At 41.0% G+C, this 141,496-nt stretch overlaps 1 long non-coding RNA gene across 1 annotated transcript; it reads left to right on the top strand.

The window, feature by feature from the left end:
- The first annotated feature begins 15,239 nt into the window (after positions 1-15,239).
- On the top strand, positions 15,240-103,156 carry LOC108500287. The gene is made up of 2 exons (XR_001875812.1): positions 15,240-15,303; positions 102,967-103,156. It is a non-coding gene; the product is annotated as an uncharacterized LOC108500287 (long non-coding RNA).
- Positions 103,157-141,496: the final 38,340 nt, after the last annotated feature.

Consider the following 141,496-nt stretch of genomic DNA (forward strand, 5'->3'; position numbering starts at 1 on the left):
GTCTGAAAGGAATCCTTGGTCCAAATCGCATTATGAAAAAATGATACAGGAGTTAGTGGCTTGGTTTTCTTTCTCTAAGAAAGAAGAAATAAAAAAGCAGCTTTAGGGCAAGCTGTCTCTCATGGTGAGCTCCCCAGCCCATCTTTAGCCTTGTAGCTTCCCTTCTTATTCAAAAGCTCGGCTGTGTTTGAGCACACATAAGAGTCCTCAGATTTCTGCAGTCATACAAGATCATGTGTGCCNCTTGGCTGGAGTCTTGCAACCATTACCATAAATATTAGGTGACTGTAAGCTAGTTGTTGACAGTATCTTGATGCTCGTGCAATTCTCAGGTAAAAGGCAGCAAGGGATGACTTCAGAAAAAGTCTGGAAGTGAGGACGAGAGGTGAAACAGGATGGAATTCAGGCAGTCATCCAGGGCACTCAGTTATACTGATTTGAATATCTATTTTGAAGGAATGGGAAACACCAACCAAGTCATGTTTGAACTGACTTACAAATCCAAAATGTGAAGTGCTGTGGATGTGAAATACTGTTTTGTTAATACTAGTAAAGGCAAAAATACCAATCTAAGAAGAGTAGGCTGGACAACATCTGTACTTCAGGCAAGACGGGAGAAGTGAGAAACCTTGAAAGGGAGTGGTTTTGGTGTATCTGACTTTGGTCAGTAGAGTTGGAAATTGTGACCAAATTTTCCTGCCAGGCTTTGTGAGATTGTTGGGGAAAGGCTGCTGCAGCCAGTCCTGATGACATAGGTAGTGCAGAGTAAGTAAAACTGAAGTTGTTATGTGAGTTGTTACTCAGCTGATAAGAGATCTGGAGTAACTTACCTGAAATCTTGTCATGGAAGTATGGTAAATCCTTAACAGCTGGTAGATATTTTTGTATTTGATGATTGATTAAACATAGTCCTAAGCATAGAATCACAGAATGTTAGAACAGTCCAACTGTTGATTTTTTGGTGTTGTTTGTTTGTTGTGTGGGGTTTTTGTTTTGGGTTTTGTTTGGGGTTTTTTTCCTTTTGATTGAATGATACTGCACTGTTTGATTTAGTGTTCGTGTTCCAGGAATGCATGAACTAGAACTTTAGTAAGCTTAGCTGGTGTGGGACATATGTGTCCATGAGTTTATGCCATGAAGTTACAGGCCATCCTCTTTCTGTTTGGACAACACCTTTATTTCTGGGGGCAGCTGCATCTCCAGCTCCAACAACACATGACCATTACATATTTTCTTAAATGAAGGAAGTTTACTTGTGCAGAGATGTTCTAGTCTTCTCCCAGCTATGCTGTTTCCTACTAATTGAATTTTTCATTCTCCATATCCCTCTGTTTCTCCTTATGTCAGACAGTTACTAGTGATCTACTCATTTATGTATCTCCATAAATCTGTGTTCCTCAACAGACTCCTGAAATATTTCTGCTGTTACCTCATATATTGACTTCAGGTACATGTGCCTACACAAGTGAGTGACACTTCAGATTAAAGCACAAACCTTCGGGGACTACTGAGGACTTAATTTATCAGTTGATTACTGTATAACTGCCATCGTGCACTTTCTTTCTTCTTATGGGAAACATCTGTAACTTACTGTTGATGAGATGAAAGTAGTTAACTGCTTGTAAATCAGGTAAGCCAGAAGATTACAAATGAAGCCTGTCATGTTTGGGTGATGGCACATTCTTGCCACTTGACAGGATTCCAGCACTTTCAATGAAAATACAGTTGAAGTTCTTCCCTTGGAGGTATTTGAGCATCGCCTGCTGGCCACAGCACACACACAAGTACAGGGTGCAGGAGCAGAGTCAAGGGGATGACAGGAAAGCTTTACCAGAGCAATCTACAGGACGGGCTTATCCTTGGCATTAGATCTTTAAATGTATGCTCACTTAAAAGTTTCTGGAAGTGGGCAGCCAAAAATCATGGCAAAGAACAATAACAGTAATTATACAAGTAATTTATCAGTGAACGTGCTGACATTGTGTCCTCTCCATCTGGTATGGGCACGCTGCTAGCAAGGGTCCTTTACAATTCACTGTATTTCAACCTTGCTTTTATTGCTTTTTTCAACCTTACTCAGGAACCTGTTCTGATACCTTCAGACAGTGGTTTTAAGTTCACTAGAAAATGGTGCTTCAGAGGGGGGCCCACAGGGTGTCCTGAGAGGCTGGACAGCCTGGGCAGTGAGAAGGGCCAAGTGCCATGTCCCAGCTTCATACGTTCAACAGTGTCAACTCCTCGTTTTTGAACAGTTCAGCATGACCGTTGTTTTGCTGCTGCAAAACTTAGTGTGACTTGTGTGGGGTGGTTTTGTTTTGTTTGGTTTGGCTTTGGTTTTTTTGGAGGAGGGGAGAGGGGCTGGAGGGGGTTTTGTTTAGGGTTGGGGTTTTTTTCAGTGATTATATCAAGTCAAAAAGGGCATTTATTTTTAAATTTTGTCTCTATTTTGAGAAATTATTTAGGTAGAGAAGACATTCTTCCTGATATTTTTCCCAACTTTCCATGACTGTCTTTTGATTTGTTCACTATTATGCATTTGGTTGAGGTACGTGAAATCATTAAACTGACTCAGCTGTAACTACGCAAAGGAAAAAAATGTGCCTGTGAGAAGTGTCATCCCAGCAGGGCAGGCACACGCACATACACAGTGTGGCCTCTGCTCGCCCTTGGTGTTGCAGATGAGTGAGCTTCTCATTCTCTGAAGGTCGGTAAAGGCAGGTGGGCCATGTTCTGCTCCCGCCTCTTGTACACACTAGGAATCAGTTGCTCTGGGATATTACTGAGAAGGCCAGTGGACTTCCAGGGAGGCTCATTCTCTCTCTTCGTAGCCCAAGGATACAAGAAGTAGTAAGGTTGTGACATTTCTTCTCCAACCTTGCTTAAAAGCTGCAAAATGGAGCAGTCAGAAAGTCAGATGTTCCCTACCCTTTTTTGCAGGTTCTCACAAGGAGTGCTCTCCACTTTTCCACTGGAAACAGCTCCTCTGCCCACTGCAGCAAGGCTAGCAAGACAGCTGAGAAGAAATTAATGTTTTGTTCTGTAACCCTTCTCCCGGTGCCTGCTGGCTGTAGTGACAGCAACAGAGCTAAATCACACAGTTAAGTGTGTTCTGCTGCTGCAGACCAGTGCAGCCCTGAGGCAGGTGGAGGGCAAGGAATAGGGGAAGCAGCAGGTGCCCTTAAATTTGCTATTTATCCCAGAAAGCTGGGTGACTGTAGTAACACTGGACAAAAATTACAGAGAGGAAAAAGAGTCTTCCTTCCCTTCAAGAAGGACAATATCCATGCCCAGGAGGGCAGAGCCTAAATGAATTGACTAACGTACCAGGACAATGATGGTTTATTAAACCCAAGTCTTTTCTGTCAGTCTGTTACCAGGTTCAAGTGGGGGTTTTTGCTGGAAGAGACATGTTAGGTCCAGAACTGAATTTCTGAATAGACCAAGACAAGCAGATAAATTTAGGCAGATTAAAATGTGACTCTAAATCCCCAGAGATTTTCTTGAGCAGTGGATCATTTTAGGGTTACCATGTCTATCTTCTGTCTTTTGAAACAGCTTTACCAACAGGTTTGTGAAGCTGTTACTGTACAGAATGGGACAGAACTTGCAATCTCAGTGTTTAGTTGGAGAGGATACTGTCTCCTGCTTCACTCATCCCTGACACTTCTGAGGAATGCTGGTAAAATAATCTGAGCAAGCCATCTGCCATATAATATGATGCAGGAAGACACAATTGCTGTAAGTGTACAATGTCCAAATAAACAGATACCCAGCAGAAGCCCCTACAGTCTGATGGGCTGTCTCTGTGCAGGACTGGGAAGGGAAAATTGTAGCCACGGAGTCCTCAGTGAAAACACTGCCAGAGAAAAAGGAGTTAAATAGGAAACAGAAATTGCATGAAAAGTGTTAGAGTTCTAGGGCTGCAAATAGATGACAGCAGAGACAAATACTCTCTCTTACACTTTTTCTCAACTTTGAATTTCACAGCCTGAGCAAATACAGATAAAGCTGCAACACTGCTAGTTCATGTACAGTATATAGCATAAATCCATCTAAGTCAGGGCTAGTCACACCAAAAGAAGGTCATGGAAGAACAAATAAATATGCTCTTGCAAGGTTTACAGGAGTCAAGTGCTCTATTTACTGCAGTTAAGCTTCAAAAGAAAATCGGAGCTGTCAGGAATAAAAGGAAAAAGGAACCGGGGTAATCGGAAAATTTAAGGTGGTATAAAGTGTAAATTGTATTAAAATGATGTTGCTGCTGCAAAGAATTTGCTGAATATTTTTGCATGGGTCTTGGTAAATTTATTTGGAATATCAAGGAACTGGGCATTTTCAGAAAGTCATGATGCAGAAGTTGATATTGAAGAAGTTTGTTCTTGTTAAAAGGACAGAGTACATGAAGAAAAGTGCTGTCATAACCCATCCTGAGCGAGACCGTTGTCCACCATGCTGGTACACAGCTCTCATGCCTCCTTGAGTTACAGATCCTTGAGAACTGTAAAAATCTTGAGATCATGCCCTCAGCCCCACCAAGTTCTGCTCTTCTGCAAGGCTGTGATCTGATCATATTTCAGACTTTCTTTTGGCCTCCTCTCTTCCATCACCCAGAGAGGCTGGATTTTCCAGACATAGCACTAGCCAGAGGGCCCAGTTTGGTAGGGACATGTTCCAGCCCTTTGCATTTATTTGTGTGGGTGCAAACAGGTTTTTTTCTTTTATTTTTTTAACACAGCTTCAATACAGTAGCCACGTGTTGATGAGTGAAGGCACGGGAAGAAGCAGGTATGTCTCCTGCCTCCACGCCTTGCTGGCAGTGGCAATATCCACAGCAGGTGCAAAAGACATTTGACAGGGCTAACAAATCAGAGAGCAATAATTATTACCCACCCCTTTCATTATAACTTTGGGCCATTTGTTCCACTGCCTGTCCTTGCAGTTGAGTGTTTTTTGTTGCAGTTTTCCCCCTCTCTCTGTTGTTCATTGTCACAGAAACTCCTGTAGAAATTTTGGTTAGAATCTGCAGGTCACTGTTAGTAGTTTAACACCTGGAGGTCTTTGGAAAGCAGTGCTGAAGTCTGTAGTAAAGGATCACAGATTGGTATCAGTGAATCGGTAACATTACAAATTAAATTTCTAAAATTTGGCATTTTCGAGGGGCTAGGTTTATTCCTGTAGATGAACACTGACAAGATTTTTACACTTGGAAGAGATTGAATTCATCCTATGGTCACCAAGCATAGCAGTTCTCATTTTCAACTATTCGGTTAAAAAGTGAGTAACTAAAGGCCACTCCTAAATAGCCCAACGCCACGATGGTTAATCAGGCCAGCCGTCATTATCTGGCAGATACAGAGGCGGCTGTCATAGTAGCTGTCACTCACAGCAGCATTAAGTATAAACCACAGCATTAAAATAACAAAGAGAAGAGGAAAGCTGGGCTGCAGAAGGATTATCCTGGGTCCTGTCCATACTGAAAACACCACATGACCTTCTTCACAAAATGGTAGTCAATCACTTGGTTGCGTGGCAGTGAGTGATCCCCTGGTGAAACTCTGGAAGGCAGCCTTTTCTCAAAGTTACTCTTGATAGAGATTTTTCTTGTCTGCTTAGAGCACAGATTTGGAAGTATTTCTGAAGATGATGATTTTTTTTTTTTGATGACTGTGTGCTTCCACCATGGATGACAGTGGCTTTCTTTGTGGTGTATGGTCTACATCTACTGGCCAAAATTATTTGTCATTTTTACTTTCGGTTTAACTTAGGTTTAATTGTCTTGATTTAAGCCTCTTGCACTAACACTAAGCTGCTTTTGTTTTTACTTTGGATCCAATAATTTTAATGTTTCCTCCATATGGCAGTGGGTTTTCGAAGGAAAAAACAAGGTCTGAGATGGAGTTACTTGAATGGATTGAAATTTGGAAAGTGAAACTAAGAACATAAATAGGAAATACCAAGATATTGTGACATATATGTAGGAATTCTTTGTATCTACAGTGGATTTTCTACACCTTCAGCAGCTGGAAAAGCAGCACAGCTACTCCTTTGGGATGAATGCCAGAGAATAACAGTTATAAAATACATTTCAGTGATTCTAAACAGTTAATTACACCTCCTTGTCAAAAGCATTTTTGCCAACCATAACTGGCCTGTGGGCTTATTCTTGGAGTGTGGTGTACTTTGGTAGCCAAGTTTCCTTTGTAGTCACTTGGATTATTACACAGGGAGAAAATACAGGTCTGTCAACCCAGTTTTTTAGTCTAATAGGTATATTTATTCTCCTTTTGAGAATATTTAACCATTTGTTAAATTGGTAAACCCAATATTGCTTCACTGGAGTCTGAAATCTGGGTCCTCTTCCAATTGTGGCTGTGTCCTGTGAGGCCAGACTAGGGGGCTTCACTCCTAAAGGTGGTATGTCAGAGACTGTATCTGAAATGTTCATGTGACCACCCTGAACTCATTTCATTTCAAACACGCTTGGTTAGCCAAGGTCTCCTACTTAAACCAGCTGATTTCAACTAAACACCTTGTGGAGTAATCATATGATCCTTTCTCTCAAGTCACCCACCAGGCAGTTTGGGAGGTCCTGCAGGCCATCTCTGCTAGCAGTTACAATCTATGCTTAAGGACGGGTCTAACATAATTATGTCCCACTATTCATCTGATGAAGATTCTGTGTTTTTTGCTGGGATGCACTGGTACCTGAGTTACTTGAAGAATACAGAATCATTTCACTTGATGTTTCACACACTGAAAAACATTAATGAAATCTTATCACGCTTGCCACATCTTTTTGTTCTCTTTATAAAAATGAGAAAATGACCTCATTGAAGTGACGTAAGACACTATCCTTTGGATGTGTAATGGTCTTTGAAAAACTATTTTGTTTTGAGATACGCTGCTTTTTGACATGACAAAAAGCAGTAGCATCAAAATGATGCTTCAGATTCTATAAACAGAATAATATATTCAGAGTATGCACTGTATTCAGAACACGTGTTCTTACCTTCTTGATCTCGGCAAACTTACTGGTTGAGAAAATCTTACAGCAATCAGTGAAAGCTGGTATTTTTGCGTTTTCTTTTTCCTACTTTTTACCTTTTACCATTAAAGAATAATGTACTACATGCAGTCTTTTATATACGGATTTCAGAAATGTTTAAAAATTATGTAAAGTCAGTCAAAGTGGTAGGTAGGCTGGTTATATTTAACTTCTCTATGACTTATTTAAATGTTTCTTTCATTTACTATTATAGTAGAGCATAACTTCTGAAGCTAGCAAATCCAAATAGCATAAATTCTGAAGCTAGTACCACTGGGCTAAGTTATAAAAGACTATTTAACTAAGGAGAAGTAAAGGCTAAATTGTACAAACCTTTCGATTAGGATTAGATAGAAATTGGACATTCCTTAAATGTTGCCTCCCAGAGAGCTGTGCTGGTAAAAAAAGCTCACAAGCTTTTTTGTACATATTTTCCCCTCCAGTTTCCCAGAACCGGGTCCCCAGTTCTCTGACCACAACTGCTCTTTTGGAGATGGACTGAAAGGCTGGCAAACGTCCTTCTTTTATTTCATGTTGATTCATGTGACACTTTTTAGAATATGAAGGTTACCTGGTCCCTGCTACACTACCCTGTGCATGAGCATCATGGCCTACAAGTGCAACAGTCTTCCTGCTTGCAAGTCACACTTGCTCCCAGAGCGATGCCTCTGTGGATGCCTTGTGCCGACTCCATTTGCTGTGCCCTTCTGAATGAGGTTTCATAAGCTTCTTACAAGCCACAGCATCATATGCCATGGGACTGTGCAGATATAGGAAGTGGACCTGAAAACTAACAGATACGATCAGCTGATGGATAGTTTGTGGAAGAGAAATCTCCAGCACCGGCATGCTTGCAAGAGTTTAATTTGCATGATATGAGTGTCTGAATCCCTATTCAGAAATATCCAGACTCCTCTGTAAAGTACAATAGGGACCTGGACTAGCAACAACAGGATTAAAAAAAAAATACCAAACAAAGCCACAGCTAAAACTGGGATTATAAACAATTTGCAGTATAACTGAAATTTAGTATAAACACATTCCACCTTGGGAAAAAAAATGGCTCTGTTTTACTTGTTGTAAATATCACGACTTCTATACACAATTTTTTTTTTTCATGTTGGCACTTCACTACTAAAATTTTACTTTGCCCACTAGTTCGCCTGAAAACAAGTGTCAGCCAGAGTTCAGCTCCCCATTACACAGAGCGAGCTTTAAAGACAGTGATCCGTGGCAGGCACACAAACAAACACAAGGGTCTCTGCCTTTTAGATAAACCCATTTTCCTCCCCCTTCAGCCAGTAAACAGCTTCTGGCTGCAGATTTGGTCCTATATAGAAGAGATTTTTAAGATGCCAGCTGACCTGTCCAACAGCCTGGTAATCCTCAAATCATCTGCTCGCCATGCTCACATGGAGATGTCACCAAAAAGACATGTTGACAACCTTGTGTTGCATTAAAGATAAGTCTGTAAAACTGCCACTGTGTTACTCAGTTCAACCTCACCACATGGTTGAATAAAACTTCTTCCCCTTCTGACAAATTCAGAAAGACTGTTGACAAAAGAAGATTGTATGAAAAAAAACTTTTGGTTTCCAGTTCGATTTAGATTACATTGACAATGATCTGTACAACAGCTAGTGAACCCTTTTTAAAAAATAAAAAAAAAAAAAATAACAAATTATTTCAGAATTCTGAATGTTCTTTCCATGCACATTCTCATGGAATGCACTTTAAACCATCCAAATACCATATTTTATATTAGTATGAAGCTAAACTATTTTAATCAGTAACAGATTTATGTCAGTTATTCAGTTTTTACTTTTGTCACGGAAAGTGACAATTCTCAGGTCTTAATAAGAACTCGTATGGCAAAAAGTCAGTAATTTAGTGATGAAATACAAACTGTGATATTATAAGCATCTATGAATCCTTCAATCAAATTTTGCATTGAGTAATAAATACTAATCTCAGCTAAACTGTTTTGTTACACATACAGCATGCTCTGATCCCAAACAACTCCTTAATCCACTATTTTAATAATAGTCTATGGATTAAGGGATCTATACTGTATACTGATGCAATGTATTGAGTTCAGGTTCTATAGATGAATATTTCTGTGATCCATTTTAATGGCACACAAGCCATGGTGGCATTATGGTGTCAACAAGCCTGCGGATTATCTCCTGACTTTCAAAGCATCTTGCAGGAAAGCAAGTTTAATGGATCTCCAAAAAGGTGAAAACATTATCAAATCTATGGGAGGAGAGGACTTTAAAATGAAAGTTGAGATTCTATGATTACCAACGAGCATTTATATATTACCAGCTATAAGATATACAGAATGTTTTGAGTTTTGAAATCTGTCAAAATAACAATGTTAAGAAGGACAGTCTGCTTTCTTGGCCCCCTCCTCCTCTACACATGCATCACAATTTTCTCCTAGCATTCTCATTTTCTTCTCACAGCTTGCCAGTATTTCATGTAGGAAATCCATCACGATGGACTTTACTCTTTTTTAAAATAAATTTGCTTCAAATAGCTCCATGTCTGTTATAGTCCTGCTTCTGAACTGTAGTATCACCTGCCTCACGTTAAGTAAAACCGCTTGTGCTGGTGGCAGAGGTTCTCCAGCACCACGTACGGTAGGGAAGCGTCCCCACCACCCAGCTTCACCTGGCAGCCTCACTAGGTGTTTAAGGTTATTTTTCTCAAGCCCTGCCTGTAGTCAGGGAAAGGACACACTCCTGCAGGAGTAGGAATTGTTGCTCTGAGGTGCCCTCTTCTCCTTGAGCAAGAAGGGTGTTGAGGATGAGCCCAGGCAGGCTGGAGTCAGTGCCCACAGTCAGCACCACATCCTCTGGGAGAGGCATCGGCACTGCTCACAGTCCTCGCTCTGGGCTAAAGTGCTGGGACTCCTTCTCCACAGTGGGCATTGTGTTAGCAAGGCCAAGGTAACACATGCAGGGGAGAGCATCTTGAACCATCCCCATGCATCAATCATCACTACGTGACCAGCTAATACAGGAAATACAGCCCTGCTCCAGTCCAGTGAAAGCATCTACTCAATGTACTGCACCAAATGAAATGTGGGGACTTGTGAAGAATGAGGAAGAAACCAAATACAGAAACCACACCACTTTTATAATAGATCACCGGCTCCCACTTGGAGGATTGTGAAGCACATCCCTCCAAAGTCTCTGAAAAACTGTTATCTCTTTTCCCCAGTTTCATCCCCCCACCCGCTTCTAATCTCCCCCATCTAATGTACAGAGCACATGGGGTGTGTGCTGCTTCCTAGCATGAAAATATTTTGACTTTTCTGAATTCCAGTGATTTCATAGAGCCACTTTTCAATAATCTCCTCCCAAAGTTGCTTAGTACATAACAGCAGCCAAACTGTATGGCAAAACAATTCACTGTAATGTTCTTCTGATGTCGGGAATTCTTCATATCACTTATTGAGCATTTTCTTTAGATTACACCTAGACCTGTTCTCATAGTTTCTACTCACTGCAGCTTCACCTCAGCTACTGGCCCTTTGTTTTTTCCAGATGCTTCTCCCTTTTTTTTACTTTCTTTTTCCATCTATTTATGATACTTACCAGCATCCCCAGCTTACTGGGGAAGAGTTTGATTTCAAAGGTGGTGAACAAAACTTGGACAAACAACCTCTAGATAACATCTCTGGTGAGGACGTTGGAACAGGCAAGGGATATTTATCTTTCTTGAGGAGCTTCCTGTGATCTGGGGAGGATCCAAGAGCATAGGGCTGTGGATTTCCTCTGGTTCAAAAGGATGATGGTAGCAGAGGCTCTCTGCCCTCCCCAAGAGGAGGAAACAGCTGCCTGAGTGGTTCTTTGAGATGGTTGAGAAAGGGAAGCTGGGATGCTTTGGGCCCTTCAAGACTGCAGAGAAAACTTTTCTTGACGAAATGATCCTGTCTCGATACACCAGGGCTATTCAATCTGTGTTCATTAAAATCCACTTTCCATCACACTAAATTGCATAGGCTCCAGATGATGTACTCTACATGGATTTATGGTGGACTAAAACACTACGCACTGCTGAAATACAACATGCACTGCACTTCTGTTAAACATAATAGTGCAATGAATAGAGATTGGACAATTTTTCACCCATGAAAGCTATACAGTGTTTGCTGGCTTATTTTTAGTCTTGTATAAATAAAGTTTTGCAGGAGGTCCCTAAGATTTTTTTATTGTTGGAAAGCAGGTCCTTCCTTTGGCTCTCCTTCTCCTATGGGAGTAGATGTGTAACTTGAGGGAGTGCTGTGAGCTGCCTGGTGGCACAGGAGGCACTGCAGGAGAAAGCTCCCACTGGGTGACAAGTGGTCTCGGAGCCAGGAGGCAGCAAACACTTGGGCAGGTAGGAGCTCAGGCCCAAGGTAGCATGTTCACCACAGGAGCACTTTAACACTGCTGGCCAGCAAAACTGAGTGCCTGTCAGAAGGAGGCACAAATCTCAGCAACAGTGGTGCCGGCAGTTATTTATTTCCCATTCTTGCACAATGAGCTGAGGAGGACACCCCTTGGTGTTCAAAACACCAAGAGGAAGGCACAACATGGCTTGGCTGTTATGATGCTCATTTCTTTCTTGAAAATCAAAGTAAATGAGTGTAAAGAGGACACTGGACACCGACATGCAATAGCTTCAGGCAGCAGCACAGGTCTTTTTTCTACTCAGATTCCAATAAAAAATTATTAATTTTTATCAGCATGGCTTATTAATAGTTCTACAGTACTCCTCTTCTATACTGCTTCTTTTTTCCTTTCTCATTCAAAAATACTTGCTTTAGTCACTAATCATACCATTAAGAGATCATTAAAGAATTAGAAAATGACTGTAGAAAAATGACCACCACATATTCTTCCAAAATATTTGATTTGCGCTTTCGTAGCAACCTTATGCTTTCAACATTTCAGAAGATACAAGACCAACATTACAAAAAAGGTGTTTGAAATATGACAGTTGAAAAAAACAGTGTACATGAAATGTATGTTGCAGCACTGTGGCCGGTGGGATGCTTTGTTGAAATAAGAGAAGGTAAGTAGGCACTTACCTTTTTTTTTAGACTATTTTGCCTAATCCATTGTAGTTGCTAAATTATTTTCAACAGCACAGTCTGTGAGTAATTCAACCTTTGTAATTTGTTTTCTATCTGAGAAGATGCAGGATTGCTATCTAGTTATCTCACATTCAGCTGAAACACTTGTGCAGATGAGTTTTTGCAAGGAAACACAAAATCCAATAGCACCCACAGAAGTATTGTAACACTGATGACCAGCCTCTGATGAGCCCAGTGACCCTTTCCTGCACATATTCTTCATGTATGTATGGCTCCAGGGGTCTTAGCCCCAACCATACTGTTGCTATAAGACTCACATCCTCACAAGCACCTGCTGCTTAACTCTTGAAGATGTCAGTGGGAGTTAGGCTCATAAATACTTTCTGAGCATCCTGGAAAATGTTACATTGGCTTGATCCAATTAAGTGAAAACACAGCATCTTTAAAAAGCCTTCCAATTTTAAAAGGGCAAGACAGATGAATGGTATTTTTCCCAGAATACAGAAAGGAAAAGAGAGTAATGAGATTTAATTAGTGTCCCTGTGCTCCTATGATCATTTACAAGTCAAAGGGGCATACATCTTTGGACAACGCTCTCAGGCACATGGTGTAACTCTTGGGGCTGTCCTGAGCAGGGCCAGGAGTTGGACTTTGATGATCCTTGTGAGTCCCTATCCAATATAAGGATATTCTATGATTCTGTGATTTGCATTTTGGGGGCTCTTCCCCTGTCTGGCTGCACCTCTGCTCACATACTTTCCAGGCTGGCATGGGGGGTCCTAGAGTGACATAAGCCGAGAGGGTCTGCCAGGTGCCACACATCTCTTTTTTTCCCCCACTGCAGGCCATCCTTATCAGCAAAGTGGGGAAGGAGAGCATTTTGTACACCTGGGAGTCTTGGAGCTGGAAAGGGAAAAGACAAGTGGGGTGCCAGAAAAGAAATCCCTTGTTCCTACAGAAGTAAGAGAGGGGCAGGAGATAAGACTCTCCTCCACCACCTCATGCCATATCATCTCTCATGAGGAAGCTCCCCAAGGAGATAAGACCGGTGGGAGCAGGGGGTGAAGGGAAGGAGGCATTAGTGATAGGAGGGAGAAGAAATAGTCTCTGCCACACAGAGTTCACTGGACCTGTGCTGAGAAGGGTTAACCCTGTCATGCTGCTGTTGATGACAAGAAATGTTTTTTTGTTATCATGGTATGTCAGATTCAAGTGGTATCACCCATGACTTGCACGCAAGATTGCAGAAGGAAGGGAAGCTGAGTGCAGGTCACATTCATGGTTCAGCACAGCTCTTCAAAACAGTGTGTTTCATTTTTGCTAGGAGGGGAAACTCACACTTTGCTGACACCACTTCCCACTAAAGTGATTCTAAGCTAAACCGGAAAATTTGTACACAGCCCTCTGACAAAGAAAAGCAAATCATGTCTCAGAGAAAGAATAAAGATATACAGCAAAACTCAATGACCCTAGGAAATAAAGAAGCTCTTTCATGAAGACCTAAACTTGACCCACATGGGTGGGTGAACCTGGGTTTTCTGAGGGGTGGGGGCTCTGGTTTGGGGTGTTATTTCATTATCTTTCTCCTGTTTTATAAAAGCAGTAGAATCTGAGTGCCTTGGGGATGTCTCTCACGTGGCCAGACTTGGTCCAAAGTGGGCAATGTGTTCAGCGGTTGTGGGAGGGTGGGGATGGCAGATGACAGGACAGAGAGGGTGGCATGATCCAAGCTCCTGTCTTTAGAAAACCTGGTTGAAATATCGACAGTATTGGAGGAGCTTGCTGGGACTATGCTTTGTGGCCTCCTGCACATTCAAGCACAGCAAGGAAAATCATATTCTCAGTCCAGTTTTGGACTGATGGAAAAGATAATCAGAATCCTTGTTTCATTTTCAGGACCCTCTTCTCAAGTTCATTTCCTTCCTGACCCCTCCGCTGCTACTTCATACATTACCCTTGGTCTCAGCTCTTTATCCTCTGCAAGAACCAACTACTCCCACTCATGGCAGTAATTCCCACACTGAGAGGTACGGAGCTGGAGCATCCCAGCCAGAACTGACCCCTGAAGCTGGGGGCATCTGTGCCAAAGGCCTCTGCTGCAGCCACAGGCTGACCCACCACTAAGGGTCAGCCAGCATTACCCCAAGCATGTGGCTCCAGCAGCCTCACCACAAACACAGTCATAGGTGTAAGTTTTGCTGTGCCAGAGTGCATATCCCGGCGGGCCAGCAGACACTGTCTGGGCACAGCTGACCACCTCACCACTTCTGTCCCTGACAGAAGCCAGAAGATAAAGGGCCATTGTGTACGTCTCAAATTCCAATAGCTGGATGGCTGTGGAGGCAACCAGGGATCGTTGGTAATAAGGATTATCGGTAGTAACGCTCCGTCAGAAAGAACATACCCTCACCAAGTCCAGGAGGCACCTCCAGAACTCCAAACATCCCATCACTGGAACCAGGACTGGTGATTTCCTTCTTTCCTTCCTTCCTTTTTTTCCTCTCTTTCTTTTTCCTTCTTTCTTCCTATCTTTCTTTCCTTTCTTTTTCTTTTCCTTCCTTCCTTCGTTCCTTCTTTATTTCTTTCCCTCTCTCCCTTTTCAATTCATCCCTTTCCTTCTCTCTTCCCTTTCACCCTAACCCTCTATCCAAAGCCCACCGCCGTCTGCTTAGATAGCAGCTCAGCGGCACATCAATCTCCATTCCAAGTGGGTAATTTACTAAAAAAATTGCGGTTTTTTTGCGGACCCTCTGACTTCTGTCGTTCCTTTCCAGCACGAGCATTTACGGATCCTGGTTATTCCCTTCCCCTTAAGGGCGGTTAGTCACAGGCAGCTGCGGCGGACGCAAGCCCTCCTGCCCTGCCCGGCCCGTGGGTTGGTTGCCCTGGAGCAGCGGGGAGAGGCGGGAGCGGTCCCGATGTCCCCCGGCCGGGGCGACAGTGATGCCGACATTCCCGGCGTTCCCGCCAGGAACGTCCCCGGCCAGCCGCTGCGCACGCCCCGCCCCCGCGGTGACGTCATGAGCGTGCACGTGGGGAAGGGGGCGTGGTCATGGGACCGCCCCCACCGTGGCCAATGGGAGCCTGGGGGCGTGGCCTCGGCGGTGGCGATGGCGGCGGTGTGGCGGGCGCTTTGCCGGGCCGGGCCGCGCGCGGGGAGGCGGAGACTGTGAGTGACGCGGGAGCGCGCGCGGCGGGCGGGGCCGGCGGACCCCCGGACCGCCCCCTCCCCCTTCCCGGCGGCAGGCGGCGCTTGGGGGTCTCCCCCCGACATCCCCCGAAAGCCGAGGGGCCCGGGGCGGGGGGGCAGCAGGGCCCGAGGACGCCTCCCCGAGGACTGGGGGGCGGCGGCGACTCCCCACAGCCGGAGCCCCGGGGGCTGCTGGCGGAGGACTTGGCGCTCGGGCACGGGGAACGTAGGAATGGAAATCTGCTTCCTGGTGTGAACAGTGTCCCTGCCCACGGCAGGGGGGTTGGGACGAGGTGGTCTTTAAGGTCCCTTCTAACCCAAACCATACTGTGGTTCATCCAGCTACACAAAATCCCCGTGCCTGGTTGTCTGCTTTGGTGCAGCTCCTACATGGGAACTGACCTGGGTCTTTCCCTTTCCTGCAACCAGCCTTGGATTATAGTGGGCTCCACATGGCTACCGTGCCCCATTTTCCGCAGGGGAAAGCGAGGGACCAGACGGGCTGGATCCACACAGTTGGCTTTCCCCTTTCCTTAAGAGCATCCTCTATCAATCCCCCGCTCTAGATGGAGCTGAGGATTGCTGAGGATTGGTTGTGGTTTGGGCAGAAGCGAGGCTGTCCCAAGCCCCCTCAGCATCCCTCATACTGGCCTTTGGGAGACCTTTGGGAGTCCGGAGCGGTGCTGAGACCCTGTGCTCCTGCCATGGCAGTGGTTGGATGAGGGAGGGGTTTGTAGGCAACACATCTGCTTGTCAAGGGACCAAAATCACCAGGTGCTTTCCTACGAGTGGGTGAACAGATGTCAGGGCTTGGACTTTCTGCAGGATGCTAGGAAAACTGTACTGTAAATACTGGATCCCCATGCCAGACAGTTTGCAAGATCAGGCTCTGAGTGCTGTATGCTGTGTAAGATGAAGGCTTCACCACACCTTCCTCCTGGAGATCTGTGTAGGTTTGATGTCCAGCTTTCTGCCTGCAGGTGTGGGCCTGCATGTTCCCTGTAGACAGAGAATGACTTCTGCCAGAGTGAGTGATTTAAGGGAAGTTTTCAACAGCACTTAGAGCACTTTTTTTTGTTAATACTGATGTCAGGAAGGCAATCAAGTGAAGCTTTAAATTCTTGCAGTCTCTGCTGAGACCACAATACTGTAAATATTTCATAGTTGAGTGACAAAAGCCTAAGCAGTCTATAATAACTGTAACATAGATGTTACCGGGAACATGCAATATTGATGCTGGTGTTCCTGGAGAACCTCAGGGACAGTTGGAATGCCTTGTGTTCTGCTAGAAGCAGCGTGAAGAGCCCAGAAAATCCACGTCAGCCATTCCTGCCCACTATGTCCTGCATAGTTCCCAGCATATCTCCTTTAGCACAAGATCCAGCCAGTTTCTGAAGACAATGCATGCATGTACATGCCTTTTTCTTTCTTACTTTCCCCCTTTTTTTCCCCCTACATTAGTGCAGAATCAGAAATACTATGCCTTGATATTTCTGACTATGAGGAATTTTGAATATTTATACTGTGAGGAGGAGTCTACACAGTGTGAGGGCGATTGGATGATCACGTTTATATGTTCATAGCACCTGTTTAGGGCTGGCAGAGGAGGCTGACTGCATGCCCATGGTGAGGCTGCTCTCTTCCAGCTGTGGTCAGAGGGAGCTTCCTTGTCTGGTGGTGCTAAGGAATCACAATCCCACTGCTAGACTCGCAGAAGAAGTTATGGCCTCCCTGTGTTGCCCCTTGTCATCAATGCTTCTGTGGAGCGCAAGATGCCACTGGGCAGGTGGAGACCACAGAATTTTGGGCATTCAAACAGCAGAGACCAGGGCAGGATGAGGCATGAGGAGTCCTTGCTTACCTTTAAGCTAGGCATCCATGTGGCTGTGTGCAGTGGGGAGAGAAAATACAGGAACAACTTCAAATGTCAGCAATAGCTGAACATGTTGGTTGGATTTAATTAGCAGCTTCCTGATCTTTAGCAGGAATTGGCAGGTGCCACTGTGTCCAGACGGTGGTGCCTGGGTCCTACAGTGCTCACTGCCATGTTGGGCTGGGACCCTAATTATAGCAGGTACCTCCAATGTAGTGCAGCTGCCCTTTCCAGCCACTGCCATTCTCTCTTCACTTGGATGTTGCTGCCCCTGTGAAATTGCTGGGCAGTGCTGCCCTGAAAATGTGGACCAAGTATTTATGTCATTATCAGGCAGGTGCAGCGTATGGTGCCCAGAGCTGTTTTTGATTATTTGCAATGTTCCAGAGCCTACTGAAAGGCTCTCCCTGCCTGTGAAAGATTTTTGTCGTGTTGGAAAAAGTTAAAAATCCTGCTGGTTTTTTAACTTTAACCATCAGCTGTTTTTTAATAACAAATGCAGCTGGTTTTTTCTGTTGTTGTCAAGAGCTTCCAATGTGTTTTTAAAGACAATGTAAACATTAACTATGAAAAATTCCTTGCTGACAGATCTTTGTGAAGGATTCTCTCTTTGCTTGGCAATTATGCTGCAAGAGAAGAGCATTGCACATGTAAGCATGATCACCTGTGTGCCCTCAGCAAGCCAAGGGCACTTCTGCTACACCCATGTACAAGAGGGGTTTTTACAGGTATTCATTTACATGGCATATTCCAGGCAGATCCATATCCACATGCCTGTACTAAATCTATCAAAAACGGTGTCCACATCTCAGTGGAACACTACAGAGTATGGAATATACAGTGTGGGCACATAGAGTGTGTTGATACCAGCATGCCTGCTAGGAACAAAGGAGCCTGAAAAGAGTAATAACCCCCTGTCAGATCTTGTTTAGGGACTGCGCCAGTGTCATTTAAAATTTCTATCATTGGGAGTTTCTTCTCTCATCCCTGATTGCCATCTTCCCTCTGAGGAATCCACCACTTCTCTTTCTTGTGTTTCATGCTCCAAGTTTTGTGTCTGCTTGGCAAATTAGTGAAGACATTTTTCATGGGTTGGACACTGGAGGGTGCTAATGCAATGGGAGCTGAAATTGTTCTAGCAAATTAAAGGGTACCCCTTTGTTACTTGTGAAATACTTTTATTTTTTGTTGAAACGTTTAAATGGAAAGACATGAATCGTGGTCCTTACCAGTAGCTGATCCTGCTCGGTGTGTGTAGAGCTATGACAAAGAATATCAATAAAGTGATGTGTATGTGAGGCATTTCTTCCCTGAACCTCTATCAAAAAAATCACTCATTTTATGTTCTACACATTTTTAAGTGTGTCTTTTGAGATTATGGCCTCGGGGTGAAAATTATGTGGAAGTGTGACTTTCTAGTGATAAAACCACTTTATCTGGGAGAATTGTTGAGATGTTTCTACACAATCTGCTTTTCTACAAGGTCACTTTGGTTCACCTAAACTAATACTGTCGGATTGCTAGTGAGGTGAGAACCTGATAGTAGCTCACACTGGGGAGGGAGGGGACACCCTGAACACTGCTAATCAAGTCCCTGGCGTTGTGATCCTCTCTCTGGAGATGTTCCTGATGGAGCCTCAGTTTACCTTTCAACCACCATTGCTAGGCCATGTGTGAGGGAGCGTGCAGGATGGAGCCTTTCATCAGCCACTGCTGCTAGGGCAGGCACAGCACATTACAAAACTGAGCCCTAGCTCTGGTGTTTCAAATTCGCTCAAACAGTTTTGGCAGGTTAAAATTACACTGGGAGGACTTACAGCAAAGGAGGTATTACCTGTTTGCTCTGCTCCACCTTTCTGCTGAACCAGGTCTCTGCTCTCCTCTGCCCTTGGCAGAAAGGCATGGGAGCAAAATAAGCTCCCCATTGTGCACTCTGGCAACTCCATACTCAGCTTTAAGGACTGTGAAACTACTACCTGAGCCAGTTTTCATCCTGGCAGCAGCAGAGGTATGATGATGGGTAATTAATGCTAATGAGAAGCAGGGTGCAAAGCTGAGCATGTCCAGCCAATCACCACTGGCACCCCAACTAGTCTGCTTAAAGCTTACGCTGTTCTGGACAGTCCTGCATGGTCCTACCTTTGCAAACTCATTGCCCAAATGAAAGTTGGTATTTGTAAAATACGGGAGCAAAACAGAATTGGCTACAAATACATTTTGCTTAGAAGCCTTTCTTGTTCAGTATGCGTGGGAAATGCATTACTCCTCTATCTCATTCCTTTTGCAAATGGATTGCACTGTCCTCTCCTGGGAAATGTTTTTATCTTGCTGTATGATATTGGCCAGGTTTTGTTCTCTCCCAGGTGTTGCAGTTTGCTTACATATGGCTGCTTCAATTTTTATTTCTTTTAAAAATATACCTTTTTTTTCTGAATTCTTCCTTAAACCGAAGATGTGTAGGAGCATTGGAGAAAGAACCTGTGGATGAGAAAACCAGAATCTCATGTTCTGATACCAGTGGAGACCTGCTGTTCATCTTGCAAACAGAAGCATGGACAGTTTCACAGCAAAGTTGCTTAGGTGTTTATCAGAAGCAGCAAAAACATGTCCAACTGAAAGTTTACACTTCTATTGCAAAGAGTTTTAGTACCTTACCAGAATAGGGTTATAAGGAAATGTGAGCCGAAAAGCTTTTAAAAATCATTGTAATAAGTGGTGGTATTGAAGACACTCGGCTTAAGGGGAGACAATGTATTTATTCTAAGCAAACAAAAAGAGATCTGCTTGACAGTGTGTTCATCTCGTTTACCAGCTTCTAAGAGAGGTCTGCTTCTTCCATCACACCTCCACACTTGCAAGCAGAGAGCCAGGCCACACATCCTGGTGTCATTTCAAGAATGGACATACTAGCTGTGGTGCCAAAAGGATTTGAATTTGTGCATTTTATGTAGGTGGTGCCCTAATTTATCCTGGGAGACCTTTCTCTGTGAGAGAGGCTTAACAGACCTTCCACCAAACCTGTGTGTGTGATTGCATTGAGTTAAACACTGCCAACTGCAGGATGGCATCTTGAGGTCCAATGCCACCCCTGCGTGGTGGCCCTGTATGAAAAAAGAGGGTGCATGTTCCCTTGGTGGGTCCTTGGTACCTTCCAGCATTGAGCCTTCACTCACTTGTGCAGTATTTCTTGGCTACTCATAAAGGCTGGGTGAGTGGGGTCCCTGGGGTTTTCATACCTTTTGGGGGGATTGGGCTGCTGTACTTGAAGTCTCTTTTCTTAAGAGCCATTCTAGCAGGCAGAAGCCCCTTGATGCTAAGAGCTTTGTAGGGTTTCTGCTGATGAAGCCCTGTGTATCTCCTTGTTTGGAAAGGGGAAATACTCAATTTTCACTTACTTTGTTAGCCAGGCTGTGCATGGAGGTGTTTCTTCAGCCACTGCCTTTTTCACATTTCCTTCTCCTGCCCCATGAGGCCAAGGAGTGCATCAGGTCTGGAGAACTTCGACTGCAAATGGGTGTGGAGGTCAGCTGTGTGGTTACTGAGCCCCTGGATGTTGAATAAATCCCCTTCATATTTTTCCCTTATTTTCTCATTGGACCTATATTTACTTCTCAAGTCTCCCTATGCCCTTTAAATTTCCCGTCATCATTGGTGTAAATAGGATTTGCCTGTCCCTGTGAAATGGGCATCACTGTTGACTGCCTGCCTTGCCTTCTCTAACTCTTCATGGGCCAGGGTTGTTCAGTTCCATGGGCTGAGGGGCCAAACCTGCTTTCTTCTCTGCCTTTTTAATTAAAAATGGTTGGCATCAGGGGCTTTGCAGCAATGAAAGGGAAACGATGAAACTTTGAAGAATTTGAGGCATAAAGTTGATCTCTAAATTTTAATGTACTCATTGCACTTAAACAGTTGATACATTTTATTATTGAGCATTCAGGTGACCTAATTTCCCTTAGTACTGTACTTTTAGCTTTATACATCTGCACCTAATTTGTAAAAAAGGACTTAATGAGAAACTTCAAACAGTTTAAATGTCAATTACAAAGAAAGCGAGGTTTTAAAGTTCCAGTAATCTGTCCATATTGGTCATCGAAACATGATCCCAGGTGGACGTTAATTCAAGACAGATGGCATTCCAAAGGCACAATTACAAAGAGCTTATATATTTTCAACACTAACAAGCTGTCACGCTATGTTGTAGCTACACTTCCAATACTGTATAAGCACAATTGCTGCTTTATCTGCAGTGGACTCAGTAATAAAGGGGTTTGATTCCCCACTCTTGATATTGTCAGTGGGATTTTGGAGGGGGGCTGAACTGGAGAGCAGGGTTAGTTAGTGTGAATACCTTGCATTTGCTCAGTCTGTTGGGTCGGAGGCTTATGTTAGTTTTTATGGTTTTTGTTAAGTTGGTGAAATGCTCTTCAAAGGAGGGGAAATATTGAATATGGACATAACACGACTAGCTCATCACAGTTATATTTCTATTTCCTAGATGTTTGCAGTTAAAAAGTCATCTGAAAGCCTTTGGAATAATGCACATGTTACTTGGAAGACTGAAGTCCAGGGGATTAATAGTGGCTTGAATTGCAGTGGTGTAAATGGGCAACAGCTTGGCTGCAGCCAGGCAGGAGTACTACACCCTGTGTAAAAGGCAGCTTGAATTATTTTCAGTTTCTGAAAGTATTCCTAGGTCCAAAGGCAGAGGTGGAGGAGCTGGATGAAGCATGTTCAAGGTAGGGCTTCCATTAGAGTGAAGAATCAACATGTGGTATAGTTGATCTAGTTGAAGTTATCCCTGACCATGGCAGGGGGGTTGGACTAGCTGGCTTTTAAAAGTCTCTTCCAAAGCAAACTATTCTATGTGGTAGATGGCAAGGATGTTGTAAAAGGATGATGTTTGAGTTGAGCTGAGAAGTGATCCGTGCAGCTGAACAATGAAAGCTAATTTAGCAAAATTTCCACTAATTTTTTGTTTGTTTCTTGAAACCAGGTCATGAAAAAGCAAGACTTGCATGTCTATGACTAGACAATGTTTTAATAAGCTTTAAAAATTCTGTGCTGTTAGCAGCAGGATTAATAATGCTCTCCAGGAATGTTTTTAAGCTCCTATGGGCATGTGTATCCTCTAAGAGATGCTGAGAATGAAGAGCTTATATTTCTGCTCATTTATTTACCTTTCATTGGAAAGTGGAGAAGAAAGCAGAAAGGCTAAGATGTTCATCCTCAGAAGACAGGAATTAAATGGTGAGCTTATACTCTTTAATTTTTGTTTTTCATTAATGAATGTGGTAAATGTGTTTTCAAAAGCATTTTACCTGGCTTGCATTTTTGGATGAAATGTAAGTGCTATTTGAAATATGCAGCTCGCCAACAAGTGAATTGGACTCCTGAGCCGCACTTGAAACAAAATGCCAATTTTACCTACAGTTTTACTAGGTTTCCTGGTTTATGCAGTGGCATTTGAATGGCCTCTAGTAATTGTTTTTAGCAGGAAAAAAAATCAAACAAAAATGAAAAACACAACCCAAAGCTCATTAGCACTGTATTTGGCATGCCATGAATCGTTAAATCTTTATATAAATGCAGAAGTAATTTGTGACAAACTAAATCCTTTCTTTTTTCAGAAAGACTTTCTTCTGACTTTTTGTTCATACTGCTGAGGTGCAGTGTGTTTTCCAGACATTAGATATTATTACCAGAATTGGGGCGTAACCAATTAATGTTTTAATTAAATATTATCTATAATCCTTGAGTGTCAGATGCGCTTAGTGGTGATAAGTGAATAAAATCAGGTGGAAAACAAAAGGCAATAGATAAAGAAATGCTTAGATAGGGTCTTTTTTACCCAAATTTTTTCGAACCTAAATTTGATGCTAGTGTGTGTTGCTCTCAAGTGGTTTCCCCATGGATTTTCCCAGTCCTTATCAGGGTAACATACTGCAGTCTTTTTATTTAGATCAGGCTTCGCTTTGAGAGTTAACTAATTGTTGAAGCCCAAGTGGGAAACTTTCTTGCACCTGGAAAATTAGGAAAGCAAAAGATGTCCGCGTCCTTTCCCTGGTGGTTCTTCACCTGCAAATTTGAACTGCAGTGGTAATAAAAGTTTTGTGGACCTCATTTTATGTGAGATCATTAAGCGACAGGAGAATTCAGGACTAGTTGCCCTTCATAATTCAGGACACTGAAAGGTGCCATTTATAAGCTCGAAGTGCCTGCAGGAAGGCAAAACAGGCTTGTAAAACCCATACTTGAAACCCTGAAAGGGAACCGGTTTGTACTGCTGGCTGCAGCTTTGGAGTGGCAAAATTGCAAAGGTGGTAGGGATTTGGTTTAAAAAAATGAAAAAACACCTGCCTCTAATAGTTAATGGAACAGCCTGGATTTTCACACTTCTTGTGTTGATATCTCTTTTGTCCAAAATGACCCCAAAACATCCTGAGCAATGATACCAGTAAAAGCCTTATCAGTCGTACTGCCCAGCTGTTGGGCTTATTATCTTTCTTGCTATAGCCCACTGTTTTGCTGAGCTGTTAATTTGGCGATAAAATAAGTTTTTCCTGACCTTTTAGTAATATTTTGCAACTGGTGACCTTTGCCCCTGACAGAGGCCAGGCATTTTGTAGGGAGAACTCTTGCCACCTTTGCTTGAGAATGAGTAGCAGCATGTGCAACACTTCAAATAAAAGGGGTGATATACCATCATACCCAGTCATAAAAGTGATTGTTACAACTCTAAATGAGCAGTGTAATCTGCAAAATTCACAATATACTGCAGCTTTATGGACTTAGAAAGCCTGAAAGGCAGCTCAAGGAAGCACTGAGCCCAGCGTTCATTTTCAGAACAGGTACCGCTTTCCTTACCTGCTCCTCTGTTACTCCTCAAATAAGAGCTGGAGCCATGATTTTAAAGTTTATGACCAAAGTCTAGCAATTTCTACCCAGAATGAGGTATCCGTATCTGTAATCTTAAATGGCTGGGGCTCAACTCTCCTAGTCCAGCCAACGTAAGCCAGCTGTTTGTGGTCACATTAACATCCCGTGACTGAAGTTACTTGGGTGTCCATTTGTGCCATCAAAGCCTAAATTCCAGTGAAGACAAGAGCTGACTGCTCATCAAGTCTGCCTGTAGCATCTTTGCTTTATTAATCTGTATTAGTTCCATACCTGTGTGCTTATGCACACCAATTTTAGCAGCATCTGGCTATACAGTGTGGTATCCAACCTGTCATCCCTCCTTATGTCAATCGCATAGGAGCTGGTGAAGCTCTGGCTATGCTTCAGAAGCGTATTGGTATTATTCCATGATATTTTCTGATGCTGTTTTTGTTACCCGGATTGATGTGCTCAGGATCCCAGATGCTGCACTGAGTTTAGTATGACCCTAGGACCTTTGCAGGATTGACTGCAGGACTCAAACCTTTATATCCACTGTTAAAAGGCAGTTATGTGGCCATTTATGTTAGAACCAGTTGCTTTGTTACCTGTGCACGTGCTGTTCCTTGACAAAATTTAGTATTTTTTTTAATTTATGGTCAAAATGTGATGCATATACTTACCGGAGTACCTTGCTCCGTGTAAATGGCCTGGCTGCCTTCAGTCACCACTCAGATTTCTGTGGGAGAACGGGAGTTGGGGTTTTCTGGCTTTCTGTAGGGATGTGTTCATGGTAGCATTCCTGTTATTTCTGTATTTTCTTTGTAAAGGACATAAAGTTTCTAGATGGCATGTTGTCAGTATATTTTTAAATGACATTTTGGGGGTATTTTTCATGTAAGTTCTCTAATTTGTAATACATTTCTAGGTTTTGTGGGTTCTTTTATTTAGGCTTTATATATGAATGCATGCTTTGTGGACTTATTGCCTTAAACATTCACTGGCTTTTGTTAAATCTCTAGCAGTACTAAAGTACTGAAGGTGCTTTGGGCTGGGTCAGTACCAAATAATGTATTTGGCATACTAGAAGTATAAAATTTGTTTTCTTACTGAGTGGGGTTTTTTGAGAAGTTGATAGATGTGAAAACCATTTAACAGCTGGGGTTTTTTCTTCCTTTCCTGTTAAACTAAGCTACTGAGGAAATCTTCTTACTGCTACATGCTGCAATATGTCAGAAACACCGTTATGTTATAGTTGCATCATTATCTAAAGGAAAAATTGAGTGTGGGTTTGAAGTCGACAAGTGATGAAAGTAGCCCTGAGGTTGTCAATTAGAAAGCCAGGGCCTGGAACTGATAAGTTAATGGCTAGTTCCCTTCACACCCCCCTCGCTTTGCTGCCTGCTCCCACCTCACCCTGCAGCAACTTTACTGCTTGAAACAGAAATAAAAGGCTCCTGTTGCTTTGTGTCCCAAAATTTATCTCACTGATATGATTCACTTAAATTCTTGGCTGGTTGCAATGTTCTTAGTATGAACAGATAGTTAAACGAGGAGAAATGAGATGTAACAGAAAATACAAACTCAAAATCCTCCCACCCCCCTGCTTTTTTTAATTATTTGTTTATTTTTGTTTAAATGTTGAACTGTTAACATGGTTGTTTCAGACCATCGTCTTGCAGTACACACAGCAAATTTAGCAGCAGTGCAAAATTTTAACTTCTACCATATGTTTGTTTGCAAGTTTTAAAACCTGAAATTTAATGGCAGCCAGTGGGAATCCATGTGTTCCTGTTAAAGGCAGAGGGCAACACATGTGGTTTTTCCTGAAGGGAGATACTGGTTACCAAAGTTTATGATATAATGTAATATAATACAAAGTGTTTCTATTTTGCTTGGGCAGGAGGGAATGAACGTGTTGGCATTTCTCCTAAGGAACACATGGGTTTAGATAAATAGATAAATTATGGAAAATAACAAACGGGATTTATTCAGATTTTAATCATTCTTGGTGTTCTAAGTTGTGAGAACAACAGTAACTTTATGAAAAGAGCTTTAAAGTAGTATTGGAAGTAGATGTAATTCAAAAAGGCATTGTGCAAAACAAAACATGTAATTCATCTTCAGTTTTTTAAACTTTAGGTACAGTGTGAGAATTAGGGCTTGTAAAAATTTGCAGTTGGGCACCGCCTCTTGCAGCCTGAGGTTTCTGCTCATGACACAGCAGCTTCAGTGACAACAGAAATCCAAGATTTTTTCCACATAGCCCTGTCTCAACCTAGAGCAGATGAATAATAATCATGAGTTTGTGAAGGCAGTTTAATTTGCAAACACAGTCACGTTTTTGACCTTTCTGGTAGTTTCACCATAACCAGCAAACATCCACTGAGTAATAAACAAACTGCTACTTACCCACCGCAGTCAAATGAAACAGGGTGCTCTGAGCAGGGACTGCTGCTCTTGAGTCCTTCTCTCCTCCAGACAGATTTCAAAACATGAAATAAATATTTTTCTAGCTTCATTCACAGAAAAAGAGGTGTGACATCATATTAAACAACTCAGCATGGGATGGCGCTCTCTCCTGATGTGCTAACTTGGCCCAAGACCCACGTGGTTGAGTTTTTCCAGGGCTTCACCAGAGAAGCAGTGTAGAAGAGGTAGTACATGATTTTCCAAAGACACGTGTTCTATTTGTGCCCTACTTTGACTTACTCCTTGAGATACGTGTTTCACAGTACCCATAAATAATGAAAATATGCAATGACATTTTTAATCAGAGGCTTTGTTTTCTTACACATTGTGACGCTGGTGTTTCTGGTGCTACAGGATAACCTGCTGCGGTTGGCCTGCTGCAAGAGAGGTTGTCTCAAAATGAATGGCATTTTATCTAGTTTAGCCTGGCTTGTTCAGATATCACACCTACCAGAAAGCATAATTCTATGGTTTCCTCCTAAACTGATCCTTTCCTTGAATTGCAGTTTTGTCTTTGCGGGAATCTTCTGTAGTTATTTTTTGAATGAGGTTCTGAAAGTTAATGGTGGTGTGTCAACAAAGTTCATCTTCCAGGGGAAAGTCATCTCTATCTGGATTTTATTTCTTTTGACCTCTTTCATATGCTGTTATATACCTGTCGGCCCAGCAGGCTGTTGTGCAAGGTACATTCACATGCTGTATGGAAGCCAGGCAGCCAAATTTTGGTGAAGCCAATCACTGCTCTGCAAAAGGCAGATGGATGCCAAAAATCTCCATCTCTTTCAGTGGGTTGCTCCAGGATGCTGATCTCTGCTCGTCCGGGTTTCTTCCCCCCCACTTTTGTTTTCGCTGTTGGTTAACTGCATTTTCTCAGTCATGGTACTCTTTCAATCTGAGAGACGCTCTCTTGCCATGTGTTTCTTTACTTTTGTCATGCCTTAAGTATATCCATGTCTTTCAGTGTGGATGACCATTTGACATGTGTGCTGTCTGTTCACCAGTTTACACCAGTTACTTCCTTACTCCCAAAACACATGAAGCATAGTGTGCTAAACAGTGCCCACTGTTTAGGGTAAAGGCTGTGGTGTTCTACAGAGAGGTTACAGGTTGAAATGGCCTTTCTCCTTCCTTTCCCTACCTAAGGAGGAAGAGTCTCATTTTAGGAGGAAAAGTTTCTTTCCTCCCTGCAAGGCTGGGTCCATATAAACTCTTCAGCTCTCTAGAAGTTTGGTTGCACTGGATCACTTCTGTCTGCAGGTACAGAGCTTTTGATGATATAGAGCGTTCTAAGGCTAAAAATCAAAGGGGCTCCTTTCCACCCACATACTTTACTTTTTCTGACAAAGAGAGCTGGAGCAGTGCTCCTTCCTTCCTGTATGAGCATTCTCAAGCCCAGAATTCTTGCCTTGCTTCAAATGAATGTTGGAAAGAAATGAAAATTGCTTACTAAAAAGTGGTGTGGCATTTCCTAGTTGTTTTTCATTCCCATAGGGAACCTTAAAATAGGGAAAAGCTTGTCTAGATTCAGTAATTTGGAATGGATAAACCCATGTCTTATACCCTAGGAATTTAAAAAAAAAAAAAAGGAAAGGAAAACACAGTGGCAGAGTGATTGCACAAAGTCATGTTCCAAGTGAGAAAGCTGACTTGGCATTTCCAGATTTTTAATTTCTAAAATAAAATTGTCTTTATGCAGTCATGATAGATTTTCTTTAAGTATATCTGAAATTATATAACAGAGCTCAGTTAAGTCAACTTTGTCTTTAATGTCACTGTCATCATCTATTTATTAGCAGAATGTCATCCCACAGGAACTCAGCCCACTGAACAAGATAAACTAGGAAAGGAATATGCTGTCAAAGGGCTGCATTTCTTTGGGCAGCTGTTGGATTTTCAAAATCAACTTCTTTGACCACTTTTGCCTGGAAAATGATTTATTAACATTAAAACACAACTGATGAACGTCAGAATATAAAAAATGAAAATAAAAGATGTGATGGTTTATTGTTTTTTTTGTATTGTTTATTATTGTGACTGTATAAAATGACATATTCGTTATGCAATGGTAGTGGCAAAATTAAATGGTTTCGAACCAAGTGTAAACTTGTTGGGGGAAACCAGCAACAGTTTGGACCTTTTTGGTACTGTAGGCTGCAAATATGTTGAGAGGCCTTGACTTCAGAGACTGGAATATTCACCCCCTGCCTGATGGATCTGTTGCAATGCACGGTGGGGTCTGCAGTGTGGAGTGTGGTGTCTGCAGGATGTCTTCACTCAACAACCATGAAGGGAATTAGTTTAGAAGAGAAAGACACTGAAGATTTTTAACACTTTAGACACTGCCAGTTTCTTTTTCAGACCACTTCCAGCCTGTTTTGCAACTGATAAAAATATATATGTTCTGGCATTTTTATATAAAATATTTGAGATGTAGGTGTTGCTGCTTTCTGCCACTAGTAATGGTAATGCTGGCACATTCCTCAATTAAAAAAAATAATTCTGGAACTAAATGATAAGCAAAGAGCTGAACCCTGAGTTGGTGAGATGGCAAAAACTTTGTGCTCAAGAAATAAATAAGAAAAACAGTTTTCAGAATGTATGCTGAGTGTATTTTTTCTTAAAAATTTGTCTATTAAAATTATGCCAAGGCCTAAGCTTATTGTAGTCTGTTTAAGTCATAACCACCACCCCCCCAAACCAAATAGAAACAGTGCTTCCAGGATGTGGATCAAACCATTCAGCTGATGAAAGTCAATGCCTAAACTCTGGAAACCCGAAGTGTTTGAAGTACTGTGTTGGCCTTTGAGATCAATAGCCTCCTCTGCAAGTACCAAGAGAATATTTTCTTCAATATATTCAATTAGCTGAGTTAAATGACTAATTTATTCAAACGTGACCAAATGGGAGTTGAAAGAAGCAGAAAAGCTTGTTCTTCTACACCAATCTGTGAATAAAAGCTAATTATGAGAGGATTAGATTTGCTAACACTATAATATTGAAGGATATTAAGACAAAATACTAGATTGGTGCTAATTCTAGCTAATACAGAGTTACTTTAATAGATCAAATTTAAATCTAATCACAATTTTTTTAGTCTAGCCTCTTTCAGATAGTGTTATGCAAGTGAAAAACTGTCTCATTACGTTTTAAATTGCATTTGTTTCCATCTAAAGAAACATAAATCATAAGTAAACACAAAGGGATCAACTAGTAAATAAAAATGTTGCCATACATGATTTTCTAACGAAAACAGTAAAATTAATCTGAAAAAATGTATAATGAGGTATAGAAAAGTTTAAATATATAGCAGCAGAACTACTCTGTCCTTCTGGCTAGCAATAAGAAGTGCCAAATTTAGTGTAAAAGCTATATTTAGTTACAAAGCAACATACTTCAGTGGTTACAAACTGAGAATTAACCTTTCTCCAAGAAAATAACTAAAACCTTTAAATGGGTAAACAAGATTCAAATTAATTATTTAACTCAAAGTTTCCCACTCTGTAGTTTAATTCATTATCTTTAAGATAAGTAGTTTGAAAGATTTAATTCTGCTGGAAGTAATCAATAACTGAGGTACGTACAAGTGAACATAAATATCAATGCAAGCTTAACATAAGCATTCAGAAATTCAGCCAAGAGCGCGATGTCAAGAAAATGTGAAGATACAATTTTCAATCCTGTCCATAAACATTTGGTATATGGGACACCCCACAATGAAATTTAATTACCTCTTCTGCTGATAGGATCATGAGAAAAACATTGCTTCAGGCACCAGCAGAATGAAGTACGGAGGACAGGGTGGAGAGTGTCTCGGTCACTATGTCTTTGCTACAAAGATTCTGAGTCCTGCTGCTGTTGGTCCTTGGTGTCTCAAACACTGAGACAGACACCATCGTGATTCTTCTCCATCTGCTGGTCATGTTGGAAGCTGTTCCTGTAAATGCCAATTCATAACCTTTCATCAAATTGCTTAGAAAAAACACAGCTTTCTGTGCTAACTATTTAAAATGACAGTTTGGCAGTTCCCCCACAAACAAGAGTCTGACAGTGGTGGTGAGTTTCCGTGAGGTGGTCCTTCTCCAACAGTTTACTTGACAGTGGGACTGGCTGACTCTTCTTCTTCTCCTCCTAGCCAGGATGAACAGCCAGGATAGTAGAGACAAGTGCTTGGTGCAGGGCTGCCAGACCAAGAAGCAAATCTTGGGGTGCTCCAACACTGTAGTATTTCTGCTGCTGTGTGCTTGGGTAGCTTCTTTAGGTTTTAAGCTCTCATGAACCTGGGTTCCTCGTCTTCAGCAGGTCCATAAGACAAATTTAACAGCTGTTAAATATAACAGCTGACCTGCTGAAGTAACCTGCTGTGTAACTTAGAAGTCACCTATTAGTAAGTAGAAAAGGAATTTATGATTGAAAGTTTTGCTGGGTATAATGTGCTGTTTTACCAGATCCCCATTCTCCTCACGGTTATTTCCCAAGGTAGCACTTGTGTTGTCTGTATGTTCTGAGTCTCCAGGAGCCTCCTGCTAAGCACTTGCTTCTCTCGTTGACAAGCCCAGGAGAGGATTTCTCTTAACTGACCATCCAACCCACTGCTCACTGCTGGAGGCACAGGGATGTAGCAAAGACGGGTGTGTCTTTGGATGAAGAACATAGATGATCATGTTTGCGTCCCCAAAACTACTAAGATGAACAGGCTGTGTGTTCATCCCAGCCTCAGTTCCTCTCTGCATGATCTGCAGTCTCCCTCATTGGACTCTGGGGTCCACAATCCTGCTTGGGCATTCACCGTGACAGCGATGAGGCTTTATGTGTTTATTGAACTGTAACAGCCAGTATAAAGGATGCTGAGATAAAGGCTACATGTTACCTGCTCTGTTTGTCTCTCCAGGCTCCAGATTTTTAAATATGCTATTTCTATTTCTTTGTAGTACCCTTCAAGTGAAAATCCAGGTTTTGCCATCAGATGCATCCACTGTGAAAGATTAGCACAGTGTTTAGGTTTTCACAGACCAATTTTCAGAGTAACTTGGACCTTTTTTTTTTATGTGATGTTTCTAAAACTGGCAGAAGAAGAACTTTTTTTTAAGCCTGCATATGCCGCAAAAAGTATTTTAAAATACAGATTTTTTTTTTAAATCTTTAAACATGTTAAGCATGTTTAATGCTTGTATAAGGTGCCAGATTTTAATTACAGTTGGCATTTATAAGTGTGGTGCTGGCAATGGCAACCATATTGCTGAAAAAAGGCATAAATTTTGACACTGGCAATATGGGAACCCAGCATATGAGACTGTAAACCTCATTGCTTTCTGTTTTAATATGATGGTTTAAGGGAAGGACTTTTAACAGTTAATATTTAACTAGAACATTTAGGGTTTGATATAAAGTTGTTCTAATTTCAAACTATTTACTAATTTAGGTCCTATCAAAGATCAGTTTAGGTAATAACTTTCTATTAAATAGCCTTTAAATAAGCATGCTTAAAGTAGGGAAAATAAGATGCTTCATTACAAGAAATGAGGTTGGCATCTACCAGGTTTTCCATTAAGTTCCAGGTCACAGACAAATAAAGAAAGTATGTTAGGAAAAAAAACCTTTTTAAAAATAATTAGGGAGATGTCTGTTTTGTTCACCAGATGGAAAATCAGTAGTTGTGGGTGGTCTGTGCTGGATGGGGCATCTCACAATTGGCAGAACTATGCCTTTAACTTTTAAAGTCCTGGGACAAAATGTGAAAGTAATTGACTGTTCCGAATGCTCTCTCTCTGGATACCTAGCATGCTTTTAAAACCAAGATTTGGTGAGTTTCTGACTTTTTTTTTGTAAGAACACTCGAGCAGTTGTGTCTGGTATTAGGCCAGTTGGGTATATTTTTGGTAGCTGTTTAGTGGGGCTGTTGTCTTTTGTGTTTACGCCTGCGTGTGCCTGGACCTGCATGCACACAACTGAAATGCCACAGCTTTATAATTCTCCATTTGCACATGAGTTTCATAATATTGTCAGTGTTTGCTGTGTTCAGGGTATATGTAACTGTAGGTTAACATAATTCATTTCTGTCCTTTAGTTCATTTTGGTTTAAGGAATTTAAATCTATCCATTTGCCAGTATACTAAAGAAAACAAAGTTGCAACCTTATATTCACAAAGAAGAAAATTCCTGTTTTAAAATAATGTAGGTGTTTGCAAAAGTATTAAAAATCCATAGTATTTTTAATCCATTTTTTTAATGTGAATAAATAAATCCAAATGTGCATGTGTGGATAGTATGTGTACAGATAGGCATATTAAATATGGTTATTTATGAATGTGTTGGAATCTTAGTGCAGTTTGTAAGTTAGCTTGCTGTTTCAGAACTCATACTTTATAATTTCCAGATTAATTTGAGAAAACAGTATTTCAAGTGTGGAAGATAGGTTAGAAAATCCTTGTATTCACATTAAGAATAACAGATTTTGTTATCTGAACTGCCATAAGAATGTATTGTGTTCAGTAGTCACCTCTCAAAGAATGAGACAGAGCCCATTTGCAGCATAGGAGGCAATTGCTTTATATTTACCTTACTTTACAGACAATTTTTTTGCAGTTATCTATATGAATGGTCACAAAGAATTGTACGTGTGTGTTATATCTATATTGTAGCTTGTGTTAAACTGATCCCCACTCTTACTATGTAGAAGCATTCTTAAAGATAAGTGAGGCACTCAACTTAGTGCCTTCTTTGTAAAATCCCTTTTGCTATGCATGACATGTACTCTGTATTTTTTCCCTTGCAGTAAATTATAAAGCTTTTTTCTTTCCATGAATCTCCTTCCAAGAAAACACATACAGCCTAATAACACTCGCCTTGAGAATGGTGCATTGCCTCCACTACAAAGCCGTGTTTTCATTGAAGAGATAATTATAATATGGTTTAATGTTCTTGTCAACCCTGAAACACTGTCCCTAAAGAGTGCTATTCTGGTGGATGTCTTTTTGAACAGAGCTGAATGTGGCTAAGAGAACATACACGTAGCCACACACTTTTCTGATAAACCAGGGCAGATTTTTAATACAATAAATGCTCTCTGAAAAGAATTAGACATTTTCTGAGGTGCTAATTCAGAGCTGCTTCATCCACCAGATTCCACTTTTAATAATACGGAAAATTTTCTTGAATTTATTTATTTTACTTTCTTCTCATCCCCCATATATATTTATATGAGAACATAAACTCACAATAATAATTAGAATGTTTTTAATGTGCTTTGAGGCGCAGACTTCAGAGGAGTAAAAAAGCCCAAACTGGAACACAAATGGTTCTTTCCAGGCAGCAAACACGCTTGGCTGTTGATATGCTGTAATTTTCTGCTTTACTTAGTAAAAACAGCAATTACTTATTTGTTCCGTATCCCCCCCAGCACAGATGCTCCTCAGTCTGTCCATTTTCTGAGCACCAAGCAGGCTGCGTACACGGGGATGCGTGTGCACGCATTCTAGTGCGAAGCAAGTCGAGTTTTCCCCTTGCATGCTGCACTGTTAACAGCATTTATTTGCCACTGATGCTCCTTTACCACCAGCCCAAGACAATGGTGTGCTGGAAGCAGCCGTGGCTGTGAAGGTCTCACTTTTAGCTGTCTCTCCTGCTGATGGCAAACATTTCCAGGTGCAGCTCAGCAAAGCATCAAGCTGACCTTACAAAGCAGAGCGAGGAACAGATAAAAGCCAGACGATCACACCAGTTAAGACTGAAGTCCAGTCAAACAAATCTTTAACGTTGTTTTTGCCGTATTGTCTTTTGTGGTGGTCTGGTGGTTGTCAACCAGTGTCTGATGCTGCTAAAAGCTATGCAGTCTGAAGCAAAAAGGCTTTCAGGGAAATTAAATCACAGGCTGGCTGAAGGCAATGCAAAATTCCCCTTGGCTTCATGCCATCTGGGATTTCCCCCTTAGTTGCAAAGCCCAGTTAAAGGCTGCTGCACCACAAAAACTGAATGTGACGAAAAAACCCGAAAACCTAAGAACAACACAACACTTTCACTCCTCCTGCAACTGTTAGTATATACAAGGAATTGCGTGGCTCAGCACAATGCAACCTGACGCTGAATCAGGTGCTTGGGATCTTGAATTTAATACCGAATTATTTTTAAGAGCTACTATTAAATGAGGAATATGAGTAAATATGTTAATTAATGAATGGCATTTTATTATGTATTTGATTAGCATAATTCTGGAGAGAAAGTATAAAAGAAATACAATCCCTGCAAAAGTGTATAATTTGAGTCTTCATTGCCCTCATCATTTGCAATCGATTAGCTTGCTCTGAAGTCAATGGGATTTTTTTTTTTCTTGAGGAGAAATTACAAATTAAGGCCTTAAATTAATATTGTAAATAATCTCTCTAGAGAAACTTTTCACTGCAAAAACTTCCTCAATAGGCAAGTGTTAAAACATTTCTGGTGCTGCACAGTTTAAAAGTATCCTTGAGATTTTTACCCATAGGTTTGTATATTCAAGATAGATAGGATAGCCAACATTCAAAGAATAAGCAAGAGTTTCTGGCAGAACTGACATTTTACCGTCATGTCAAGTATGCTTCCCCCACCATTTTTCTTTCATTTTTTTTAGCAGAAGAAAAAGGTAGCCTAAAAATACAAAATCTTAGTTAATGAACGTAGATCCTAAGTGGCATGAAAAGAAATTAAAAATGCCGTTTTCCCTTTGCCCCTTCTTTTCACAGCTTTGAATTTATTACTACACACACTATTTTAGACTTTATTATCTTTTCACAAGATATGTGTGTTCCTACCTAACTCAGCACCTAACATTTTGATGGATATTGCTTAACTTAAGTCTTAGGTTTGGTGTTGTTTGGGTTTTTTTGCTAAACTACCTCTTTTCTTTTTTGAACAAAAAAACCCACAGTGGGATTAAATGTTTGATAAAAACATATTAGACTTTGCCAATAAGTGAATATACATTAGTTTGGTAATTTTATTTCCTCTTTTTTTTTTCAGACTATATATTTAATTTATTTTAAAAAATCGTTCTTTTGTTCTAGCTATGATGATGTCACATATAAATCCATTGCCACATTAGATGCTGTGGTGATCACAGCTAAGGCTCAGTGATCTCTGTCCAACAGACAGAGAAAGACCCTCCTCTCCTCTCTGACAAAGACTGCGTGGAGGGATACTTCCAGGCAGCCCATTTTGTGCAGTCCTCCTCCCGCTGCCCAGAGGCACTCTTGCACACGCAAATGTTCCTGCTCTGCTCGTAACATATCCTTAATATTCCGCTCGCCTTTTCCTTGGGCTATTGCAGATAAGGAATTGTTAAGCTTTAAATATCCTCTCAATGTTTTATTTAAAGTAATCTTGATTTTTAACAGCTAATGTTTTTGTAGTCATTTAATTCCCAGTTCACATCCAAATGTTGAGATGGAGAGAGAAATGGCATGGAAGGCTGCAATGTTGAATGTTGTTGACCAAATCTTGTTTAAGTGGGTAAATACTCTCTTTCACCCCATTTCCTCTGGAAATTCCCATTGTTTTCATACTACTGTCATGAAATGTAAACTGATTCACTAGTATTTTGTTGCCTTTTAAAAGACTGGAGCAAAATTTTGCTGATGTTCTCTTTTGATATTATTAACATTTTTTTGTTTTATGATTCTGGCATTCTTTCAGCCTCTGTATCTCCCTGCACACAGCATTCTTAGAGGTCTTTTCTTATAGGACAAGACTGCAAAGACTTGCAACAGCTCAAAGCAGCTTCATTAAGGCTGGAAAGTAAAATATTCAGGAGCTGGGAAATGTCAGAATTAAGAAAGCTGATGCAGTTGAAGTTCAGCCCCCTTATACATTTGCTTCATACCACAGTCTTTTAAAATCAGGATCATACATAGGTTTTTCCACAGGACCCCTGCCTCAGTTAGCAAACAGGATGGACGATGCTGAGTTAATGAGCAGTTATTCAATATTTTGTTTTCTCCTAATTTTTCAATGTGTAGCCCTAGGCCTTATTTACTGCACACTATTGAAACCCTGCTGTGAAGACAGAATTGTTAATTTCCTCATGAGCTTTTCTATGGCACTTATTGCTATAAATATCTGAATGCTTAGCAAACATTAATTAATTTATCTTCAGAAAACCCTCATGATGAAAAGGGCTGGTATTACTACTGTTTTACAAATAGGGAGCTAAGGCATAGGGAGATGAGAGTCGTGAATGTCCCATAAATTTAGGTGCTTAGTTGTCAGCTTACAGTTAAGGAAGTAGGGATCTCTTCACTTGCACCCTTTTACTTTTGAATGTTCAAATAATTTTAATTCTGTGCCAATAGAAGCTTCTGAAGAGATCCACAGAGCATCGTGGCTGTTGACTTCACTTGAGAAGAGGTGGGAATGCTTAGAAGATACAGTGAGCAGGGAATCACCTAAACCTAGACAAGGGGAAATACTGCAGAATACCATTCCTTAAATCACAGCTTTTTCGTGGATTTAGTATCCTTACTGTGGGTTTCAAGAGAGTGCTGTCTTCCGTTCAAAATTCAGAGCTCCTAGCCCTTTATTAGAGTCACTTATCTAAATTCTTGCATCCAAAAGCAGTTTGGAATTTGATTTAATTAGGTAGGACCCTTCCAGAAGAAGACAGAAACAAAGATGTTGACAGGAGTGTCCTCTTACTTTAGAAAATGGACTGTGATAAGAAGCAATGGCATGAGTTCATTCTTATTTTTGAGATGATTCAAGCCTATATTTCCAAAACACTGCTTTAACTAGTAATGAGTTAAACTGTGACTTTCTATCTAGATGAATAGATATAGGCATTCACTTGGTAGGGGGCAGACCCAGTTTCCATCCTTGCTCCAATTAGTTATCAAAGTAGTTGGTATTAATGAAGTGTTGGTTAAAATAAGAAGGTAGTTTTTGGTTGAGTCTCGTAGATTGGCCCTAAAGGTCATGCTTTGTTTGTATCGTCTCCCTCAGAAGCAGTGAATATGTAACTATGCCAGCAAGCAGCACTTCTGCAGTGTGTCCACCAGTAAGGGCAAGACCTTAAAAAGCCTTAAAATGAACTCACAGACAAATAAAAAACCTCTCAGGTTCCTACAGACAATTATCTTCCTTATCCATTCATGATTAAGGTCTGTCCCATAAAACATCTCTGCGGGAATATATTATTGAAGACAGTTTCATAAACTGTGTGCCCTGAGGGCTGAATTTGGATTACACAGAAAAGTTAAATTGGCTGTTTCCTAACTTTCTATTAGTTTGCCTCGTAGTCTTTGCAGTAGTGTTTTAGTAAGGTTTTTACAGATTGCTAAGAGGACATTTTAACCTGAAATGATACTGGACTACATATAGTTTGTCAGGGTGGCTTGTGAACTGGAGAGCACTGAGTCACAGGGCCAAGGTGCAGGTAGTATTGCAATATTGCCCTTACTGGTATGCATATGGCACCAAGATATTAGCCACTGATACACTGGCAGTGTCCTCTGCACAGGCATTCTGTCTACTTGGTGTGGCCTGAGGTCACTGAGTCACTGCCCCTGCCACTTTTGTCTCCAGAGCATTGTTGGTCCATGGCGCTGTCCATGGGGTGGGAGGGTGCCATGCTGCTACCCGAGCACACAGCCAGGGCAGGCAGACAGGAGCCTTGTCCGCATGAGAGCAGGGGTCAGAGAACAGGACTGCAGGGCGTGGAAGGAAAATGGGGATTGCAGTGCCCTTAGGCCTACTTTCTGCTGCATTATTTCATCAAAATTTATGATCCCCCACTGTGAGCAAATCACAGGAGCCACACCCTGCCAGAGTCCCATTTATTGTCTAACAACTGAATTATAATTGGTGGTGCTATGACACTTTTTCTGGTTTGGGGGTTTTTTTGGTGGTTTTTGGGGTGGTTTTTGGGGTTTTTTTGTTTGTTTAGGGGTTTTTTGTGGGGGGGGGAAATCTCTGCAACTAAAGATGCCCAGGTGCATAGGGGCCATCACAGGTGATGTGATGCTTTCTACTGCCTCTCTCTTCATCAGTGCATTGTTTCAGTCCCATTCCCCATCTGAGGCTTCTCATTTACTTCATCTTTCTTGCTGAGCCAGTACTAGTGTTCCTCTTAGTGCTCAGCATTTGGGGGAAAGTTTTGGGGAATACATAAGCAAAATGCCTTCTTCCAAGATTTTCCCGGAACTACTGGCAGTCACCATCACAGGGCTAGAGGTTTGGGGTGCGTACTCAAGCTGTGCCATGGAGTTCCCTTGACGGGACAGGGTACTGCACAGTCTGGTCTGACCAAGGGCTGCAAGTGGAAGGAGCACAGCAAAATATTTAGGTTACTACCCTCTTAAATGAAACAAATCTTCCCAGCCTATGGTGAACTGGAATTTTCCAGAGGTTTCTAAATTGGCTAAGTTTGGGTGATATCTAATGAACATGACAAAGACATATATAAAATAAAAAAGACATCCAGTACTCCTTGCTAAGTTAGAAGTACTTTGAAAAAGAACATTCTTCAAGGTCTTGGTCATTCCAATATTCAAAAGAACCTCACTCTTTGAAATTTCCTGTTACTACTGTAAAGTTCTGAGAACTTCAGCCTGAAATGGACATGTAGCCCAGGCAGTTCCTGTCCCCGCTGTCAGCAGAAGAGCGTGCAACTGAAAATGAGGACTATCTGGCAACTAAGGCCATAACATGATCCTACTGTAGATAGCCCACTTCCACGATGTGGAAGGTGGAAGGTGGATGTGGAGAATGATGTTGCTGTATTACTTGAGAAACAAAACTTTCTACAGGGTTCATGGAGAAAAATGACTATTTTTCCAGTCTGCTTAAGTTGCAAATTCCAGAAATTTAGGAGAATAAATTCAAGCTGTAGGCAGGCATATATCCCTCTCCAGTGCTCAGGTGCAGAGCTAACTAAATGTGGATGTTTGAGGGTTTTGTTGACAAAAAGACCAACATTGCTAATGCAGGACCCCTGCTATTAGAACACCAGCACATTGGACTAACAAATTAGCACACAAGAAATCTGCAATTGTGGAAAAACTCGGGTGTCATGATTGTAACAATCATTTACATCTTTCTACAGCAAAAATGTTTAATCATGTTGAATTACAACCTCGTGTTCAGATGGTGGGCTTCCACATTATTGTCTTTGTGAAGATGAGTTGTCACTTCTCTGATCTAGGTTGCTCTCACTACAAAGAGGCGGTAAAACTTTTTGTTTGAATTGGAGAAATAGAAAAATTTCATTTGGTGCAACAGTTTCCCTAAAGTTGAGCCTTTACTAATTGGTACTGAAATGAAAATTAATCTGTGTGAGAGAAGGGAATTCACAGCTGAATTCTAATTATTGCAAAGAAAGTAAGCAAAACTGCGCTTGGGCTGCACGAAAGAGTAACTTAGGAGTGAAATCCTCAGCTTGAGCTTATTAACTGGAACTGATGTTCTGAAATAGCAGCTGGTAGCTGGGTCATAGTTGTGCATTTTGAAGCCAGCCGTGGTGGCTGAGAGTGGCGCTGCTTCCCCATCTCACTGCCAGTCCAGGAGCGGCGATTGCTCCCATAGGTCTGCTTTGGAGAAGTTTGATACGCGCTAATGGGGATAACGGGGTTGGGGGCACTCATGCAACCCCTTCCCACCAGTATGGTTGTGGAAGCAATTGCATCCAGCCCATGGGTGATCCCAAGAACCCCAGGCTGATGCCATCCCAGGTTAGGCTCAGAAGAGGGCATCTACCAGCAGCTTTCAATCACTGAAAGCAGTAGGTGTCCTTCTGGCAGAGGTTTTATGGCTCCTGCTTAGCACGATGCTCCCTGGAAAGCATTTCATGTCCCTCTTTTCCCTCTCCCCAACTGAACTGCGTAGGCTTTCTTCCCACATGGGTAGTCAGTGGAAACAGATACCTTACCAGTGTAATGAAAGTGTTTATTTTTTACATATTCTTCCTGAAGAGTAAATTCATCCTCTGACTGATGTGCTACATCTCTACTAAGCTCCTCTTTAGATAACATTAGAGCTGGTTGAAAAACCTAAAGCAGAATATCCAGAGTTTTGGAAAAGGACACTTTTTTCCTCTTGATATTTCTGTTGTTTGAAGTAATACTAATGATTTTTCTTTTGGTGTTTCTTTTTTCTTTCTTTCCTCGCTCTCGCTTCCTCTTACCCTTCACTTCTTTTCCTGTTTCTAGTTTGCCTTTTTGAAAATAGAGGACCAGTAAAATGAAAACAGTAGATCAGGCTGTGCCTATATTTCTTTGCCTTCAAATTTTTACTGGAATAGCAAAATACCTTTGACGGTGTTCTTGGTGGGGGGTTTTTTTGTGGGTTTTTTGGAGTGGTTTTTTGAGGGTTTTTTTGTTTGGTTGGGTTTTTTTTAATTAATTCTTTCTTAATACAAAACAAAAAAAAAATTCAACCAGCTCTAGTGAGTAGTGGCTTTAGAGTACTCTTGGAGGTTGTTCATAAGCAGCAGTAAGTGGCGATGAAATTCTGAAGCAGCAGTACGTAGGCTTGTACCGTTCTGATTTGTGTAGTGGTCATGTGCCGACACCTAAAATCTTTTCTGACACAGTCATGGGGAAACATGATGCTGAACTTGTACCCCCCGTGCATTGTGGAGTTACTATTATCACCAACTTCAGCTGTTACTGTAAGGAGCAAAACCAACCAGAACTAGAACTGTACAGAGTAAGAAAAGATCCTGCCTTTTGCAATGTCTTTTCTGAAAGACTTGTAAGATTTGATTTATATTAGCAAATCGTGATAAGTCCTGATTTTTACAAAAATGCTTTTTAAAGGACTTAAAAAAACTTGAAAATCTGCTGACAAAAATACAGGTGTCCATCTGTTTCTTCAGCATACACTCATTTCTGCTCTTCTTCTGCTCTGGAACTGTGGCACTGTCTTTGCCCTGCATATTTAGAGGGACTTAGGCAGAAGAAAACAAGAAAAGCTGAACTTCACAAAAGCTGTTCTTGGCAATTATCTTTGCCAATGCTAAAGTCTATTAACTGTTGATTTTTTTTTCAATAAAAAGTAGAAATTAAATCCTACTGTGCCCATTGGAGACTTTTTCCAAAGGAAGAGTTACTGATGAGCTATTCTTCCATGATTGTGCTGGTTTCTCCAAATAACAACATCACCGTGTGTTTTTCACAAAGTGAGTAATTTTCATAGCATGCTTTTGGGAGTTTCTGCTGCTGCCAAAGCTAATTTAATACTCATTAAAGTACTGAGCAAGTCTAATCCAAAGCCTTATGGGTCTTCAATGCGGCCTGTAAAATGTGCAGATTTGCACTTGCTGGGCAGCTCCAGGGAAGGCGTACTTTGGGAAGAGGGGGTTCATGTGCATCCTGCTATCATGGAGCTGCCACTGCATAAGGGGGAATTGGGAGAAGATTCCCATCACCGTGGGCAGAGGCATCTGTCGTCTGGTAGCAATCCTAACTGCCAGGGCCACAAATGGAACTAAGGGCCAGCTCTGATGCTGATTGTCCTGTCCCAGCAGGCTGCCCAAGCCATGTGACTGGTCCTGGAGTTCCATGAGGGATAGCTGGTGCGATGCCACGGCTGCCCTTCACCTTGTGCCTGCAGAGGGGCTGGGCTGCTCAGCTGTGCCACCCACCAGCCCTGCTTCTTAGTAGTGGGCCCAACGCCTGCTTGCCCGCTGACATTTCCATCTCACAAGGAGTCTCTGCAGCGGATGAAATTATGGCGCTGTCACTGCTTTACATGGGGCCAGGGATTTACCCAGCTTGTTGAAGCTGCTGAGCAACCCAGCTGCCCGCACTTACACCGGGGATCAGGCGATCCGCTGCGAGCACAAAGCCAGAGGTGGCACATGGATCGTGCGGGCAAAGCACATGCCTGGGTGATGCCAGCTGTGGCTTCTCCTGCTGGCGTGGAGCCACTCAGGATGAGTGCTGCCAGGAGTACAGAGGGGCCGCGACTGCCATCTCCTACCCCTGCCTGCTGGCAGCTGTGATGCCGATCCCTCTGTTGGCTCGTGTATGCGCCCCACACCTGGAATAGTGTGAATTAGGACATGGCAGGGCTATAAACACCTGCACAGCTGTGCGGTGACGGGAGGAAGCCAGTGGTTGCTCCAGCTCCTCAGCAGTGGTGGGCTCACTCCTGACAGGGCACTAACCTTGTCCCGCACCGCACCTGCAGCTTCAGGGTTGTCTTCTCACAACACATGGTTGTTTTCGAGGCTGAGAAACTGGGAGGTGGCCGCAGGATCTGTTCGCGGGCAGAACGGGTGGGTCCGGCCCAGCGCCCCGTCGGGGCCAGGGGGTTGCCGCTAGATGGCAATGCTGTCCCGGCGGAGCCGCCTCGCCCCGGCGAAGTTGCTACTTAAACCCAGAAGCTCCTTCCATCGCTTTAATGCTATTTTCTGGGGCACACTGCCGCGAGTACTTGCTTTTTATTTTATTTATATATTTATTTGTTACTACGGTATTGTGAAGCATAGATAAATTGGTCACAGCTAGTCACAGAAACAGCAACAATTCAGGGTCCTTTCTAACCAACTAGGAGCTTTTAGGTCCCTTTCAACCCAAGCCATTCTATGATTCCATGTAAACATTAATTCCAAGACTGTTCGCAGCCAGTTTGGTGGAGAAGCAGAGACAAAATGTCAAGGGATACTGTCTAAATGCCATAGGCCTAAGTGTCTCGTGCTGTAAACTGAGACACTGACATTTAATCCAAAAGAATTACACACATTTATTACATCAGAGATTAGGGCTGGAGAATTCTAAATGCCATCGTAGTCATGTAATATTCAGGAAATTCCAAATTTTCTGTTGGAAATGAAGGAACAAGTCTCTTTAAGCCATCACCTCTGTGAAATGATGGCTGGTTGTCTGAGGCAGCCCTGCTTCTGCTGCTTAGTGAGATGTTCAGAGCCTACATGCGAGAGCGATTAATCTCTGTGCTTCTTGGTTGAGATAACAGCATCACAAACCTGGCTGGTAAGGTTAACCTGTACACTACACAAGGACAACAGATGGAAATTCTGGTTTAGAGCCACTGCAAAAAATAAAAACATGTTCCAAAGGGAAAAGGAGCTTGTATTTCTGTGTTTGAACCTTTGATCTTCAGTCACATCTGAAGGGAAGAGTAGACCTTTTGCTGAAGACACATGGTTTTGCATCTGTGAAAACACAGCTGTATAGAGCAAAACAAAACTGGTGGAAAACACAATGGGTTTGCTGTGTCAGTTTAGCTCGTGGCATTAAAATGCTTTAGAAATAGTGGGGGTTTTTTGAAGAACCTTTCTGAAAGTCTCTGTCTTTACACAATTGTTTGTTGAGATTTTACTCTGTGGATTTTAAAGTTTGTCAGTGATCAAGAGACAGCTGCTACCTAAATATTTAAAGCGAAGTCATGGGAAAGTCTGGCAATCTCTCAACAATCCTGATGTAACAGTTTTCTAAAAAAATATAAATGAAAGCATCAGAATTTACAGGAAAATCCACGCTGGCAAAATCACCCTGATTCAGAAAAAAAAAATCCATGTATCATTAATACTGAAATTCTTAACAATGTACATGCAGTATACAGCTATTTTATGCTAACATACTGCTTTATCAGAGTTGCCCCAAAGCATGCCCTCAAAGTGAAGGGACCCAGTGTCCTCAGTCACATCATTTTGCATTTGAGCATGGTGGCAAAGCCTGCTCCCTTATGCCTGCCTGTTGTCTCCTGCCTCCCCACATTTGCAGTGACACATCGCTGTCCCAGCAGTGTCCCTCGCAGCCCTGCTGCCTCGCTGCATAGCCCAGCACTACCTGTCCCCCCCCAGCACCTCTCTGTGTCCACCCCCCCAGCACTGCCACACGCTCACTTGTGTCAAGAGCCTGGCAGTGTCACTTGTTTTCTGCCTTAAATCCCTACTCACTTCAGTTGGTTTATTATGGAAGACAAAGAGAGGAGCTAGAAATGAGAAAGGCTAAGTGTGAAAATGCAAAAATATTTTTTTAAATTGAAAGAAATATTCCCCTATATCTTAACCAGCAGATTTCTTTTGGGGCAGGGAAGGAATCTGGCTTTTTTTTTTAACTCTTGACATCAGCACAACAGCAGTTTACTCTTAAAATGTATCATTCCTGAAGCCTTACAATAAATTTTCAATTGTGTTTGGTTTCCTAAACATGCAGCTGGCACTTAATGGGATTTTCAAAAGAGCATAAGCAGGTTAGACGTCCTCCCATCCACTGAAATCAGTGGGATTTAGGTACCTATCTTGCTCAGTTGCTTTTGAAAATCCTGCCAGGTGCCTGTTTGCATCTTCAGTTGCCCTGGAAAATCTGGTCCCCATCTACCCCCGTGACCCCCCCCTGCTCCCATCAATATTTGTCTTCTGTCTCTGTCTCCCACACTCTGGCCTGTATTGATGCCAGAGTCTCCTCCTTTGTAGTTCCTAATATCAGAGACATCCCTCTCCTTTCTCTCTACCAAACTGGGTCTTCAGCTGGTTAAAGGTTCAGTTGAGCAGTTATGACCGTGCCCAGATTTTTCGAATTAGTTTTCCTCTCCTCCTAATGATTTTTAATTCTTTCTTGGTGATGTTTTGACTGTTAAAAGCATTTGGGGTTAAAAGACTTGGTGCAAACAGGCGTGAATGTGAGGGAGCTCCCTGTTATGCCTCTCTGTTAGGTTTTGTGTGTCTCTAAGCTGAATGCAAGATGGGGAATAATTTCCCCATTAGCCTGTGTCTCCCCTTCCCTTGGAAGGGTGAAGTGGTCAATGGGTTGTATATTTAAAGATGAGAAAATTGGCATTTTAATTTCTGTCTCAACCACAGTGACTCATTGAGTCTCCTTGTGCAAGCAGTTCCCCATCTGTAAAATGGATCCCCGGGTCCCCGTTTGCACAGATATGGAGCACGAATAATTAATTAATGTTTGTGCAGCCCTTTGAAAATCCTCAGACAGAAGGTGCTGGAAGGTGCTGTGGGTTGGCCTGGGGCTGAAGAGGCTCACCCCGGAGCCCTGCTGCCATCAGAGCCCCACGGGCCGAGCATGGGAGCTGGGGATGCAGGGATTGCTGCTGGCCAATTCCTTTGCTGGAGACATTTTCCATTTTTTTCAGGGGAAAACAAATTGGAAAGGGAGTTATCCGTGAGCACGCCTCCCTCACTGCGTGTTCCCTTCTCCTTTCCCAGGAATAACAACAGCTTCATTAGCAAGCTGACAAAAAAAAAAAAAAAAGAAGAACAGAGCAAAAAGAACGAAGAAGAACGAGAGTATTGAAATATTAATAATAATAACAGTCCGGGTAATGGAGAGACACAACAACTCTTGTCTTTGCCTCATACAGAAAGTGTCCTCTTTGAAGTGATTGCTTCCCTCCTCACCCCACTAGGAGGGAAGGGGGAACAATTGTGGAGAACTAAAGCCAGCCAGGAATGCTGAGCTGATGGCTTTCCTGCCTGCCCCCTGCCCGCACCCCTGCACACATTCCTCTCTGCCCCAGCCCGCACCCTGCCCGAATCCCAGCCTGCCCGATCCACATTTCTGCCCGCCCCTTCCCTACCCCCTCCAAGCGCTCTGCCTGCCACAGCCCACACCCCTGCCTGCCTCCCTCCACACTCCTGCCTGCCACTGCCCGCACTTCTGCCCGCATCCCTGCTTGCCTCCTTGCCTGAATCCCTGCCCGCACCCCTGCCCGGCCGCTGCCCGTCGAGACTGGCGGCCGGAGCCGCACTTCCCGGCGCGGCCGGAGGGTGTCACCGCAGCCCCTGCTTTCCCGGCCCGGCGGGACCGGGGTGCCGGACGCCCGGAGTTGGGGGGGTTACCCCAAAGCGAAGGGTGACGACCCCCGCCCCACGGAGTGTCCGAAAACAGCCATTTCCATGTAGACATATCAGGGGTTTAAAGGGTCGGATGGTTTGCTTTTGGTTTTTGTTCTTTGGGGTTGTTTGTTTTGTTTTGTTTTGTTTTTTGGGGGGAGGGGGTTATTGTTTGTTTGTTTGGGGGGTTTTTTTGTTTTATTTGCCGAGGGGGTTGTCGAGCTTTTCCTCGCATGGAGAGGATTCCCCTCCCTTTTGCTGAGCATGACGGGCTCCCTCCGACTTGCGCTGCCAAACCGGCTGCTCGTGAAGGGCGCGATTCCCGTCTTGCTGCTTTCTATAGCAGCTATAGATGCCACTGGTAACAGCGAAAAAGGGATTTTTTTCCCTTTCGATGTGCAGGTTTGCAGGTGTCTGCCTGCCATCGGCAGCGAGGACAAGAAATACTTACCTTTGGCTGAAGATCATCAATGCACATGAGCGAGAACTCCCTGTCTGACTTTGACCAGCCAGTGAGATAAATGAATATTTGTTCTTTGACAAAATATAAACTAGAACCATTTTTATCCCATGAAGTTTCTTGCATATCTCACGGGCACAGTTACCTCGCAATCCAGGATTATTTTCCTGGAGGGTATGATTTCTCTCTCTCCTTTTCCTTATGAAAAAAAAACAAACCAAACCAAACCAAACCACCACCCCACCCCACCCCCCAAAGATAAATACTTTAAAACATCTTCTAATGTTATGGGCTATCCACATTTTGCAATGTATTCCCAGTAATTTGCAACTTTTGAAAGCCGAGCATTGTTTCTCTCAACTTATTGAAATGCACAGATATGTTAAATAGAAGGGGGGGGAAATCCCAACCCCAGTGACTTCTGTTTGGCTGCATATGCAAAGAGGGGGCAGCTTGACTCTTCCCTCGGCGTTTGTTAGTCACATCCTCTTGGCCATTGTTTTGCTGTTTGCGCTGGGAATCCAATTTATTTAATGGTAAAGAGCCAAGGCTTGGTTGCGGTTTTTTTCTTATTCCACTCATTCTGAGCTGATCTGAGAAAGCCAAAAATAAATAAATAAATAAAAAAAATTAGCCGTGCCAAGGGGTAGCCCCCCAAAAAAGCTCCAGTCTCCTTGCGGGAGAGATGAGGATGTCCCAAGTGACTGGATACAAAATATACAGAGTTATTACACTTTCTTAGTAGTTTTTGGTTGTATATTTAATTTCTGAAGATCTTAAAACACATCCCGTGGATAGGTGGTGAAAACTTGGCTGTTTATTTCAGACCCTGGGCTGCATATACGGTACTTCTCCCCTTTTAGTAATCCTTAGGAGGTGGTCCCCTGGCTGCTGTAGGTTGCCTGTTTCTTGAAAATCCAAGTCCCCCAGAAAAACTGTTTATAGCAACAGGCCTGTTTCCAAAGTCAAGGGGGGGAAGGAGGGGGCATCGTTTTCAAATTACCTTTTCTTTCTTTCTTTTTTTTTTTTTTTTCCGGGAAACAGAAACAAATAGGTTCCTTTTGAGAAAGGTGTGAGCTGCCTAAATTGAGAAACTGTCCCGCCTTTGAAAGCTCCCAAGTCCCAAAATTATTTTATTAAAAAGGGCATCGAGGACCAAATTTCTGATGTTGTTATGGCAACAGAAATAGTTGGGCGGCAATGTGGGTATCCAGAACATCAAGATTGTAAGAAACTAGCAAAATAAGCGCACTGTTGTATTTGGAAAAACAAACTGAACGGTGGTGGCCAAATCTTACACTTCTTTCATTCAGTGTAATCCCCATTTTCATCTGTTCAGCCATGCCGACAGTGCCTTAACGAAGGTGCCAGCAAGTCATCACAGTATTTATTGCCCTTAAATGCGACCTAGGATTTCAGTTTGTTATTTTCCCCGTTGACATACTAGAAGGAGAATCTTTCCTTATGTTTTTTATTTACTCCTTCTTCAGTGCCTCCAACTTCTTTTTTTTGCTGCCTTTCTGTAGTGACACGTGCTCCAATCCCTTTTTGTCCCTGTGCTCCCTACCTCGCCTGCCACAGGACCGTCGGCAGTCCCCCTGTAAAAACAGCCAGACGTACTCCTCTTAAACCTCCGCGATATTAAAATTTCACCACCGCTTTCATTTCGTTCTAGCTGAGGGAGCCCTGAAACCGCAACCCCGTATTCCCTAGTTTAGAAACAGCCAAAGTATTTGGGAAGCTCGCGGGTCTCTACTGTAACACGCTTCAGGGACCTTTTGTATAGCAGCCGAATGAGATGAATTTGCCAAGTTTCAAATTTCAGGGGCAGGAAAGACATTTGTAAATCGGTGGTTTTGTTATTCTGGAAAAGTTCTTTGATTTGCAGGCTTTTTTTTTTTACTTTTACCTTACTTTTAATAAAAAAGAGATGGAGTGTGACATTAAGCAATTTTACAGCATTAGCTGCTTTGGGATGTAAACAAAGACAAACGAATCCCGCTTACTTTAAGTCTCAGAAGTTTGCTGTCAGTCGGTCCTAAACTGGGGACTCGATCCTACGGGACATTATTCAAGCAAAACACGGCTTGAAGTCTCGGAGATTTGTGTCTGAGTAAGTACCCTGGAATCAGCCCCTCTGCCTGCTGGAAAAGAGAAGTGCTGATTATCTGCTTTTAAAGTTCTTTTCTGCGGTTGCAGACTTCATCCTAAAGCTTTTGATTTGCTTCGAGATTGCCTTGCTAAGGCAGCGTTCTTGATGCACAAACTGAAGAGCAAAAGAGAAATCGTTGTTTTTTGAGTAAGGCTGGGGTTTTTTCTTTGTTAGAATTTTTTTTTCTACTTGAAAAAATCTTCCCCTCCAAATAAAACAAACCAAAAAAGACTTTTATCGAAGCATCTGATTTTAATTTGACATGAATTTTGTTTCGAGGTCCCTGAAAAAAATTAAAACATATTCCCTTCAATGAGTTGAGCTTCAATTTCAGCATTTTACAATGTAAGATTACTTGACATTATTTAATTGGACATGAGGGTGTAATACAGGAATTTCCGTTATGTGATGGATTAATTGTTTTCCTAATACTTTAAAGGCTGAGATCCAAACATTTTTCCATTCTATTGCAAAATTAACTGCAATAAATCTGTCAGACCCAATTATTCATTTAAAACATTCCACACTGATTAAATCTGCACATTTGCCTGCGTGCAAGCGCGAGCGAGGGAGAGGAGGTGTGCACGGAGGGGGGAGTCCAGGTTTATTCCCTCTCCTTCTCAAAACGGCAGTGGTGTTAGAAACGAGTCCTTTAAATTTAACCTGGAAAATGTGAATAGCTCAATAGTCTAACGAGAGGGTGAAGAATATGTGGACACATGTCCCTGAGCCTCCCTGCCATCCTTCCTCCTCGGTACCAGGTCCGAACACGCAGAATCGTCACGTTTGGATGTTTGATGCTGTTTGAAAAGATCGTATTTTACTTCTAGTGGGGGTGGAGTTCTTGATTTTTTTGTTTTGTTTTGTTTTTTCTTTAGTTTGTTGATGTTTTCAAAGTCTCTAAACAAAGTCAGATGTGTTAACAGTCTTATTAACAATGTTAAAATGGAATTAACAGCTTGTGGATACCTCTGGAGTACAATAGAATGTCAGCCTACCCTGCCCCCTTATAAATCGCGTCCCGCTGTCTTTCTTTTGTTTCGTGCCCAATCAGCAAACTAAAGTTTTGTTGAGACAGAAGGGCAGTTCAAGTGTTCCTGCTTCGGCGGAGGGAGGAGCGGCGGTGGGGTTTCTCCCTGGCCCCGGGGAGGCCCCCATGTGTGCGAGCGACTGAGGAGGGACACGGAGCAACCCCCAAACCTGCAGGCAGGGCTTTGCTGACCCGCCTGCCTCCCTGACCTCTGCCGTCCTGTTTTGTCAGTTTAAAAGGCTTTGCCGAGGTTGTAGTTTACTTTTATGGGCCTTTCAGCGCGGCTACAAAAGCTTTTGTTTATTTTAGATGTAGCGTGGTTCAGATTTCTATTAATCTTCATATAATTTCGGTGGCTTTGCCGCTTCTGTAAAGGTTCGTCGCCAAAATGGTGCCATGCCTGCTCTGAGGCAGCCAACATCGGCTGGGTAATCACAGCGAGTTCAAGGAATTTCAGAAATAATTTGTCTCTGAGAGTGGAAATTAGCACCAACACATGCTGTTGTTTAACTCGATTTCACCATAATTTGGGTTCAGCACTAAGGACCGACTTTTATTTTGCCTTTTACTCCCTCAAGTTTTACTTCTTGCATGCAAACTCTTCAGAAACGTCACCCAGCCAATTTCAGTGTTCAATGCAAAGCGAACATTTAATGAGATCTAATTTTTTTAACGTGGCTAGAATCATTTCGAGTTAATTTGTATAGAAAATTTATGTAAAGCAAGAGACATTCCCCATAAGGAAAATTCTTATGTGTTTTCCTTTATGGTAATTATATTTTTAATCCTTTCATCCAAGAATCTCCAAGTATTTACAATTTCTCCTGGAAGTGCAGAGCACTATCAGGCGGATGTGCACTTCAAGCCCTTTTACCACTCAAAAAACTGCAAGGCACAGACAGGTTACAGTTCACTCAAGGGCTGCAAAACATTCTCACGCCCAAAGTAGAAAATGGCATCCCTTTTTCCGGAGGATCCAGGCCCGTGTGCTCCCGGCCAGCTCTGCAGGCTGCCCCAGCATTGTCTGTCCCACCCAACTCTGGCTCCCTGGCCCCACAGCTGCCCTCTGGATAGGGATCGTGCCCGCTGGAGATGCAACTGCGCACTAGGGCACCCAGGCAGTCTCTGTGTCCAAAGCCTGCTATCTGGAGCAATGGTTTTGTCTCTGGCAGCCCACTGGGCTGTGTCCTCTCTGAAATAATTTGGCCAGGCTAGGCTACACTCTTCCCTTGCTTTCCCCAGGCTTCCCAATGCTGGCTCCTGCTGTGTCCCCATGTGCATCCCACAGCCCAAATGCTTTGCTTTTGCTTTCCGTGGGGTTAGCAGAGGGATGCCTGTTGTCCAGTGTCAGAGCTGCAGCTGGACTGCCTGGCCTTTCTTTCCTCTGTCCCCTCTGATGTGTGTTCACCCCCTCAAACCCCAGACTAAATCCCTGCTGCCTTCCCTTCCCTTCTCTTCCCTTCCCTTCAGTTTACACAGCTGTTCTGTAAAGGGAGAAGATGATACCAAATGCAATGCAAATGGATCAGTAGCCCATGGGCCATATGACTCCACTCTGATTGGCATCAAGCATAGCTTGCCCTCGCCACCACAACACAATCTGAAAATGTTTACCCTTTCTGTGGACCATGTCCCCAAGAAGGTGTGTAGTGATGAGGATTGAGTTCATTATTTTCTTACCTAACTGGTACAAAAACTCTCTCACAGGGAAACTTGTACCAGCTTTCCACATATAAAACCCAATATATGGTCTTAATAAAGAAAGAACCAGGATGATAAAGACTAAATTATAGACAAATAAAATGTATGTTATTTATAGTATAGCTTACTTTACCATATTGTAAAAATATTAAATATTTTCTTTCAGCTTATTTGAAATGCTCTGTGCCTATTTTTGCACTCTAAGGGTTTTACAACACTTCAAAATTCTACAGATAAAAAGATATATTTTCATCTTATTTTAAGGCTGATGAAACTGATAAAACAAAGAAAAATTTGTAAGCATGTGCTGGTTTATTTGTAGAGAAAAAATAGATGCCCATTTTTGGGATGTATATTCATTTTTATGCAGCATCTGCTGAGAGAACAAAAACATCTTTTGTCTGTCTACTAGAAAATTCATAAATAGTGTTTATTGAGAAAATATTTGTTGCTGACTGAAATTGTGCACTACAATGACTATGACGGTACTTTGCATTTGTTGTCATCTTCCAAAAACAGGGATTCTCAAAGGGTCTCAGATAAGCAGTCCTTCTGGGAAGGATGCATAGGAATGTCAAGGTGAGCTGTGCTGGTCACCCTCTGCACCCGCTAGCCATCAGCCATCCCCATCACCTGGGGCATAGCCCTCCCATTAATCACTGTGCTTCTGTTATTATGGCTGTAAATGTCATTTGTTTCAGTAGCAGATCAACAGCAATGGAGGAGTGCAGAGTAGCAGGGCAGTCCTTGCCAGCTCACCTTTACAGGGCCCCAGAGCCCAACCATCAGAGGTGCTGAGACCTTCCCGTGGAGCAGCTTCAATGGAGCAGCGGCTGCTCCCTGCTACTTCCCAGCATCAGGCCCTGGCATCGTTTTGTTGTACAGAAGCTTGCTCTTGTGTGTGATTTTTCCAGATTCCTTCATTTCTGTGGTTATGCAGAGATCATCTTTCTGTTAGACATCTCCTGAGAGAAGATTTAAGAATAATCACATTTCCTCCTTTTTATTTCTATTCTTTGTAATGTGTAGCAAATTCCTATCGAAGATTTTATGGAAAATCTGCAACAGTTTTGTATATGGAGCTGTATGGAAACTCCTCATATTTATCATAGTCTTAGTGAGTTCTCGGTGATGCCTGCAGGAGTTTGCAGGAGTTTTCTGAAAGGAGAGCCCCACAAACTACACAACAAATTTAAAAAAAAAAAAGGAAATAATAAACAAAATTAATGCCATTGATTTAAACCAGTTTTAAGTGACAGAATATATTACCTATTTGCTCACCCATTTGGGTCCAAATAACTCTCATTTGTTCGGCAGAAATTGAAGCATGAGAACAGGGCCAAATCAGCATTAGACTATTAATGAAAAAGGTACCCACATATTCAATATTGCAAATGCAAAGAGATCTATTGAAGGTAAAATCTGAAAAAAAATCTTTCCAGGATTAATCCTTCATACAAATGTCTCTATTTGAAAGAAGCTGTAATATTATACAGTGTAATGATATCTGTTATTTAAGTCTAAAAATACTAAATAGTACTTTTTGGACATATTTCCTGCTGATTCATCTGAGGAGTTTCTTCAAGCTCCTGGAGGTAGGCAGAATGAGAAGGAGGATTCAGTTTTAGTGAAAAGTGGCTATGCAAGAGAGGTGGTGGTCACTTGTTGGCTGGAGAAGAGGATGAGGCATAGTCAAACCCCTTGGAGAAGCCTCTTCCCCAAGACCTCAGAAAAGTCCCACAGATGTCTGTGGCAATCTGTCCTTTGCCCTTATCTGCAGGAAAAGTGAGCCTTGGCTTTGGAGCAGGAGAAGAGAGTGTGGCTTCAATGGGTGCCAATTTTGTGGCTTCTCTTCCTTTGGGTGAGCTACATATGAGCTGAGATAATGTGAGGGTCGGGGTACATGCCAAGGGCAGAAGTTGCCAAGGATGGAGAGTCCCATCTTTCCTGCAAAGCAAAAAGAGGCTCCTTGACACAGAAAGCACTGTCCTGAGGGCTGGGGCACAAAGGTGCTTGAGAACCAGACATTGTCCATTCAGTCAGCCTGATGCTCATTCAGGTGGAGAGAGGCACTTGGACCGGACTCCTGGGAACTACACCAGAGTATTCCTGGGGTTCACCTCTGTGCTTAACCCCCACCTGGCTAAGCTTTTCTGAGGCAAATAGTTGTGTTCATATTCTGTGTTCATCTGTCTTGAATGATTTATTTATTTCCCTTTCCCATGCCAGGCAAGTTTTATTGAAGAAATCCTGCAGGTTAACTAGTTGCAGGTGACTTTAGTTTGTGTGGCTTCTGCCCTTGCAGTGAGGTGGCCAGAGGGAGGTCTCTTGGGAACCGAGGAGGCTGCATTTCATCCACAGGCAGAGCTGGCATGGGGTGGGTGTAAATGAGCAGTGCCTTGGGGAAGGAGCTAAGAGAGTTTGTGGGTGCCAGAAAGGAATTTTGAATTCCCCAAATCAATGGAAGAGTCTTATCACACTGATTCTTTACTAGCATTATATTTTTATGAAAACATACTTTTAGTAGGAAATGCTGTCTCAACTCAAAATGTGTCATCTATATAGGTATACCTATATAGAGATTTTTCCATAGAGGTATAATACATTAAAATATATGTAAAAGGCATAAGACACATTTTGAAGATGTAATACCTTTAATTTTATATTCTTTCCTGTTGCAAGATGATTTTTAAATTGGGAAACTTGGGAAAACCTTGTAAATGAGGCTGCCGGTTTATTTATTTATTTGTTTCGTTTCAGCTGAGACAGATGGGATTCTCGGATCATGCACTGGTAAGCCTTCCTTTGGAATTCGCGCCACTGTGGCCACAGAGCCCAGATGGTGCTTAAATCTGTCATTTTTTAACAACCCGACTTTCTTAATTTTATATCCAAACACATTGAGCATTCAAAGTGATTAATTACTGTCCAGATATGTCTGTGCTGCAGCAATTTACTCGTGTGTGCCAAAGATCATTTTGTTTTGGAGTAGGTAGTTTGGTGAGGGCTGAGTGGGTGGCAAGAGACTCACCAGAAAATACTTTATGTTGGAGGTAGCAGCATGGGGCTCCTTGTATCGCCTTCCCACAGCAGTGGCTGAGCAAAAAGTTTCAATAAGTAAAACAGAATTTTGGTGCACATGGGCTTTTTACAGTTTCCACGGGGAGTTTTCACTATTGCATATAAGCTTCATTTTCACCAAATCTTCTATTTCACATCAAAAAAGAGTTTTTTGATGCATGACAAGTACCAACATTATCCTTTCAGGATTTTATATCCAGACACCAGGGGCATGGCCAAGATTATAATGGCCAGGTATTTGGTAAGAGAAAGCAGAAGGGTTTTTGTCAAGAAGCAGAGCTTACTCACAGAGGTTTCGAGAACTAAATTAATAGATTACTGTAATTCTTCGGAATCAGATGTTTCTCTGAGTCTTCTCCTCAATTTTGGGAGTTTTTTTAAGTGGCCATTTTTCTGGAGGAGTTTAAATATTATTTGCAAGTCCGACACTTACATTAATTTTCATGCTTGCAGCAGGCTGCCATCAGTTCCTCAGTTTTGGAAATGAGGGAAGGGCTGATGCTGCATAGTTCATGCAGCTCTAACTCTAGCTTCACAGTGGACATCAATATAGTCCATCAAAATCCTTGAACTGCTGCTGCTGTTCCTTTGACCAAGAACCATCAGACAACCACCTGAAGATTATTCTTGGATGTTACTGCATATTGTTTATTTGGTTACTTAGATTTGGTGCAGGTGGAAGTGTGGCTTTCAAAAACCCAGAGAAGTGGGAGCTTCCTCCAACCAAGAGTCAACCAGGGTTTCTAGGACTTCCATCCCCTCTGTGAAGGAATTGTATTGCTCGTGGTATGTTTAACACCAGCAATGCAAATGTCTAACTCTTTTCATTACTGGGGGACACCGGGCAGAGTCAGGCTGTGTCATGCCTTTTCATACAGTCTTTATACCTTGTACAGTCTTAACTGTTAGCAGCACTGTTTCATGTTTTACCCACTATGCACACCACTGCTGAGGACCAATTCATGCTCAAGAACAATTTGCACTAAGGAGTAGAAGTTTAGCAGTGATAAATCTGGGTTCTTCTTAAAAACCTAGAGAAGGGAGTATGAATGCTCCAATTTTTGAATGTACTGTTATTTAACACTGCTGTAGAAGGGTTTTGTTCCGTGAGTGCTACATCTTCATGTAGATATTTCCCTTGTTAAACTTCAGTAGAATTTAGTTACCATTAGTAATTACTGACTGGTGGTCACTATTGCAAAATTGATAATATTAAAAATCTAATGTACAGGATTTTTTAAAAAAAACCTTTTGAGCAGGGAGGCACCGAAGCCCAGTGCTGTATCCCAGCATTGCTTCTAGAGCTCTTTCACATCCAAATTTTCTTCCCATCTTCTAACACAGTCTAGGAGGTCTTAGAGTAATTATATGAAGTTGCAGCAATGCTTTGATGTTTGTTTGTGCTTTATGATTTAATAAGGCAGTAGAAGACTGAGAGAGCTCTGGTTTTTAGAAGGAGAGATTAATTTCTTTCTGGGGAGGGAGTTTGAGTTACTGTGTGTTTCTTCACTCTTTTAGTGGCGATATTGGTGTCTAGCATGACATTTTTCAGACAGGCTAAGAGTTAAGTTAGAAAGGAGTTTTTCTGTCCTTTCTGATTTTACTCTACTGTATACTAAGAGCTGCTTACAATGTCACCTTATATAGCATTGAATGTTCAGTTAATTTTAATGTAAGTTATGAATCTGAAGTTTATATAAAAAGGACTGATAAACCCTTAACCTGTGTACCAGTATAAAAAAACCTAACTGCTCTGCTTTGCTAGTGTTAGATTAGAAGAAGCCTGGTTAGTATTTATTTTCTTTTTTTTCCTTTGATAAATAATTCATCTTGGTAGAAACTCTATAAGCTGTTAATAAAATCAAACTAATCAAATCAAATAAAATCAAATAATAAAATCTTAAGCTTTCATTAAAATGGATCCTGGTGGTGTGGTGGGAATTCATTCCTTCACTAAGGAGGTTCAGTTGTCTCCTCACCTTGTTCCTGGGTATCATAATAGCTTTGGTAGCCCATTTAGTGCCTTTACTAAGCATCAGCAATTAGTTCTGCACTTTCTAGGTGCCCCTAAAATGTAATAATTGTACTTTCTTAGACAATGAAAATGATAGTTTGGTGGCTTTTTTCACCGCCTTTATTAAATACCAATAAAGGCAGATTTACATCTGTAGCTCTAACTCTATGTTGTCTTTCCTGTATAAAGAAAATGGCCTAAATTCTGGTCCTGTTTTCCATTCACTTTATTTCCAGGAAGACATAGAAAATGATGGTACTATAGAAAAAGTGCTACTTGGTTTGCACTTTTCAAAATACTTCAGGGCAGTTTCACCCTTGCGGAAATTACTGCTGTTGCCACATTAGTATTGCATGTTTGCCTTTGGAACAGAGATTACTTGGAATATCTTTGCACCATCTTCCTTAAATCTTGTTAGCCACAGAAATACCTGGCACTTCTCACCACCTTCTGACAGCTGACTGTGTCTTCTCCTTGGAGTGTGCTCCTTAGGAAATCCAGGGGTTTTATTTGACTACTCAAAATATAGAAATGAGTGAAAGTTAAACTAGGTTATCTGATCAAAATCCCAAAACACACTCAAAAGGATGAAACTCCCAAGATCTTGGTTCTTATTCACCTTTAAAAAACAGTGTACTTCATAGACGCATAGAATCACAGAATGGTTTGTGTTGGAAGGGACCTTAGTTCTACCCCCTGCCGTGGGCAGGAACACCTTCCACTAGAACAAGTTGCTCAAAACCCCATCTAACCTGGCCTTGAACACTTCCAGGGATGGGGCATCCACAGCCTCTTTGGGCAACCTGTCCCAGTACCTCACCACTCTCACAGTAAAGAATTGTCAGATTCATCTGATTTTAAATCTATATTCCTAGCAAAATATATGTTTTTAGGCTATCTGGCCATTTTCACCTCCTGTCCTCTATCAGGACAGGATAAAAAATTTAATGGAAAAAACTGCAAAACAATTCCTTTTTTCTGGAATATACTTTTGTCATGGAGTCAAAGCATGATGAGTTTGGTACCCACCCTTCCTAGGACTCCTCTCTCCTTTCTGCAGGAGCACTTCTTCCTAACACCCCAAATGCTGGACTCTCCAGGATGCTGCTCTAATCACACAAAAAAAAGCCGTCTTTCACAACTGAATCTTTTTAACCTTTTCCTAATGAGTTCCCAAGTGCTTTTTGGCCATAGATATTAAAGCTTGTGTGTTTGCGATTTCCCTGGCAAGCTGCCGTTCGTAAAAAGGATATAGTGTTTTCTTGGTCCTTTGCCCAAAGTAATTTTGCAAGGAACTGTAAGTGCATTTAGTACATGTCATTCATTGGAGAGAAGTCATTGTAATTGCATTTGATCACAATCAGTTTATGGCTCTTTTATCATGTTTTCATGCTGCATATCTACTCAAACATTATAGCAAAACTTAATGGCTACTGTTTTACTTCTGCATAAAACATTTTATGGCCTTTTTGTGCAGCAGACATTAGGTTTCAATCACCGTTGCCCCATAGAGAGAGAAAAAAGTTGGATGAAGAACTATCAAAAGTCCTTAACTACATAAAATTTTATTTCAGGTCAACTTCCCATAAAAGATATTAAATGTATTTTGTGGTTTATTCTGCACGTTAACAATTCTAGAGGAGCTGCAATATTTGGGGGAAAGTAGTATGAAAGGGGGAAGTTAATTCACAGAAGATGTTTTACATTTGGGGTAGTTTTCCTTTGTAAAAGGATGGATTTGAATGTGGAAGGGGTGGCTGGAGAGTGCTGCCGACATACTTGAAGCGGCTTTAAAAGCTCACTGTTGCCTCCACAAAATTCAGATTTCTGACCTTCTGCTCAGCCTTTTTAATCATTGCTTTAAATTTTTGATGTTCCATTCATAAAACCTAGCACAATTCATGTGCCTTAAATTATATATTTTGCTGCCTGAGCGCTGCCGAAGTTCCCAGCTGAAAAGTTTAATTAAAAGGGAAACTTTGACATGCTGCTGAGAAGATTAGTTCGCATTAGAGTGTTGAGATAAAAGAAAATTTACTTCTAATCTAATTAACACCAATTAAAAGATGTAAAAGAATTTGCATTGGCCAATTGTTAATTATGCATCAATTTGCCTTTCCTGTGACAAAAAAAGCAAAATGTGACCTGTTTTGTTTTAGGATACCTATAGTGTGATGATATTGCCACAGTCATTTTTCATGTGAATTGGTTAAGATGGTAACACTTGCTTTGCATCAACCCAGTGCTTTGGTTTGTGTTCAAGACTTTAGCACAAGGTTATTTCAGCCTAATTGGTCTGTAACTTGACGACTCTACGTAGGGATGACAGAAACACAAAGAAAACCTCCAGTTCTACAGAAACCATTGCTTGCATGTATATGCTTCTTCTCCTTAAATCTGTGTATGTAATAGCTTGGAGGCATTAGAGGGGCATGCTTGTCCACTTCAAAGTTTGTCTGTGTATTTACACATGCTCATATTTTTCTGATTCATGCTTTTTAGGTTATAGCTGGGGTTATCTGGTAATAAATATGGGTTTATTCCACATGCCTTGGCAGTGGTTTTATGCAGGATGTAGTATTTTGGGAGAATTGGTGGGGCTAGTGAGCTTCTCAGTTTGCTTCTAGGTGGAAGGCTGAAGATATTTCATCAGTGTATGGTAGACACTGCATGTTTAAAATGTTCTTTATTGTTTTTATGTGCGTTGGCTTTTTTTTCTAGTTTTGCTTTTCAGCTTTGGAATTTAAACATGAGATGTTTAGTTCAGTATGAAGACAGGACCCAGGGAAGACTAGGGTCTAGAGAGTAAGTACTATCAGAAGCAGCTGAGGGAGCTGCGGTTGTTTAGCCTGGAGAAAAGGAGGCTCAGGGGTGACTTTATCACTCTCTACAGCTACCCGAAAGGAGGTTGTAGCCAGGTGGGGGTTGGCCTCTTCTCCCAGGCAACTAGCAATAGGACGAGAGGAAATGGCCTCATGCTGCGTCAGGGGAGATTCAAGTTGAACATCAGGAGAAAGTTCTTCGCAGAAAGAGTTGTTAAACATTGGAATGGAGTGCCCAGGGAGGTGGTGGAGTCACCATGCCTGGAGGTGCTCAGGAAATGACTGAACTTGGCACCACTTGGTGGTGATGAGTCAAAGACTGTACTCAATGATCTCAGAGGTCTTTTCCAAACTAAATGATTCTGTGTCATTCGGTGATTTGTGACTGTGCTGTCTATGTTCTCTTAAGCACTTTTATTTTTATTGAGGTTATTATATTACTAGATGATTTCGTATATAAATACCATTTTTTTGGTAACACCACCAAACGAACAATTGGTTTATGATGTTGGTTGCTGCTTGTGCCTTCAAAAACATGAAGTGAAATTCAGTACAAGTTTCCTGAATTCATGTTTACTTCATCGTCTTTCCTAGTGCTTTCACTCACTGTCTGTACAGCTGATAGTGTAGATACAGTTTGCCTTCAATGTGGCAAATCTAATGGATTTATGAGGATATCAAAGCTCTAAGCAGAAAGAAGGTTGTGTATTTCCAGTAACCATCTACAGAGGAGGGGAGGTGCATGCTGAGGTCTGAAAGAGCAGTTATGTCAACCCCACTTTAGGAAAGAAATATGGAAATGGAGTTTTATGGCCACATTGTAAATTATGGGGACAAAAGAGAACAGAGAACATATGAAAGGGAATAAAAATATTTGTGTTATAGTATTGCTTGCAATCAAATAGTATAGAGTTGCAACAATGTCTTAATTAAGAATTGCCCTGAATTTGATCACCATATTCAAAAACATAAGTAACTCTTTACCACTGTAAACATGTATCAAGTAGCTCTTCTGTATGTCTTCGTGTTATACCTTGCTGAGCTCTTCTTTATGCTTTATATTGCCTTTTGTGAAAAGCATCACAAAGGTTCTTTCTAAAGAAAACAAACCAGGAGCTAGAACATTAAGAGTATATTATATATTTGACCAATCACTTTTATAAAGTCTGATGCAAGTCTTTAATCTGAGATCCTTGGAGAATGCTTTAGTTTTTAATATTTCTATGACCTTCTCCAGGGGACTGAAAAATTACTTTGAAGTATCAAAGTGGTGCATGGAGTTTTAGCTGTGTGATTCCCATTAAAGTCAGTAGGAGCCAGGTAGCTAAAACTCAACACAACTATGAAAACACACTCCTTGTGCAGTGTTAAGTAGTTAAGCAATTCTGTGACATGGCAGTGACATTTACTGCATTTGCTGGCTTTATAGGTCCACTCAAGGCTTGTATTTTTACTGGAGTTTTACTGTTCAGTGAAAATAGTAAAGAATTATTCAAAAGCAGGTGTAGGCTATTCTACTAAAAGGCACAGCTGTTGGGAAAAGCTGGAAAATTACCTATATTTTTAATGTGAAATGGCAACATCTGTTTGGCAAACTCTGAGCTCATCACTTGCAGACTGGCCATACTGTAAGCATTTGTTTGAGGTGCCTGAAACTATTTTGCGTTCTCTCAGCCCAGGACCAAAATCAGCCCTTGGTAACCCATGGTGCTGGCAGGTGATTGGGAATTCTCAGCTCAGCCATGCTCCTGTCAATAAGAAAGATGAACCAGTGCTTCCCAGAGGAACTGACAGGCAAAGCAACCACCCAGAAGAGAAGCCTGATCTAATTAATACAGTTTCTTTTTGAAATATCTCTACATTTGTCTACATGTGTCTATGAAGTTTGATTTACACCAATGTGAGGCAAGAAATCAGCTCTTCTGTTCACCTTGCCCAAAATCAGAAAGTAGGATTTAAAGCTTCCAAATTTTGCATTTCACAGCAATGTTCAGTAGCCATCTGGACAGCCTTCTACTGACATTCCTACCTGGGCCTGCCACGCCCTCACAAGCAAGGACCAGAGCTGTCTACCAGTGCTACTGTCTGGTATGTGCTCCTCCCTACAGTAGCGGCTCACAGATGTAGCTTCTGAGAGGGCTCCTCCAAGTTGCAAGAGATGAGTAGAATACCCGATGAGGTGTATTGTCATATAAGGTTCTTGAGGAAGTAAACTTAAAGCTATCCTATCTGTTTCATAGGCAGCACTGAAAAATCAAAATTAATTACTCCAGCGTATTGGGGCCTGAGTTCATCACCAATATGACACAGCCTACAATACTCAAAAGATAAATCTAGACATTAATATCTGACTACAGCTTCTTGATACGGCAAATGATATGCAGACATTTACCTTTTCACCAAAAAATTGTGAGATGCATATAATGCATCACATTACCTGAATAATACAGCAACTTTTATGCAGCTGGGAAAGTATATTTATAGTGTCCAAGTTAAAGCATATCACATTTTGTAGCAACAGGTGCTTCGTCATTAATGTGGTCATTTCAGTTTTTCTCAAGCTGACTGAAAATCTTCCAGAATTAAGTAACATAGAAAGATAGCGGGTAGTGTCCACGGACTAATATATCCTTAATTCCCAAATTTTTGTTATGTGAGTCTCAGCACAGTTTACCAGGATCTCCCCTAGTACTAAACAGGGATTTCAGTGGTAAAAGTAGTGTTAATTCATCTTTAATATGGGCATATAGCTCCTGGAAGCTACAGGCTTCAGCATATAAAATGACAAAGCAGAAACTGCAGAGATAAAAAATCCGTATCAAAGAGGAATTCTGCAGCCCTTCTGTTTTGAAACAGGGCGCTGCATTTGGAAGTCATAGTGTTGACTTCCTTGGGTCCATCATTTATATGACATAGATGTTCTGAGCTTCCTTGGGTTCTTTCTAAATACCATTTTCAAACCCTTTGAGAAGACCATAGTGATGGTCTGACCTATACTATAAGATACAGGCACAAGGCCAAGCACTTGCTCAGTTTTTCTCCTCTGCTACCCCATGCATGTTTATACTGATCTGTTGGGAAATGTATAGTGATATTTATTGCTACATGACAATAGTGAGTAACTCTTCTCATATGGTTACTGTAAAATTTTGTTTCTGAAATTTTTAAACAACACAGTGCATGAGTGTGCATCTGTATTTGCATATTTAGTTCAATTACTAAAAAAATCTTGCCTTTGACTTGCAAAACATAGCAAACATTTGAAAAACAGAAGAAATAATAGTATCATTACATTAGCTTTATTAGACTTTTCAGGCCTACAGATGTAAATAGAATATGATTTTATTTAATAGATTATTATTTTATTATTCATTTTTCTTTAATTGAGAAATTTTTTGTAGTATGCAGAGACTGAATTGAATTTTCATTATGTACCTAGTCAGGGACCAGTCCAAATAATTCTTTAAGCAGTTTAGAAAAAAAAAATGCTCATTGAAGACTTGTTAAGTCGTGTGAGAATATGCATTAAATGCTTATCTCTCCTGTGGGTATGTAGGTATCAGCTACTTGGTTTACTGTGTGAGGTTTAATGCTTTTCTTCTAATTTCTAATGAACTTTACCACCAGACTACTTGATCATGACTAAGCCTATGAACAATGCAAATGGAATTGCCCCCTGATGGTGAGGAATGGGGCCCAGATGGCCCTTAAAAGGTGATAATTAGGAAATATAGCATATCTGAGTAGCTAGAAAGAGAGAAATTTGTTGAAGACAGTCAATCTGTTTGAAGCAATGGTCTTTCCCTTAATTATATAGATTTTCATTTAAGGCTGCTTTCAAGTAAATTTTCCCAGAAAATTTTATTTGCAACTGGAAACTAGAAACCACTGATTCTGCTTCTCTCTGTTTCAAATTCTCTGTGGAAACTTTTCGTGTCATATTGTCTTCAAAATATAAGTGACAGGCTGGCTGTATATATTGTCACAGTATTTTGGGTTGTAGGTATCCTTCTGCTGCAAAATGGCAGCAAAATGAGAAGCACAAGAGATATAGATATTAGTACATTGTAAAACATATGTATTACCAGAATTCAACTGTAAATTCTGCTGGATGAGGATATGCTTGCTTCTAGAAAGATTTGCCACTGTTCTGAGCATTTCTTTGCCTTTTAGGGGTTTCATAAAAGCTCAGATTTTTATTTCTCTGTTTAATTTTATAACTTTATTAAAACACTGTAATTTGGAAATATATTGTTTCTTTATATTATAGATCAGATGGTAATGAAATAGTACACAGGTCATTGAAGGCTTTCCAGTGTAGCTCTCCCTTTACAGCTGCCTTATGAAATGAGGTTTTATGTTGATGGCATTTGCTGTGTTGTGAGAAAATTGCCAGTGGGGAAAGGACATCCTTCTAGGAGGATGTTACAGGGGAAAGAGACAAGTTACTGCTAAATCCACTACTATTAATTTTGTAAATTTAGTAAACTGTGTCCCTGAGAGTAATGTGACTCAAGCACATATCAGAGTTTCAGACAACAGGTAGATAGATGTAAAAGGAGAGCCATATCACAGATATTAGTTTTTTGAATATGAAATTTTGACTTGAATTCAAGTGTTGAACACAGGCCTGTGACAGGTATTTAGCAGTAAAATCTGTTGTGATGGCCTGCTTGCCTCAAGCTTACATCATGATTCACCACATCAGAAATAATTCTCCAAAACACAGGTTTGAAGCCTTGCAGACTGTGTTTTATTGCTGTAAGAGAGGATAGACTTGCTGACAAACTAGGGAAGGTCCTCCAGGAGGACTTTTTGTCCCATAAAATATTTAATTTTGTCTCATATTCTGTCTTTTGGGAGACAGTACAATGTTCTTACCCTGTCACATTGAAATGGAAATATAGGGCTCAGCAGCCACTGTATTGCCTGGGCCCAAAAGTGCTCTGATTGTCATTGTCTGTGTTAGCCTCCACCTTATGTTATGTATTGTCCTCGGTTCTAAATGCATTTTCCTCAACTTCTCCTTGGCTGAATTGGGATCATTAAAAGGTCAAGTTTCCAGATCTTTAAATATCGATGCGTTACTGGTTTCTCTTCTGCTTGACCATCCTCTTCTTGCTAGGAACCAAAATCTAGTGCTAAAGGAAAGCCAGCCTACTGAGAGGGAAGCTACAGGAAAATGTTTTTTCCATAATGTCTTTTGATTTTTTTTCTTCCAAGTCTAAGGTACTCTAGTGAATAGGATGATACTATTCAGTTGTTGCTTGTATGTCTAGAAGTCTTATTGCAGAAAGTAAAAATATTTTCAGGACTTTGAGTACACTTATCTTGTTTGATGATGCAGCTAATATTAATGCTAGTACTAATAGGATGTGTAATTAAAAAGTAGTCTTTTTTGTCAGTTTGCTATAGGTTGATCTGACACTGTTGTAATATATCTGTAAATTGCTCCTCAGGCAGATAGTGGTTTGTCCAATTTTTTTTTTTAGTTAAGAGGTTTTTTAGTTAAGAGTTAAGAGTTTTGAAGCATGAAAGCAAAGCTTATGAAATTCTCACATTTTTAGGAGAGTTTTAAAACTATTAGCTATTACATAGAAAAAAATCTAAATTGTTAAGAATAGCTCTGACTGACAGTATTTAAATTCAAATCAGTATAACTTTAGGAGACGTGTGACTACTGAAGTGCCAAAAAAATACCAGCTGTAAGTGTGTGCGTGTGGGCGGAAATAGTAAATAAACACAGCGGATTTTGTCCTCCCCACCTCACATATCAGAGCATACTGTAAATAAAAACGTAATTTCAGCAAGGCCTGTGGGATTCACCATGTGCCTGATTCAGGAGTGATCCAGGCACAGACCCCACCAGTCAGCATCCATGTCTACAGCCAGATCCAGCGTGCAAGTGAGAGCAGTCACGATTAGAATTGTCTGTGACCCTTGCATAATTTAGATGATTTTCTGAGTATTGGAATAGCACTGCATATTTGGATAAAAGTCGTTTAGCACACACACAAAAGAGGATGTTGTTCTTCTCGATTGTGAGTTTTCCACATACTCAGCTTTACTCCCATCTGAAGCAACTAGCACGTCCAAATGGATGGAGTTAAAGGTGTGTAAAGAGAAAGCAAAGGAGACAGACAGTTGATGTTTGCATGTAAGAAGCTGTTTGCCTGTTCATCACTTCCAGAAGTGACTTTCCATTTGTCAAGTCACATGGTTGCCTTCCAGGAGTCTCCCACCTTTCCTTCCTTCTGTGCTGCCTACTCCAGGAGGCTGTGCTCCCTTCCTTGCCATAAGAGAAGGCTTTGCTGCCACCCCATTTTATCTCCCAAGTCTCCCATGTGCTGCATTTCTTTTTGTTCTGTCTGCTTTTAGCCAAATAAGCAAATCTCACCTGCTAGGCATGATGGCACTGCTTCCCAGCATTTCTGTAGGGTCAACATTTTGGGTTCCCTTCTGCTTTGAATGGAATAGTTGGGGTTATTCTGCTGCTCGTTTGCAGCTGGTTAAAAAAAAATAGAAAGACTCTTACTGCCATTAATATTGTGTGTTATTCAAAAAGTTGTTTTAGTCTCTCTATCCATCCCAGCCTACCAAAAACCTTCCAGAACGTTCCAGATTCTGTCATTTTACAAGTAATTTATTGCAAGGTTAATTTTAAATGGCAGGAAGGAAAAGTTGGAGGTGGAGGGTTACTGCATGGCACTCTGATGCAATTCAGTGTGCTTGCTCTGTTTATTATAATTGATTGGGAATGGTTAAAGTACCTAACAGCTGCCTACTATATTGTGCTGATATTTATATGGTACTTTTATATTCTGTCTGAAACCATAAGCACAAAGGGTTTCTAAAGATTTAATATAAAACTTGCTTGTAAAATTCCAAGGTTTATAGCACAATTCATTTGATGCAGACCTGTTTGGTTTATGTGGGTGGATGCTACTTAACTCAGCGCTATCCTTTTCCATCTTTCTCTCACACAGAAAAACTCCACATTTTGAAAAGCTTAAAACCTTTTATCTTACTGAGACAAGCTTAACATCTCTTTGTAAGGAATTATTTCTAGAGTAGGTGACAGGTACACATGCAAGATTAATGTGGCATAGATATCCTGAAGTACTTTAAGTCACTTGGATAACCAGTGGCTGCTTTTCCTTAGCACTTGAAACCTTTTGTTTAGGATTAACTCTTTAGTAGCTTACTTTTCCCCCCTTTCAAACAGACAGCCTATGGCTTGATCTAGGCCATGAAACCGGTGCAGACTTGCTCAGGACCATCTTTTCCCTTTATCCAGTGACCACACTTGCCACGAGATGGGCCTCTTCTGATACTTTCTCCAAAGTTGAATTTATAGTTTCATGTGTTTTACACTTAACCTTGGGTTTGTGGCTCGTGGTTTCCTGCTCTAGTTGGGGTAAACCATAAGCCATTTTCCTCCTAAGCCTGTGACCATTGGAAGGCTTTGTACCACCTTCATTCAGCTGCGCTGGCCTGTCAGTAAAGGAGCATAATAAGTTGGGGGAAAATTTACAGCTCTCTCTAGTTACTGGCAAACATGATTGTCTCAAACACTTGCTCTGGAGCCTCTTCCACTACCACTGTGGTTGCTTCTACAATTTTAATGATTTCCTGGGAGTCACTGTATTTCAGTCCCATAAATAACATTATTCTAATGCTGCCTTCTGCTCTGCATATATTCTGATTAACTCAACTGGGAGCACGCAGAAGCTGAGCTGGTTGGGATAAACTGAAGGGACTGGGAGAAAAAAAGTATTAGTCCAACATCAGTGCTTTGCTAAGGGCAAAGAAGGTGCGATGTGAATTTTTTCCAAGTCATTTCTGACTGCAGATGGTGGTGAGAGTGTCCTGGACATCTCCATCTCCCAGGACACCGGTCTTTCCCCAGTCCATAGCGTCTTGGGACTTACCTTGCCTTCAGACTTAGTGTTTGACTGTGGAAGAACACCTTGCAACAGGTGGACCAGCCCTGTCCCATGACAAACTGATTATGGCTGGGAAGCAAGTTTTCTTGGAGCAGTGTTAGCTGTGTATTGCACTGAGCATTAGTCCTACCTGATGCTATAACCTCACCCAGTTGCCTTGCTTTGGTGTTGTGCCTGCTGGGGCACTTGAGTCTCTAATTCCCTCCCTGAATGAGGTTTCAATGAATTTACACCTGAAACATTAAAACCCACAAGGTTTTAACATGTATGGTAATAATGCTAAGAGTATTCTGGTTTTGAACAGTGTGGTTTCCACATTTCCAGGCTTTTCTGTGCTAGCAGATGGCCTTGAGATTTAGCATTTTTTAAAAGTTGTCATGTAGGTCTATGACTCTCAGAAAGTCAGGGTGAACAAAAGACAGCATACCATGTTTTATAATGCTGATAAATCCCAAGGCCACAGTTAGCATACTGAGTGTTAACAAAAATGAGAAGAGGCAAATGCCTCTATGAGTGTGGTTATTTGTGCTCATTTTTTTTCATGGGCTGGATTTAGCTTTATTGAATGCATCAGTGTGGCAGGAGCATCAGAGGCACTCCCTGCCCCTTCCCACCCTTCCCACCCCTGGTCCGGATGTTATTACACAATGTTAAGCATATTCTTTCATGGGCATTTGCAAAAGAATAGGAAGATTACCTTATTTTCATGTCTATAGCCTGCATCACAGATAACTTGTGACCTGTTAGAAGTACTTATACTTGAAAATACGGCTGTGGTTAATCTGCACCTGCAGAAAAACCTGTATTAAATAAGGAGTCAGAAGCAGGGTGGGATTAGAGAGAGAAAAAACTAGTTGGTCACATAGAAGGAGCTCTTGGGCCACTGGAAGAAGAGTAAACTCCCTATCACATGCATTCTCCTTATTTTGTTTCGATTTGTATTTGAACAGTTAAACCATGGATTGCATATATGAAAAGAGAAAACTAGGAATTCATGGTTTGGGAAAGGAGTAAAGCTGCTTGCTTTAACACTGTGCTTCGTAGTGGGATATAAGGATTGCCTTCACTTTGCAAAGCAGTTGTGAGTTCAGGTAGCTAATATACATCTGCTGAGCTCAGGTAAAAACACAGTGAAGAGGAGGCACTTCAGTTTTGTTCTGAGGTCATACCCTGACTCTACATGGAGTTAACCTTCTGACAAAAATGAAGTACCTAGTTTCCAGTGTCATTCTACCTGCCAATATCTGCCATGCACAAGTTATTTCAGTGGGGAAAAAAAAAAAAAAGAGCAAGCTGCTTTTTTATCAGGGAGAAGCCTGAGGTGATGGAATCCTCAGCCTTACAAAAATATAAATGACCAGGCTTTGATTCCTGCAGCAGGTTTAAGGCTGATTATTTTAAGAACCATTGAAACCTGAAGCCGCAGCCCTCTGATTACAGTCCTAGTCTATATTTGACATAGTGCAGTAATGATTTCTAACATCTATTTTAGTTTGGATTTAGAGAGAGAGAGGCAGCCTACACTGAAGTATATTACCATGCTCTGACTTGTGAGCATTGTGTAGGAGGTTTAAGTCAGATTATTTTAAGAACTCAACAAGCCTGAAACAGCATTTTTATGATTATAGCTTTTCCCCCCCTATCCTTTCCACCCAGAGCAGTAGTGAATTCTAACATCTCTTTTAGCTGGCTTTAGAGCGGAGCCAGCCTACACTGAATTGGCCTCTTTTGATGCTACAGTATTGACTGAGGGGAGGGACAGATGGAACAAAAATCCTAATTGCCCAAACTTACAATAGGTTCCCAGCAGCAGCCATCACAAAAGAAATGTTAATGCAGTAAAAGGTAAATGGAAGGAAGCTAAACCCAACTTGTGGACAATTCAAAACCTACATCAATTTATTTTAAACTGCTTCCTGCAGTTTGTGAACACCTTCCTTGTTATAGTAGAATTGTATTTGTTTTTACATTAGTCACTGCTCTGCAGAAGTCTTATCATGCTTCTGCGATTTGTAAAGTAACTGGAAAATGCCATCTTGAGATGAGGAACAAATGACTTCCTATGGTCCGGGCCAACTCTGTTGAAGTTATTTGTTGCAAATGGTCAACTTGCCCTGCATAGTTTTCACAGCTGCAGCTGAACACTATCTTTTCTAGTAGTGAGACTTGAGGGTATCTGCAAGCACAACAGATGGCAGCAGTATTTTGATGTTTCAGCCTCAAAATGAGGGGGCAAAATGTCATTACTCATCCATCCATCCATCCGTCCATCCGCCTGTCCATCTCACAACAATTCTGTTAATGTGTCATTCATCACATTTATATTTGCTGTGTTTTCTGTTCCATTTCTGTTTTCTGATTCCCTTACCTATATGTCTGCCTTTTAAAATGTAGCTCCTGTGGATGATGCTACAACTAATTAAGAGCATGCTGTAAACTGAAGAGTGCATTGCAAGAATACGTGATCCATGCCATGAAAAGCTCCCCCTCATTAAACAGATTTTAATAGTTAGTTTCTTTGACTGACCATCACTACCTTTTCTAATAATGGGTACAGCTCAGGATTGGTTTGCCAGTTCTCAGACTTCCGAAGTAGGCATTAATTCAAGATACAAGTTTAACATACTTTTAGCCAGTGTAAAGAATCTGTAATGACAGAGCAAGCCCTCTTGTGTTAGACCAAATATTTGCTATTTGGGAAAATAATCCATTCTCTAAAGAAACATCAGTCATAAGTAATTAATATCTAATTTTCTAACTTTTTGAGGGATGATTTTCATACATGATTTTCATGTTTGGAGTCCACTGTTCTCCAGCTGATGGATACCTGCAATTACACTCTCAGGAGAAGCAAATACAACTGTCCTTTAAAATTAAAGTAAGGTGGGAACTGCTCCATATTTAACCTAGAAGATTTTAATTTTTTTTCTACTGTGTTAATAAAAAAATCATTAACAGTAAGTTGACAAGGACCGTACCTGGAAACTAAATCCTGTCATGACTGGCTTAGTATCTTATTAATTTTGGCAGTCAGGTTCCTCCCTGGCATTCTCATGACCATACGTCACACCAACAAAATCTCTCACGTGGACGAGAGCTGCACAGGACAAAGTCTTCAGCCAGTGGGCTGAAGGAAGTATTTCTGTGATTGTGTGTTTAGTCAGAAGCTTTCTTAGTCTCTATACATACAATTTAAAGTACTCTGCCATCGAGATAGTTTTATAAAGAAAAACAAAGCTCTCAAATGCAACTGCATTTGTCCAGCCGTGGGGTCATATTCAGTGACCTGCTCCTCTGCACCCAGAAGGAGGCAGTCAGGGTCTTGGAGATGGCTATTAATCAGAAAATGCTTACATGAACATACTTGTAGGACGATCTGTGATGCTTTTGTTGCGCAAAAAACCTCCGAAGTTATCTATATGGTTTGACGTTATTCCGACATATTTTGGCAAAAAACATGGAAGTTCCAAGTGCACAAGTCAGACGCAGAGTTGGGCTTTGGGGCTTACCTGTACGTGCCTTGTCAATAGTAAAAATGCTAAGTAATAGAGCTTCTAGAAGTTCCTGCAGAAAACCATGCTGCAGCTCCCTGCAAGGCTCCTACCCTCCCTCCCAAGGTGCCAAGGTACAGCTGGTGTTTGCCACTCTTGCTTTTACCTTGCTACTCCAAAAGCCCCCCTCCACTCACATTACAAAATTGATGTTCATTTTGGCTCAGAAACCTTTGATGGGATCATGGTCAGTTGCTGCATCCAACATTTGTGACCATCGCTTTTGTTCTGGAAAACCTTTTAATTTCCCTCTCCATCCGCAGCATGGTCTCAAGTGGGTGGATGGAGGAGGGCAGCTGCCAGGTCCCTCCCTCCCGTCCCTCATCCAGCTCCAGCTGGGTTCAAGATTTAGCTTTTAATTATAAAGTGCTTTTTCCCACTTCTGCCTGATTATTAACCCCTTCTTTACCTGACATGCGCATCACTTGTGGGAATGCTGTAAAAACACCAGCCTAGGGTCCCTAGGGAGATGTATCTGGTGGTGCTCAGCAGAGGGGTTTTCGTTAGCAGAAACATCTCCCCTTCTCCTGTTTCCCTTTCTGCCTCCTTTTCCAGGTGACAAGGAGTGAAACTTGGGTTCTTATGAGCCCAATTACTTCCATCCTGTAGCCACCCTCTACTGTGGGGCACTTGGCTTCAATGCCTGGCAGCAGTGTCGCTTGCTGTTCCCATCCACAGTAACAATTCAAGGTCTGTATGTTTAGTTATAAAAGTCAAAGGTTAAGTGATTTGGGAATAAAATGTCACTTAATGCGACAGAACCGCGACAGAACTGAACCCGCTGATGCTTGCATTACTCCTGGGGTTTTCTTTTCGCTTGCAGGCTCAATGTTAAGTAATTTTATTAACTGAAGAGGGGGAAACAAATTATTTGTTAACATTTTTATCCTATTGTGAAATTTATTGCGTGTTGCTTCATAAGGTTTTGAAAGCAACACAGTTGTGAAGACAAGGAAGGTAAAAATGGAACGTGTTTGGTTTTTTTTCTTTTGGAGGTGTTATTTAAAACACTGTGCGATTAGTCAAAAAGATTAATTGTTGCTTGTGGCTAAACAGATGATAAATTTTAAAATTATATTATTACAGTGTGTCAGCATAAAAGCTCTGTGTCCCAAGTGTGTCGCCTTTTTATGTTTCTGTTGACAAGGTTCACATTTTATAGCACGCTACCAGAAAGTGTTGACACATATTCAGATCACTGATTAAATGTTTTTAAAACGTGCCACTCAGAAACTAACCCTGATGGTCTTGGAGACAGGCATTTTAGAAGTCTGAATGCATTTCCCTTCATCAGTTAGGTTGTAACACAGTGAGCAGTATTAATTAACAATTCTCTTTTTTTCCTTAAATTTTAGTACATTACTTAGGAACAGAGCTATTTATAATATATTTTCAGGCACATATTTTTAAGGTTGTCTTCAATATCGTGTCACAAGTGTACGTTAAATAGTTACTTAGATGCTGAAATGGGCAAAAAATCATTTTCTCACATAGGAGTTTGTGGAGGTGTTTTTTGCTTTTGCTTATTGTTAACATTTTGATTTGTCTGTCTCGAGACCATTGGATGATGTTAAAAAGCACAAGGTGGTGTGTTTGTAATTTCAAGCTGAGGTGCTCTCCTTTCTTTGGAGAGCACTCATTACGTGAGCATTTCACTCATTACGTGTTCCAAGTCCTGCAGTGTGATTTTCCAACTCAGACATTTTCTCCTGCATGGAATTGCCTGGAGATGGATAAGCGTCCTCCAGACCCACCATTCAGGTTTACTCAACCACTTTTTATTGTCTGGTGTCACAGGTTTCTGGGCAGTTCCCATTGCTTCTGCTTTCACAGAAGGGCTGCTTCTTCCCTTAGAAAACTCATAGGATAAAAAGCAAAACTGGTCCTGAAAGCACAGGTGGTTCCTCCCCAGACCTGCTCACTTTTGTAAATTCAGGCATCTTTGTAGTTTCTGCTCTCATCTATTTTCTTTTCTTGGAAACCAAACGGCCCATTTGCAGGGATAACCATAGGTGTAGTATTACTTGGTTGTAAAAATCCCTCCTGTGAGTTGTCATGTGTTTCAGCCTCCTGAGCCTGAGCTTAGCATGAGTATCCCAGCTCTTGCTCTGGGCAGCAGCTGCTGGGTAGCTCCTTCACAGACTGAAAATAATTAACTCTCATTAGAAAAATATTACTTTTCATTGGAGATATGCTGTGAAGCTTAACTTGATGTTTTCCATTGGGTTTGAGGTTTTTCTAGAGAGAAGATGTTACTGAAATATGAAACATGCCATCTATTAGTGTCCTTTCTCAGCATTTGTGACTCCAGCCTGAGTGAAGCTGTAGTATTTCTGGAGTGAAAAGTTTAGTCAAGTAAAACTATCAGGTTTACAAATTACCTTGCTATTTCATGGAATAGGAATGTTTAAAACACTGTAAATGTATCTCTAATTGTCTCATCTCTTGGTTCACTGGTAGATTTTACTGTCTATCAAACTCTACTCATATTATGAGTGCTGTCTCTATTCTGTTTTGTTGTCTTGCAATACAACTATTCAGAGAATTTTATTTTTTTTTCTGGAAAACACTACTAAAATTTTGGGCTAATGGGGAAGCTGACCGAGTGGAGAAGGAATTTTTAATTGCACTATTTAAAGCCTTTTGCATACTTCGTTTCATCCATCATTAAAAAAAAATGTGGGGCTTCAGCTTCAGTTTCTAGTGAAAACTCCCTGTAAATATTTTTAAATAAAAAATATTTGAAAGAAGACTTCCTCCCATCTTTATGAATTGAAATAACCTGTTGAGGGGGAAATAAGTCCTGTTTTATGTCTGTAAGTCCTGGAAAGCATCACATATATGCTCAAATAGAGCAGATGAAAGAGACCTACCAATCTCCCTTCTGCTCTCGTGGTGATGTTGACCCGTCTCTTGTTTTCCTTTCCTGTTAGGCTACAGAGGAGCATTTTTCTAGTGTCTGGATTGTGAAACAAACCTGTCCATGGGGCTGTGGTGCAGCCACGTGAACAGCAAGTCCCTCCAGTTACCGCCTCACCTGGGAGCCACCCTTCTTGTTTTGCTCCTGCCATCTGGGGCTGCCACGCTTATGCTTGTCCCCTCTGCCAGCAGGAAAGTTGGTAGAGCTTGTACAACCCAGGGTGGCAGGAGTGTACTAACTAAAGAGAGATAAATCGTGATTTTACTTAAGAAGGTAGTTCAGCCCATCCTTGAGACAGCAGTGATGAACTGTCCCATGGGGAGATGCCTCTTTCTCCACAGGTTTCCAAAAGGAAACAGGTAACTTATGTGGGCTTGAGACCTTATATGTAGTTGACTAAAGAATTTTAGAAGGCACACTAACAAAATTCCTGGTCTGTTAAATCAGTGACTTTTTTATTTCATTGAATTCAGTAGTGCCAATATAATTCACACAGAGTGCTCCAGAAAATTCCTCTCTGGCAGTCAGGTGAATGGCCGAGCACAGGGCACCTGAAACTGAACCTCCCATTTGGCAAAATGACATAGCTGACACAGAAATGCAGGATCAGTGACCTCAGCTTGGGGTTCCCCAAGATAAACAAGAAAGAATTACCCCAATATTGGCTTAATTTATATTTTTGAAAAATAAAATACCTTCCAAGCAGTAACAAATGGAGCCTTCACAGCACAAACAGACATGAAAATGCATCCATTGCTCTGCTCATGCTACAAAAAAGCCTGCACCCAAACTCCCAGTTGGGTATTATTTCCTGGATTTACTACAAAAAGAACAATGCATGTTTATTAAAAACAGAGTGGCTTTTAGCAGCAGCAGTAGCACCGCACACAATACACCAAAGCACAACAGGGGCCTTCTCCCGGCAATTGATGTGGAGAAGACCTTTGGCAGAGCAATATGGAAATTCACATTCAGTGGCTTGATTAATTTGGAGTTTGGAAGCCACCTTCCCGAGATGGATGACAGTAGCTTATTAAATAAATAAATAAGGAGCAAGCTGAAGTCGTGCTGGCGTTATAGCATCAGATTTATGTCATCTGCGCAGGCAGAAAAGGCCTTTGTGGCCGCTATTGTTCGGGCTGTCAGCAGAGGCCTTGGCAGCAGCCTTTTGTCGGGACTTGTGTCGGGGGTAATAACAGGGAGATGATGGCGGTTGGTCTGTTTGATGTAACCCAGTTTTATGGATGCCGGGGTTGGCATCCGCACACGCAGGCGGAAGAAAATAAGCGTGCCGGGGCGCCGGGCCTGCCTGCCCTCAGCTCCCCTCTGCAGCGGCTGGCTGAGGTAGGCACCGGCTGGGGTTCCCGGGGTTCAGCTCATGGCCTCAGGCTGTCACCCAGGGAGTTGAACCAGGAGGAAAGGTATCCCTTGAGGTGGCTTGTGTCTGCTCCCCACCACCACAGTTACCTCCTCCCCAGGCTCCAGAGCTGGGGAGCCTGCACGGGTGCTGCGGGAGTATCAGAAACAAGTGATGGCTTTTGGAGTACGTGTGCCTAAATTTATGTGGAAGTAATTAAGAGTTGTTTGGTACAAACCAGAATAACATGATATATAATAGTAATCTGGCACACTCAGGCTAGAAGTGGATAGGAACATAAGAAAAAAATGCTGCACCACAGGTTACTTACTATATAACGTTTTTAGAAGGGTGAAGGAACCCTGATTTCACATCTTTTCTGGAGATGCAATCTGCAATCCGTTGGTTTTTGCTAAGATCTTTGTAATTCTTTTCAACGTGATATTTTAATGTCTTATCCTAAAAAGCAGAAGACTTTAAAAAACAAAATGCTCTTTGGAGTGCTGTGTGATTCATTTTCTCTACAGAAACATAAAAGAGGTTTATGTTGCTCATGTGGGAGTCACTTAGCTCTTCCACACTAAACATGAAAAGTAGATAGATCACTGCAAGTCATCAAAAAATGTGAGCACACTTGAGCTGAAGGTGGAAGATAAAAAAGAAGACTCCCAGTTTAGAACCAACTCTAAGAGCAACCCACTTTATTATGCCACAAAGCCAATATCATTGGGTAAAAAATTAAAGAATATTTGGTACCCACTGAGAGTACCTGTCCAGTCTGAACTCTGCGGCTGCAGATGAGTTTGTGTGAGGACTGAACAGTTGCCATTCACATTGGAGGTCTCAGTTTTCAGTTTGCAGGCAGAACGTGAAAGTCATTTAAACTCCACTAATGCAGAACTGAATAACAGTGAATTTATTATAAAGACTTCTTGAACTTCCTACTTTGGCATTGCTTCACAGGAAAGTAATTAAAAGTGAACTGAGTTTGAAATCTGTGAACCCAATGAGAAAGACTCTTCATCTAGAAGCTTTTTTTGGGCTGGAGGGGGGTGGGCAAGGACGTTAAGAACAAAGTCATCAAGTTTCCTACTTTTTTGAGGAGTAGATTTTACACACGTATAAATTTTATGGTACACAAGTAAGAGGTTCACAGTATTCAAACAAACAAACAAACAATAACCCTGGACAAACTCAAGTCTTAGTGCATCTCATGTCATTGTTAACTACATGCTAAAGAGATTTGCCAGGGTGGAATTACAGCACAGGAGTTTGCTATAAAATCCACTGCACAGAATTTAATCTCCTTTGTGTAATAAAAAAATCTGTAAAAATATTGGCCATTATTCTGGATTATGCCCAAAATTCAGTCTTTTTGGAAACAGGGGTGTTAATTCTTTGTGTATGCATGTAATGGAGAAAAGTGTTTTCTTGAACCAACTTATTCACTCTTAAATTTGAGGGGGAGCTGAATGTAAAGAAGTACATTTTACTGGCTAATACTGTCTCATTAGCTATATGTATACTCCAGCTGGGCCACTTTGAATGAAGATTTCAGTGTTTGATATGGTCAGTGATGTTATTGAGATTGCATGGCATTGATTTGGTAAGAACTGAGAGCTGTAATAATGTAATTTCATTTAAGAAACTGTACATTCTGTTCACCTTTATGTGGCTGGCTGAGCTCAGTGTAAGCAATGCCAATTTGCTTTGAAAAACTATGTAGATTGGTAGAACAGAACTGCTGTGATAAGCTAAGAAGGTCCATACTACAGGAAACATTTAAAATTTAAGGGCTAAACATTATAGGTAACCATACAAGTCAATTTAGCCTGAATCTTGTAAATTCGAGTTATATATCTGTAACTTTGGAATGTATTTTGTTAGTATTACATATATCCTTACATGGGTTTTGATTAACTCCTGCACACACACCATTGACTTCTTAAAGTGGTTGATTGTGGCCTTGGTGAGTGAACACTGCATTGGCAACTTTAGTGGGGACAAGTTTTCATCCACAGTAACCTTCTAGAAACAGAAAATCCTGTTTCTAAGAGGTTTTCTTCACTTCTGCGTGACTTCAGTTGGTGAATTGAGATCTTCAGCTATTTCAAAAGAAGCAGACCTCATTTTGCAGGATTTATGTACCCTAAATTACCTATGTAAAAAACCCACAAAAACAATAAGAACCCCAAAATTGTTTTTTAAACATCCTTCTGCTGTACATTGTGTGACTTCTTATCTCTGGAGATACTCTTTTGTGTGCTCAGTTGTGAGTGCAAATTAACATTAGACAATGTCTTTAGGTGGTATTCAAAGTATTTTAAAGATATTATGGCATTTATCAGAAGTAGGACACCTCGTTATGGTTTGGACTGACAGAAAATAATGCACCAAAACCTGGAATGCTTTTTGAAGTGAAACAAAGCACATATTTTCATCTTGCAAAAGTATCAAGAGCTCTTTCTAATCCATTCAAATATTACTCATCTACCGCTGCTGTAAAGATGAATATAGGCCAGACAATCACTCTTATTACCAGTGTAACTGTCAAACACCTGCACGCGTAAGAGATTTAGCTTGAGTTTGGCGGGCTTTGGATATACCATTTTCTGAAAGTCTGTGATTATCATTGATTTAGCCATGCAGTCTCATAGATAGAAAATGTATTTAAACAAGGTGCTTCTCTTTAAATGCATACCAGAAGTTAGCTGGTAGTATTTCGCTTTTTCCTCTTTAGTCGTGGAAAGCAGTGAGGTTTTTACCAGAGCAGTGGTTTACCAAGAATGGTGGGTATGTGAGTTTCTAAAATGTTCTCCTTTGATAAAATGTTCAGTTTTGTTTTGTGCTCTTATATTAACTGTATGGCTCTGGCATCCTTCCATCAATCTTTTCAAATCTCCTTTTTTTCCTCTCTATTTGACTGCATTTCCTTTTATACCATTTAATTTGGTAGGATTTACTCCTATCTTGTTTGCTTGTTCATAGTAAACAATTCCAGTTACATTTCTTAGGGGAGGGCAAATATTTTTGGGTGAGGATCTGATCCCCCAGGTGCTGAGATCACCATTTCAGTTAAAGCCTGCATTCTTAAGCGACCCTTAGAGTGCAGTCAGATATATATTCCAGGAAACTGAGTTTGTTCCACTAGTTGGATGCAAAAACAGAGCAAAGCTGTTACCTTGACATTTCCTTTGTAGTTTCCCGCACCCCTCTCATCTGGCCAATCTGACTGAGTTTTATTAGGAAGAAAAATTTAGCAGCTACTAATTAGTATTAAAATGTTTTTGCTAAAACTGTGTTCCAGGTCCTTGATGTTAAGGGACTAGAAGAAAAATTAAATTCCAAAACTCCTCTTTGACCCATACATTAAGATACCTGAAAACCCAAGCAACCCATAATTCATGGGTAACTAGTCTGAGAAGTAATGACCGCTGCAGGTGTGTACACCAACTATTAAAATGTAGCTCTGAATCAGAAAACTGTGGTTAAAACAATACACTTGGAGATCTTTCCACCACTGTTTTGTAATGTGCTGAAGTGTTTTTTGTTTATTTCTGAGCTAAGTTTCTGGATCCTAACCAGATCTTCCAAAAGAGAATGAAAAAGAGAGAAACCTTTTCGGAGTTTGCCCTGACCTATAAAAGCACTGCTCTGCAGGAGTTACAAATGGCTTTCTGGCTAAGTTCAGCTGAAAGGGCCTCTACTTTTGTATCCAACTCTGACAATAGCTGTGGAGAAGAATGTCTTCTTTAAAAGTTCTGGGGATCAAGCTGAACCTTCAGCTGCCAGAGTTTTGTCTTTCCTCTTCCCTGTAACACCCCCCCCAAATGTTAAAGGGCCTAATCCTGCTACCATTGAAATTGATGTAACTTTGTCTCTTTTCAGTACTTTTTTTCTGTAGGCTCCTCTTTTGGGCTGCTGGAAGTATTTTTTAGGTTACTTTTTAGTATACTTTTAGGTTAAAACCAGGTTTCATATTTTACAATACAATATAAGAACAGGTAAGGAAAGGAGACAAGATTTAATTTTGGAAAAAAAAACTGTTTGGGTTTGATAATAAACAGTAGGAAGCTGGTGTTTTCTACATGGTTGCAGATGGTGTGAGCTCTCCTGGTTGCAAGCTTCTGTATCAGGGCTATGGGCAGCTGTCCCCCAGTACTCAGGATCCAACACCAGTAGGCTCTCTGGAGTCAGGTAAGTAAAGCAGTTATTCCAAGAAATAGCTGAGTTGTCAGCAGGTGTCCTTGTTTATTTCTTTAAAAAGGAGTTCTTTGGTGCCTACAGTCTTTCTGATATTCCAGTGCTGCCTTACCTGCCCTGACAGTGAGAGCTGGGCTTAGTCCCACCATCACCCTGACCAGGTTCAGACTCCAAAAATGCTTAAGTCATCCAGCCACTTGCTGTTTTGGTGGAGGATCCCTTATTCCTCCTTTGGAAGCTGAGCAAGAAAGAAATACCAATCACTTTTTATATAGCAAAAATGTACCTATCCCTCAGTCTTCCCCAAAACAGCTGGTATCCTGGAAAGCAGGATCTCTTGGACAGCATGGATAATAGGGGGGACTCAGGCTCCCCTTTCCTAGGACAGACTCTTATACACAGTGACCTGCCCCTCCTTTTGTACAGCCATGTTTTAGGACAAAGAAGTACTTGTGAGGGAGCTTATGCTGGACTGGAGATGTTCTGCAGCAGGGTGAGGGCCTGTCAGAGCACACTTTGTTTCTCAGTCCCTGGTCCTCACAAAGAGCTGCTGAGGACTGAGGACACGGCAATACAATAGGAAGGGTTAAAAGCCTCCTTAATTGCAATTATCTTAAATTGCTAAGACAGAAGCCTTGTGATGTAGCTGCAGCTTTTAAAGTGCAAGTTGTTTGGGTAACTTCTGCAGTCAGTAAAGGGAGAGACGCACATTGGGAGGGCAGGTCCTGCAACCCAAAGATACCAGGCTTATTCTTTGGAAATATCTCATTCTCTTGGTTCATAGTAGTGATCATCTACACAAGGGATGCTTTAGATACCAATGTGAGATGAGATTACATCTACTCCTGAACTGGGAAATTATTTAAATTGAAAAAGTTGTGATGCCACTGAAGAAGTTTCAGTCCCAAAGCAGCTGGGAAAGCAGAAAAATCATTCTGCACCCAAAATAAGCCTCACAGTTAGCTGATGAAAAAAAAGAAAAATGATCCTAAAAGATGTGGATTTCCAAAGGACTATTTCTCTGAATATGTATTTGTGAACTTGTAGAACTATTACAAAAATATGTTATGCTTTGCAAAGGAATGTAAAACCGGCATTAAATTGACAAAATAAGATTTTGAGACAATCATTACAATGCCTTCTTCCTTTTCATTATTTGGATTTTTCATATGGAAAGCATGTATCTTCAGTTTAACATCTTCTGGGGTTTTGCTTAAAGGGGAAAAAGTACACATAGAGACTTCCAAGATACTTACACTGTAGCAACAACCATTTTGAGCAGAGGCTGTATTTGCTGGATACAATGCAATGTCACATAGAAATGCTTAAGTTACTTCTGAGTGAGCTGGCTCAGGAAGTCAGAGCAACGTAATTACATTAAATGCTCTACTCAACCTAATGTTTTTTTCTGCTTGTACCAGAACAGCTTTGATATGTCTGATGGTATTACATTAGGTGTGTCAACAGAGTAATGCACAGTGCTAAAGAACGGGAAGACCAACATAGATGTCATGAAAAGAAGAAACAGTGCTTCTGACACTGCATGATAAACTCACTTTCCTACAGCAGGGAAACATCATGTGTGTGTTTGTGGGTGCTGTATAAAATCTATATGATCTATTTCATATATTGTCAGGCATAATGAAGGGCCTTAGAGTAGGATTAAATCAGAAAGAAAAAGGAACAAATGTGGGATCATTTGGCCTCCTAAGGCCCTTAAGAGAATGGAAAACAAGTGTAACAATGTGATGATTGTAGCTCCAAGTTGTCTCCTTGGTGTGACACTGTTGTAGGGCTCCCTGGTGTACCTACAAACTGTGGGATTCGCCTTTGCACCCCACTGAAGGCAGCCTTGGATGCGCCTAGCACCACTCCAAAATCACAGCTCACTGAAATGAAATGGACACTAGTGCATTTCTTTAAGGGTAGAGAAGCCCGGAGGATAATGCACTCATTTAACTGCCTTGCCTGGCTTGATGTATGAAGTAGATTCACAAGTAGTTCCCATAACATTTTGCTGGTGGTTTAATCATTACCAAGAAAAAAGCCTAAAGAATGCAGAGAACAGGACACTGTGCTTGTGGGTTTTTTCAGGAGTAGTGTTTTCTTCTGTTTCTAAGAAATGCATGTCTTTGATGAGATATGGCTGCAGGCTACCATTTTACATTTTATGGCTGCAGGCTACCATTTTACATTTTATGTCGGCTACCTTTTGTCAGCAGCTCATTATTGATGCTGTATTCTGTTTTAATTCACACTCCTCTGCTAATCAATTACAGCATTTATCCATTAATCAGGTATTCTGACAGGGTCAATAACCGCTTTGCAGTTTTGTGGGATGTTGCACATTATCAAGCAGGTAGCAACAGTCGGTGGATTAGTTTAGCATGGTGTTGTTTTCTCAGGCTGGTGGACCTTCAGGGGAGTAAACACTTAGTGAGACTTCTGGCAATTATTTGGGTTTTTTTGATTCCTTGTCGAAAACCTCATCTGTTTGCAAAATACATCTTCACTGGTGGGTGTGCGAGAGCATGTGCATGAATGTGTGCACTCACGCATGTGAGCCTGCATGCACCCATGTGTGCCTGCCTTCCCCCATCTGTGTGTGTGCAAATAGACGTAGGTACCCTATAGCCTAAATAGCCACCTTATAAAACGTGCCAGTTCAGCTGTGTGGCTTGCAACAGCTAAACTGGTGGTAAATCACCACCAACATTAAAGGTGGGGTTTTTTTTCATTTTAGCAAGTGGTATAGATAACAGAGGGGGCAACACTTAATTGGACAGTTACAGTTTTGGTAGTTAAGTTACCGTCTATAATGATGGTAACAGGTTTCAATTATCTTTTTTATGACAGATGTACCAACATTTAATTGTTTCTCGTCAAGTGTGGAAAGAAAAGACACTTCTGTAGATTTTTCAATTCTTCTACATGTCACTTAGCTGTCTGCACCATTGTTTGAGCTCCTTTCTCTCATCCTTTTTGCAGCAATGAGTTGTGTCATTCCCTCATGATCAGCACTTTTGTTGTCTTTGTTTTTTGCTGTACCTCAGAAGTCCATCTTTTCTTTCATCTCCTTCCCATTCATGCATGAGGGAACAGTTGTGCTCTGTTGTGGGGATGTTCCGCTGGATTTCAAACAGTAGGGTTTCTTTTTATTCTCTTCTAAGTAGTACAATGGGGCTGAATGTCTGTTGCAGAATGCACACACTAATATGCCAGGTTATTTGGTTTCTAAGAAGTCAATAAAAATGCTACATTTAGGTTCAGTACTTGGCTTGCTTTTTTTCTGCTGTTTGCCTTTCAGTCTTCAGTTATAAATCTGTTTGTTTGTTTCTGGTTATAAAATATAATCCTCGATATTAAATCCAGGCATGGAATCAACAAACACTTAGGAAAAAATGTTACTGGAGATGGAGTATTTTCACACTAGCAGATTTGGCAGACTCTATCTTCCCTGATAAAGAAGGGAAAATTGCCGCCAAATCTAATTAATGGGTTCTATAATGGGGAAGGAGAGAGAGGGAGTACAGGGCAGGGGTTAGATGCAATCATGAGTTCACCTTGGCAAAACTTTCTTGTTTCTTGGAGACTTAGCTAGTCTTTGCATTTAAGAAAAGGAAGCTTTAGTATATTTCATTTTTAAGGACTTTTTTTGCTTATGCTTATACTTAGTTTATAAACACTTGTTCAAAATCCATTTCAATGGCAAAAGGCTAAAGACATAAAAAGCTAGAGATATCTTCAGACACTTTGTTCTCATACTCAGGAACAATCTTCAAAATCCTTCTTAATGAGGTCATAAAAGAAAAAAAATCGAACAAGTGGTACTTGTGTACCTCTCTAGGATGTGTCATCAGGGTCACTTGCCACTAGGTTATCCTATTTAAAAAGGGATTGGGATAGTTCAATCAAGCATTGCATTAAGAGAGAGACTTTGATTAATTCCTTCTCTTCTCTATTGTGCTATAGATAATTTCAGTAAATTTGTGATACTTTCTTCTTAGCCAGTGTTGAGGCTTAGCGTTCTCGATGCGTCATGCTGAGTATTAGCATTTATTGGGCCTATTTGGCTGAAGTAAAGAGGAGTGTAGGCTGCAGACAGCCCTCTAATCTTTGACAAGTGAGGCCATTCTTTCAACATTACCGTTATCTCAGGTCATAGAGAGAAAGTGTTCTCTTACAGGTTTGCTGCAGGAACAAATATGGCATGTAAAGGAAGGGGAAGAAGAAAAAGTAAGTAGGCTGATGATTTATTGCAGATTTTGGAAAAAATAGAGGTGACTTTTACAGAGAAAATTGCTGTCTCGAATAACTTGTTCATTTTGTGACACAATGGGAGAGAATTAAAGGAAAGCAAAGCTGAGCTGTGTTACTAACTTGTGCTGTGGCTGGAGACTTGAAATGCAGCAGAACTGCAACTCAGAACCCAGCTGTGATTGCATTATTTCTATATTTTGTGAAACCTAACTTGTTTTTTTTAAAACTGATTGGTTTTGGTGGGAAATTTCCTTTTTCACTTAATTGTCATTTAAAGAAAAAAAAAAGGAAAAACCTAAAAGGACCTCTTTTGACAATGAAGGAATCACATTACATCCTATTACTCAACTTAACATGCACTATTTTTTCCGTTTAAATATAAGTCTTTAGAATTTGCATGATATGTCTTTTATTCATTGTAAAAAATTTCTGTCTTTATGTTGTTTGGTGTAATCTCCCTTCCCTTCCCTAGCTCATTTTGAAAATGTGTGTGATAGTTGCTTTGGAAACTCAAGGCCCTGTTGGGTATACACATATTTAGGCGCTCTTTAAAAAGTGGATTTTTGACCTGATAGACCGTAACGGCTCCCAGGGAGCCACTATGGTCATTGTGTAAATCCTTCTTAGTTTTCGGTTTACTCACTTGATATACCGTAACGGCTCTTAGGGCCGTTATGGTCTTTTGTGATAATCCAGCTGCTGCACATGCGTGTGAAGCTTTTGTGCCTAAAAATCCTGGGGAAGTTTTGTTAGAAGCGTAGCGGGCACATCCAGAATTGCTTCCTTTCTGGTGCGGGGGGATGAAATGGCTGGAGGAAAAAGTGGTGGCTCTTCTTCCTTTCCCTCTGGCAGCAGCCAAAAATACTGGGGCACCTGAAAGACTAAACAACCTGCCAAAAAACATATATACAAATGATTCACAAAACCTACTGTTGGATGCTCAAAATATCATCTGGAAAGACTGATTTGATTCAAAATGTTTACAAGTGTGAAACGGCTGATTTTTATTTCATTTATGCAGTTGTTTAATGTATGTCTAAGATGTGTCAGGCTTCTGCCCAGTGGGATTTTTGACAACTGAGTTATTGACCCTTGAAAACAGGGAGTTGTAAGTGAAAGTGTGATATAGTCGTAACTATAGCAACACTGTCAGTGTTCCTGTAATTATTAACTTTTTTTTAATAAAAAAATTAAGAAGCTGTTTCTTTTCTTAAAGAAAGCCTTATTAGAAGCTGATGCTGATGATGCCACCATGGAGATGTGATATGTTGAAATAATGTGTGTCAGCTAATTACTAAAATAATTAAAGTACCAGAAAGTATGGAAAAGAACCAAACATCACTTGCATGTACAAGTAAGGCCTATTGGTTCGAACAGTTTGCATGAGGCAGTGATGGCAGACAGGTTTAGCCATAATTTTGTTCTGTGTAAAGCTGATAGAAGGCTACGTTTTCATTACTTTGCAACTTTTCATGGGGTGCTGCCCTGAGGGAGTCCATGTGTGTACTGAGGCTTCAGGCAGAGATTCAGACATTTATTTGGAGCTAATTCTCTGTTGCTTGGGACCAGGTGATTTAACTACAGTGTGTGTGCCTGCTCTCAGCATAGAAGAGCGGCTGCGACTCCCACAGATGCAGTTTTACGTGGGCTTCATGGCAGAGAACGCTGCAGAATGTGATGCCAGTGGGCTGTCCGAGCCATGCTAGCCTGTGCTACACCTTCCCTCTACTAAGAGTTGCCAGAGGTTGCAGGTTCTTATCCTGGCATGTCTCTAAGCACGTGTAAGACATATCTCCGTTGTACCACTTCCCATGCTTTTCTTCCAGCTCTTGTTCCATGGTGGTTGTCAGCTGATGTGGTGCAGGTGGGGTACCTTCAGAAAATGATGCTGTTTTTCTGGAGTAACCCTTCACCTGCATGGGGACACAGCCAAAGCCTTCTCATTTGAGTATGGTTTTCCAGGACCATATGTATTCATGTTTTAAGGGGGAATCAAGAGGGGAGGAAAACACTTCAACAGAATATCCTGAGCAGCAGATCACTTGCAGAACCCTTTTATGGTTTTCTAAGATTGGCAAGTCACTAAAGCTTTTATTATTGGCCTAGAGTTTGCATTTTATAGCTCATCTTCTCAGAAGGATAGGAAATGTCCATTCTGTATAAAACTTGTGCATCTTAATATTTAATGTGAGAACAGCAAGTATTTAATACTGCCACAAATGGCAGCAAGTCCTCCATTTTCTTATTCCTTAGAATCCAAACTATTGATTGTGCTATATTTAATTGAGTTCTTTAATTCCTTCTGTTAAACAATCAGTTGCTAAGCTTTCCTTAGCCAGGTTTTAGATAATGGCTTTTGTTTTTGCTTAGCCATCTGTTCCTGTATTAATTGTCCTTTTCCCCTAGCATTCACCCATAATTTTGGCAAACTGGTTCCCAAGGTTGGTCTGAATTCCTTTTGCCTCACTGTCTGTTGTTGGACACTGTTACCTTTAGCATTTCACACATTTAATGGATGCAGTTCTGGCTACTGAAAGAAAGTTCAGTCACTCGAACTATGTTGCAGGGAGCTGAAGTTTCTTTGTTTTTGTGCAACATCAAGTGCTGGCAAAACAATGTAGAGGCCTAAATTAAAATGATCACTTGTGTGCAGCAAATCTGTGTGTAGGTCAGGTAAAAACATCTTTCTGCTTTCGCTGTGAAGTGAGGTGACAGGTCACAGTTAGAGGGTTTCAAAACAACTTCTGGGGTTAGCATCGAAGTACCCATTTCATTTCCATTCTGTGTGTTGAACCATTTGTTCTGTGTGTTTTACACATCTTCTTTCCCGGTCTGTCACTGGAAGGCTCCTGAACCAGGCCCTGATTCAGAATGGTGGCTAGTCAAGTGATGTTATTAGAGTAGTCAGACTCTTCACATTGAACTCAGCTACTTGGCTGAATCAAAACCCCAATGTCTCATTTTTGCTTCCTCCTCCTCCCTTGTACTCCCATCCTTGACTGCCTTTTTACTGCCTCATCCTCAAAGATTTGTGTCAGGCTACCCTTGTTTTCCTTAAGTGACACAGCTGGCCGCCCTGAGTTAATATATTTTCTCTGTCTGTGGTGTTGCATCAAGAGATTCCGCAGTCCCTGCTTCATTGATGCTTCCTCACCGAAATCTCCACTGACCTCATCCTCTTCTTTTTTCTTCCCCTTTTTTTTTTAATTACATCTTCACCCTACCCCTTTAATCTTGCCTTTGACCTTGTTTTCTTCTGACTTTCCAAGTGAATACCTACCATGTCTCCCTTTTTACATCCCTGGTTGACGGTGTGGTTTCTGTTCCACAGTCTCATCTCCTGTCCTTGTGCAGCTCTCCCACAGTCCTCCTATGTCTTCTCCTGTGGTGGCTCGGTGTGAGTTATATCCCAGCACTGTCTGCCTTGCCACTGGCATGAAACCAAAACCCATTCCTCCCTTTCATGCCTGTGGGCCGTCTCACCAAGACCCTATGCATTTGTCACCCCTCTCCTGGTCAGCTGGGCCATCCTGCCTTGCTGTGTACTGGCTGTTCAGGATCACCTCTCTTGCTTTGGCTCACCTGTAGAGCTGCCTGTTCCATGAAGCTGCCAGCTTCAGTTTTTATGTATATAGTGCCCAAGTTCTGGGTTTTCCTCACTCTGTCAGACCAGGCTTCTTGCAGCCTACAATTACCCTTTCATTCTCTTCTTCCTGTAGATGCTTTTTAGTCTTCTTCCTTACTGGCCCTCAGACTTGAGCAGTCTTACCAAAGTCCTCCATCTTCCCTGCATTCAAAATGACCCTAGTATTCCTTATGCTAGGTTAAGCATCAGTTGTTTGATTGCTGTTTCCAAGCAATGGAAAAGGTGTATAGAGTAATAAAAGTATATTTTTAATCAAGAGGTGCGCATCGTCTAGTTAAATAACAGGGTAACAAACATACTGCAGCCACTTGAAGCCTTAATTATCTCTTCAGCCTCTTTTGTCTTCACTTCTCTGTTATTCGATTGATCCTGGTCTAGAATCTGTCTGCTGTTTTCTTTTTTGCAGAGGTTAGAAGATAGAATATTTGAAGATTAGTATAACTATAACCACATAGACTTAAGTACTGGTTATTTGTTTTTTAAACTAATAAGGTCCTGAGGCATGAATAAATGTACTTACTAATATTTATAATAACCTTTTTTGGATTGAAATCTAGCAATACCTTCAAAATGCTCAAATTAGCGAGCTTGTCTGTTATCATGGTGGGAAAAGAATTTACGTTATATCTGCATAGGGCAAGAACAGAGGCAGTCTATCTTTAAAAGACCCCAAAACATAACTGTATTTTATTAAAGAAAAAGCAAGGTTTCAGACCAGATTGCACCAGTTTTTTTAATTTGAGCGTGCTGAATGCTGGGACATATTTTGTAGAACATCAGGAATGTCCAACAATGGAACAACATTTCCTCTGATGAAGTGAATGTTTTAATATATAGTGGAAGGAATTATTTAAACTCAGCACTAGCACTGGTAGTGGTGGTAATTACCTTTCAGCGCTTTCAAAGCTATACAAAACAGCTAAATACATATCCATTCAGATTCAGGTATCTAAGATAGTCTGTCTTCACTGTTTCCACAGGGTTCTCAAGTCTGTTTTGCAAACAGCTCAGCTGTGGTTTTCACAGCCCAGCCTGGGTACAGGAACCGTGCAGCTTCAGGAGAGGGATGAAGAGCATCATTTAGATTGGAAAAGACCCTTAAGATCATCATGGCAAGGGTATGCCCACCCTTCTGCTGGTGCTTCTCAAAAGAGAAGAAAGAATTTTTATTTATTCTCACCAGTCCACCCCTCTTTTGTGGTGCGGTTTAGTGGCTCTGGGTACTGCTGTAAATGGCTGTTTTAGCCGTTAGTCTTTTTCCCTGCCTATTAATGTATACTGGTAGAGTATTGGTGAAACAACCCCTCAATTCCCTCCTTGCCCTCCAAAATAGTCTGAGCTGGGTCAAGGAAAATACGATATGAGATTGTTCGCTTACCTTTTTGTGTCTAAAAATGTTGATCTCCAAGAGCTCAAGTGTCACTTGTGGGAAATAGTATGTTGCTTGCTTTGTTCTGGCAGGAATTTGGCGAAGACAGAAAGCAGTAACGGTGAGGGGAGAGCTGCTTTGGATCACTGAGAGATAGCTTCAGTCTACAGCAGCTGTAAACCGGCAGGGTCACACCTGAACTTGTGAGACACGCAGGATGCCCACAGCGTGTGGATGCAAAGTGTGTGCAAAAACCACAATCCTTCCAAAAGCAAGGCAGTGTCGTTGATAACTAATGGTGGAACGGCCTTTGGTCTAGTATCCATGAGGGCCTGGGCAGACTTCATATTCCACTGGAAAATTCCCACTCTAATGCCATTGCTGGAGAAGCAGGAACAAGCAGTTTATTTCAGCAAAATATGAGGAATGTTTGAGACTAAAAGTTGTGGACAAACCAGCTTTATTATTTCTTGGATTTATGGAATTTAATTCTTTTTTCTGCTTTCCATCATTCAGTGCTGCTATTGTACTACACCACATTGGGTCTTTTCATACACATACATGTGTACATATATGCACATTTATATATGCACATTTATATGTGCATAAATAAATAAATGAATAGATTGTATATGTAGATATATATACAGGCACATAAAAATGTAAACATAAGCATGTAAATGTAAACAAATATAAATGACGTTCACCCTTGATTATTGTGGTTAAAAGCCAAAAGAAAATCTTAACTTATTGTAATGTCTGTTCAGAGTCTCACATTTTTTCCTTGCTTGTACCCAGGACTAGTGAGGTTATTGTTTTGCATTTTCTCTTTTAACGCAAATGACACAAAAAAGGAGGAAATACTTTCCCTGCTGGATACATGCTGGAGAAGAGAGTGGATATGCCACAATTTTTTTTTTCCAGTGCATCTGCAGACAGTCTCTGGCAACAAATCTTGCCATTACTGAGACACTAGGTCAACTAAACTGTTATTTGGGAAGATTAAAATTGAAATACCCATTACATTCTTCCTATCAGCAAGGAAACAGATGATGACAAACAAGGGGCCATGTGAGACTAAAACTGATGGTTCAAACCATCCAAGTTCCTTATATATAATATTGACTTTGGTAGGTACTTTGTTTCTTAATATTAGTACAGAACTGACATGCACTGCAGAATTAAAATGTATCTCAAGGATATTATTCCCCCTTTGTGCTAAAGTATATCTAAAATGTTACCCAAACAAAAAAATGGTAGGCAGATTCAGTAATGGAATATTTTTTCTCTTTATCCAGTACAGGATAAATGACATGACAACTAATTGTCTTATTTCCTTAAGTCTAAACTTTTACTCAAAGGTAAGCCAAGTGGTGCCTTTATGTATTTTCAGAGGAAAGTTTTTTCCTCATAAGGTTATATATCAGCGAGTTCAAAGAGTCTGTGTGCTTTCAGGTTTTATACAGATGTGGAGTGCTATAACACTTACTTAGAGAAACACAGCTGCTCATTTAAATGTCATAAAAGCTGTTATATAGAGGTAGACTTAATCCTATTTCTCCTTATAGATTTTATTTGCTGTAGTCCAGGACTTTTGCTTATCTACTACATATCATCATTATAAACTAAAAGCCATTTTATTTGTGCAGATTGCAAAGGAGGCAGTGTATTTTTCTTCTTCGCTTATTTTTAAATAAATATTGAACAGTCTTTGTCACTAATTTAGCTGGAAAAAATTCCTCACCCTTAAACTGGGGCAGTCAGAAGAATTTCTTCTTTCTGGCTCTCCCAAGAGTGCTGTGTGCTTGGTGATATCTTCTCCTGCCTCTCTCTTCTCTTCCCTTCTCTTCCCTCCCCTCTAGGTAATCAAGGACAGGTCTGTTTTCTAAAATTTAGTTTTAAGAGAACAGGACCAATGATGATGATGATGTGTGTTGTGATACAGTGAGGTAGGAAATCCACATTTAACAAAACTGAGGTGTTTGGGAGAAAAGGGGTATCCTGTGAAACAGGGCCATTGGCGAGGAGAACAACTTTGATTCTAGAGCTTTACCTAAGTTTTAGTTGGCTTTTTTATGTGTTCACTAGCCACAGTAAATATATGCTGTAGCAACACAAGGAATCTCACCTGGGAAATACAGATAAGAAACTCCCACAGAGCATGTAATAAAGTGCTTGCACTTGCACTTGCACAGGCCCATCAGGTGCTCTCGTTGCCCCAAAAGGGGTTGCTAGCTGATAATTCAACTTTTTTTTTTTTTTTATGAAAATAAAATCATACTAATTTGCAGGGAAGTTGATTTTCACCCCATCTCACTTCCAGTCTTGATGATGATGATTTTTTAAAGTGTCCATGTTGGTAACTGACTGACTATCAAATGGGGTGGGACTTACTAGGTGGAGGGTCTGCAGCAGGGACCTGGGGGCCATGATTTTATGGCCAGTTTCTAAGTTTCCCGGGATGTGGCAAAGCTAATCTGAAGAGTTCTGTGAAAATGTTTAGATAATTAAATAATAAAAGTGGCTTAGGAATGGGATTTTCTACAGAAATCTTCTGATTGTCTCTTGGCCAACATTTTTCTTCCATCACACGTTCATACTATCTGCCTGGTAGATCCGGCACCTTTATGGTCTTTGAGCTTGCCTACACAGCAAAGTTCATCCTTGGTAAGACAGGCTGTGATGATACTGTGATGATATGACCAATGTGTTCCATGAAATTAGTTTCCTGCTGTGGACACCCCTGGGTGCGGTTCCTCTGCCCCAGGCAGATTACCTCCTCAAGGCACTTAATGAACTGCCTGAGTCAAGAGGAGGGTTATGGCTGAATTCCCACTTGGAAAGTGCACCCAGGGCTTTGACCACATACCCCAAATATGCACTCATGGGGGTGGCAGGACCTGACCCACCATCTCAGTAGAGTGAGGGATTTGTCCCTTTCAGGGCAGCAAAAGTTTATTACTCACCAAGGAGAACTCAGTGGCTAGAGAGATGCTGAGCCTGAAGAGACTGGTGGGTGCTAAATTTACCATTTTTAGTTCACTGACCTTACTAAGGAGATGATTTTGGAGAGCCATTGTTGAATTAGGGTTTGTTACGACTATTCCTATGTGATAAATTTATCCTTCAGCTGCTTAATGTGAAAGATCAAAATGAGCTGCCAACTACCACTTATTTATCAATTATGTCCCAATATTTGCTAATTCATTTAAACCTGGATTCCTAAAATCTCACTTTTAATTTTTTTATATTTTTTAAGAAATTTTTTGTCTTTGGAAAGGCTTGAAAATACAAAGCCAGGGACACAGAACCAGAAAATAGTGTTTCAATGTGCACTTTAAAAAGTTGCAATTTTTAATGCATCATGTTGTTATGATTTTTTGAATTCTTGGTGGTGTTAACAAACAAAAAATGAACAGCTTTTTTTCAAGCAATGTATGGAGTAATGGGCAGATGCAGGATAAATACTGAAAAAAATGTAGGTGTTTCATTTTCATCTGTGCCAAAACAGTAATAATGTTAACTTTTGTAATGTACTGAAAAAGGCAGAAGAAAAATGATGTTTTATTATTGGATAATAAAGCTTTTCCAGGCGTTTATTTACTAGAGATCATGAAAGTTCTGTCTCCGTAAGGTTGTTTAATCCAACCACTGCTACTATGAAAATTTAGAAGTCAGAATTTTGGGGCATTCCCTGCTATCTTTTGAATTTAATAAAATAATAATCTGGTTTTCAGCTGATGTCATTCTCAAAGGAAACATTTTGCTAACGTTGAGTAGTGATAGCATAGAAAATTCATTTGATCTTATATAATGTTTTCATGGTTAATAAGATTTGCATATGACATTTTTACATGATTAAAAGTCCTGGAATTTCATTGCAGTAGGCATTAACTTCTGTGATTGAAGTTAAGGGAGATTTTTTTTATTATTTTTTTTTAATAGGTAATCAAGAGTTTAACTGCCTCTGGGGCATTTTAAGAAAATGTTATACAGTACTTAACAAACATTATACTACAAATAAGAGTGATATTCCTGTAATTAAAACAGTCTGGATATTGCTTAATGAATGTTTTTCTTATCTTAATGCATAGGCAGTAAGGATTCATGTAGTTGCCTTTATTAACTTGTGGAGTTAGTTAAAAAGCTGGTTAAAACAGTAAGTCCATATCAGGTCAATATAAAATGCTTCTGTAGGGATTTCATTGCTCTTATAAATCTGACTAGTTAAAAAATAAACACAGACGCTTGTTTGTACCATCCTGAGCCATATTGCAGGGTAGTATTTCTGCCTGTAGACATTTCTAAAGTTAAATGTTGCCTGGAGCACTGCAGGATTTGCAAGAGTTCTTCTTTATCGTCTGTTTAGGAAATATTTTAAAATTTCCACCAGGCTTGTGTTCAAAAGCGGAGAGCAGTTGGTTTTCAATTAGTGTAGCCACAATTGCTGTTGTGCATTCGTTCTTTTTTTCTGTCATATTGCATCAGCTCTGATGTAATTACAACATTTTCTCTTTTTTGTGTAATTGCAGTGCATTGTAGTTTTATAGTTCTGTTCTTCAACGGTTTAATATTTACTAAGTGCTTGCTAAATTGTTCTTCGCTGCTCAGTTGTTTGGCACAGAAACCATTCTGAGTAAGTTCAGCTTAAAACAAAAAAATTCTTTGACATAATTATTCCTCTGCATAATAATAATTCTACAAAATAATGCTTGACTGAACATAAATCATATTTTTACTTTTAATCTTTTTCTGAAAATATCATGCAGGGGTTTTTTTTCTCTATCTGAGGTTGAGCATCTTTTGTTTGAAAGATACTCACCAGCTGGATCGCATCTGCATACATCTAAGACTCAATTTTGCACAAGTGTCTGTGCCAAAACCTGAAAATAGCAGGTTGACCCACGTGTAGCCTAAGAATGCATGGAAATAGAATAGTTTCATAATCCAAAATTAATCGCTGGTCCTGCAGGTCCTTAAGTGCGTGGTTAACTGTGTTTGACTAGTCCTTGATTTCTCTGGGCTAAGCACATGCTCCAGTGGATTTACAGGAAAAATCTCAAAATGCAGAGAAGACTGCTATATTATTTTCTTTTTCCTATGTGGTAAAAATGTCTGTGCTTTATTTAGTAGTATAATTTATCTACATTTCTAAGTACAGGGATCATCAAGATGATTGTACTTTGGGTAACTGTAGACTGCCATAAATTGCAAATTGAGATAAAATATGGTCTATTTAGTGAAAAAGTCTTAGAAGTGTGAAGGGACCCTCAGTTTGTAAAATATCCCCACCACGACCAAAACCATAAAGATGACAGTTTGTAATAAAAAAATCAGAAATTCTGGAAGACCCAAAGTGCATGACAAATTTCTTCTTTCTTCTGATTTCTGCAGCACCAGTATGTCGATACTCCGTTCATTTCCTTCTGCTAAATATTCTCAGGCACATCTTTAATGTGATTTAATTTTAACTCAGATGTAAATCAGAAGTGATTTTAAGGACTGTTTTCCTTTTCTCTGACACCGTGCAGACATGGACATCTAACCTGTGCAGGCTCTGGTGAACATAGAGGCTCTCTGTTACGGCAGGGTCATTTTAACAGGCAGGAATGGCACTTTATTGATTCTGACTTTATCAAGTGCCTGTTTCTTATTTTACATATAACTCGTTAGCAGCCTGCTCCTAAACTGCTGAGGAGTCTTTGGCTGTTTGGGACTCAGACTTTAATCACAGTAATTAGCGTGGAATTTTTGAGTTCTGGTCTCGATCTTGACCTTGTAGCATTTAGCCAATGCGCACACAGCTGGACTGGTGGCAGGAGCTGCAAGAGCTCAGTAGTGGGGATGCTCCTTGTGTCCTGGTGTGGGAACTGACGCGGAGGGAATAGAGGGGAGTGGGAAGAGGGGAAAAGCGTGTTCAGTAAGAAAAGAAGTTCTGTCCAAACGTTCTTACCAATTTTTGTGTGTGAACATAGAGATGTGGGTGAGTGTGTGAAAACGGGGCAGAATTAGGAGGAAGGGAAGTACCTGATGGTGAGCCAGAGGGGAGAACTGGAAGAGGCAAGAGTGGTTTTGCAGTGAAATAGAGAATCTCTTCAAAGTTCAGCTTTTCTGCAGAGGCTACCAGAATGGGTTTGACTATATAAACAATTACAGATTTGTGGGGTTTATAATATTCACTTCCTAAGACAGATTTTGGCATCGGATGTTCCAGGATATCTTATTGGTGATATGTGCTTCATCCTCCTCTTGAACTGGAAGATACTTGACCCCCAAAGACATGCTTTTTCCTTTGTGCCGTGACAACACTTTGTGCATATTTGTTTGTACATAAAACCCAAAACCAAATAAACCAAACCTAATCATACATCAATGTCATACATCCAAAGAAATATCTTCTTACTTCTCAATGTGCATCTTAAAAAAAGCTAATATATGTACAGTGTTTTCTGAATCTCTCAATATTGATATTTGATCTTCATCTTTATTGTGTGATGTTTTTGTTATTTAAAATGTCTTGTAATTTTCCGTCGCAGCTGCAAATTTAATTCTGTAAAAAAATATATAATGCAAAAGCTTCTCTTGGGAAGATGTATAACTAAACAGAATTTTACACAATCTCTTTAAAAATGCAAATTAGAAACATCACTAATTAAATAAATGAAAGCACTTAAAATTTACTTATAAAAACTAAAACTTACAAACTGTTTATATTTAGTGTTTGTTTATTTCTATGTCTTCATATTTAGGAAAACAGGGAAATGAATTGTTACCTTAACTACAATGTTCCCTAGGTTTAAGTGGCAAAGTGAACATGTCACAGGCAGACAGAGTGCTTTTCCGTTGCCCTGCAGTGCTGTGGGTTTGATTTAGCAGCAGAAAGCATCCCAAGGAGTAAGACACTTTGTTAATGGTAAAAGCAAAGCGAGGAACAACTCAGCTCGAGAATACTTTATGGGCATGAGGAGTTATCCAGAGTTATCCACACCCTAAGGAAGGGAGCGAATCCTCAACTGTATGTCACATATGTTAAAGCTCCCCAAGACAGGACACCAATTAACCTTGAATGATAGCAAACACACACACACAGGCTGCCTGAGAGAAGCAGCCTGTTGCCATTAGTAGGAAGCAGCAACCCTTGTCACCCTGAGCCATTATTTAAATTTCTTTTAAAATTCACTTATTAATTCAAAGAACAGTAGCACTCTCCTCTTCCTCACAAACAGACTACTTTTGCTGCCCTGAAAACAGGAGACGTTAGTAATATGAGAAGCCAGTGGTCCTTTTATTTTTATCCTCGCTGTCTAATTTGGCCATTTTGAATTGAGAAGAAAAAAACCCCTGATCTTCAGTCAAAGCAATTTAAGGCATGATGGAGCTCAGAGTGAACCAAAACAACAGGGTCAAATGTAGTTGAAAGAACATGGTGGGGTAAATAAAAGGTCTTTTTTTTTTTTACATTTAGTGCTGGTGGGAGGAGAAAGTTTGGTTAACTATTTAACCTATGATAGCCTTTTATCATTTTATGGCTTAGAGGTCCGTGATTTTAAGCCTTTGTCAGTAAGTTCCTGGTTTCTATTCGATCTTTTCTCTTGTGTCTGGTTATATGACTTAAATTGATTTACTGGAGATAGGAAAAAGCTATAAATAGCAGACAGACACATATTTTTCCTAAAATTACTTTCCAGCAACTTTAGATTTGGTGCTCAGTTTCCATTTAAATCCTGAACTGCTTTCTTCCACTCAAACTTCCCTCTATCATGATTTTTTTTGATCAGTGGGGCTCTCCTTCCCCATTTGGTTCACCTCTCTATTTTTTGGCTAAAATGCAATGTGTCCTGGTCAGTTGGAGCAAGTGCTTGTGAAAGGTCACTTGGAAGCCCCCTTTTCATTTCTCCCAACTACAGTTTTTCCAGCAGGCAAGCATTCTCAGGAGCAACCCCCTCCAATCTGTCCCTTTTGATATCCAAAGCTGGTTGTTACGGGGGTTAAATTTCTTAATTCACTGAGTTTTTGTGAGCACTTCTTCAACCCACCACGCTCAATGCCCGCAGCTGGGTGCAGACTGCCTGTCTCCCTTAGGATGCTGTGAAAGTGTTAGGGTTTATTCTTTCACCTTCTCCACACTTTTGGGGGGCCAATTCTACACCTGTGTACCTTCCATCAGCTTCAGGGGAATTAATCTTCATGTTACATCTGTGCTAGATAATATCAGCCTTATGGTGAGGAGTTTAAAATCAGACAAAGCCTCCTCTGGTAAGGAAAACTGCTTGTCAAGAGATCTCAAACCATGAGAGCTGGTGGCTTCTGCCTGCCCTGACAAGGGGTTAGGTTAGGTTAGGTTTTTAAACTTAATTAGTTTTTTGAAGGTCAGGGAAATGACCGTACTGAGTCTGGAACAAAGGGAGAAATCAAAATGTAAAGCTGAATGTTCAGTATGTTGATAACCTCCCAGTTTTAATTTCAACATAATTGGATCAGGGTTAGTGGCAGTTGTTATGTAAAGTTCCTTCCCTTACTTTTAATTCAAAAGTAAATATAGTTCTTCACTTTTAACCAAGGTATTTTTCTTTTTTTTTCTTTTTTTCTTTTTTTTTTTTCCCCAAAGAAGAGCTGCTCAGTTTACCTCAGATTTCTTTCTACTAGAAGAGCACTAAGATTCGGGGACCTGCATTTTGATGGTAAATCTTGTGACATGACCTTTTGTTTTCCATGTGAGGAAACGTTAGCATTTTTTCACATGTTAACTTCTAAACAATTACGGGGAATTTCTTTTCCTTGAAAACTGCTATCCTTTTCTTTTTCCTCCCCTTTTCTCTCTTCTTGATATTTTTATTTCCCTTTTATATGGAGACTTGTAGATTTTGTCACTTCAAACGTTAGCTGTTCCTCCTCTTTTCTTTCGCTTTACAATACACACTAGGAGATTTATTTTTTTTTGCATATTCCTCCCCTTTCTCTGTGAGATATTGTAGTTCACCAAATTTAAAACACTACAGTATTTAGAATCCCTGCAGTGCCATTTTAAGTATTTGGACCTGGAAAATGCCCCAAGCAATAACTACCTGAATTGCTTTTAATTACACAATATAGCTGCATCATTTTACTTCAGATTCTTTTTGATTGATGCTGTAAGGCAATTGTAACCATGGATGATGGGATTAAGTGCCTCTTGAAGTGACTTTAGCTTCTTGTGGGAACAAAGGGAAAGAAGAGAACACTTAGTCCCTTTTTGAGTGAACAGCTTTTTTTCACTTGCTATATAAAGAAATACAATTAACAAACATTATCCCCAGAGGTGAATTGAAATGTACATGCGGACAATAACCGCTCTTGACTGCAATTAGACATATATGATCCGAGGTATTTTGGCCATTCATTAGTGCTAATTGTTTGAGAAACAAGCCCAGAGAACAAATGATTAAAATGTTAGTGCCATAACCAGGATTATTAGCATGTGTGATAAAATGCATGCGCCGCAGCTGTACCAATAAAACTCTCCGGCGAGTCGCTTTGATTCGACAACTACTCAGCTCGGCTGTGAGCCCTTCGTATTTGCACAGGGCCTGCTGATGTTTANCAACTTGTATCTTCTTTTCTTAATTAGAAAGAATTACTATGCAAATTGCGGGTCTGAGTAATTCCATAGAAGTTTCTTTGTCTTTGGCAGATTATTTGTGTGTGGTTGTGTGCTACTGCCTAGTGACTTCAACATATGAAAACCATTATATTTACTCTGGAGTGGGGTGGTTTTTTGCACATATCAGAGAAACAATTTGTAGATTTTTACTGCGTTAGCTGGGTCTTGTTCAGGAGGCATTGTGGGTCTTGGGTCACTTCTGTCCTTCTCCCACAGCACCACAGACATCCAGGATTGTGACTGGTATGCATGGAGATCGTAGACTCATGCATAGATATCAGAAATACATGTTGTGGCAATTATCCAGCTTTTTTAATGGTTTTAATCAAATGCCTAAAAATGCGCTTCAGAAACACTTGGCCAACACTGTGCCGAAGATTGTAGAAGAAGAGATTTGGCCTTTTGAGCAATGTTTTAGGCAGTTCCCAATGTAGCATCTCTTCCAGAGGTAATTTGATTTAGCAAATAAACAGGGAACAGAGGAACAGGTTAAAGTGCTGAATATCACTTGTGGGAGTACTTTACTTCATGAGCTATATGTTGTTGGCTCCAATGAGACCGCACAGGTGTGTGCAGTTAAGTATATGTGTGAGTATGAGCAACACTGGAATGTGAAAATGCAGTTTATAGCAGGGAAATTTGCATAATTGGGAGTAATTTCACTGGCTGCAGTCACAGTGTACGGCTGCCATTGCAAAATGCAATGTCTCTTAGTAATCAAAAAGGTTTTCTTTTCTCCTTCCCAAGGATGAACTATTCACTCTTGGGTGAAACAGTTCTCAGAGGACCATGAGTAACTTTAACTTGCCAGCTACTTTTACATATTTGATGAAGACTTTAGTAGAGTGTTATGTTTGCTGAAGAAATCTAGTTTTATTTCCAAGACCCAAGAGCATTCAGCATGCTGTTAAATGCTATGAATGAAAATATGCTGCTGTAAAACAATTTAATGAGCATTACCCAATAGCCTAGTCCTTACTTTAACTCAGAGTGCTTAAAGGAAGAAACATTGTCTTAGCAAATTCACTTGGCTTTTGTCCATGTGTTTAGTTTAAACCATAGTCAAGCTTAGTTTGAATCATTAAAATACTTGGAGTCAGGAAACATATGTAAGATTTTCTTCCGCTTTATGGCACAGGGTTAACAATATAATCGAGATCACAGTGCTGTGTGGGTTTTTTGTCCTAAAAAAGTAACTGCTGGGGAGTTTTTAATTCTATCAAAAGAACAGAAGTCAAGATAATCAGGATAATGTTTCCTACCAGAGTAGCTAACTGCTCATATATAGAGCACCCCAGGCCTTGCCACTGCTTTAAAAAGGTCTATAGGCAGATGGATTTCTTAATAAATCCATGTCTTCCTCTACTTTTCATTTTATTGTAGAACATAAAATACGACTCTGCAAGGAAAATGCACAGTAATGATTTAAAAATATATGTCAAAACAATAGCATGTGAAAACATTTACTGCAGTCATGCCTAAGCATAATTGTTGAAAACTCCTTTTTTACACAAACATTTCTAGAGCTCTTTGTTTTGAAAGGAGAAGGATTCTGTGCTGGTCCACTGACACCAATTCTTCCTGTATATTTTTTTTTTCTGGCCGTACCTCTTGAAAAAGTTGTTGCTTCTTCAACTTGCTAAAATGTCCCATAAGACTAATAATTTGACATATTGACAGTATATTTCTTATAATAATTTTTGTCCTGAGAAACCTGTGTTTTGAGCCTACATGGCTACAAAGTTGGTTAGCTTAGGAGGAGATACCAATAGTCAGCAGGCAGTGGTTTTTCTAACATTGAGCCTATTAACTGATGGTATTTCAATGGATTAAATCTATCACTTCTTTGGAGTCAGGTGGTCTGCTTTGGAAGCTGTACTGTTCCATCTAAACACAAGTTCACAGACCTCAGTAGTGACACCTGACTATATCTGGCCTTCAAGTACTGATGCTTTTACCTACACAATACTACACGCCGTTGTGTGTGGTATGCAGAGCAGGGCTGCCTTTGTGGGGCTAGCAGCAGTGACAGGGAAACCGGCTGGTCAAACAGTCCTTCGCTTGATGACAGCCCAGAAGAAATCCCGGGAAACATGTGTGACAGGAGATACATCTCATCTCAGCATGCTCTGAGATTATGGTGTTAGCCATGTCTATCAGGTTTCTGGCATGTTGGAGGGTTGGTGAGAGGCAATCATTAAGAGTGCTTCAGGGGCTGCTTGGCTCTAGTCTGGAGTTAACTATTAATGGGCTGAGCTCTTTGACTCCTTTGTGCCATTGGGAACCACAAGATTGAAGCCATCAGAGAAAGCGAATAGAAATTAATCACTTTTGTCCCCTCATATATGTTTAGCAAAGGACAGCAGACCTCTTTACTGACCTCTATGTCACACTGAAAAAAGACTCTCCTCTTTCCATTTGAGGTAAACCACTCTTCCACCTCCTCCTTGCTCTTCCAAAGTGTACTACTGCAAGAAAATGAGATTAAGTGGATTTAACTAGCAGGCACTTGAGTTACAACAAGTTTTTTTACCATCCCCACTTCAACCTGAAGCAGGGGACATGAAGTGGTTTGTGGGAGAGGGGCAAAGAGAGTACTTGGGAGACACTCAGTGGATGTCAATGGCGTGTCTCCAAGTGTTGTTAAAACCTCCACCACCTGAGTCTTGATGTTATTGCACTTAGAGATGAAGAAGACTTATCAACTTATCAAGGGTAACACTTGCACTTGTAATAAAATAATTTCTGTTAAACAGCCAAGCTGCCCCATTTCTTAGGCTGAAGGAAGCATTACCAGGCATGTTACAAAGAAGAGTGGGTTTTTGTGGGCTCATAAAGTCGGTTCAACCAGGATGTGCAGAAACGCAGCAGTGGAGATAGTGGAATAGTTTTCTTTTTCCGTTTTGTTTACTGAGATAAAATGTGATAAAAACTTTCTTCATCTTTTTAACCTAAGGCTTATATTCAGCTTTTAGGGTGCACACTCCAGGAGAAGAGAGGGTTCTTCGACAGATTCAGCTTAGAAAGGCAAGCATTATAGCAGCCCATCAGTGACATACCATCTTGGCTCTGATTTAGATTGACTGAACTCATTTCCAAGCGTTTGAGAGCTTTAGTCACATTCACTTTGAAGAAAACCCACGTGCATGTGTAGCCACATGTCATCCAAGTGTAGCAACTTGGAAAGCATTATTAAGAAGGGCATAGGAAAATGCAGAGATCCCTGATATAATGTGATAATGACATGTTCAGCATGGTGCTAGAAAAACTTTACATTATTCAAAGTGGCGAATAATATACAGGATAATGCATAATGGTGTTATATGGTAGGATTATTTTGTGGCATAAGTGCCTTGTGCTGAGTATGAAGGCGAATTGTATTATTTTGTCCTCATTTTTAATGTAGCAGAATAGGCCTGGGGGTTACAGCATGAAATGGGGAGAAACAGGAGCAGGCAAGGAGTTTTTTTGGAAGGCCATGAATCACAGTGGCACCCTCTGCAATTTATTTCTCAGTGCTTGTAATTGTGGAGCAAAGCAAGCTCCCCACCACCCTTGAGAGCAGCCTCACCCAGCAGTCCTAGTGCCTCCAAGTGCACTAACCCAGCTCATGCCTGAGGTAGGTTACCTGGGTCCTCACCAGCACTATGTGCACAAGGTGGAGACCACCACAAACCTGATGCCTGTGGGCCACATATGTCACTCGCTCAAGCCATGTGACACCACTGGAATGTGGTGCACAAAGCGTTTATAAATTTTAAAAGGCACACAGCCTACGACCTGCTGATGATGTTGGTGGGTTTTTAAGCTCTGTCAATGGAAGTCTGTGCTGTGGATCTGAAGGTCTGAAGGCTTCTGAAAGAATGTTAGGATTAGTGAAGTTCCACATTACATGGGGTTTTCATTCCTGTTTTCCCCATTTCCCCCTCCATCCATTTTGCTTATTTAAAATTTGCATGCAAATATGTTTGTTGATATAATGCCAAGGTTGCAAAATCAACTTCACAAGCCCTTATTTGTTTTAGTCAGCACCCCTGCTTCATTCCTAGCATGACGTCCAGCTCCTGGAGAAAATGTGGCAGATAGCAGCCTCCTCTCTAAAGCAGTCCTGATCTGTTCCCAGCACAGTTTTCATCCTACGGAGTCCTATGACAGCAGAAAAGCCAAACACCACCCTTCTGTATTTCATGCTTGCCATAGCACCCAGAATGGCCAGCATAATTAAGGCTGAATGGATAACCTCAGCCCTGGCAGGTCTTCAGTTGTGACTGTTTATGTTTGCAGCTTCTGTTGAACATAGTAGTTTCAGAGTTTTATACTGTAATTAACTGTAATACAGGTATATCCTTACCTTCACTCTTCCTAAGGGGGGAAATATAGATAACCAAAAAATAACCACTATCTACTTAGAAATGTTTCACTTTTAAAATATAGTCAAATAATATTTATAGCATTGTAGCCAAAAGTCTAATTTTAACAATATCGTTTACAGGGTGAATTCTCCTCTGCCAGTTGCTGTTCCTAAGCTTAGTTATCACTTTGCATCATCTCACAAGTATGTTCCCAGACGAGCTGTCCTGTATGTACCTGCGGATGATGAAAAAAAGATACGAAAAATCCCTTCACTGAATGTAGATTGTGCAGTGCTGGACTGTGAAGATGGTGTGGCTCTGAACAGAAAGGTAACTAAAAATTATCTGTGTGATACAATCAGCACTAAGGAGAACTTTGTGGGAAAACATTGCCTTTGCCTTGGGGAAGTGACAACCAGAGAGACAAAGATCTTAATCTCAAGATATACAAAGTAATGTCACAGTGATAGGCTTTGTGAAGGTGTTGGGAAAGTCTGGTTACCCAGAACTCAGAGACATTCCGTGTGAGTAAGTGAGGAGGGAGTTTTGAAGGAATACAGAACTGGGTGTAAGCTCCCATCACAGAAGAGTGGAAGATACTGTCATTCTTAGGGAAGAGGACAAAAGAGTTTGTGAGAAGCGGGAAAGGAAGAGTTAGTTCGGAACCACCAGGTGGCCAGTTTATTGTTGAAATGAAAGCAGCTTCAGACTGCAAGCAAACCAGCGTGGGCCTGGGTTTGAGCCTTGGAGTGTTTGGAAATATTTATTTCCTGAGATTTTGGGAAAAAATGCTGTTAGGAATGTTTTTCAAGGAGAGACAAGATAGATTCTGAGTGTACCAGTGTTTGGAACAAGAATGCAGAGCAGAGTGGGAGATAGATGTAGATGTGTAAAGTACCTATGCCAAGTTTTCATTAAAATTGAATTGTGAAAGAAGAATGATCTAGCATGCATTCAATTTCACTTGCAAGCAATTTTTTTTAATATATGAAAATAACAATTTTAAAATATTTCACATCTTAGAATCATAGAATCATTTAGGTTGGAAAAGACCTTTAAGATCATTGAGTCCAGCCTTAAGTGTAACTGCCAAGTCAGACGTCTTAAACAACGTATACAAGACATTAGTGCAAATTTTCCTAATGAAAGCTATTTCTGAACAGGAATGTAAGTTTGCTGTCACATCATTTTCATATTTGCCAGTTTTCCTGTGTTTCAGTGCTTCGAACTACAGCAAACAGTGTTTAGGATTTGAGTATGAATGTGTTGTCCAGGGAGTTAGGAAAATAGGCATGAAAAGTTTCCTGTGTCATCTTAAAAATATGGATGAAATTTTATTCTTTTCTTTTTCTTGTGAGTTAATGCTTTCCAGAAGGACTTTCTTGGATAGTGCTCTCTTTAACCTTCAGCTCTTTACAGGTATGTTGGAAAGGAAGAAGTTTACAGAGTTTGCATATGTCTATTCTAGTTCTGAAAAGGGAAAATAGTATGTTCCTGTGTACTGTTGAAGATTATTGGAAAACATTTTTCAGTTGCTAAAATTCTGTGTTGTAAGACTAAGATTATATCTGCTGTCACAGTGAATTAGTACTGTTTCATCATATTTGGGAGGCTGCTGCTGTAAAATGACACAAATGTATTAAACTGTAGTTTTTTTAGATGCAGCTTAATTAGATCAAAAAATAATTTATAGCAGAAACATCTATTTGTAATAGAGGATAACAACAAAACAAAAAGTTATGATCAAGATTACAAATTTGACAGTAATAATTTCCAAAAGGTGGTAAAACTCTAGCTCTGTTGAAGTGAAGTTATGCCACTGAGTATAAGATTTCAAATAAATTAGGCAAAAATGGGTGATAGAAACTTGAGACAACAGATGAGCCCCTGACTGAGCTAAATACAAAAAGAAAGCAGACTGGAGGGAGAAATGGGGACAGGCTACCAAGGAGCAACACAGAAGTGTGGTCCAGGCATGTATGGGCAGAATGAGGAAGGTCAAAGCTCGGCTAGAATCAAAACTGGTGAGGGATGAGCAGAACAAGAAGAATGGCTATTATAAGTGCATCAGCAGTAAAAATTAGAAGGAAAACCAGTAAAAGTTTGGATGCACTACTCCATGAAGCCTCAGGATTTACTGTCAGAATCTGCCTGCCAACAGACCTGCTAGGTTGTATCCTAGAAGCAAAGCTTGGAGAAAAGAGATAGCAGCCACAGTAGGGGAGGATGGAGTTAGGGTCTGTTTAAATAAGCTGGTCTATGGGATCAGACAGGACATACTGAAGGCCTCTGAGGGAGCTGACTAGTTTCATCATGAAGCTGCTGTCTCTCATCACTGAAAGGTCAAGGTGGCTGGGAGATCTTCCTGATGCCTGGAGAAAGGCACCTCTGCTGAAAAGGCCGTGAGTGCTGTTGGGACAACAAACCAAACAGGGTCAGCAGTGCGCCCTGGCAACAAAGGTGACCAACCACCTCCAGGGCTGAGCTGGCACAGGTGCAGCCAGCAGGTCCAGGGAAGGGGTCTCTCCCCCCACTTGGTTTTGAGGATCTTCTTGTGGGGTGGCTGTGCTCAGCTGTGGATACCAGGATGAGAGAGGCTGACCAATGGGAAGGAGCCTGATAAGCGCCATCAGGGTGGTCATGGCACAGGAGGAGAGGCTGAGGAGCTGGGTTTGTTCATCCTGGAGACGAGATGGCTGAGTTGGATCTTGATGGAGACTTTGCTTCCTGAGGGGAGCTGAATGGGAGGCAGAACCAGATGCTTCTCAGAGGAGCTCAGAAACGGGACAAGAGCAATGGCCACAGGTTGCATGAAGGGAGATGCTGACTAGAGACAAGAGGAAAATGAGTTCCTCGTGCAGGTGGTCAGAGACTGGAAGAGGTTGTACAGATTGGTGGTGTGTCCTCCCTCTGTGGGGTATTCAAGCCTTGGCTGAATGAAGCTGTGATCAACCTGGTGCAGAGCAGTAGCTAGCAATGCTTTGAGGAGGTGGATGGATGAGGTGGTCTCCTGAGATCTCTTCCAACCTGAATTATACTGTGTGATTGCATGATGCAGTAGCAAAGCCTAATTCAAAGTGATCAGAAGTTTGAATTTCATTTTTAGATCTACCACAGATACTCAGGAAGATTTTGAGACTTAGGTTCTATGAATGTGAAGCTGAAATTATTATTGCTCTTGCAATAATTTGTTAATGTTTATGAGGTGTTTGGAGACTTTGTGTGAAAGATATGTCAAGAACATAGTGCAAAAGGGTCATTTTGAACTGCTGACAAAAAAATGCTCGGAAACACAGTAACACTGAGGCTGTCCTTTAATTATTCATTACTCTTAAATAGTACTGATGAATTTGACTATTATTGCTGTGTATGATATTACTTAAAATGCTACTTTCTTCAACTTTCTTCAAACTCCTACAGAAAATGTTGTGTTTGGGGAAAATCAGGACTTGGCTGAAGGTTCACAGTGCCTTGGTCCAAACTTGCCTATCTACAGAAGATCTTCACTTGCATCAAGTCTAAGCAACAAGTTTGAACCACATTTTAATGGATCTATTTTAACAAGGTGCTCTGTGTTTTGTAGTAGGATTAAGTTAGATTTAGAGAGACCGACAATCTAGCATGTTGGCAGCTCCTTTTTTTTGCTCATTTAGAAGGAAACAAGTAAGATGAGCTTCCTAACACTGAAACTGATAACATTTGCAAAACTGCATTTGATTGCAGTAGCATCTTATGAAGCTGCAGTCATAAAATAAAAATTTCTAACTATTTTCTTTGAAATATTTGCTTTCAATGAAGTCTTGAAAGATTTCCTCTCCTGTGGCTTCCCCCCACAATTACGTTTTCTAATGGCACCAGAAGTGGGGAACCCATACTCATATGCTAATCTGCACTGACCATGATTTCAGGTATCATCTTCTTCTTTTTTTCAGTTTTTTTGTTGTTGTTGATATTTAGATTAAATCAGTAAAAAAGAAACAACCTTGAAGGAAGTTCACAAGGAGAAAATTTTTCAGGGAATTTTCTGAGGGGAACTAGTGGGAAGAAATGGCTAAAAAGCAAAGTTATAGTATGTTGAGTACTAAGCCTGAAAGTAGGGTTACCCTGATATGAGTAGCACATGGGGCTTTCACAACCTCTTTGGGACTGGACAGAGCTGTAGGAGGTGTTAAAAAATTCAGAATAGAGAAGATAATAGGAAGATATGCTAGTGTTGCTGAAAGTTTCTCTTACAAAGTTAGCTTCAGTTCTGCTTATGTATCCTACTAGTCATGCTGGTCCAAATCCTGGTTGGGGCTCCACATGTTTTTAGAGGTTCAAATGCATAGTGTCACATGGTGTAGACCATCAGCTGCCTCTCCAGGTTTCTGACTTGAGAATTTCTACAACACTGAGAATTTCTACAACAGAAATTTACGGTTCTGGTTGGGGAAAGAACTGAATACTACCAAAGCAAAATTACTTTCCCTGAGCTACTGTTCACAGATAAAGATAGGATTTCTTCACCACTGCTATACATGTAAAGTTTCTTCAGTTTTATTGTACATTTTAAAGAAATTACTCAGAATTACTGGCTTGGTGATATTTTAGAGTGAACAGTTCAAGTATAAATTCTAAAACTATAAAATTAGATATAATGCAGATTGCAGTGTTGATATATCGCAAATGCATCACACTCTAGAGATTTTTTGTGAAGTGGGACAAAATTAGCCTATATATATTTCAGGTCTTTACAGGAGAAGTTCTGAATATTCTTTTATTTTAATTGTAAAAAAATAAAAATATAAAAAGGATGGCTGCATTGAAATGCCTGCCTGATTTGTATAGGCCAGTAAGCTGAATTGCATGTGATGAAATTGCGAGATCTCTGTGTAGGAGCTGAGCTGTCTCAAAGGCTCTCAGCCAAGCCAGCCATCCCTAGTATAGCTTTCTCTGTAGAGCAACATTACTCACTGTACTTACATGTCAGGTGAACCTATTAATTAGATGGAAAAGTTTCCTCTTCATGTTGGAGTAAGGAATATTTCCATGCCAGTGCTTTCATTTTCCAAGCTGAGATTTTCTAGTTAGTTCCCATGTGTCATGCAAGGTTACCACCCTTACAAGAGAGTGTTCTAGAATGGCATTTTTTCTATTTCTGATCTTGTCTTAGCACTTCTGTTCTTCAGAGCCTCAGGAGGTGTTAGCTGCCAGGTCAGCCTAGCAAGAGAAAAGTTGGAGTTGCTACTGTAGTGTTTATGTCTCTCTCTGAGTCCTTGACAAGAGTTTTGGAGAATTTTGTTGCCTCCAGACCAATGCTATTAGTGGCTTTATCTTCATTGTGGTCCATAGGATGGTTTTGAAGAATTGAGATATACAGCACCTTACTCTGTAGCTCCCTTCAGTGTGCAATCGGACCAGGAAGGGCACAGTCCCTTCTGCCAAAGGTGATCTTTGAAAATTATCTCAGGCAAATTTTGAAAATGCTAGGACTTTGCATGGGGAATGCCAGTGATATAATTAAGAATCAAAACAAAGCCCCGTGTTCCCTCTCCTCATGTGTTTTGTATCAGAGGTATAAAAGCAATCCCTTGGAGTCTACATATGGCTGAGAAATGTCTGTGCAGTACATAAACCATTTGAAAACAGGAAATTTTACTATTGTTCCTCTGAAATTAAATAGACCTCATTCATCCAATTAAAGATTATTGATATTCAGGGCTGCACTGTAAAATGATGTAGGACTGATTAGGGTTTAAGCTCCTAAGCCCTATTTGCTGTGAATCGTGATTGTATCACTTTGTCTCTTTTAGAAAAAAGTTGGTCTCTCCTCCAGCACTTGAACAAGAGAAGTTAGGGAAGAGGAAGCCTCAGCTCTCTCCTTTTCCTTCCTGAAGAGAGGAAGCGGTGGCCCCTGAGCCTTTCCTCTTCTCCCCACTCCTCTCAGCAGTGACAGGACATTTGATTGTGTTGAGGATGGATAGAGAAGGACCTATTTTGCTTATCTGCAACATGGCATCTTGAAATCATGGCGTAAATTTGTTCCTACTTAATATCTTGGAGCTACTTAAAAGATCATTGCTTTGCTGTATCATGGAAGAAAAAAAATTCTGTTAATTCTTTTGAGTCATCTGTTTTGAAAAATAGGATTAGAGTCCGACCACTTTTCCATGTTCCATTATGAATAACACATACGTAAGAGATGACTCTGAGTTCATTACAGTTAAGAGCAGATCATCCACATACATGCTGATTTTATGGAGATTTCTCTCTGTGAGAATGCCTCCTCCATCTCTCTAGTGACCTGATCCTGGGGTCAGAACAAACAGCACGCCAAAGAGAGAGCATCTTTGCCTGTCATTTTTCCCCTAATCTGAGACCTTCGGACCCTTTTATTCCTTAGCACTGATGAGAAGAGGCTCTTGCATATAAAACAACACTTCAACTAAATTTGGGGGTGGAGATAAATACATAAAATGGGTCAGCGTGGTATACAAAAAGAAAATTCAAGGCTTTCTTTGTTGAAATGCATTTCCTTTTTGATCTTACTGAAGGATTTTACAGTATTAGTGGAAGAAAGCTCCAGTTGGTTTCTATAAATCTCTAGCTACTTCAATTAAAACCAACAGGTTTTCTGTATTATATGATGATGATTTTTTTTTTAATAAACCCATGTTGGTTAGGATTTATCAATGCTGCAGGTATATCTCTAGGCTCATAGTGAGAATGTTAGCTAGTACTTCATAGGCACAGTTGCATGAAACATTGATAACTAGGTTATTTTACCAGGTCTTTGCTTTATTTATAATAAATTAGTACTGTACCTAATTGTATTGGTCCTACAGGGAGAAGGCTCGCTGATAAAGTGTGTAGAGAATGATTAAATGTACACAGGCGCATAGTAGGGTGACTTCTCTTCAAAAGATGCACAAAATTAAAATGGGAATGCTGCTTTCCCCAGTGGCTTGCCATTATTAAAAGTCTCAGTAGCATGGGAAATTTCTTCTGTAGGAATTGGGAAGTCCAAAAGTCTCTCTGGTTTATTGTAGGGAAGCTGAACTGTACAGTGAAACTCTGCAAGGCCTTTTTGATCCTTGAAGAGTTCGATGAATATACATTTTTATGAAAGTTGTAAAGTGTTTTCATTTCCTCATTAATCCCACCATGGTCCTGGAAGAACTGCCACTCCTGAGTACTAACTGTGACAATAAAAGTTTTTGTTCTTATTGTTTTACTCTACAAGCCAATCATCTTCCTTACATAAAGATTTGAGGATTCATAAGGAGATCACAATATTCAGCAATTTTCTTCTTAATGAGCTCAGTAATGCCTGTGTCTCTTCGAGCAGAGCCTTTGAATTGCCAGTTATTTCTTTTCCACTGATTCAGATGTATCCAATTAAATTTGACTTGGACGTTATCTGATATAACCATTACTGCTGACAGAATGGTGTCTAGAAACGTAAGGAAAATGTCTTGGCTCAATATTAACAGGGATTTCAGGCAGGAATACAATAATAGACCCGGGAAAATATTTTAAAACATAGTTAATGTTTGTATAGACTTGTAATTCACAGTACTTCAGGTCTTCATTTGCAATCTATTGTCCACAGGCACACAGCATACCTGGGTACTGAAGGCTAAATGCAGGAGTGGAATGTGTTGCTACACATTTCTGGGCCAGTTTTCAATATTTCATCTGTTCTAGCAGGAAGGACCTGGCTACACAGCCATTGAGCATCTAACACTTAGTTTGAAGGGAGATGTTATGTTTCAAGTACGCTACAGAAAAATCAAGCTTATACAAAAAGTTCAGTATACACATGTACCTTAGAAACAACATGTGGGATGAAATTTGGGCAGTTTTGTTTGCATGCAGAGCCATGTGTTGGGTTGTGTTGTCATGGCTGCAATGGTACCAGGGGTGAGAAAAACATAAAGATATTGCCCAGATCGCAGTCACAGGGGTACTCAGCACTTAACACCATTTGCTCCAGGTCTCCCTTGCTTTCTTCATTGGCAATGAGCAGGCAGAGGAATATGTTCATGTGTCCAGGTTTCTATTGCAATTATCTTGAAACCTCGTCTTGAGCCTAAGATTCCATTGTGCTTGTGGTGGTGCACCCTGCTTCTTCTTCCTCATTGCAAAGGGCCACACTTCGAAAACAGAGAGACAGGTGAAGTGTGAGGAAACCCACAGATCCCATCTACAGGGACATGGATCAGACAATGGTAGGACACACAGACAATACAGCCCTTGCTCTCTTTGATAAACTTTTCCAAAAGGTATCTCTATGGTCACAGTCAAGGTAGTGGTCTAGTGGACCTACGGTCTGATGTGGATAAGTTAAGTAGGGAAGGAAAGGTGGAAATGCATGGTACTTTTCCCAGCACATTATTGCCGCCAAAGCTGGACATGTCCCAGGATGGTGTGGAGTGGAAAGAACCTTAGAGATGCTCAGAAGATTATGAACAAAATCTGTGGTTTATTTTACCAAACTGTTTAAACATTACCTGTTTACCTGGGGCTTAGTAGTATTATTAGGTAGCAAAACAAGGAAATGTGGAAAGATGCTGGGTAAGAGAAAAGAATTTCTGATGTCGGGTGGAGAAACAGCATAGCCATAAACATGGAAGTTGCTGATGAGGTTGAGGATGTGTGTGGTCATGGCTAGGCCTGGGAACCTTGTCATGTGTCGTCTGAATGCATGATATTTTACATCAGTACCTTTGGGTTCATCTATTATTATTCTTCTGGAAACCAGATAAAAGGATCCTAGCACTCAGTAGTGGGAACTAAGCCACCAGTACCTACGCAAAAGCATGATTTCCTTGCCCTCTCTGACCAGTTAGCAGGAGTCCACAATACTTACTAAGGATTCTGCAATCCTTGTTCAGATAACATGTCACAATGAATTAAGGATATTTGTGTCTAAATTAGTGATTCAGAATTAAGCCCTTTGGGAGTTTGAGCTTCTTCCTCATATACACCACCATATATTGAATTGAAGGCATATGTACTGTGCTAGTTGCAAAATGAGCACAGAACCATCTAAAACCAGTCTTTTATTTCCATCATGAACTAAACCCATGCGATGACATCCCTTTAACTTAGAGTGGAAGAATTTATCTCTGTTCAACAGAAGACAAAACGCATGGATTACGATTGCCTAAAGCCCTGGTTTTTACATATTCTGTGAATTACTTTCCTCTCTGAATTGTGAAAGACTGTATGTTAAGCTGTGCTTCATACACCAAAAGAATACACTTTCATGGAAAAAGCTGATACCCAAAATCTTTAGCTTACTTATAGTGGAGAGCATCCAGAGCCATGAATTTATTGTGCAATTACATACCAGAATTGAACACAATACACAACTCTTACAACTTTTCTAGGCCGTGACGTAAAAGCCATAATAAACAGGGACAGAACATTAGGAATAATATTTGTTGATTTCTTTATTCCCTAAATGTATAAACATGTATTCCCTAAACGTATAAACACGTATAAACTCTGCTGGCTACGTAGTATGCAGTAGGCTCAAGGGGCACAAAAACTCTTAATGCATCCCCAGGTTACACATGCCATGTCCAGAATCTGGGCTTCTAAGCAAGGAATTCTTTTGCAAATAAGCAAAAATCTTGCCAAATTTATTTCTTCATTATGGGTAAGCCAAAACATGTAGCTGCATTTGAATGTTGCTCTTTGACAGTGGTTTTTATATCCGTATGGAGCATGTGCAGTTGTTAGCACATCTAAATGTACTGACTAGAGTATATTAGGTAACTCCAAAATAAAATGCACACGTCTCCAAATCTGGCCTGCTACAGATTTTGGTGTTAATGTCAGCTGCTCTGCTAAGGTTGTCCTTCTTTCCTTTTGGCTATAATATCACGATATGATCTGTCTTCTTATTTATCAATAAGGAAAGTGATAAGCTGACTGTGGAGTCTGATCAGCACTTTGCATCTCTTTTGAAAGCATAAATGAAATTTTAGTGTTTTCTGAGTTTGACTAACGATTTCTATCTTTAAGACAGCTTGGTTGCTCTGAGATAGCTGTTTTAACTCCTGCATAACATAGTGCTGCCTGTGGATCACTGTAATGGCTCTTTTGCTATCCATCTCTCACTGCAGTGCATTAGGGCTACCCTCTTCAGAACAACGTACTTACCAGTTATTTCAAGATTGGGAGAAAATAATTATAAATATTTTTCTTTATTCTGATCACTGAGCTCTAGAAGACCATAAATCCTTGTGTTGTTCCTCATTTGGGAGCAAATGGTTATAAGGATATGCATGGTTATAAGGATCCTGGCTGTTCATTTTAGGATGGTTATAAACCATGGCTTGCTTGTTCTTTCCTTCTTACTTGTTACAGTCGCTTTCTAGATTGCCTCAAACTAACTGCTCCTAAGCCAGACTTAAGATAACTTCATCTTCTAAGGTTTTGCAATATAATTGTGCGTTAAAAGGCGCTATGTTGAACAAATTGGTATTTTCTTCCAGCTTAGCCAGGTTATATGGTTACATTTTAAGCTGTGATTCCACACAGACCTAGTCTTCCACTTGTTAACCAATTATTTTTAAATAGGATAATTATAGATCATAATTTAGTATGCATTTTCTTGAGAAAAAGGGCAAATTAATAAGTGTAAACATGGATTAATCTATTTAAATACACTGTCCACAAAATCCTTACAATATGTAAACAACATTTGTTATGCCTTGGAGATACCATATGATTGGACTCACGAGACCCTGTTTATCCTACTGAACAGTTTCTTTTATAACTTCAAAAGGAATTTTATATATTTATGGCAATAGCAGGGTGTTAAGTGCAACTATTTAGTTAATGCCAATAGGGATTAAATTAGATTTTATAGCTGTTAGTAGAAGTCTGTTTTGTAACTAACAAGTGGGATTTTTAAATCCTGGAAAGCATAATCCTATTATAAAACTGGCAGCTGAATTAACATTATCTAGGAAGCATGTCTTCACAGATTAACATTTTTTGACATTAACAAAGAAAAACTAATGCTACAGGGATATTAGATGCTTTTCCCAAAAGTAGGAAAAAAAGAAAGTGAATATAGGACAAGATAAATGGCACAAATACTGCAGGAAGGAAAAATGGATTGAAATATGCATGAGGTGAAATCTGGGAGTGGTCGTGTTCTGCCTCAAATACAAAGGAAATACACTGAGTAGGAAAGGATTCCACAATTGATAATTCATAAGTTATCCACATATTGATTTATATGTGCCTTGTGACTAATTCCCAGTCATCCAAATAAGCATGGGATAGCCACCAAGACCTTCTCCTGTCCTGGGGGGCTGAGATCTCTATATTCCAGCTACAGGAGCCAAAGACTGGCACCAGTGCAGAAGAAATACTAATCCCTTTACTGAACAGGCCCATAAAAATGTTCCACAGAGACTGTGATAAAGTTCCTCTTACATACCTTGAAGACCAGTTCTGGGACAGCTGCTGTAGGCAGTGGTACAGGAAATGAGTGGGACACTGAACTTGCTTGGACTACAATACCTTATTTTAAGCATTGATGGACTGAATAGCTGTAAGAGTATATACCATGTCATATTTCAATTAAAACATCTTTGTCCGCATCACAGTTGCAGAATAAACCTTTTGTTACTTGAAATTGTAAAGTATGCGTCTCCTGTATATTATTTTAAAATCTCTGTGTTTAGAATCCGAGGCTTTACTTATTCACAGTTGCAGCATTGAAATAATGAAATGAGTATTTTATTGTGTGGTGGGTTAAGAGGAATCCACTTAATAAACTTACCAGTAACAAAAACATGATGAACAATTTCTTTTAGATTTTACAACATCATATTCAGTGTTGTTGACCCAGTACAGATTTTACAGTAACTGTGTCTTTTGGCTGCCATCTTGTCTCACAAATTTCTTCCTTTTTATCAAATAGAGAATTTCATTAATTACAAATGGGAGCGAAACTGAAACAAATTGTTTTAACTTTGCCTTCCACCCTCCCAATTTCTTGATTCAAGTAAAGCAGAACTTTCATACTGTCATACTGGGGTCATACGGGGGTTTTGTTGTCAGATTTGCAAAGCTGTGGCTTTGCAAACCTACTATGTGACTTCACAGGTTGATTCTTGGCTTGGTGCTTTTGAAATGCTGCATTTTTCCTCCTTGTGGGTTGCTACTTCAACCATTATTACTCAGTGGCTTTCATTTTTACTGAGCATGTTTTCTGCCAGAGCATGCATGTGTAGCAGTCATCGCTCTGGTTAAATCTGTTACCAGAGATGTGGCTGCAGCTGCCTCAATGGCTTTCTTAAATCATGACTGCATAGCATAGACCTTACCTTGCAAAGCATATAACAACATCTAAGCTGTGGAAAGAATGTGAAATCTCTAAATTACCAAACTATCCCCCTCTGAAGTCAGTGCCATGAGGAAGGACCTTGGCACCGTTATGTCAGTGGAAAAACTCATCCTGTGCCTGCTATGACTGGCTGCTGCTTGACTGTGAAATATGTCATTGAATGTGGAGGGAGGGATGAAGGATGCTTGGCTCTGCCACTGAGCACTCTTTCATCTATGTTTTTCTGCAGTAGATGCTTCGTAGAAGCTCATTCAGGGCCAGCATGTGGCAAACAACAGCAGCACCACTTGACCATAGCCAGCCAGGGCACCTGATCTCAGAATTTGGCTTCATGATGACAAATTTACTTATAATCCATGAGGTACAGTGGAAGTGCTGAGAAGAAAAAGAAATGCCCAGAAATGTGAAGGTGGGTTGTGGGTTTCAGTGCTTGAATGTTGTTACAAGTAGCCCTGCATACACATGCTCGATTTTGTAGCTGGAGGTGATTCATACACTGAGCAACCTCTGAGTAGTGCTTGATGTGAATTGACAGAAACTAGCAGAAAGAGCAACTGGCTCCTAGTCTGTGACAGCGATCCTGATTCCTGGTCAGCAGATGCCACCTCTTCCTACATCCACCTCTTCACAGAGGTGTGGTGCTACACAGCAAAGCATTGCATGGGTCGTGCCTCCATGGCGGTGACATTTCCTGCAAGAAGAGGGGCAACTCTTTGCCATAAACACAGCCAGCAGGTTAAAGAGCTCTTAGGGACCTTCCCTTTCTTTTTGCCATGGAAGCTCTGAGCTTTCTCTGTGCTGCTACTGCTGGTGAACAGACCCACAAGTCTCACCTTTCCAAGCCATAGTCTTGGCAAGCAGTCTCCTGCTGTCCTGACCAGGGTCAAAAAATAGTACATATTGTGCATATTTAGCAGGTAGTGGCAGGAAGTCCAGGTAGTGGCAGAGGGGACCTCTGTGAGCTTGTTGTGGCATGCAGCAGCTGGAGCTGGAGGTAAGGGAGCTCTTCTACAGTGTGGTTCAGGAGTTGGTAAGTGGAAGACAGGGTGTGAGGAAATGCTAATGAAGCAAAAATAAGGCACTGCTGAAGAACAGTGGAACAAAATAGCAGCTTCTCAGCTCAATGAAATCTTGCCTGGGATTTCACATGGGGTTGCCTTAGGCCCTTTTTTACTCTCACTGTTCAAGAAAAGAGAACTTGTGCTACCTTTTAAATGGGCAAGTTACGCACAGGAAGTTCCCAACTTGTCAGCCAGACAAGTGGCTTTCTTACATCCAGAACTTCACAAGTGCTTAGTAAAGTTGGTGTGTGTAGTAAATCTGTCATGGCTATCAAGCCCAATTTCTTGAGTGAAACAGAGCATTTATAGAATTGTGTCCTTTTTTGTTTTACTGACAAATTTATCTGGCAGGGGAAACTAGAACCTCCATTTGGGGTAATTTGTCACATTAGCACATTTCCTTTGAAGCTGCTTTGTGGAGCATCTCAAAAGTTTTCTCACATCTTGACCACTCTCCACAGTTTCTTAACACCTCTCTTGAAGTGGCCAAAGCTGGAGATTGTATTCCAGGCGCAGTGTCACCAGTGCTGAGTAAAAGGGGATAATAACCTCCTTAGTCTTCTGAATATGCAGTTTGTTTTGTTTGCAATGAGACCACATTGTTCCCTTGCTGTCTCTCATTCAGACATCCACCTAAGTCCCAGGCCCCTTTTAGAAGCTTCATCCTGTAGCCTGTCACCTCTGGCCAGGCAGACATGGGATCATCCTGCTGTACAATTTTTTGCTTCTCCTTCCTGAACTTTCTGGGGCTCCTGTTGGCCCAGTACTGGAGTTTCTCATGGTGCCTCTGGACTGAATCACAGAATCACAAATTATGCTGAGCTGGAAGGGAGCCACAAGGATCATCAAGTCCAACCCTTAGCCCTGCACAGGACCATCTCCGAGTCCTATCATGTGCCTGAGAGTATCATCCAAACACTTCTTGAACTCTGTCAGGCTTGGTGCTGTGACCACTGCCCTGGAGAGCCTGTTCCAGTGCCCAACCACCCTCCGGGTGAAAAACTTTTTTCTGATATCCAACGTAAACCTCCCCTGACACAACTTCAGGCTGTTCACTTGGGTCCCATCACTGATCACCACAGAGAAGAGATCAGTGTTTGACCTTCCTTCTCCCCTCACGAGGAAGTTGTAACTGCAATGAGGTTTCCCCTCAGTTGAACAGACCAAGTGCCCTCAGCAGCTCCTCATATGCCTACGAGTCAAAAGCTCCTCCCAGATTTGTGTCATCTGCAAAATTGCTTAGTATCCCTTTCAGTCCTGCATCCAAGTCTTTGATGAAGATGTCGAAGAGCACAGGGCCAAAGATGGACCTCTCACCACTAGTGAGAGGTCACCAGTCTGATGTTACCCCATTCACTATTACCCTCTGTGCTCCACCCATGACCAATTGCTCACCCACCACATGATGTGTTTATCCAACTGTGTTCTGGACATTTTGTCCAGATGGATCCTGTGAGAGACGGTATTGAAAGCTTTACTGAAATCCAAAAAGATTACATCAACTGGCTTCCTTTGATCAGCTAGGTGGGTTACCTTGTCATAAAAGGAAATTAGGTTGGATAAGCAGGATTTTCCTTTCCTGAAGCTGTGCTGGCTGTAACCAATGACAGTGCTGTCTTTCAGGTGTTTTTCAATACCTCCCAGAATAATCTTTTCCATAACTTCACCAGGCACTGAAGTGAGACTGACAGGCCTGTAGTTTCCAGGGTCCTCCTTCTTGCCCTTCTTGAAAATCAGGACAACATTCACCAGCTTCCAGTCAGCTGGGATCTCTCTGGATTCCCAAGACTGCTCAAAAATCATCAAGAGAGGTTTTGCAATGACATCAGCAGCTCTTTGAAGATTCAGGGATGAATCCCATCAGGCCCCATAGATTTGTAGGGATCCAGCTGAAACAGCAGATCCCACACAGTTTCAGGGTTGACTGGGAGTTGATCATTCTCACAGCCATGATCCTCCAAGCTGAGGGCACTTAGACACCTTTGGCCTGTCATCCATGCTGAAGATAGGCAAGGAAAGTGTTAAACACCTCTGCCTTGTCTCTGTCCCTGTTTGTGAGGTGACCATCCTCATACTATAATGTGCCTATACTGCCTTTTGCCATTAATATACTTGAAAAAACTCCTTTTATTGTCCCCCATATTTCTGGCAGCTTCAACTCCAGTTGAGTTTTGGCTGCATGAATTTTCTCCCTAGAGTGGCAAGCAGCATCTCTGACTTCCGTCACTTGATCTTGCTTCCCTTGGGCATACACGTTCTTTTTTTGCCTTATTTCCAAGAGAAGATCCCTGTTCAGCCAAGCTGGCCTTCTGCCTCCCCTGCTTGACTTCTGACATTTGGGAAGTGCCTGCTCCTGTGCCCTTAGGAGGTGATGTTTGAAGAGTGACCAGGACTGATGGACCCCACCACTTATAAAAAGATTTTCCCTGGGAACCTTACTTACTAATTCCCTCATCAACCTGAAGTCTTCTCTCCTCATGTCCAGAGTTGAGGTTTTGCTGGTACTTTTCCTCCTGTCAACAGATTATAGACTTGATTTCTTTGTGGTCACTGTGCCCAAGACAGCCACCAATCTCTGCTTCATTCATGAGATCCACTCTGTTGACAAGCAGCAGATCAAGGAGCGCATCTTTTCAAATCAGCTTTCTTAGTCCCTCTAGTTTGGTGTCATTGGAAAATTTGCTAAGGATTCATTCTGTGTCATCACTGAGGTTCATGTGGAAGATGCTGGATAAAACTGGCTCCAGTATCAGAGCCTGGGGTTCTCCACTTGCTACCAGCTGCCAACTAGGCAATTCTTCAAACTCAGCTGTCCAGCCAGTTTTCAACCCATCATTTTGAACCCAATATTGTCAACCCAGTACTTCTAGCCCATATCTTCTCAGCTTCCAGGTAAAAATGCCGTGCCCTCTAAAGTCAGGGTGTATTACATCTGCTGCTCTCTGTCATATAACCAGTCATTGTGTCATAAAAGACCACCAGATTGGTCAAGCAGAGATGTCCTCCTCCTGCCTCCAACCCACATGAACTTACCCATTTTCTTCCCTCATTTGGTTGCCTGTGGTTATCATGAGATCATGAGTGCAACTTGTTCTATCCTCTTTTCATTTTTACCCATCTAGAATCAATAGATATAATGAGCAAGAGACTTTGTTCTTACTTTGCCATACAGCTTCACAGTGTCAGGTACTTTGAAGCATCCTTGGCACTGGAGCATGTTACAGTTGCCTTGAGTTGACTTTAGACACCTTCACCCAAGAATGCAATTCCCAGCCATGCTGCTAACACCTGCATGTGCTCTTAAGTGCTTGAAATTCTGCTTTTGGGCATATTTAGAAACGTTTCTGTCCTCTTCTGTCAGCTTGTCTCTCTCTCATGCTAAGGATATCAGAAAGGCCCTTGAGCAATCAAAATTTGCCTAGCACACTCTGACAAGAGACACAGGCAAAGCACAGAAGCTATAGCATTTTTATTTTAAAATGGCTAGGATAGGAAAAAGGAAATAACAGTCAAGTCCACGGTTGCATGGGTAACAGGCTGATGGATCGGGGTCAGAGGGGAAGCCAGAGCGGGGGAATGTCATGGTGGTGAATGATCAAGGAGAGACTGTCGATGAAGATTTCTTAAACAATTGAAAGAAGATTCTCAAATTCTTCCTGACTCTCATGGAGAAGTTTAACCATGCCAGAATTTACTGAGAGAACAGTGTGATGGGTTGCAAAGCAATCCAGATTTCTAGAGTTCAGGGAAGACAATTTTTTGATGCAAGTGCTGAGCAACTGACCAGGGCAGATGCTTTGCTGGAATCCTGAATGAAAATGAGCTGTCAGTCAGTCAGTAACAGTCTTTACTGCAGGAGCTGTCAGATGTTGGATTTTATGATCCTGAAGGCAGCGAGGAAGGCAAGGACACAAAACTTCAGCTGGTACGCAGAACTGATCCCATGTTAGGCTTCCCCTGAAGGCAAGGGAGCTCATAAGGGCTAGTCAGACTTCAGTGACAGCCTGCAAAAATGCAAAAATGCAAAAAAAATCATCTGAAGAGTGGTAGAACAGGCAGGCAGGGCAGGAGGCCAGCTTGCTGAACAGGGAACTCTTGATTTAACTCAAACATAAGAAGGAAGTATACAGGAAATGGACACAGGAATAGCTACCGAGGAGGAATAGAGACATATTACCTGAGTCTGTAAGAACAGAGTGAGGAAGGCCAAAGACTGGCTGGAATCAATGGCCACAGAGTACATGAAGGAAGATGCTGACTGGAGACAAAGGGAAAAAAGTTTTCCCCAGGCAGGTAGTCAGATACTGGAAGAGGTTGTCCAGAGCACTAGTATATCCTCCCTCCATGGGGGTATCCAAGCCTTGGCTGGGTGAGTCAAGGGGTAGTTAACCCTGCTTTGAGGAGGCAGATGGATGAGGTGGTCTCCTGAGGTCCCTTCCAACCTGAATTAGACTGTGTGATTGCATGATTTTCCTAGTGTTTAGAAAACTTGTCAAGGAAGCCAGGAATGTGGGTCTATTTGTCCTTATCTGGAGTGATGACAGCATCCTGCTTGCTAAATAAAACTGATATCCATCTGTATGCATGCACTCCTGTGGTAGAAACATCTTCCACCTTGCTTTAAGTACATATTAACTGGGCAGAGTCCAAAGCTAGGCCTGAAACTGGCTTTCTAGTTCAGTGATTAGGACATGAACCTAAGACAAGGAAGACCTGGATTTATATCTGTGCTCCAGGGACAGCTTATACATTTTAGTCTATGGCTTTTTTTTTCAAGCATCACAGTGTATGTGTCCCTGTGTGGTTCTAGTCCTAGTTTACTAACCTAATCAAGAAATCAGATCCTCGACAGACATGAAACTGGTACCATCACTAGGAAAATTTTCATTTATGCTTTTTCTTAACAGACTGCCAGCTCCTGTTTAAAGACTTCGAAAAAATTCATGTAGTTTTTACTGCTTTTCTAGTTGTATCTGGGAAATTGTATATTTTATTTTTAACTGCTGACAGCAAATTTTTCCCTCCTCTGTCCTCTTCCCTCACCTGTTGCAGTCTGATAAAGAATTCAACACAGTTCCTCCTTTTGTTGGAAGTGCTTGGATAAAATCTGCAAGGGTCAGGAAAAGAAAAAACTATGTGCTAAAGGCTGCTGAATCCAGCATCCCATTAGTACAGTTCCACCATCAATGAGGCTGAGCAAGTGTTCCCAATATGTATGCATACACATATTCTGATGTATGTGCACGTATAAGCCAAGATTTCTCAAAGTCAGAGATTAATGGCAAGAAACTTGCTGTTGCCTTTTTTTTCAATAGAAATCAGATGTTAAACTCTTTTTGCAAATCCTGTTTATCTATAGATGTAGCTATGAAATGAACAGCTGCAAGTGTGGCGTGCTTGAGCATCCTAAAGAATTAGGAAGGAGACTTCACAGAACTGATGCATGTTTTATTTGCAATCAAAAATTCAAAGCATTGTATCACTTAGCTGTGCTGACCCACATGTGAGGGTGTGTACGTGCAGCATGTTTTAGCGATCCATTTGTAGAAGGTGATGGAGGAGGAGGAGCAGCTCAACTAGGTTAAGCACAGTAGATGGTATAGATAGGAGCTTCTGGCTACCCTGCTGCTCTTGCAGTTGATTAGCTGTTTTCAGTAATTATGCATTTCCATCAGGGGTGCAATGGTTATCACCTCTGGTAATGAGATTACTCCCATTTCATACAAGTGTAATGTTCTGCCGGTTCCCTTTTGGCACTTTACACATTTCCTTGACTCGCGCTTTCCACGCTTGCCAAGGTTGCACACCATATTCTCTCCTATGGACTCACCGAACCATGCAAATGTGTTCCCCAGCATTTGTCAGTCTCGTGGTAGCAACCTATAGGCCTGCCAAGGTAGCCTCACAGCACGTACAGTAAAGAGCTTGCTTTGAACTAGTTCAATTTTTTTTGTTGTTGCTTTTTTTCCAAGTGGCTGCACTGGGCTGTCAGAGAATGGGAATTACGTGTTTTTCACTTATGTGAAAGCATCTCTGTAACCCATGACATAGCATCCAAAAATATGGGTTTGTACCCCATTCACCACAGAAGGAAAGGCACTAACCTTTTATTACAATATTGAAAAACTTGCAGATTTTGCTGGGATTCCCTGAATACAGAGTACTCAAAGCACTTGTGAAAATCATTATTGCTAATTATAGGACAAGCCAGAGGAGTAGATGCTGGTGTTACATCTGCTTTACACAAATTGTCTGGCAGAAATTTCCCTGGAAATTTTTTGAATAGTAAAAGAAGAGAGATAGCCCAGCGAAGGTCAAGAAAGTCATTGAAGAAGGTACAAAATCGTAACACATGCTTCTGGAGCTTAACAAAGAGGAAAGAGTATGCAGTGAAATTTTATACTGCACGGAGCTGCAGATTCCAGGCATTCCTTTTGATGGAGCCTCTGAAGGAAGTATAGAGGCTGTGTACTCTTTTTGAGGCAGCTTTACAGGTCACAGATCTGGCCTAAACAAAAGTATTTTTTTCTAAACTATTCCTTTCATTTTCCTCCTCCTCATGTCAGGACTCCAGCAGAGTTTTGTAAGCAATCCGAGGGCTATCCTGGCAGCATCTACCTCCCTGCCTCTGGGGACTGATTCCAGGTCATAGATCAGAGGGAAGGTATACTTCACAGAGTGACTTGGTGTGAGCACACCTCCTTTCATAGTTATTTTTTTTCTTCCAGAGTGGGGCATGAAAAGGGCAACACTGTAGGCCACCAATCAACCACCATCTTAAAATAAACCCCATCATCACACTAACTTTCATGTAGACATCCCAGGGAGTAAGCTGCATGGTGCAAAGAAGGGCATCTGGTTTTCACCCTGTTCTGGAAATCAAGTGAGTTCATAAATGTGGTTTTTGCCAAGAAATAGAAATGCAAGTGCTTGAGCGGCAGCCTTGGAGCGTGGAGACATCCTTGACTCTCCATGTAGTTCCAGAAGCCATGTGACAAGTTCCTTTAATGCTTTTTCCCATTAAAATTGATCCAAGATTCCAAAAGATGAGCTATGATATTCCCCCTATGTGTGAAGCTGCCACATTTCCTAAAGATTCCTGTCAAGAGACCAGAAAACAATGCTACCTCTGTGGAAAGACCCTCCTTACCACTTCAGAGAAAGGTCTTCATCCTGAAGGTGCTGCTTAAACCAAGTGCTTCCAAGCAATGGCATTTAGGGGAAAAGAGATTAAAGGTGCCTCTCTTAAGAACGGGAGGATCCGAGACTCCATGCCAAGAGGAAGTACAAAGGAACTGTCAGATGAAGCCTGCCACTCAAGGAAATGGTCTCCTCCCTTCCTGTTTTTCCATATATCCTTTCTTGCCCATGGCCCTTGTTTTAATGTGCTAAAATGAGACAGGGTGGTGTTCAATATAGTTGCTTTCTCTGGGCTTCAGAGAGTCAGGCTTTTGGAGGCCAGGCATGAACTGTGAAGTTAAATTGATAAGATCTACATTTCAACAAAATATGACATAATTCACCCTTGGAAAGTCAGAGGCCTTATTTCTGAGAAACTGCTACTTAAGAGAAGATTTGACTCTACCCTTTAATTCAATCTGATCTACCCAGTCTAATTATATGCTCATTTCTCCTCTAGTTTTGAGTAACAGTAATATAAAAAAAAAATAATATAAAATTCAGGATCTTTTTCAGCATTGCATGAGGTCACTAAGATTGGGTCATGTAAGTGTTGTGAAGGGAACACCAGAGTTTTCATTGAAAGGGTTTGATAAGGGACTTGTGTTGAGGAAAACATGCTTGGATAATTTGTTGAACTTATTACTTCATGTAAAGCAGTAGCTGCAATAATAAGAAAAAAAAATCCCATCTAATTTCCTGGAAAAGTGGGAAGTGGAGAGAATATATTTCAATAGCAGTCATACTATTAACTCTTTAAGATTCCAGTATATTTTGGTGATCTCTAAACACAGCTGTACAGTAGAAGTGCCAGTGCTGGCACAAGCTGCATCTGAGAAAGTTCCCTGTTGTGCCAAGACTGTGACATTGCGTTCTGCTGGAGATCTCTTTGGCTTCGTTTCATGCATACCTAGCAGATTTAGCAGATTGTGAAAATGAATGTTTTCCATTCTCATGGCTGATTTTTGCATGCATCTGTTCACTCATCTAAACCTTAGTTACATGCTGCTATGAGAATGAAAGGCTATAATTTTTTCCTTGGAAATTGGGATTGTTTCATGCACCACAATTTCTGCTCAAGGATCCTGCACAGAAATTGTGAAACACATGTCTCACTAATGTCGTAGAAAAAATTGTAGCTACAGGGATGCATTTTTCTCTCTTTCTGCATGCATATCTGGGCTTCATGTAGTAGGAATTATGTGCATAAATCAAGAGAAAAGTACTCCCCCTAGAATGGAAAATACCTGTTGGCAGGTACCAAAAGATAAATATTTAAACATGGCATTTGCATATAACATTAATAAACCCACGCTGATTGTGTCACAAATTCTATATTGTAATTCATAGTGCTTACTTCATATACCAGGTTGCAAGTTATTGTGAGTGCACAGAATTTGCCAAATTGTTTGAATATTGTAGCTGTGCTATATTACAGGGCATACACAGGCATTTATATGCTGAATATTCCTCTTTTTATTTTTTTTTGAAAAAACATAACCTGCCAATTAGCTCAATACAATGAGCTTGAATAGGGTTACGAAAGAAAACTGATGTATGTGACACTTCAGAATTAACAATGTTTATACTCTCACTTTTTAAAAATTACATTTCTTGTATGTTAGATTTTTATGGTGTAATTTCACTGTGTTAACCATTCTAAATACCCTTTAATATTATTTTTTTTCCACAAAGGAGATGTTTAAATGGCTTAACCACATTCTCATAAGATATCTAGGCAAAGACAAAGGCTGAGATTCAGATAGCTCTCAGCTCACCCAACCCTTGCAACGTTGCTAGTAAATAGCACAAGTCTGGGGGTTTTTTTCAAAACTATTTGTGCTCTGCAGATTTGTATTCCTTTTGTTACAGAGATGTACTTTTCTGAGCCTTATCCCTGTGCCACCAAAACTAACATGCACCATCTAAAAGGTAAAGACAAGGATACAAAGGCAAAAAAGCCATCAGTAGAAGCATTGTGCTCCACAGTACTCTTAAAACACTTGCTTCTTGTGCATCCAAATCACCCATTAAACCTTTATATCACTCTTCAGAGACTGTCATTTCTTTTTCCACAGCATAAAGTTTACTGGTTCTTCTCTTTTCTAAGGCACCCTCTTTGCTGAGTAGTCACACAAAAGGAACAGAGCTAAAAAGTGAGTCACATTAGTCATGCTGCGTAAGGTCCAGTGAAGTGGATTTCCAATTATTGCTAATTTATTCAAGGGTAAATTGTTGCACTGCGAGGGGGCTAGCAGTAGGGGTGGGTGCAGAGCCACGCTGGCCCAGCGGGTGCCTGGCAGGGCACATCGTGCAGAGGCTGTCATGGTTGCTGCATCTCCCAGGGCCTGGCTTCAAAATGCAAGCACGCACGTGCAGGGGTCCCTCTGCCGTCTAGTGGAAGGACAAAAGAAACGTTGGTTTTCATTGTCCCCTTGCTCCTCTGTGCTGTCACTGGGGGCCCAGATTGCACGAAGAGGCTGAGCTAGACCTGAGTATGGCCGGCCACAGGAACATCAGGTCTGCCCTTGTGGCTGACTCCTACCAGGGGCTGGAGTCCAGTGCTTCTCCTGTGAGGATGAGGTGCTTCCTGCTCATCTATGTCACCGGAACTTCATGTCCCTTCTGCTTTGGGAGTATTTCATGGTGGGAAAGGAGAGTACCATGACCCAGGGCTATTGTGTGACAGTGCTGCAGGCAGCATCCAGGGCCCTGGGAGGTCTCAGGGTGAGTTCCCACTGCCACACGTGCTTGGCTGTGCCCAGCCACAGAGATAAATGAGCAAGAATGGCCATCAGCAGCTGTGTGCTTCAGTTGGCACGTTGTAGTCCAGGGAGCTCCTTGTTGAACACGTCCCTCCTGCCTTGTGCCCAGACACAGTGTTGCTCCTTCAGCTCTGTCATAAGTATGGGTTCCAAAACATTGCACACCAGGCACTGCTCAGCTCTCCATTATCTTCTAACCAGCATCCATGGCTTCAGTAAGGATATGTAGGAGAATTTGTATTTTGTTTTCAAGAACCCATCCTCTGCAAGCTAGTACATATGCTGGCCATGTTCTGGCAATGCAGGGTAGGAAATGTCACCACTCACCTCACAGAGCAGCTAATCAATGCTGTCTTAATGTAACTGGAAAGCTCACGTGTGGTCACCTTAGCTAGAATGATGAGAGCACTGGATAAAGACAACTTTGCAATTATTAGCTATATAGCCTTGTGGTTGAGAACAGCTGGTTTGGTGTTAGTGGCAAGCAGTGTGTTTCTGGCTGGGCAAAGTAGCTGCCCATGGGAGCCAAGTCCATCTGGGCCCTTCCCCAAGGGCCACTCTCTCTGCTATAACTAAAGGGTATTTCCCAGTCAAGTTTGCCAGCCTTTCTCTGCAAAGGAGCTAGCTACTAATTTTCACATGCTGTGTCTTAGTGAACTTTTGAGGACCTTCTGAAAAGCTGAGGATGTTTTCAATGGAGTTTAGACATGCTGCTTTAAAAGTCTCATTTAGCCCATTCAAACCTCTGAGTCAAAGACACAAAGTATTGTTTCATAGCAATTTCTTCTGCTCAGGGATTACGGTGGTACTTGCAGAGCCAGAAAGGCTGTGTTTTCCTTCTAGGTTAGGAAGAAATACAGTAAAACAGGTGGGGTTTGGAGCTTTACAGGTTGGATGTAATCCTGCTGTCTCTTGCACTATTAATTTAAAATTTCCATTCTGTTAAACTCAAAGGAAAATCAGAACACAATGTGTTTCTTCAAAGAAACAAAGGGCCCTTAGACTTTTAAGACCACACGGTAATAAATAGCAACAGTAAGAATAACCAGTCTTATTTTTACTAATTCCTATTTAGTCTATGACGCTTTGCAAATTTTTCCTGCACATTTTTAATATGTGTGCTAAATTGTTGTGGAATTACAGGTGTTGGGTTTGGGGAGAAGGTAGTAAAGTGTTTACATTTGTGAAGATTTTGTTAAACTGGAATGCTATCATGTTCTATACTTATCTGATATTTTACATAATGGAGATATAAGTTTGCTTGCCTTCCTCTTTTTTCTTTTTCCATTATAAATGTAACAGCTGAGAAGGAATTAGAAATAGTGATTTTCTTTTGGCAACTAAAAACTGTTAATAGTCGGAAAGTTATGTTTGCAGCATGGATTGCTAATAAAATGCGCCTCTTCCTGCCAAAATCAGAGAGTCCAATTTTCAACATCTCTCTGGTCTCTCTCTCTGCACGAGCCATTCACACCGAACTCGCTGCACTTCTGGCTGTTTTGCTCGTGCACTCTGTCAAAAAATATTTTCTGCATCTCTAATTTCATCAAGATATGCTTGACTGCGAGTGTCAGCATCGCTGAGCAGTAGTGTTTAATTCAAAATTCGCTGTGTCTGTGGCTGCGGCAGCTGAACAACTGAAATATCAGTGAGGAACCAGACCACCGAGGTGCCGTGGTTTGTCGGCATGTTTGTGCGATTAGGTGGGAAACATCACTCTTGTGTGACTGCCTGTGCTTCAGCAGTGCTCCACTGACCATATATTATCCATTTCTAATATTTACGTCAGCAAAGGGCTATATGTAAAAACTCTGGATTTAATGGCTGTGTTATAGAGGTGTATGCCACATTATGAGAAATAAAAAATACTCTTTTTTCTTCTCCAATTAGTCATAGTAACACATTTTTAAATAGCAATCTGCAGTGATATTTATCTCCTTTGTGCAATTTTAAGGTATTTCTTGCACTGAGATACAGTCAGCGGTGTTCAGGCTTTATTAGTCCTGAAGTGGGTAGGATGGCAAAGGCTGTCAAGAACAAAGACTTGAAGAAAATAGATGGAAAAATTTGGAGTGTCTGCCTGTCTCTTAACTGTAGTTTGTTTTGGGGAACATCAGTCTTTTTTGGAGTCAAACTGTAGTCTTCATGTTTGATGTGCCCTCACTTTCACTGTTGATTGTGATCTACCTTGCACACAATGGTGATTATCTGCTATCCTGGCTATTTTATTGTCCTTATTTTATTGCCCTGCACAGATAGGGTTCTTTTGAGCACTGGTACACCAGGAGAAGTAGATGTCCAGGATACCAAGTAAGTGATGTTAAGGCATTGCGCTTCTATTCAGGAACAAGGCATTTGTACGGTGAGGGGTCATGTGTTGGGAATGGGCAGCTGTCTGGACTCTCAAAGGTGTGGGGTACAGCTGCATTGGTGTAGTCCAACATGGAAAACTGGCCAGTGAACTCAACCCACATCACGTGTAAATCCAACCATTGCTGATCTTCCCCTGAATATATTTAGCTAGGGAATTGGGTTTAGTGGGTGAGTGTTTTGAATGATGAGCTGTTCATTACATCTGTTTTCCCTGACTGCTGATGTGAAATAATTGACAGATGAAATGTGAGAGGATAATTTCATGATTCACACCAGTGAGTCCATTTTATTTGGTACCCTTCTCACATGATTGGGGAAGACTAGTGTCATATGAATCCTTTGCCTAACTGAATGGTGAATCAGCAGGTCAGTGATGAGGTCATACCAAGACCTCCCGAAAAGCTCTTTGTTCTTGTTTTGGTTGGATTGGGTTTTGTGTAGGCTTCTGAATAGGTTTCGTGATGCAGCATGCAGTTTAAGTACTTGTCCCTTGGTTCAGATTTATTACTGGTTGACTCTGTCAAAGATCTGAACTCTCTGACAGCAACAAGACTTGGTAGCAGCCCCTTTTCTGGCAGGTTTAGCAAAGTCACCAGTGGTTGGTCAGACAGAGACACTGGCCTGTGCTTTCAGTCCAGGGATAATATCTTTATCTTGGGGATCAACAGTACTTGCATGAGCTTGTGGGCACCTTATTAGGGAAAATGGTGCCTAGACTCTGCTTGCATCAGGCAAACTTAATAAATCATAGGATTTAATCAGAAGAGAAGGGCCAGACACAGGTGAAACAAAACCTGTGGTAGGTTTTATCCTGGTAGACAAGCCTGAAGCTTCCTTAACTGCTTGCTTTGCTTCAGATGCCACTGGCTCATAGCAGAGGGCAGCCCTGTGTGTGTGAAATCAAGTGACTGATCCAAACCACAGCAGGTAATCACAGTGGAAATGAGACCTTAGTCGCAAGGAATAACTCCCCAGAGCAGTCACCAGAGCTTCCGGCCTGCTGCCCAGGAGAAAAGTTTGCATAGCAAAGCAAAGATGCAGGAATCCCCTCACCTTTTCCCAGTACTTCGCAGAGGTCTATAAAATAGTATTTGTCCCATGTTTGTTGGTTACAGTCAACAACGTAAACATTTCCTCCTGCTGCCCCCCTGATGGAAGAGGATGGGGGGCTCAGAGCACAGCTGCTTACGTGACCACAACATTGGTGACACCATCCTGGCATTCAGAGTGTTAATCCTTTCCATATTTCTGAGCTGCCTGTCAGTAGGGTTTTCTGATGCACCAGTGCTCTGGGAATAGAGCTGATTTCCAACTTACAGAGGACTCCTTACAATACCCACCTTACAAACTCCTAGTGCAAGATAAATAATTGTTTGGTGCTTATGCTTCCTGTCAATGGTGCTGTTATTGCACCATTCCCAGTCCTGATGTTCAGTCTCCCAGTCAGCAGGTGCAGGAAGCTCAGCGAGGGTGGTCCAGGCTTGGGAGGGTATCCTGTGTTTCTCAGTAACAGCTTCTCCAACTGGCGGATGAGCCCCAGAGGGAGTCCTGGACAGTCCTGCATTGGGCAGAAGAAGTTGGCAGCGATACAGGGCCTCAAGGATGTAGTTTAGAAAGCCGGGAAAAAAATCCCCTCCTGTGGCACAGTGCTCCTTGCCAAGGCCATCATCCTCCCAGCCAAGGCGGGCTGGATGGGTCTCCTGTAAGAGCCTGTCAACCCCTTTCATTAGGCAGCCGGAGGGGCTGCTGCTGAGTGATGCACGGCACCTCCTTCCACCCTGTGCGTGCTTCCTGCCAGCCAGGGCAACGAGAGGCTGGGATTAGAAATCAAACTCTGAGTTTTCTGCATGACTGTGCAGGGTATATTAACACTAGAACTCTCCCACCTTTATTTATTTATTTATTTATCTATTTATTTATTTATTTATTTAAAATAGTTTTTATTTGTTTTTTCCCAGCATCAGTGCTTTTGTTCTCACCTCCCCATACCCTCAGCCAGAGGCATGGATACATTGGGGATTGTTCTGGATGTGAGTTTTGGGGGTTTGTCTGTCTCATTACAGCAAATGCATCACCTGCATGACTCAGTCATTCTTTGGCTGCCTGGGGAGAGAGGCCTTCAAGAGCAGTTGCAACAATAATCCTGTCTCATTACTGCACATGGCACTGCCGCTGTGAAAGTAGGCAAGCTAGCAGATCTCCTTCTTAGAAAATACCAGTCTAGCCATGTGGAAAAACTACCTTCTATTACTGGGTAGTGAATGCTATATTGTGGTCTTCTGTAGATGGGGTAATTTAAATCACAATAATTAAAATGAAAAAATTATGTCAGAATGGTGCAGTATCCTTTTCCTTCGTCTGATATCTGTTATGGAAGAAGAAATAGCAAAAATCTCTGTTGATAAGAAAAAAAATCAAAATAGATTCTGCAGCCTGTGGGTATACTAAATATTTGTAAAAAGCAAATGTACAAAACCCTCATATTTCTCTGTGTTTGCTTGATGATTTTTTTCCCCTGCATTTGGGGAAGGATGCTGCAACTGGATGCAGTCATGGGTCCTCCTTTAAATCACTAGCTCAGTTTGCCACTGTCGTGGTCTGCCATACTCTTCCAAAACACAGCCCATTCTCTGGAATTTACTTTATGCTGCGCTTCTTCTAGTGAACATCCACCCTTCGAGTACAAGGGCTGATTTGGGTAAAGGTTTAGAAAATTCCCTCTGCAAGGAAGAACTGTGAACTGTCTCTTCCTAGGAATCCTTCTCTTCCTATAAATCCATCTATAAATCCATCTGGGACCACTGGGAAATGTATCATCCAGTTATAGCCTTTGTCCTGCTATAGCCACCATCACGGGGCAGCATAAAGCTGCTTCCCTCTACCCACCAAGTACCACTGGCCTCCCCAGCAGCTTTCCCCTGTGCCTGCTCCCAGGCATGGCCAAGGAGCTCCCTGGGGCTGCATGGGGTCCTCCAAATGAGGGCTGCAGGAGCTGGAGTTTGGCTCACACCCGCTCCCACGCAGCGGCCAGAATGGCAGCGCCATATTTTAGAGAATTCACTGCAGGAACATCCTCCCAAACTGTAGATGTCCTTGCCAAAGAAGGGTAGTCAAGCTTATGTTTTCTATAAGAATGATGTTTCCTGAATGATTATATTTTTTACTCTGACTCTCTGTATTAAAATATTTTTTAAAAGGACAAAGTATTACTTTGCGCATGTGACTGTGTGGTTTAAATATAATTAAAGGGAAACTAGTCCTTTTTCTCCATCTAAAGAGTTGAATTTATACATTTTAATATGAAGATATGCTCAGTAGGGAGCAGAAGCCTATCATTGGCTCCTACTACAGGCAACACAAACTGCAAATCTAAAAGAAAGGGCTACGACACAGAAAGGAGAAAGCGAATTTTAGATGCAGAGGGAGAATACAAGTATTTAGACCATATTTGTAGCTATAAAGCTAGAGATAAAAGGCTTTTTCCTTTATATTTTCTTTTTATTGTTTTTTATAGCACAGTACAATACAAACATTACAACCTGGCTGACTCCTGCAGAGATGCCAGGCACTAGCATCGTGTCCAAAAATTAGCTTTATACATATGCTAAATTAAAGATTGGCAGCCGCAGCAGCACAAATCCCATATTGGCAGCAGTTTGCAAATCCCACGTTGGCAGTCTTCTCCACATGAAAGAAGAGAGGAAATACAAAGGGCAAAAAGCCCAAGAGTCTTTCTCTAGCAAATAGCAGTGAGTAGAACACAGAAACTATCTGCAGGGAAAAAAAATCTGCAGATTACTGAGGATAAAAGAATATAGCTGAATCTGTGACGAGCTCAAACAAGAGCCCATTTACGCCTTTTGGACAAAGAGCCATTAGTAAGCAAATTTTATTTTGGTGGGAAGGGTGGGAGTCCAGTGACAGGCAGAGGACAGTACTAGCCCCTGCGTGGTCTGGAATCAAGGGGGCTGGGTTCCTAACCAACACCTATGTAAAGCTCCATTTAAATCTCTTAAATTTGGCTGTTGATAAATATAGTATATTTGGGTTCTCCTTTAAAACTGTGTATACTGATCTATCTGCAGAAAAAAAATCAATTACATTTTTTATGAACCAATCAAAATTGTTGTTGATTTTAATTCATTCATCTGAACATCCGTATTTTCACGTCAATTCTGTTTATAATTGTATTCAGGGTGCATTTTACAACAACAAGTAGTTTCTATTATGTGTATGGTTGGCAGCAGTTCCTTCTAGGTCTGCCCAGTTAGGATGGATTAGTTAGCTCCTTGAACCTACCTACCCATGTTATTTTTGCCTGGCATTGCTTCCTTCTTAAGAAGTTACTGCAACTGGTAGTTTACCACGAGCAGTAAATCCTTACAATTGTTTGACTTGCCTGGATTTTAGAAGTCATGGATACTGTTTTCAGGACAGATACCTGTATTTGAACCAAGTTATGCGTTAGTAAGTGGCTGAGTGAAGGTAGAAGAAGAGTCACAAGTTGTGGTTTCACCTACTGCTTGGCTGTACCAAAAGGTGGGATCCTAAAATGGATGTGCAGAGAGGTAGAATATTGATTTCTCCAGAGCTTTTGATTTTGCTTGGTCTTTAAGTCCCTATAGGAACTGAAGTATTTCATGATCTTCCAAACCCAGATCTTCATTCTACAACAAGACACGATTTTTTTTTTCCTTCCCCAGAAAGGAATTTGCAGTGAACCAAATAGAAGCAGATGACAGAGATTTAGTTTTTTTCCATCTGTGTGCCACCTGTCAGGTCTCACCACTCTTTTCCCAGCCAGTCAGTTCCAGGCTGGTGCTGCATGATCTGATGCATTGCTTAGTCAGTGGATGTGGCTCAGAATCAGGTACCTCCGCTGAGCAGGTGAGGGCATGTGGAACACTGGTTTTGCCCATGTGGGACATGGGTCTGGTGCACGGCATTCCCTGCCCTGTTGCATTTGGCTTTCCCACCTCCTGCAGTGCGGGGCACTGGACACCACATCAGATGACCTGCCACAGAAACTCTATGCCATTTCCATGATGCCCTTTGCTTTTCAGCAGCTCACACAACACAGAAGCATGTGACAGGGGACAGCAAAGACCCCATAGGGGTTATCAGAGCTGTGCTGAGAGTCTCCAGCTTCATGTACCATCTCCCGTGCCATCCAGACCTTGCACAGGGAAAGCCAGAGTGCCGGTGGATCTGGGCTTACACAGAGCACTCCAGTGTCTGTCCTGCAAGAGGGGGAAAGGACAAGAGGTCCAGCAGCAGAAGAGTGAAGGCTCAGCAGCAGAGGAAGAGCTGCTGGATGAGAAGGACCATTTTTATAGCTGATGAATCCCCTTGCAAACAGGAAACAAAACCACTGCCACAGCCACCTGAAAGTTGGTGATTGCGTAGCCTTCTCTGCTACACTACCAAGTGTTCGGGGCTGCAAAGTGAAAGCTAGCAAAGTTCTTGACCCTCTTTTCCCACAGGTGATGGACACATGGGTTGTCAAAGCAGTCTTTGCTTGCATTGGGCTTTCCAGCTGTATCAAGAGGTGGGATGTCAAGGCTGGACATGGATTTAGAGGAGGAGAAAGCGTTGTTACTGTATTATTCATTAGCTGACCTCTGCTAATCATGTTCTGGACAAAGGCCCTTATGTTTTCCACTGAGGCACCCACTGAAGCCTGGCTGTGTTCCATACTCATGGTGGCTTTCTCTGCCAAGTCTGATTTTGCATGTTCACTCTGTGGAGTCTTCTCTCAACTCTGCAGCCCTGGTTTTGTTCCCAGGGTTTCTCTAGAGCCTGTAGGACCAGCTGTGTCCTTGAGTTGTCTGCCTTTGGCTGCAGATGCCAATATGCTTCAAACAAGAAAAATTATCAAGTGGCACGTTCCAAGCAAATTGAAAAGCAGCTCTGTTTCAGACAATGTATAGTTAGGCTCTTTTCCCTCTTGATAGTGTAGAAATTAACATCAGTCAAAAAGAAACAGAGTATATTCATTAAGTAATCCAGTCAAGGACTATTAAACACAAAGAGAATGCCTTTTGTTCCAAGGATCCCTGATCCAGAGTAGGTAGAAGAGGAAAGTTATTTTTTTCTTACTCCTGGGAACAGAGAATTTTTGACAGATTCAGTGAAAGATGAATGCATCAAGACCAGCTTCCAAAATACAAGAGAGTGAGGAGAAGGAGCTTAGATTGCCTTTTTGGTGATCACTCTGACCATTTGAAGGCACCACACAGACTGGAGGATGTGACTTGGATCCATGCTATTCTAGGCTGATGAATGCACATCTTTGCTCATGCCAAGCATACCCTTATTTCGTGATTGCATACTGTGCCTGCAGTACATTAAACCATAAGAGAAAAGTTCTGGGCAGGTTTGTCTGGAAAAGCTTGCTGTGCTGGGAATCCTTTTTGTTATCTCAAGTCCAAGTTTGATTTTTATAAAATTCCGATACATTTGATGAAGTTCAGAGGAAGATCTGTAATTATGTATGGTCTTCGCTGTATGAAATTCCTGACTCTCACAAAATCAATACCTTGTGATTCATGGCCATTAATCCTAGAGAGCTCAAGCTCACATGGAGAAAGGCCTGAGGCCATGGAAAGCTTAGACCCTGTGTCAGGGCCTGGGCTGTTTGAGATATGCAAGACTGAGGCAGCTATGTAGGTGTGTATATGTGTGTGAGGCAGAATGGAGCTCAAAAAGTCACCCTTTTGCCCAGTACTTCTCAGCATGCCCAGAAAAAAGTATGAAACAAAGAACCTCCAAACATTGCTTGCACACTGAGAGACATGGAAGTCAAGCCACTTTATGGTCATCTTTGGAAACCAGTGCTTCAAAGAGGTTCCCTCCAGTCATCTCTTCTCCATCTATGGTTATTAACTTATTTTGGAAAGAGCTGAGTTGTCTTTAGCAAAAGGAGCAATGGCTTCTCCAGGGAATCTCCTGTTGCATTTACAGTTGTTTCTGTGTCCTTCTTTGGATGCAGGCAAGTTTCTTGTACAGCTGACCTTGAATTTCTGTCATTGCCATTGACCATGTCATAGGTTTAGCTCAGAGCTTTTTCTTGACTGTCTACTCCTCCAGTGTCCTAAAGTATCCGCATGGCATATGCATGGTGATGTCCAGAGCTCTCCTTGGTTGCCCCTGCGTGGCCACTGCCTTGACAACACCAGTGCATTCAGTGCCATGACCAAATCATGGTGTTTGGTTGGGGCCACCAGCTCAGCCCCAACACTGGTGATCAGCAGCACTGTGCTACTGTTTGGTGTGGTCTGGGGAGCGATTCAGTCAGTTCAGTTGTTTTGTAGTGGGCAAAAAGGCATCAAAGTTAAGCCAACTTCTTCATGAATCATCATGGCTCTGCACATAAGGGAGGGTAACCACATCCAGGGGACAACCAGGTGGCTTTGGAGGACTGGGAATGGGAAGGGGGTAAGAAGGAATCCATGATAAATTCATGGTTAGTTGAGGGAAGTCCAGTCATTTTTATGCACATCCACAGCCACTGTGTGGGCCAAAGTTACCCTTCTAGAAACTATGAACAGCCTTCATCTGGTAGAGGGACTTATGCTGTGTCAGCGCCTCACATCCTGTGGTTGAAATTGTTTTTAAATTTTGGATTAGGTGCTTTAATCATTAGGCACACTTCTGCACTGAAAACAGCTTTAATTTTTATAACTTCTTCACGGTACTCAACCAAAATGCTAGTGATGCTTTTCTTTTACTATGTTCAAGAACTTATCACTTTTAGTGAAGTGTTCACATGCTAAAATTATTTGTACATGCCTTGCATCTTGATTGTAGTTAAACCAAAAAATATGTATTTATCTCTTTTAATCTCTTTTTTACTTTGCTCCTTAGGAATTTATTTATTATTTATTATCATTTTTCTGATGACAAAGTGATCAGAATTGGAAATAAAGTCTGTCAGTGCTGTTGTTGCTGAGCTGTGCAGAGGTGGAGGTGACACAATATAGCTCTATTAGCTGGGGTTTTTATTACTGCACCGTCACGTAGCACATCTCTTTCTCGTTTGCCATCCCTCATTTGCCACACTGCCACTTCAGCTTTGTCTTTCTCACTGATGGTCTGTGGCTTTGAATTTTGTTTTTATCCTTATCTCTTTTTTATTTAATTCTCATCCTTTTGCACTGCTTTTATTTGGATTTTTTAATGTTAGGGTTGCTAGAAATTTTCTGTACAGTGATGTTCACCTTTTCTCCAGGACCATCGGCGTAGATACCAATTAGGAAAAAAATCCAACAGGAGTACCCTGGACACTTTTTTTAGCTCAATCTGATTATTTTACTGTTTATTTCATCTTATGATCTGCTTAACAATCTTTTTCAGGAATGCATCTTTTTCCCCTTGAACATTAATTTTGAGTGCTCATATCTCAGTGGTAAAATATGTAAATTGCACTGAAATTGTGAGAAAGTCTAGAACAGTAAAATGCTGCTGCAATTCATAATTGTTTGAATTGTCCTCCTCACTTCACTACATTATTTTCCTTCTATTATATCACAATGGCATGAGCACATATATCAAAAAGCTGAAACAAGCTGGAATCATGACCATCTACTCCTCCCCCATGTCCTGTCAGTTTCTTCATCCCAGATTAGTGTCTGTTGGCTTGGTAAGCAAAGAGGGAGCAGATGGACCACAAAATGAGATTCTGTAACCTTCTTACCCAATAGATCTGCTTTCTGCATGTATTCAGACATATTTACTTACTGTAGTGACAATTATCAGTTTTATTTCTTTTAAGAAAACCAAACAACTTCAGCTCAGTACGAAAGAGCACACTAAATTGTCTTCTGGCACCGTTACCATCCATATAATTTCAAATCAATTAGGAGTTTTGTGGCTGGATTCCGATCTGCATGATACCTGAATATGCCCATTAAATTCATAGGCATGCCCATTAAATGCATAGGTATAAGGGGACAGACACAGTATGTACAGCCTGTGGACTCTTAGGTGACTTTTTATTGTTCATAATGCAGGTCAGAAGAGCACAGTTGTTTATTTCCTGGGATATTTTGTTTGAATATATTATTTGGATGGCCAGATGAAGCCATATTTGTTTGTGAACGAAGGGAGTTGGATACAAAAGTAATGAAATAATAATAATAACTACAAAGTTTCAAAACCATGTGATTCTATGAAAATGCATCAAGTGAAGAATTCCTTTTATTCAGAAACTTGCGTGTTTCCTGTCTCATTCAAGATGCACCCATTCAGAGCACTAGATGTATTTTTAAATGAGGGGAAACAAATGTGGTTGACTAGTGTTTGGTTAAGGTATAGCTGTGAATGGAAGCATGTCCTTGCCCTCAGCCATGCAGCGTGTCGATATAACCACACGTTGAGCTCAGATCCACTGTTAGTGCAATATTCTTATAGCAGCAGAGGTCTCTAGTTAGACCTCTCATATCAGCTAAATGTTGTGTGTCTCATCTGGAATAGGAGACACCAGCCCTGAAAACACTGAGGTGAAACTCAGCTTGCCTCAGCTCTTTAGGAAGAAAGTGCTTCAGCCAAGGGAGCTGGGTGCCTCCAAATAATGTATAATATCTATGTCTTAGGCAGCTGCTCTAGAAGATAAATCTCCTTCCAGATATACTGACCTCTCACTATTGACTGTAAAAAAGCTCTAGTAAAATCCTTAGAGCAGACACCTAACTTTTAAGATGACTCAGGCTGGATGCAAGGAATTCAAGTATATTGTGACAACAGATTTGGCCAGATACATTGCGAAAGCTCCTGAAATAAAAATAAGTGCCTTCACTCTCATGCTGAGCAAATGGGACTTGTCCAACAAGTGTATGGCACACATATGGCCATGCACTGGAAGCACTGCGTATCTTCCTTAGGAGAAAAAAGGAACATGTCAAACCTAGTGATTAGGACCTGGAGTTTTAGGAGTTTTAAGTAATGGGGGAAATAAAATGGAGAGGTAAAGCCTCTGTGTACAAGAATTGCCTGGCCAAGAGCTGCAGGTGTTCAATCAGACTGCTTTTATTTGAGATGCCTAACATGGATTTTGAAACCACCATGTATGCAACCCGGCTTGAAAATTGACCTTAATTTCTTCTAATTGCATGTCTTATTCTTCATTATTTTTCTTGTTAGAGACAGAATTTTGAAAGGTGATTCACTAGTGCAGCTATTTTTGACTCATCGCTGACTTTGTCTTACTTTGTGTTATTTAATGGATTCCAGTGGCCATATGCTGCAGAGAATCCTGGAACAAAGTGAGTAAACTGGGAGGCATTGCTCAGAAGGATAAATTTCACAGTTGGAAACACACTTAATACTAAGCTTTCTAACCAGTTTTTCCAGAAATCACAAGCTTGATTGCCATGATATCCGAACATGGCATTAGCTACTCTAATGAGGAAAATAATTGATATGCTATGGAAATGAGGTCTAATTAGATCTTGTTAAGATAAATATCTCAGTTTAGCTGAAAACTCGAAGAGATACATTTTGCAGCATTCCAGATTATAAATATGACCCTTGTTCTTCACCCCCCTCTGCGTCCGGTTACTACTTTGTAGAAATGGATGTGAAAAGCCTCCTTATCAGAATCACTGCAGTCTGTACCCACTTGACATGGAATAAGTGACAAAGATGCTGGATAGTTTAAGCCTTACATAGCTTAAAACACATTTATTTTTTACATCAGCTTTAGACAAAGATCCTAATTTCAGAACCGTGCAACAAAATGTGTCCCGCCTATTAATTTTCTAAATTTATAAATTTTCAGATCCACAGCAAATAATGTTCTTCAGAGCTCTTTACTGCTGTTTTCACTGACTTACAACAACATGCATGCCAAATTATATCAATACTGTCTTGATGGAGGACAAATATTGAATGCAAACTATAACAAAGTCAAAGTTCCTTTTAAATCTAAAAGGAAAAAAAAATTAAAAAAAAAGTCACCAAAAGGTGACTAAACTTCAACAGTATTTAGACAAAGCAGATGACTCATATCTAGATGGATACCTTGCAAGGTACTGCCAAGCAATGGGCCAAACTCATCTTCCCTCTTCACTGGTGGAGTTGCCATGGGACTCAGAGCAGGATGAAACCTTATTGGCAGCTGCTTTGTTTTCTTCCATCTTCCAAAAACACAGGTCCAAAATATTTACTGTCCCAATGGGTTTGAGTTTCCAGCTTGCACGCTGATACCCCTTCTGCACTGCAAAAGAGAGGGGAATCAGTGTTCTGCAATAATTTTAGTTTGATATTTTTGCATTTTCACAGAATAAACTATTTAAAGTGAACCCTTTAAAAGTCTGTCTTCAGATATTACTTTTTCAGAGCTAATGACCTACAAGCCCTAAAACAGCTATATGCACCCTTTAACATTACAGACCATTTAAAAGACATAATATGTTAAGGAGCCAATTTCCATTATTTGCTGTAATTCCTATGCCATCAACCTGGCAGAGCTGGCAGCTTTAGCCAGTTGTTTCTGTTCCCCGTAGACTCCATCTTGCCTTCTGGGGAGCAGGTTGTGCTGGGGGGTGTCTCTGTAGAGCAGTGGGGACAACTCCTTGGTGCACCAGTGCCGCTGGGAGCCAAGGGCATGAAGAAAGCACAGGGGACCAGCCTGGGCTGGGGGATTTGTCCATAAGGACCACTGCTCCAGGAAGTGGGTCCACCAAGTGGTCCCTACAACAAGGAGAGTTTGATGGCAGAAGGCACAAAAGGCTTATTTTAGACAATGTCTCTGTGTCTTGAGAAATACAGACCTCTCTCCACTGACATTTTTTCTTACAAAATAAGTGTGGGGGAAGCTAGCTTGCAGGGTAAACTACTGTATAATTTCCCTGGATGAAGGAGAATAATAAGTGAGTAAAACAAGATGACTCTTCCTATGACCTTTAAATATTAATAAATTAAGTATCCATTTGCATTACTCATTTTCTATTATTAATGTATTTCTCTTCTGTTTTTCTTGGTCTGTGTGGTCATTACCATTATTCTGCATCTTCTGTTTCAGAAAATACTTGCAAGCGTTGAGATGATTCCCAAATATTCTGTCCATGTATACACATATATACTCCATGTATATATACACAGTCAGTGAATGAGATACCATGCAGACCAGCAGCAGATTTCTTCAGCAGAAGTCTATTGCAACAGTCTATTCACTGTTTAAGTCACATAGCATGAAGGCAGCAGTTGTTGGGGTTTTTTTAAATCTATTTACTCTTTTTGTGACAAACCTAATGATTGCAGAAATGAGAAATCAGCCTGCAAACAGTCCAAATTTAAATAAAATCAACCCCACACTAGACTATAACAGTGGCAGATGGACAGAGGAAGAAAGTGTATATAGTCATGTTTTTTGCCATTATAATATAGACCCTTTCAGATTGCAGCAAACAACTTGCCATCTGCAAATCTGAATCTTTCCTTTTCTGCTGAGGCACTGATTCAAGAATCATGATTTGTGAAGTTTGAGTTAAAGCATTAAGCAGTTTTTCTCTCATTTTAAAGGCATACTGATCTCCTGATTTTACTTCAAACACATGGGAAAGGCATCCTGAAAATTTCCCTCAAAGTTCTTCTCAAGGCAAAACCCAAAGCCACTGGCTCACACTTAGGTATGTGGTGAGGTAATGGGTTCCTACATGAACAGCTTTTTGTCAAATAGTCTCATATTGCTGTTGTTCTCCAGCTTTCGTTCGGTTTACTCATTGAGCAAGTGATTTGCTCTATGCCTATATGATATGTAGGTCACACTGGGCACCTTCCTTACTGCAGCACACGTACTCAATAGCAGCAATGAGCATTTGGTTTTAACATATTGACCCTCTGAAGAGAGAAGAATCTGATCACTTCATTTAAATGGCTGCTGATTTAGTGGGAGTGTCAATTTAATACAGATTTGCAAACAAAATCTAGGCACATT

The sequence above is a fragment of the Lepidothrix coronata genome, unplaced genomic scaffold (assembly GCF_001604755.1).
Source record: "Lepidothrix coronata isolate B3197 unplaced genomic scaffold, Lepidothrix_coronata-1.0 Scaffold88, whole genome shotgun sequence".
Classification (NCBI taxonomy): domain Eukaryota; kingdom Metazoa; phylum Chordata; class Aves; order Passeriformes; family Pipridae; genus Lepidothrix; species Lepidothrix coronata.